Source organism: Balaenoptera acutorostrata, chromosome 14 (genome assembly GCF_949987535.1).
Source record: "Balaenoptera acutorostrata chromosome 14, mBalAcu1.1, whole genome shotgun sequence".
Lineage (NCBI taxonomy): Eukaryota > Metazoa > Chordata > Mammalia > Artiodactyla > Balaenopteridae > Balaenoptera > Balaenoptera acutorostrata.
Genome location: NC_080077.1, coordinates 13,661,414 through 13,781,613, shown reverse-complemented (window position 1 = coordinate 13,781,613; position 120,200 = coordinate 13,661,414). Strand labels below are relative to the sequence as shown.

General features: G+C 37.0%; 2 protein-coding genes and 1 long non-coding RNA gene across 5 annotated transcripts; 1 reads left to right on the top strand and 2 right to left on the bottom strand.

Annotated features, from left to right (window-relative positions):
• Positions 1–2,090: 2,090 nt before the first annotated feature.
• On the bottom strand, positions 2,091–12,626 carry MTRF1L (mitochondrial translation release factor 1 like). Of its 2 annotated transcripts, XM_007186140.2 has the most exons (7): positions 12,368–12,626; positions 9,311–9,390; positions 7,281–7,464; positions 6,335–6,498; positions 4,394–4,511; positions 3,066–3,202; positions 2,091–2,291 (listed from the first exon to the last, which is right to left on the bottom strand). In XM_007186140.2, exons 1-7 carry the CDS (start codon positions 12,624–12,626, stop codon positions 2,091–2,093), a joined length of 1,143 nt encoding a protein of 380 aa, XP_007186202.1. The 2 variants fall into 2 exon arrangements, with proteins under 2 accessions (XP_007186202.1, XP_057383683.1); XM_057527700.1 differs by lacking the exon at positions 2,091–2,291 and having other exon boundaries at positions 3,166–3,300.
• On the top strand, positions 5,971–12,373 carry LOC130704731 (uncharacterized). Its single transcript, XR_009005172.1, has 3 exons — positions 5,971–6,029; positions 11,174–11,364; positions 11,810–12,373. It is a non-coding gene; the product is annotated as an uncharacterized LOC130704731 (long non-coding RNA).
• Positions 12,627–19,363: 6,737 nt separating the features above from the next.
• Positions 19,364–116,372, bottom strand: RGS17 (regulator of G protein signaling 17). 2 transcript variants are annotated; one of them, XM_007186138.3, is made up of 5 exons: positions 116,233–116,372; positions 48,767–48,910; positions 31,167–31,256; positions 29,464–29,698; positions 19,364–21,068 (listed from the first exon to the last, which is right to left on the bottom strand). In XM_007186138.3, the coding sequence occupies exons 2-5, from the start codon at positions 48,883–48,885 to the stop codon at positions 20,880–20,882; spliced, it is 633 nt and encodes a 210-aa protein (XP_007186200.1). In that variant the 5' UTR covers positions 48,886–48,910; positions 116,233–116,372; the 3' UTR covers positions 19,364–20,879. The 2 variants fall into 2 exon arrangements, with proteins under 2 accessions (XP_007186200.1, XP_007186201.1); XM_007186139.2 differs by having other exon boundaries at positions 31,167–31,244.
• Positions 116,373–120,200: the final 3,828 nt, after the last annotated feature.

Below are 120,200 nucleotides of genomic sequence, written 5' to 3'. Positions count from 1 at the left end.
CTTAAAGAGGAAACAATTGCCTGACAATAATGTAGTTTTGAATTTATGTAGTACATGTTTATAAAAATTAAGACTACTGTTGACTCAAACACATATGAAAAAATGTGCAATTTTGAGTTAACTAAATGTCTCCTAATACTTTTAACGTTTCAATCATATAACCTTAATAGTGAAATCACTCTCTTGAAATCCTACCTTGTTGTAACTATCATAAATTTGACATTTATTCATTATCCACTAGGTAGAGCTCTTCGTAATTGTAGTCCTTAGTTTACCTCATGTTTTCAAAATATTCTCGAGCCAGCATTTCTAGCGTTTCTCACTTTTTTATGGGGTAACTGACATGTCCTGTTTCTTTTCCGTTTTTGTAGTTAAACAGCTTGAATTTATGATTGCTTTTTGCAGTGAAGCACACACCATGGGAGAACCATGGGGGGCATCTGTTTATCAAGCATACTACTTTATTTGCTGTTGCTCTCAACACCAAGAGGTCTTTTACCAGCTGTGCAGCCTCAAGCAGACATTCCTGTGCTCCCCTTCCCTCCCAGGCTCAATTCTCTGAAGTCAGGCTTATCAGAAAAGAGCTAATCATAACCAGGATTGCCAGGGAAAAAAGAACAACTTCTTTTACATCTTATGATAGAAAAAAGACTATACTGATTTAGCTTTAAGCTCACTTTCAACAAATTCTTATTTCACAAGGGTGAAGTCATTTTTTAGCAAATCTAATACATCTTAGCATATCAGAGCATTCAGGCTGGCTTACTTAAGTGTATATTTTAATGACAAAAATGCCAAGTCACAGGAAAGGGAAGGACTGTGCAAAACTAACCTAGTCTTAAGCTCTTAACTTCCAGTTTGCAGGAACTACTGTGACTTGAGGAACAAATGACGGGACCCATAATAGTCTCGCCTTCTCAAATGAAAATTCATTGCAGTGTCATGAAAAAAAAGGGGCAGCGGTTGGCAGGGCTGTTCTACAATAAGGGAAATTTAAGCAATATAATCACAAATTCCCATCTGTGATTCTTAATTGGATCCTGGTTTGAGGAGGCCAGTTAAAACATTTCGGGGAGAACTGGGGAAAACTTGAAATGGGTGTTTGAAGATGTTAGGGCATTACTGTGAATTTTGTTAGGTGTGATGATAGTATATGATTAAGTAGAACAGTGTCATTTTTTTTTTTAAATACAAGCTGAAATATTTAAGGGTGAAGTGTAACATATTTACAACTTCTAACACCAAGCAAATAATGAAAACATAAGTTACTGAAACTAAGCAATGAGTATGGTTGTGCCAGTTACCGATGTATTGCCTTACTTTGTGATACTGGAGCTGGACCTATGAACATTTCTCCTTTGCCAGCTGGTACCATGTTAAGCTTTGTCAGTAGGGGAGGTGGACAGACAGTGGAGGAAGGGGCTTTTTTTCTTGTTTCTGTTTCTATGCACAGCTGCCAGGGGTGCTCTTGGACACTGATGGTTAATTTTATGTGTCAAGTTGGCTGGGCCACAGGGTGCCTAGGCTTCTAGTCAACATTACTCTCCAACGGGCCTGACTCTCCACCTGGAGGGAAGGGAAGCCCTTTCCAAGGGTATTCTTTCCTTGGGTACTCTCTCTCAGTCCTAGAGTAGTAATCTTTTATCTCCTAATAGCTAATCCCATCATAGGTTAAGAATTTTTTTATATCAAAATTATCCCTGTTCAAATTAAAGGTATGGTTTCTGTCTCTTGACTAGAACCTTGACTAATAACAATAATTACTGTCATATTTCTACTGTTTTATGTTTGGAGTTTTCCTTAAGAGTTAAACCAAATTTCTGATCATTCATTAAATATTTTACATAAATCAAAGGACTCTTTTCCTTTCTTATAAGTAAGAGTTCAAAATGTACAACCAGAGTCATGATATTGTAATACATTTTACTAATAAATTGAGAGACGATGCATATAAATTACCTATGTATTAAAAACATGTTACTCCCAACTGTGTTAACTCATGTGTTTCAAGAGAATACTGGTATGTACACAATGTGACTTGCCATAATAGAATTTTCATAAGCTATACAAGTCTTTAATAACAAATCAACTTAAACTTTGTTGGAAATAATTTCTACCAAAGATTCATAATTAGCATAATCCTTCAATGACTGTACAAGTTCATCCAGCAGATACTCTCCTTGCATAAAAGTTTCAAGATCATGAAGTGACTTGTTTATTCTGTGATCTGTGACCCGGTTCTGTGGAAAATTGTATGTTCTTATTTTCTCTGACCTTCCTTTAGTGCCAATCTATATATTTAAAAAAAAAAAGATATGAAATACAGTTAAATTCAGGGCAACTAAACCTACAAATTTAACTTACCTGGAGATTAAGATCTTGGTTTATAATTTACAACAATGTTAAGCAAGTTTTAAACATTCTGAATCCTCAAATAACATGGGAACTTGACAGAGAAAAAAGAATATAGGCTTTAAAGTCAGACAGATTAGTACTTGAATTTTGAATCCTCTCTCTGCCATTGAATACTTTATGACTTCAGGTAATTTATTTCAACTCTAAACTTTAGCTTTCCCCATTTGTAAAATACAGGCAATACCTACTGCACAGTGATGGTGCATGCATACAGCCTGGCACACAGTTGATCATCAAATGCTAGCTAAACATATATAACCTCTGTGAATTCATCTGGTTACCGTCAGTGATGACAAAGTTATAATAAGGAGTTAATAGAAGGGGTCTGTAATTATAAAGTCAAATGCCAAACAGGAAGTAAGTTCAGTTTCCTTTGCAACTTTCTTCCATAATTTTCAAAGGATTCAAGATGAATGGGAATTCCATATATCTTTTTAAAATAACTTTGGTGAATGAGAAAGACACCTTTGAATATAAAAAACGGGGCAGAGGTATAAGATTGCTATAAAACAAGTATAGCCCTTGGTTGAGCTACTTGAATTGTACTCTAATTTCAACAAATATATTGAAATGATTTTAACACATACAAAAACTTGTTTATCTAAAAATATTTTTATCCTTTAGAGGCATTTTTAAGAATTCAGTTTTACCTGAATCTTTCTAGCATTGTATCGTTTACTTGTTTCTTCTTCTACACGCAGGCTGTATAGTTTTGCACGTAACTTTTTCATAGCCATCTCTCTATTTTTCAGTTGAGATCTCTCTTGTTGGCATTCGGAAACAACACCTGAATAGTGTTATGAGAATTAAAGAGTTTTAATAGAAAAATCTTCTTCATTTATTATCAAGGAATACTCCTTTTCCTTCTCATTCTTTTTCTTCTTCCTTTATAAAGGGAAAAAATAGGACTCTAATATAAAAAAGGAAGACTGTAAACTTAACAAATAACTTTTACAGTTATTGGAAAACTGAAAATTTGAGTTATAGCTCAAAGTATTTCCATATTGAAGGCATACATACTAAACAATAAGCATTAGTCATTTAAAATGGATTATTTTCTGGTACCTTCAGCTAGGCACCATAATTTTTTTTAAAGCAGTAACTACTCATTATAGAAACTGAATTATAAAAGTTAATCTTATTACCAGAGTTAGTCACTATTGATATTTTTGAGTATTTCCATCCACTTTTTTTTTTCTATTCCTGTTGATATAATATGTATTACATAAGACATCATCTTCAAGTTTAACGTGAGGATTTCCTCATATTAGAAAGGAAGAAAATGAACCCAGCACTCCCATCAGTCACTCCCAGTCAACAGGAATTATGACTGAGGTCATTTACAGTAGGCGATTCTTGTATCCTTTCTAGACAACGGAGCTCTGTTAACCATATGCTCTTTATCACGTGTAAATCAACGGTAAAAACACATTTAATAATAGTGTATTGTACACTAATAGTATTTTGAAGGCTTAAGGAATATTGAGTTATAGCTCCATTGCCTTACTATCCAGAATTAAGACAGAACCGCTGGATGTCTGCAGATGGACTTAATGGAAAGAAGCCCCTGAAATTACCTGCAAAACTCTGCATATAAGCATGTTTTTCTGGGTAGCAGGTCCAAGCTTTCATTTTCTCAAAGGAATCCATCTCCTCCTCCCTCCAAAAAACGGTAAGAACTAGTGATTTAGACCATTTTTTGATAAAGAAGAACCCATGATATTACTTCATTGTGAGGATTTTTTTTAATTAATGATGTAGTCACTAACATGGAAATTACCTGGGCTTAGATCCCTCCCTCCTTCTGGCTTTGTAATTATCCTGCAGAGTTTCAGCTAAGGATTCAAGATAAATCAAGTATTAAATAACAACTATATTCCTCTGATAACTGAGGATCTGTGTCAGTGGAAAATTAATCAAGTCATTCAGAATTCGATTTCTTTCTTCATTGTTTTATGTTGAAGAAATAAGTACATACCTGTTGGGAGATGAACTATCCGGACAGCACTGTCTGTGGTATTTACGTGCTGCCCCCCAGCTCCACTGGCTCGCTTAGTATCAATCCTCAAATCTTTAGGATTAATCACCAGATTAATCTATATGTAAGAGAAAAGTCGGGATTTAAAAATTACATGTATGATCTGTTCCAAGGGAAGATCTATTTATAAATATAAATACATGTCATGTATAGAATTTATATAAGGTTTAGGAGATTTAATTTTAAGAACAGAAAGTAGTTGGAAGGATACCATTTTTTAAACTTTTCTTATTGGAAAAGTGCATTATCAAAACATAATGTAGGGCTTCCCTGGTGGCGCAGTGGTTGAGAATCTGCCTGCCAATGCAGGGGACACGGGTTCGAGCCCTGGTCTGGGAAGATCCCACATGCCACGGAGCAACTGGGCCCGTGAGCCACAATTACTGAGCCTGCGCATCTGGAGCCTGTGCTCCGCAACAAGAGAGGCCGCGATGGTGAGAGGCCTGCGCACCGCGATGAAGAGTGCTCCCCACTTGCCACAACTAGAGAAAGCCCTCGCACAGAAACGAAGACCCAACACAGTCATAAATAAATACATAAATAAATAAATTAATTAAAAAAAAAAAAACATAATGTAAAACAAAAACAAACCCTCCCTAATCCTCAAAAACTGGACTTCTCTGTAATTACCCTCTTCTTACCAATAGCAGAACTCAGCTACTAATAGAAATGTGACTATAATAGCTAAAATGATTTGAGTGCAAAAAGACTTTAGCGGAGGGGGAAAAAAATGACACTAGCTTAAGAACTATAGGAAGGTTTTATTTTTAATTTTAAATAAAGGAGGATTTAAACATATTTAGAGGCAGAGGAGAGACAAACGGAAATGTCAAAGGCCAAGAAGTCAAGGGTATAGACTCAGTTCATAAATACACTGGGATCTGACATCAGGACAATGCTCTGTCCTGCGAGTCACCATCCAAAGCACTGTATTTAAAAAGCTCTTTCAGGAGCCATTACAGCCCAGTCTGTGCGCTGTCCACAACCCCAGGAGCAGGAATCCTGTCACTCACAGGCCCTCCATGTCTCCCTATGTGGCTCTCTCTTACCGCTGCTGGAAGAATGAAATGAGACGACACACGGACCTCAGTCTGCAGGCTCCATCTTTGTCTGAAAACTCCCTACATCTCCAAGATGCTTAAGCCAAAGTGACTATATCTATCCCACTTCACTCTCTCCCTGAACTGTTCTGTTCCTCATCTAGGCTTCACACAAAACTTAGACCTGAAGAAAGGAACTCCATTAACCCTATTAGAAACCCTCAAACTTCCTTCTCAAATCATTCATACTCCATTCTAAAAAACAAGTTATATATTTCCTATCACTTTCAGCAGAAGGGATATAAGCAAAATAGAACTTCCCAACTAAGCTACCTTAAAAATATTATACAGTCTGAGAATTTATCTGTGAAAATAAATTATACTCATTATGAACACTGTAGCAATATATTTCCATTTTAATATGACTGGGTTATAAAGTAGCAATTCTGTTAAGTAATAGTTATCCTTTGTCAAAACAGGATTCTCGCTATTAATGTTCTAGGAACAAGTCACACAAAGCAGAAGTCTTTATAAAGGTAATCACTCTTGAACTCTTTAATATTGTTTCTCCTGTACATGGTCTCAAAATATCTACTTGAAGCTTAGTGGTGGAGAAAAAAATAATAAATAGGCAATGTAAGATTAGATCACTTATATATCCTTAATCCTTACCATCTACTGTTAAAATCATGCTTTTTGGACTGTGAGAATGTATTTGTAAAAACAACTCAAAATACATGATGCAAACGAGACTCTCAATTCAGTAAAGTGAGTGTTACTCTGGGGGCAAGGCACTGTGCTGGTCCCAGGATGCCAAGGAGAGGGGCCTGCGGTGCCTCACCTCAGTGGGTTGGGGTAAGATCGCCACAGTCATGGTGCTGGTGTGGATGCGGCCTTGCTTCTCTGTCTTGGGCACTCTCTGTACTCTGTGCACACCTCCTTCAAATTTCATGTGCTTATAGGCTTCTGAACCCCCAATGCTGGCAGATGCATGTCTAAGGCCGCCTTGAAAACATTGGGAAAAGGGAATTATTTTATTTTTCCTACCATTTATAAACAACTGACCATCACTTCTACCATCTTGAAATATATTTAAAAGAGCTACAAAATAATTTAAGCATATTGATTATAAAACATACTGAAAACCTTTAACAAGTCTATGATATTCACTTAATATCTTTATTTCATATAATTATTAAACATAAAGCATTTATGCTGTTAACTGTTCAGTAACACCTCTAAAGGACCACTTTTAAAAGACTATTAGGGCTTCCCTGGTGGCGCAGTGGTTGAGAATCTGCCTGCTAATGCAGGGGACACGGGTTCGAGCCCTGGTCTGGGAGGATCCCACGTGCCGCGGAGCAACTGGGCCCGTGAGCCACAGCTACTGAGCCTGCGCGTCTGGAGCCTGTGCTCCGCAACAAGAGAAGCCGCGATAGTGAGAGGCCCGCGCACCGCGATGAAGAGCGGTCCCCGCTCGCCGCAACAAGAGAAAGCCCTCGCACAGAAACGAAGACCCAACACAGCCATAAATAAATAAATAAATTAAAAAAAAAAAAAAGACTATTAGTCATTCAGTGGTTAGTACTGAATGACTAACGTTTTATAGGCCATTTCAAAATTGGTATATTTGCATTCAAAATTATTAAGTAAATGATAAGCATAAAACTACTTAAGCATCCTTACAAATAAAATTATAAAGCCTAGTCAGATCTTTCCAACCCTTTCCTAAAATATATGTAGATAGATAAATTAAATCTATACTTTTTGCAAAACAGTTTACTGACCTATTTCACTTGGGAAATATTCCAGGGTTTCAAAATGCCATCTTTTAAATGCAGCATACTGCTGATACATATCAAATATCTCTGAAGTAAACAACATTGCCTCCTGACCCCCAACTCCTGCAGTTACCTCCAGGATCAAATCATTTTCATCCGTTTCTTCTGAGGGAACCAAAAGTAAGATAATCTGCAAATATAAAAATATCACCCCTCCTTTAATTAAGATTTAAAACTTAAAAAAAACCTCAGTGATTAGATGTAGGATTTTAAATATTTAATTTACTTAAAGTTTCCCTAAGCAAATAATTTAATATTGCTGATTACTGTTCAATTATCTTGCCAATTAGAACCGTATAATGCATAATTTCCAAAAATATTGTTATAACTACATTATAAATGCTATATATGGCTCAGCTAAAACTTACAGGTGTTTTTATTTCTTTTTGGTGTTCATGTATACATATCTGTTCTCTACTCAGTTAATAATTAAGTGCTTGCTGTGAGTAGTACACTATATTGTGCACAGCATACAAAAGAAGATTCTAGCTCTATCCCTGGAAATTTATAGCCTAGTATGGCAGGAAAAAAACACTCAAATTGCATTTGTATTTTTTCTAAGCCTCTTTAACATGGAAGAGAAACTTGCAATTTTGGAACTGGAGAGGCCTTTAGAGAAGATCTGGTCCAATTCCCTCATTTTACAAGTAAAAGAAAATGAGATTAACAGAAGTGAGAAGACTCGCGTTAGTTACTGCCCCAGCAGGCACAAGAACTCAGATCCTTGTGCCTAAATCAGTCTTCATTACAATTCTGTGTTTCACACTTCAGTATGTACTAATTAAGGAGATATAGAAAAAAGACTTCTTAGATGAGGTGAATTAAAAAAAAGCTGCCAACATTTATTGGTTCTTTAACATTGACAGGCACTCTGCTAAGCACTCTACGTACTTTAATTCTTAAAACATCCTGGGCAGCTTCTATTAACAGCTCCACCTTATTTAAGAAGTGAAAACGAAGTTTAACGAAGTTTAACTCTCGTTGCCCAATATCCTACAACTGGAAAGTGGAAGAGCTAGAATTTGAACCCGAGTCTACCTGAGTTCTGAAGTATCACTTTGTGTTGGTCAGGAGCTATACTTGCTTTCCTACTTTTCCATCTCTCTAGCCTGTGCCAATAGAATGTGACCACTCAAATCTTGAACTAACATGATAGAATTTACATCTGTTAATTACTAGCCAATGAACAGAAACCATTAATACGTATGTCCTTCTATGTCACGAAAAATTTAGAAAATGGGTAGAAGGCAAGCTACATGAAACTTTTCACTCTATAGTGGAACTTTTCTCCTAGACTGGTGGTGGGGACATTAATTTTTGGTAAGTTCTACACCTGGATAAAGAGAATCTCTAAATGAAGCACCTCCTTTCCAGGATCCTTCCTCACCTTATCATGTTCTTTCACTTATATTTCCAGAGATAACTGCTGTAAACCTTTAAGCTATGCTTTACAGAAGTAATGAAGGGTGGATCTAATTTCATGATCCTTCGTCTAACTCCATATGTTCTGCAGTTCTCCTAGATATAAAGCTAAAGCAATGCAATTCCATTTTAAAAATCCTAAGGGTCTATTCTAGGCTGGCACTGTAATAGTGTCAGAGACACAAAGATAAAGAAATATTCCTGCTTCCTCCTGCCATCGCTCCATAACCTCTTCTTCTCATCGTCCATCGCCATCCTCACCCCTCTTACAAAAACAAAAGAAGGAAAATATACTACCAACATTTCACTGCCTTTCTGGCAAATCCTATTAATGTGACAGTCATCCTTCTTTCAGAGTTCTATCAATACAATCCTTTTAGCATGATAAAAAACAGGGCCATGGGGAGTATGCTTTTTCCTTCTTTAAAAACCAGTTTATAATCATAAATACTAGCAAGCTGCTTAGTTCTCAACTTGCTTTTATAAACTTCTAATAAAATACATTAGAAGTAATAGCATGCACGGATGCTTTATTCCTTGCACAAATACCATACCTGATGCTTCAGTTGAGCTATTTCTTTTTGACATGAAGTTATTTCACTCTCTGCAAGTTTCCTTAAGTCTTCATTTTCATCTAAGAAAAAAAGGCAGCAGGTTAAGTTTTCCTTAATTAGTATTAAATTGCTAACAGAATTCAAGGTAATAGTTTTGTTAATTGTAGCTTAAGGGAAAAATAACAATTACCCTGTCCTTTTAATAACTGTTATTAACTTAAAGCATTTTATGCAGTAGTTTTCAAAAGCATGTAGTTTAAAAAAAATTTTTTTTTAAAAAGTTTTTCCTGATGACCAAAGTATATGTTCAAAACAAAAAGAATCTCTATAGAAAAATATAAAGAAGCTACAAAACTTTTCTATACTTCTCCCTCCCCAAAATATTCATATTAACAAATATACTTTTAGTTTTCCAATTCAGACTCTACAATAACAAATGAATACACTGAGCTAGTTAGAAAGACTGGAAGGGGAACAGAAGGTACCACCAGTCAGACCAAAACTGAATTAAAAAGTAGGAAGTTATTTATTGTCTTATTAGTAAATACTTCATTAATATAAAAGTGTCCACCTAAATAAACATTTAGACCCGGCCTAATATTGACAGAATATTTACATGAAGCAGTCTTCTCTCTCAGGCTTTACCTAATTCTTATTTCATCTTGTAGTTTTCATTTTTACCTTACAAAATATACCTCCTCATTCCTCTATCCTATGGACAACATGCAGCCTATAGAAAGGAGAGGGGGGAAATTTTCTTAGCTATTACAATTTGCTGTCTCTGTTGGAAGAACAAACTCTATCAGCTGGAATGCTTATTCATTTATTAACAGCCAATTATGCTGGGAGCTGGGGATAATATGTTAAGACCTACCCTCAAGGCAGGATTTTAGATCATTTTACTTTCTTTATATTATTCTAGGGGAGAAAAACTCACAAAAAATAACCTAAAACATTATGTGATTAAATACTAAAATAACAGCATGCTGAAGGATTTTTTGTTTGTTTTGGGGATGGGTAGAAAAAGGAAAGAATTAAGGAGAGACAATGGTAACAGCAAAACTGAGATAGGCGAATATAGGGTGTGTTGGTGGAATGGCAGGGAATTATTTTGGCAAGAATTTGGTGAAATGTAAAATGTGCTTAATTAGAAAAAGGAAAAATGAATTCTAGCCCTAGTTCAACCACCAAGGTTCTCTTAGGGCAACACACCCAACTTCTGAGTCTCAGTAATCTCAAGAATAAAATGAAAGATCTGAGCTGGATGATCTCCAAGGGGCCTTTCAGCTCTGAAATGCAGTGTTCTGGTAAGGCTAAGGAGATTGTAGAAGTAATCTAATTTAAATACTACATTTTATTTAATCCAGTATACCCAAAACACTACCAATTTCAACATGTAATCAATATAAAAATACTATATATATATATTTTTTTTAGAGGATTTTCTTATTTATTTATTTATTTATTTATTTATTTATTTATTTATTTTTGGCTGTGTTGGGTCTTCGGTTCGTGCGAGGGCTTTCTCCAGTTGCAGCAAGCGGGGGCCACTCTTCATCGCGGTGCGGGGACCGCTCTTCATCGCGGTGCGCGGGCCTTTCTCTATCGCGGCCCCTCCCGTCGCGGGGCACAGGCTCCAGACGCGCAGGCTCAGCAATTGTGGCTCACGGGCCCAGCTGCTCCGTGGCATGTGGGATCTTCCCAGACCAGGGCTCGAACCCGTGTCCCCTGCACCAGCAGGCAGATTCTCAACCACTGCGCCACCAGGGAAGCCCTATATTTTTTAATATTAAGGCTTTGTGGCTGCTACTTGGACTTTCAGCTTGGCTTAAGGAATGAAACCGATTTAATTTTTTCCCAAAGGATACTATGGCTCAACTATACAATTGCATTAGCCTCCTATTTTCCATGGCATCTTCAGTCCTATTCCAGGCTGCTTCTAAACTGCCACCAATCAAGATTCCTAAGCAAGAAAGCTATTCCTGTCATTCACTCCCAATCTGAAAGCTTCTGCTGGTTGGCTTCTGCCAACAGGATGAAATCAAACTTTGTAGGTTAGTACTTGAGCTCCCTTACAAAATGGTTCCAACCTCCCGCTCCCCATAACCTCCCCTTCCTTGGTTAACATAGAGTTAAGTGATTAAGAGCATGAGATTTGGGGTCAGTCCTATCCAAGCTCCATTCCTTACAAGCGGTGTCACCCAAGCTGAGTTATTTTATCTTTATGTCTCAGGTTCCCCTTCTGTTGAATGAGGCTAATAGAACCTACTTCATAATTTATTACGTGAATTGTATGAGTTATTAGATAAAGGAAGCTAAGCAAAGCCTGGAGTATGGCCAAGAATCAATAAAGGTTAAATTATTATTAAATCATCTAAGGGTGGGTCTTTATTCCTGTACAAGTCTTTCTCAACAAGTTCTCCTTGCTCTCCTAGGTCTTTATTGATATATATTTTTACTTATCATCTGTATTATAATTAATTTTCTTGCCCCCAATAGATTGTGACCCCCTCTAGAGCCTTTCCAAAGTGTGGGCCACAGACCAGCAACTAGGCATCCCCAGAAGCTTGTGCAAATGCAGAAACATAGGCCCCATCCAGATTCGAATGGACATGAATCACCTGGGAAATCTGTTAAAACCGCATGTTTCTAGGTCTCAGATTCCGAGCCTGCGTTTACTTAGCACGAACCTCTCCTGTCACTTTTGCGGGTGGTCCCTGTACCACACTTAGAAACACTGCTCTCGAGCCCATAACAGGAATAGTGCCTTATTTGTCTTTGGCGAGCTAATCTCCTGCTATTAAATACGCAACCAATAAAGGTCAACTTAAGTTTTGTAAAAGGGCGCAGAGCACTGTCAAGGGAGCCCAAGGAGAGGATGGGACCAGAACTCACATAATGATGCCTTGACCTCTGATGCAATCAAAAAGGGCTGCAACCGAGTAAAGACTTCAGACTCGGAGAGAGTGTGGACATCTGAGCAGCGGCTTAGTGGCAAGGGCAAATGAAGAGTCAAGAATCTGCTCTGAATTCCGCTCCCCTAGGCCCGGCCCTTACCATGCAGCAGGTGCCCGGTCTCCTGCAGCTCCTGCTCCTTCTCGTTCAGAAGCTTGGCCACCGCCACCAGCTCAGGCCGCCTGACCGGCAACTGGACTTCAGACCGTACCTGGCGCTCGAGGAAGGTCCGTAGGGGTCCGCCGCGGGCGAATAGCTCCTCCAGTGGAAGGCTACCGCAGCTTACGTGTCGGCGGGCCGGGCCAGCAGCCTGCCGGGCCCAAAAGCCCCAAAACGCACTCCGAAGAAACCTGGACCGCATAGCTGCAGCCGGATGTCCGAAGCAGACAGGAGCCGGAAGTTCCGGACAGAGCAAATCTCGCGACACCGCGCAGCTTGGCAATAGGGGCGAGACCTAGCCGAGCCCCGCCCAGCGCACGCGCCGGTTTAAAAGGGCCTCCAGGAAGCCTGGTTGGGAACTTCCGTCCAAGTATTATTAAATGCCGTATTATGCGCGGAGGCCGGAAGTTGAGGGGCAGAGCCGAAAGCGATAGGGGCGGGTCCGAGAGACCTCGGGCACCTCCTCTAAAGGCTAGGTCAGACACGCCTCCTTGAACGAACGGGGGCGGAGTGTTTGACCGGAAGGAGAAAGCAATCGGTTGTCATTACGTTTTCTGACGTCGAAGATTTGTCTCCCAGGCCCTCAGTGAGGATTTAAAGTACAGCACTGGAGGGCAGTCTAGTGTCCGCTACAGGGGCTGAGGTCACAGCACGGATGTCCTCTCTCGTGCCAGCCTGGACTGTCGTCTCCAAGAGCGAATTGTAGGATGGTTATCACTGTGTACGTGTGTTTACTCTTCCAATTTTCCTGCTCATGTTTCTCTTTTCGACGGTGGTTAAGGTTCGTATTAACAAAGACGTGACAAGTGGACTCGAAGGCGACCACGGAGTGATTTAGCAGTCCGCTTTCCTGCCCTTTATCTGCCACTTAATTTACCTGCTTTTAAACGGCTTCCTTCCACACCGAGTCTCATGCCCATTCTCACTTACTCCTTGTTACTGAGCTACTTTTTAAGGTGGTTGAGCCGTTGCGTGTTGCAACTAATCACAGCCCAGCAAAGCCTTCAGAGCCCCGCCTCCGGTAGCCCCACCCCCCAAAGCCACCAACCCCCACCCCCAAACTTGAGAGTGGATTAGTGCCAGGAATACTGAAGTTTACTCGTATAATGCTTTTGCATTTTTCAAAAGACCTTTCCATAGCCCACCAGAGGAAAGTATATGAGGGAATAATACAATCTAGACAGGCCCGAGGATGCAAGGGCTGAACGTTCAATCTGGGAACTCCCACTACCTAACTGGTTTGCGCAGGATTTACTAAGTGGTGGTGTAACTGTACAGAGACCTAACATACTCAAAATCCTCCTATTTATTCTTTAAAAAAAACGGTAAAGTACGGGAGCCCTTGACAAGGTTAAGTCATCCTTAAGTCATCTAATCAGAATTGTTGAGGTTAAGTATAAAATTCTTATAAAATGAGCTTGCATTGCTTCTGTTCGTTTCTTTGCTCTCTGCATACAAATGCAAAGTGAAGTAGAGTGAGCTGACTCTCCAAATAATACAGAACAAAAATAGGTTTTGCTACTTAGACGCTTCAACTAACTCAAACCTTCTTTCACTTTGAATGTGTATTAAAGCCACACTACTTTATAAAATTGTTTTGCTTTAAAATAGTGATCCAAACCCAATTTAAAAAATTCTAATCCGAGTATAGAACAGGACTGATTAGGTTGTCTGTATCTCTTTTAGGAATAGTTATTTTCCAGGTCTAAACTCAACTTTGAATATTAGTTTAAGCATAGAAATTGTGGGAGCTACTTGAACTCAACATAAATCTCTCAGCTGAATTCTCAAAACGAGTTATTTCAAGAATATACTTTATTATTTATAAAAGGTGCAAAAATGTAATAAGTGATAACCTTATAGAACAATGTAAAGAAACCTGCCAGAAATTATTTTCCCTCAGATGTGTAAGCAATTTAAGCAATATAATTAAGTGCACCTTTACTCCTATAGTGTTACACCAATGAGGAAACAGTAACTTTTCTAAGGATACATTGGTGAATTCTTTATTCAAAACATTTTTAAAAAGTCAGTGTAATGCATGTGCATTTTACAATAATATCCATAGGTTTCCACAATATAATCAAATGAAAACAGCTTTAGTTTTACTTTGAAAACTCAAAGAAATATACACTGTTCGAGATTTCTGAATTTTTTTCCATTATGGTCATGCTCAAATTCTATTACATGTTGAAAATTCTAGCATTTTCAGGAAGTCTGTTATTGTACATAGGTAAAATAATAAAATAGATTCAAGGAAGGGGGCATAAAAACCCAAAACAACTTAAGTTGGTGGAAAAATAATCTGGATTATCTATTCAATTTATAAGTACCTACAGTTATTCTGGCATGGCAAAATAACCAAACATGGCGTCTCAAGTTATATTCATGCATTCAGAATTTCTTTATGGTCCACTAATAAATATTGGTGAAGTCCAAGATACGGATATAGATTATTAAGTACAATGAACATGGTAGAAAAAATTACACACGTTCAATATAAATTTTACAGAACCAAACACATTGATATACTTTTTAATATTTAGCAAACATCCTAAAATCATATACAAGATACACTGTATTTATGACAAATAGTTTAAAGCAAGGGGAAAAAAATCAAGCCTTTTACATTATTCCAGTATTCAGTGTTCATTGTTCAGTGGAAGGCAATATAGAAAAGTACTCAGCAAAATGATCATCAATTTAGATTACCTTTTATGACAGTAAAACTAAAATCTTCACTATCCAAGGGATGCAGAGGATTAAGGTAATTATACAGGTAGTTCAAGGGAAAAAGTTAACTTTCACCTCCTTTAAGTGAATATTGAAGCTAACACTATTTTGGAGTTTTACTTTCCCTTATCAATTTCCAGTTCATTTTATTTGCTTCATAGTATTGGTTAGCAGTCATTTAATGGAACCTAGTAGCAATGCTGAGGAATCTGCTCAGAATATTTTTATCTCAGTGTAAATGTCCAGTAGATTTACGTCCAATATACCCTCTTAAAAAATGTATCACTTTACAGTGGAAAAGCCTAACAGACACTACCTCAGCCAGGTGATGAAGTTCAACATCAACAATAATAAGTCGTAATGATGGTATGTACCTTTGATATGGTGTGATATGAATGGCACTTCTGCCGTCTTTCTTCCAAAAACTGGTAACACCTGTCTAATCGTGGGAAAAAGATCAGACAAGTTCCAGTTGAGGGCCGTCTTACAAAATACTAGACCTGTACTCCTCAGTATTACCAAGGTTATCAAAAACAAGAAAAGTCTGAGAAAATGTCACAGCTAAGAGGATACATGATGACTAAATGTAATGTGGTATCTTGAATCCTGGAACAGAAAAAAGACATTAGTTAAAAGCTAAGGGAATCTAAATAAAGTGTAGACTTCATAATGCATTGATATTGTTTCATTAATTGTGACAAATGTTTCATGGGTGTGTCATATATGGGTTCTATCTATACTATCCTTGCAATTTTTCTGTAAATCTAAAACTATTCTAAAATAAAAGGTTTAATGAAAAAGTTTATGGACATACAACTGCCTTTTATTCTTTTATTTTCATGATAAAATTATTTAAAAAATCATACTACCTTAATAGTAAAAAGAATGCTTTCTATTCTGTGCCAGTATCAATGTTTTCTACAGGCCAATCTCTTTTAATTTAGTTTTACCTCTAACCACCACATATTTATTTGGCAAATTAACTGATATTTATATTCTTCCTATCCTTGGGAATGTTTTATTTCCTGTGGAAATAAAATTTTCAAATAATTTCTCTTATTTAAACTTTGATTTAAACCTACAATATTATACACACACACATATGCATGTGCACATCTATATATATCTTTGTGTGTGTGTCATTGAAAGAAACATATTTCTTGTTTGTAGCTTCAGTGTGATGTTGGTGAACTGAGAACAGTGATTTTGAATCACATTATTGAACAAAGCAATAACATATTCATATATTCCTGTCTTAAAATAAGCTTGGTTGTATTTTTTAATGAATAATTAAATCAGATTTTTAAAGTACAGTTTGAAAAAAATCGGGGGAAAGTGCATTAAAATGGCATTTAATACATACATTCTTGAAAATGGGAATTATTATTGAGCTGGAGAACTTTGATAAAATAATAATATTATATGTAACACTTTACTCTTTCCGTGTTTATTTCATTCCCATGGCCATCCTGTAAATTATTATATTCCTCATTTGAAGATAAAGAAACTGGCTCAGAGAGGATAAGTGATTTGCCCAAAGTCACATGAGACAGAAACATAACTTGAAACCAAATTTATAATTAAAGCCTGGTATCTGGAAACAAAACTTACCGCTCTGTGCACTGTTGGGTGTTGCAAGGATACTACTAAGAGTGCTGCAGGGAAGATCTGAAGCAAGTTTTTGGTATCAGTTTCATTGGTAAATATCTGAAGTTGCAGCAAGTAAGGAGTAACTAAACTTTTTGCAGATTGAGTATTGTTTTCTCAGGAGAACAAACATTTTATATTGGTCAGAAATTTTTAAAAAACTGAAAAGAGCATGCAGATATAAGTGTCTGAAAACCATGAAAATTAAGGTCATAAACTGACCTTAACTGACCTTAAAGGTCAACATAAATACACGGGCCAAAAAAATTCTGGAAATATCTTTACCACTTTTCAAAATAATTTGCCAATGTATCTAATGCAAAGTTTTCAAAACTCAAGTTTGACAGGGTTCTGTCTATAGATATTTTGGATCTAAGAAATTTTAGGTGGCTTATTTTCCTATCTTCTGATTGTATGTTAAATTTCTTCCTTGTATATTTCTTCCTCAACACATCTGGTATATTGCATTTTTTTGGCAAATGTAGTTTGTTACAATTACAATATGACATTTTTTTCAATGTAAGTTAAAAGTGTATAGAAAAAAATGGATAAATTCAAAAAATAAGAATCAGGTATTATTTTAAATCAGCTTAATGGGGTGAAAGTGTATTTTTTTGCCCCTAATAAATAAATACTATTTACCTATTTCTATAGTCTTTTTGCAAAACTGAGCTATCAGGTAAATATATGATACACATTTCATTCCACAAGTAAGAATCTAGGCAGCATTAAAGGATACGAATAAACACCCCATGCACCATGACCAAATATCAGAACTGGTCATCCTATGTACATATTTTAAAATTAAAAAAAAATGACCACATTATGGTCTTGATTTTTGCACTTCATAGTGTTGATATCAAAATTGTGTTTTGCTATTGTTCTCTTGCCAGTGCACCTGCTGTGCTTAGAGCTGCCCTATAACACTGTCGGGACATCTGTATTACCTTTAGGTAACATAATAATAGTTATCCAGAATAAAGAAGCATCATGCATTCATTATTAGTGTGATCTATGTTCAAGATCCATCTCTGAAGAAATCTCTCCAATTTATATAAATATATGTATACATATTCATATATAATCTATATCCTCTACTTTCCATTATAGACACATCTGAAGTTAGGCATTATTTAAAGAGCATTAACCTCTTTCTGTGTGCATTAGCAGATTCTAACAGTATACAAAGATATCTTGGCAATGTAAAATATAAAGTGTACCTTCTAAAGTGCTAATTTTTCCCCAGGGAGGAATTTACTCACTAGGAAAAATCAAACTCTACCAAAACAAATATTGTGCTCTTGGAATGGTAGCGTAGACACCAGTTGAGGGCTTTTTTTGTTTATTATAGCTCTGTAATTAAAACTGAAGGAATTATACCATACTTTCAAAACTGGTAGAGTTGCAAATACACAGACGTACTCTTACATGGAAACTTTAAACATTTTGAAATTAAAAGAGAAACACTGCCCTCCCCTGAAAATAGGAATTTAGCACGGAAATCTCACATAGCATGGTTACCAACATCTGATGTGTAAATCTACTCTAGAATCATTCTCAACACAACTTCCTAATCAGATTTCAAAAGGACATACTAGCTCAAAATCTGTATTCTACAAATGCCCAGATTTAGAGATTAGGACTCTTTATAAGGGCCCTTATCTTTTACATTTGGTAAAATATTAAAGGTATTGTCAAACAGACAATTCATCTAATAGTCCAAAGTATCTTATAAAGATAACTTATGACTAGCAAGTCACCATCATATATAGTAACAACAAGAATATAAAGTCTACATTTAAAAAGATTGATGCATGCAGTGTATCATAGTATATTACATATTTTCTAGTCATGTGCCTCAAACACAGCAACGAGTACGATATTACAACATATATGTGTATACAGCATAGTAGCATAACAAACGCAATTCTAATCAAGAAAAAAATTAGATAATTTAGGAACAATAAACTTCACAATAGAAGTGATGATTCTTTTAGCTTTTTCTTCACTTGTTAGGAAAAAAATACGACTTTTTGTAAACATCTTCATAGCTATCTTTTTTCACCATATTACTGAAAACTATTGTTCAAATAGTAAATATCTAATTGACACGGATAAAGCATGTCTTAACACACTAACACTTTCAGACAGAAACACGCATTTGTTAAAAGAAATGATTATTATAAATATTTTCTATCTTGTACTTTAATTACATTTTCATAAATAATGTATTTAAAAGTGCTGAATATAGTAGGATAGTCAGCAACGCCAGTGTAAACAGAACGTTTTGTTTTCTACTCTGCAAACTTTTTTTTTTAAATCCCATTTTGTCAAACACTGCAACAGTTAAAATATTTGCATAGGGAATAGATAATAGCCCTTTTAATCATATCTCCTGAATTCTGTATAAGTTAGAAAATCAAATTCACTTAAAAAAGCAATTCTTGAAATGTTTTAACTTTATGGAAAAAGAAAATTACGATGTCAACCTTTCAAGTAAAATAAATGTTAAAAAGAAAACCCCAAACTTGTTTTTTTAAAAAAACTTTAATAAATTAAAAAAATGAGAGGTAGTTAAAAAAATGACAAAGGAAACTTATAATTTTAATATCCTTAATATAAGGCCAGTATTCTCAGTGGATATAAATATTTTTAAAACTTTCATTTTAGGTTACTCAGTATTTATTAAGTTTAAGATTAAAAAAATAGCCTCCAGGGGATATTAATATTCAAATGTAACACCTTGATATAAATATGACACTGACTTTTGTGTGTGTGTGCGAGATAGGATACTGTTTTCTTGAATGTCAAAAGTACGTGCCAATGTCAGGCAAGTATTTTTTGTCTTAAAGATTTAGTAGTGCATATAAAAAATAATACGGCAGCTAAAAGATTTGAGCACTGTACTGCCTTTCAATTATGGACCAGAATGGTTTGGTTTTAACATTTTTTAAATAAGTCATTTTTAAGATACTATGTGAATACAGTTAAGGTCTGAAGTAGAGAATTATCTTCTAGAGAACCCCTATAAAACTTTTCTTGCTTAAAAACTTAGCTTTTCTTGGATTTCACTGTCAAGGAAAATATGCCACAGCACAGATGCTATTCATCAAAAGTTTTATGATGCTACATATAGGCATTCCTTTATTAAATCCTTTCTTTATATTCCAAAACTAAGTTATCAAGCTTATTATTATTATTTTTTTTTTGGCTAAAGTACATACTTTACACAACCATTTTAGAACTGGAGAGCCAGTCTTTAATAAATTAATTACAGTATTGGACATCTGATACACAGATTCATTTTCCTCTATTACAGTTAAAAACAATATCACTCTGATTTGTCTTTGAGATAGAATATCTTCAAATTGTTTTGTGCTTTTTTTTCTCTTTTCTTCATATATATATATATATATGAAGTAAACTCTTCCGTAATAAAAATGCCACAGTTTTGGCAGTGAACAACCAGAGGAATTCCCCATTAGGATTTTCCAACAAACAGAGATAAATAGCTCTTTTTTCATGTACAGAAATATTGGCTTCAAAATTAGTGTACTGAGCACAGTATATAGCATGTTGAATATCATAGTTACAATTTAAAAATTGGCTTTTTCTGTCTCAGATTATATTTAAAAATGCAAACCACAGCCAACTTTTTGGCAATTATTTCTATAAGACCATATTGCACAGAAGTCCTTAAATACAGATATAAGTTATGCCATTGGCTTAAATATTAACAACTACATGGCAAATGAAGCAGTTTTACTTTGCACATGCAGTCTCTGGATACACTAGGAGACTGTTCATAGGACCTACAAATACAGTTTGCTTGCAAGTAGAATGCGTGTTGAACAAAACAAACTTAATTTGGCAATTCATTGTTTCATGTGGTATTTTCTCCAAACTTAACCATGGATAGCCCTGATAAAAAATGGAGACAAAGACCATATGGTTGTATTTTCACAGTAGCCTGAGGAATGCTAAACTGTAGTTCTCCAGGAACTCAGTTTCAGGTGTTATTTAACTACTTTTATTTCTCATCCCAGCCCTCCAAAATGATTTTTTTAAATAAAAATTAAGATTCAGAAGTAGAGCTGGCAGTACTTTCAACAAATGACTTATAAATCTGAGAGTTCAAAAACCTTGGGAAAGAATCTCTGTGCATTAAGGTATATATCTGAAGTTGGGCATCTTCGTACATGTGAGGATTAGGATCCAACAGATTTCTATTGATCACCTCTCTAACTCGAGAATCGAGACTGACCTAAAAAGAAATAAGAGCAGATACATTAAATAATATTTTTTCAAAAGATCTCAACCAAGTAACTATAGGTTCATGACATTTCAGAGGAACCTCAAAGAGTAAACCTAAAATCTTGAGGTTATGTTTTCAAAGGTTACATGATAACCCTGCATACATTTCTCCTTGAAAAGTTGAATTAAACAAACAAAAACCAACTTTTAAACCAGAATTTTAGTTCAGATATCTTGGCTTACTTGGATGTATCTTTTCTATGCATTCACTCAGGAGTTTTTTGACAATTTCTATTCATTGTTGCGGTGCTAGAGAATTCCCTGGCCAGAATACAAATTGACGTCCTCCTATTATGAGACTGCTGGGCTAACTCTCTTGATGGAACAAGGTAAAAATCTGGCAGAGAGTAGTTCTCCGTCAAAACTTAACGTGTATATCAAGTGCTGATTCCCGATAGTTTCATATCCCAACAAGTCCTCCCATGTCAGAAGGAGGACACCAGGAATGTGGAAGGGGTGAGTAGAGCAGAACGACAGCACACATTCTTCAGGTCTTCTATCTACCTGGCAGGGCATAGGACACTCTGTAGTCCTTACCTAGGAATACATCCAAAGGTCTCTATACTAAAGATTAAGCAGAATATTTACTTGAAATTCAATCTTTGAAAGGAGAAATGTAAGTAGGAATTCAGAGTGCCCATTAATCATACAGTGTTATTTGAAAAGTGTAAAGAAATTAAATTCTGCAAGTGATTCAATTTTGTTTTTTGTTTTGTTTTGGTTTTTTCCTCCCTAAATGCTAATCTGGTTGGAACCGGTAGAGCATGTTGGAATGGAAAGGGGGGGAAATTAAATACCAATAAATGCACACTCCAGGAAGAGAACTAAGATCTGCCCTGAAATGACATGTTAGCAAAACCCTCTAAGAGGCAAACCACCTCTGAGTCTTGACTGGTGTCCATAGTTCTCACTGTTGAACAAATACTAGGGCGTTGTGATCCACAGTTATTTGTCTCATGATGTACTCAGGTCTATACAAACCTTTCATATTTATAGCTAAATGTTTTGTCACAAGCATTTTGCAAAAGCCTTTTTGGTTTTGGCTTCTTTTCCCACCCACCGTTTGGACTAAGCCCGAGATCTGAAACAGTCCCAATGACGGAAGCCACTCATATTCCATTTGGTGTCCCCAGATGCCTGAGCTCAACAGCCCATGTGGCGTTGGGTTCCTTGATACACACCAGGGATGGCTGCTAGGGAAGGATGTGTCGGGAAATGGTGATGCAGACTAAATTTCTGTGGTTTAGCTAGACTAACTTATATATAGAAAAAATTAAACGTTTCTTGGCTGAACTATATATTCTTCTCTCTAAATTCTAAAGAAAAAATGTTCTGGAAATGGATCATTTACGTTTTATTCTCTGTGTTACTGCCATATGAGGTCATCGTCAAGTACCAAGTAATACAAAGTACAGAATTTTTATCTAAGCTTTTTATTTAAAAATATCATTTGTTTTTCTACTCAAAAGGAAAATATTGACATTGGAGTTTAAACTGATAGATCTTATTCTGAAATGTGGTGTTATGGTCAAGTGAATCTTAACAAACACATTCTATTATTTTTGTAAATGGTGCTCTTACTTTCAAACTTGGGAACTTTTTGTTTCATTGGAGAAAGAACCATTAGATTAGTGATAAAGAAAGAGGTCATTTATTTCTTAAATAATAGCATAATGAAATATATGCTATTTAACATATATGTTCCCTAACACATATATTGAACATATTTAACATGTGATAAACTGATAACAGTTTATCAGTAGCTGGAATAATATTAGTTATCTGAAGACAGAGAAATAAAATAATTTGAATTATTAAATGTGTTGAGTCTTCATTGTATAATTTAAGAAATTTTTTTGGCAAATTAAAAACAGTAGTGAAATGCAGTACAGAAAGTAGTACCATTCAACATTTAGTAATCTGTAACAAAAACACATTTGCTATTTCCATTTAAAAAATAAAATATTTTCCTAAATACCTGGTTGTTTGTTTGAAAAGGTTGTCTGTCAGTCAAAAGAAGTGTAGAGAGGTCAAACAACGAGGATAAACCCCATGAGCATAACAATCTATAGTTTCATCTTGTAGCATCTTTGTGCTTCGATTGTGGAACATCTATAGTACAAGTTAGTGGGGGTGGATCCCAGCATGGGCCTGAGCCATTGTCACCCTAGGATTCACCCATGATTGGATGGCTTGTAAGGCCAATGCATAGGACTGAGGAGTTTCCTGTAAAGAACTCATCCTAAGGGAAGAGAAAGTTGAGTAGCACAAGACAAGAGCTATCCTTGGGCAATGGAAATTCTTTTCTTAGTCCTCACAGACTCCCATTTAGGTGGGGTGACGGGAGGGATGCAGTGCAGCAATAACAGTTAAAAAACGATCTGCTACTGTGGGACAGGGCACAAGACAGCACTGATAGACTTGGCAGCATTTAACTGGCAGTTTTAGCAGTGCTGGAAATGTTGGCAGTGTTGAGAGGTGGTAACTGAAGCTTTAAAAAGGCGTAAGTGACTTTGTGACAGGACTCAATGAACTTGGAAGCATCCGTTCCCACAGGGAGTAGGAGACAGGGAAGAAGAAAAGCACGTGGCTTGCAAACATACAAATATGCACCAGCGACTCCACAAACTAATTGGGGGGAAAATGAAATGAAAGCTAAAGGTTCAACAAGAGTATGGGGGGTAAAGTGGGGAGGACGAAAACAGAAATCTTTCTAGTGTGGTTGGGAAAACCTGGGTCAAATTGAATTATATACTATGCTTGATAGATTCCCTAGCAATGTAGCCAATTCATGTAAAATGGGTCAATATTGCCAAAAGGGAGCACACCAAGTTTTGACCCTGTCTTCCTCTTCTAGCCATCAAGATGAAATGGAAATTTTGACTCTTTGGACATTTTTTTGGTGGAATTGTACTGAAGATGATGAATTACCACTAAAAGTCTTTTACTCTCATAAAGACCCTCCTAAGTCAATTAATTCCTTGAACAATTTTTTTTACACATAATGATTTAATTTTTCTCCCATTTTTTTTTCCACTTTATTTTTAATTTTACTGAAGCTGCTTTATTTAGGATTATTTTCTAAGTAAAATTCTGATTAAGTTTTTTCTTTTTCCTTTATAAGTCCATGTTCAATTTTACCAGTTACAGTTTCTGCCATTGGAAATGTTCTTTATAATTTTAACTAAATTAGGTCTTCTCATGTAAAATTTTACAGATCTGAAGGCTATCTGATTTTCCTATCTGTTTTAATACACTTTTACCATGTGTGTTTTTAGTCTTATTATTTTGTGTTGGTTATTTCTACTGAAAATAATTATAAATTACAAATAAGATTGATTATTGGAATGTATTTCTTGGACCAAAGATCACTGGTAGGATAAAGTGGAGTAACCATATTCCTGATGGTGTACAAATGATGGGAAAGTTCATCTTGTTTCTGAAGGAGAGTTCAGACATGTGGTTAAGGTTACTAGTTCTTATCCTGTCTCAAGTTCTAAGTTTGGGTTCATAGAAATCCATAGTAGTATCATGAATAGAATACAATGGAGTAACTCATCAGCATACTGTAGTTGGAAGAGCATCACACTTGGAATCAGAAGATCTTAGGGTTGTGTTCTCTCTCTACCAGATATAATTCTAATATCCTTGTTTTCCCTCTTTGAAAATCAATTTCCTTTCCTGTAAAATGGTGCCTTCTGTCCTAGAGGCTAAAGGATTCTTGTGAGACTTATATTGTAATAATATACGTAAGACCATTTTGTCAACAACAAAGTTTAAGCCCAGTGTGAAGTAATAAGAGTAATGATAATAATAATTGAGCATATGTATAATGACACCTCAAACCCAATGTCTTTAGACTTTGTATCAACTTGAATTTTACCTTCTCAGAGTGACCTTACCTGACTACCCCTATTCTAACTACATCATTTGACCTCCACCCTCATCATAATGTTTATCACGATTTTTAGTTACTTGTTTTTGACATGATTTGTTTGTCTTCCTAAAATGAAAGCTCCATAAGGTAAAGGCCAATGTTCACCATCATATCCCTAACATCTAGCCCAGTACCTGGCTCATAGGAAGTACTCAATAAATATTTTTTGAATGATAATATGCACGCACAAAGAAATGAATCTAGGAAAGTACAATCATGAGTCCTGTTTAGAAAAACTGATTTAAATTATTGAAAGTGCTAAATTCACATGATTTTGCACGAAGAAACATCTGTCTATGTGCACACATAGGACCCGCATGTCTTTCACATAAGCATTATGTTTAGATAATTCTGGTGTTTAAATAGGCTTTTTGCTTTTTTCTCCCGAATAGCAACTGGAAGTGTAGGGTGAAATGAGAAGAAGCAAACAGTTCCTACTACTATAAAAATTGTCATTCCGCAGAGCCTGAAAGTCATAGATGTAGTGGGTTTTTGAGCTTTTTCCATGCCCACATTCTACAGAACAAGGTATCTGAAGCTGCAGAGCACTGAAGTGAGTTGCTTAGCGTTAAACAGATGGTTAAGTGGTGGGGCTGGATTACAGCCCTGGTTAAGGACAATGCTGTCACTAGATGTCTGAACACACATAGTTTCCTTCAATTCCAATAAGTCTTACAGTTGTTTCAGCATTTATAGATATTTCTTTATTCAACAGCTCAATGCTGTTTAAGTTGGTCATAACTTTTAAGCAGACTTTTTATTAAAGTTCTTTATTTTGCTGGGTTTGTCTTTTCAATACTTAATATAAGCTGCCACTGGCATCTGCGATGCATAGCAAGGCTACCATTAGTCTTAAATTCCTCTTTATTACGTCCATTTGTTTTCCCTTTGAGGACAAAAAAGAAAATTCACTTTTGAAAGAAACGTTATTTTTGTTTGTTTTTAGATTTTTTTTTTTTAATTTAAAATTTGGTCATTTCCCCTCTTGAAATGTATGCTATACCAGGAGTGGAAGTTATATTGCCTCCTGATTGTAAACATCTATTTTATAATATAATGTCCAAATTATTAAAAATGCATATAACATGATCTTAAAACAACGAAATGTAACGTTCAGCACTCTGGCTTCATGAAGGAAATATGCTACGTATATATAATTTTAAGAATGTAGACCTCCTCAACATTTAACAAAGGGGAACATGATGACCCAATCTAATTAAGGTAAAATGAAAGTCTAGTGAAGAAAACTGAGGTTTTGGTTAAGAACAAAGTCCTGACAATTTTCAGTTATTCAGTTATTACCATTTTACAAGTGATTCAAATGTTCATATTCTTTAAAAATATTCTAAGTAGAAACAGATTGGCTCCAAAGTGGGAAGTAGATTCCCAACTCCGATTGCCTTGCAGTGGTTGCTCTGAGGACCATGTTAAGACAGACTCTGAGGTTGAATCTGGGTACAGCAGTGAGGAAGACCATGACTAATGGCCATGACATTTGGTGGGGAGAATGCAGTAGTACCACAAGGGCCTTACAGCTGCCATTCTGGATTTGGTTTACTATCCTCTGTGCCCCTTTGAATTTTGATTTTTATGAACAAATCAACTGAATACCGAGGCCCAGAAAAAGTGAACTAATTTATCCCAGGCCACACAATTAAGTTGGAGCTGAGCGCGGAGTAGAATCCTGTCCACCTGAGTGTTAGTTCAGTGTTCTTCCTACTACATAGTCAGGGCTCTCTGGATGGGATATGTGTTCTCTCCAGTGGTGGAAAACAAAACTTGAAGGGTGATAACACAGTATCATTAAACGGTTAGCAGTGTATTGTTGATTAGAAATGGACAAGTTTTTGCATAGAAGGTCAGTGAGATATCATATTTTGGAAAGGGCCCTGGGATAGCTAGAAAGTGAGTGCCATTTTGGGAGTATATCAGTGAGTCAAGTCATTTGACTTGGTTCAAAAGTAAATATATCTATACGTAGGCTTAAAATATAACTTTTTAACAATTATCTTTTATAATTGCCTACTTTGGGTTTATTCAATTTTGCTGCTAAATAATAAGTGTAATTACTATGTTGACAGGAGACCAATCAGTTGGCTAAACATAGGTACTTCATACCGTCCAATAACTTAGATTCTATGTTGAGAGTTATTTATATATCAGCAAACAAGTAGCCAAATGATAAAAATTTGAATTTCACCTCTGTCTCTGGTATTTAGAGAATATTAAAGGAGAGAATAAATATGGCTATTACACTAAATATTAGTCTATTTAATTTAGGAAAGGTCAGTTCTTATTCAGGAAACAATATTTTAATGACTTGTTGGTGAAACTCATGTTCAAAGTAAAGAAATTTGGTTAAAACAAAGCTCCATTACTTTTGCAAAATAATGAAAATCCAATAATTTATATTTCAGTAATCAATAACTATGATATCTCTAAACTGTGGCCCAGAGAAGAAGTAATTTTGTGAAAATTAAGTATTTTACAAAGCTCCATCAATGAGTGACATCTGAAAATCAAGAGCTGTGAGAACAATGTGGAAGTGTTTCCCATAAAAACTTAGAATTAGAAAATGGAGACTGTAAAATAAAGGAATTGTATGTACTTAATATAGAGAGTACTTTTTCTACTAACATTATTTTAAAATAGGACAGTCATCATTTTGAGAGGATACATAGTTCAAAAGAATGGACTAGATAATTTAAACAATAATCATTTTCAAATGATACATGTTACATATTTGCGGGAGAGAAATGGGATAGATAATCTTCCCAAAGACTCTGTAATTATGTGTACTTATGGACAAGAGAAGCACATCTTGGGGCACATTTGGAGTATTTGATATATTTGCCATGTATTGCAATATTAAATAAAAATGAAGGTGAACTTGATATACTAATAAAATTCAAGTAGAACTGGTTAGATGCTGAGGTTCTAGAGAGACCAGAAACCTGAAGAATGTATTTTTAGGATGTAGAATTTTAATGGCGTTAGAAATGCAAAGTGGCATCAGTCATAAATGTATTGAGGCTATAGATAATTTTCTCCCCACCTTGTTTCTATGAATACTTTTTCTATGTTAATGCAGGAAATAAAAAAATAAGAATCTTTTGTGTATCCAATTCAAGGTTTCTCATTTTGCAGAGACAATGCTATTGGAGTACTCTGGAATATCAATGGCACGAACGGATACATCTATAAAAAATTACTTAGGTATACCTGATTAGAAGTGAAATAGCTTATATAGCATCCCAAGCACAGAGCTGATTGACCAGACGCAAACTCATCTTACAGATTTAAAGGTAAGGGCCGCACCAAGTGCAGGAGGAGACAGATGCCTGTCTCTAGGGGATGTAATAAACGTCTGCGTGCAGGAGAGGGGTGTGGAGAATAAAGTCCGGAGGCAGACAGCACCAGGTCAGAACACTTAAATGCACAGGTAAAATCACAGTGGATTGAGAGAGACAGAAAAGACAATAAGAGGGTGGCGTGCAGAAGAGAAGGCATTCTAGGAAATTCTAAGTTCAAATCCTGAAAAGCCCCGCTGGAACTCAGTCACTCGGCCCTTCAGAGGCCAGGCGCACTCTTAGCCCCTCCCTCACCAAATGCTTGTTAACTCTGGTAGCGGGACCATTTCTCTGGAGCAAACTGATTTTTAGAAAGCTAACGGAACGGTGTCAATCCGGTTGCTTGAAAGGTTCCTTGTTTATCAGGTACATTCTGGCAATGGGAAAAATAGCTTGCACTTATAATAACAGGAAAACCAGAACAAGTAAAATGATTGCCATTACACATCTCTCCCCCAAGAATATTAATGGGTCCTAAAGGGTCATACTTCAGTTCTGTAAAAACTCTATCATAAGCATCAACATGGCAGGGTTTCTTTTGTTTTGTTTTCATTTTTTCCCCCTATACCAGAGGTTTTCAAATTAGTAGGTATGTGGAAAGCTTGTTAAAGGTATGGATTCCTGGGCTCTATTTCCCAAAATTCAGATTCAGAAGTCCTGGGTCAGCCTCGAGAATTTGCTTTTCAAACAAATGCTCCAGGTGATTCCCATAGAGGTGATCTGGGGATCACACTTTGAGAAACACTGCCCCAAAGTAAGTTGTTCTTTTCCACTTTAAGTCACGGCAAATTGTATTACCAGGCTTCCTAATGGCAGTTCTGAAAAGCAAGTAGACTATCACATGATTCAGCGAGAGATAAATGATCAAAGCATACTGGGGAGACCTAACCTTGAAACATGTGTTCAGGTAGATTCTCAGAATGGAATATAGATTATCTACCCAGACAAGCCTTCTAGCTTGTCCACACCCCATGCATTTATTACTCAATTTGGACAGAAGCCCTTTTAGGTTCATCCTTGGTCTAAGAAGCTCACATCAATATTTTCCAGATTTTTACCTCTTTTGGTGAGAGTATAGAAATGTAATCTTCGTATATCATTCTGGCCTTTTCTTCAATTACTTTTTTATTCTGCTCTTTCTTTAAGTCTTCACAGGCAAGCCAGAAAAGTAGGTTCTCTTCACTGTATTCTGTTCGGAGGAACTCTCTGAAGAGGTTTCTCCCCGCCGGGGCCTTCATCATCTTGTCAAAATTTTGAGACCAGGACAAGACTTCATCTGAAGTGGGGTTTTGGCTGCAGAGACAGAATGGGGCCGTTATCAAAAGAACTTTGGTGCCGGGATGTTGAGCAGCAGATAGAAATGCCATTCAATTGCTGCCATCTAGTGGTCATTGAGACTCAGTCCAGCCTGACCGGCAAACATCTGCCAGGACTGGGCTAGTTATTTCTGGGTCTTGACAAAAATTTGTGTAGGTACAAGCTATGTGTTAGGGAGCCAAGCATTCAAATAGCAAGGGGCTACACACGCTATGCACGTGGTCATCATAGATTCCTAATGAAGCTTGGGCATTTTTGAACCCAATCTACTGCAAGTCTATGCATTACTTTGAAAGGCAAACTGAACTTTTTGTTTGCATCTGATGTAGATTTTAATTTCCAAGCCATAAGATACAGTTTCTCTTTTCACCTCTGGTCGCTGTCTTTTCACTTTTCACTGAATCAAAAATAAGAATACATTGTGTGCACTTGTCACATATTTTCCTAAACTTTAATAATTATTCTGGTAACTATTATGACTGAATTGTTACCTATGAATGGAGTTATCACAATTGAAAAGCACAGGACATTTATAATGACATCAGGGACTTTTTAGATATCTATATTCAGGTTTTCAGTGACTACTTTCCTGCAGAAACCACCAGTTATTACTTCCTTTGCTTACACATCAAAGAAGCAAAGGAGAGAAGCTTGGAGATCCTTATGGTTAAATTGGTCCTGATTTTGCTTTGCCATTCATTCGTCTGTTTAATAATTTTCCAACCTAAAATGCGCTTGGTCAAAAAATACTTATATTTTATTTTTTCTTACCTTTTTGACCAAATATTTTATATAGATTTGCTATTATTCCAAGATGTCTGAACTTCCTCATTTGTTTAAAAAAAAGTGTAAAAGACAGAAAAGTTACTATGAAGCATCAAAATTAAAACCTTATCATAAGAAGTAGAAAAAGAAAGCACCTATCATTATACAAATAATCTGCTTGTATTTTAATTCTATTCTGTGGATACTGCATTTCAACTTCTCAGTTTGGAGAAAATACTTAATTAGAGTCCCTTCCAATGGAAATGGGACTGAGGAACAGCTGGGTGCCCTTTCTCACTGACTTAGGTAGTTCCATATCTTTTTTGTGTGTCTTTTAGACTCTTCTATAAAGAGAACAACTTAAAAATATTCTTAGAAAAGGGAAGTAGAGAACTAGGGCAGTTTGGGGGGGGAGGTTAATTCATGTATCAATCATTGTTTTTTGAAAGGGAAGGATAAACTCAAGCAATGTTTTAGCTGATAGTTTAACAGAGCTAATTAAAAAAAAGGGATAAAAAGCAGTTGCAATCACAAAATAAGATCTCCCAGACTAAGTATGCATTCATTTCACAAAACCATTTTGAGGAGTTACTGGGAAGCAAGAGATTATGTTTAAGCATTGGGTAGGTGTACACAGTACGTGCATGCAACACACAATTACAACGTGAATCACACTCACCATTCCTCTAGGACCTGGATACTCTCCATTTTTGTGGTATGTGTGGGTCTTCCTGCATTTTCCCCTCTTTCTTCATTCCTAACAGTGAGGCTGTAATGTAGTATAACACTTTATTTTGTCGAGGGAAAACCAATTATTTAAAGAAAAGAAAAAAATTCCAGGAAAATATTTCATGGAAGAATTTTATTTTCAACTATGTGAGAGTATTTAGAGTACAAAAAGAGCAATACCATTTTTAAATGTTGGGTAAGCCCATGTCAACTAAAGGAAGGAGAATCATTATTTAATAAAATAAAGTAAATCATAACCTCAAAAAATGGATACTGTTATACATTCTGACTTCATCCTTGCATAATTCAAATTACTTAAAATCTCCGAGATAACTTACATGATTATATGCTTTAATATTTGATATATATCATTACATTACTCTTTAGTGTAATGCCATTTTGATTTTTGGTTAGTTCTATTCATAGTTTGTTTTCCATTGATTTTTCCCCATTGATTGCTAAAAAGGTAAAGTGTGTCAGAGTCTACAACAGAATTCGCTAAGTTCACATCACCCTTCTCTGCAGACCAGGTTTTCTGTCATCATTCCTCCATCCACTCAAGTTCGAGCAACAGGATTTATATTTGATTTTTTCTTTGCCCTTTCATCCCTTTAAGTAAACCTCCAACATCTCAAGAGGGAAAAGCCAGTCACTCTCAGGGTTTGGGGTTTGGATATTAGAGCATTGAGTGGGAGGCGTCTCTGTGTCTCTGGGACATAAATTTGGGAATTCTACAGGATTACAGGAGCTAGGATAATCCTATGGGCTTTAGTAACCCAGAACAAGAATAAGAATTGTCTGATTCAGGTAAACTGTAGCTGAGCAGCTTCGTGGGGTGAAACACTCAGGGTTCTAGGTGCAGACAACGTGATGAGGAGGTTGTGGGCAGATATTAAGAAGCAGGGTGGGAAGGATAACTCAGTGGCCTTGGAAAAGCCAAGCTACTGAATTAGCAAATTGATCCCTCTGTCTAGAAGCCGAGAAGCTTCATGAGAGCCTGTCAGAGAGCAAAAGAAGTTAGATGATGTCTCTTTCAGTTGTTCATTCATTATTTATTCAACAAAGGGAAATGGAAACTATTATTTTCTAGTACCTATTATGTGCCAGGTGCTGTTCTTTTACCTTTAATTTTACTATCCCCATTTTACAGATGAGCAAAGTGAGGCACAGAGCTGTCTGGTAGGTTGGCCCAAAGGCAGGCACTAAATATGCAGTATGATTGGAATTTGAACCCAATTCTCTTGAACCACCCTGTAATTGTTATTATGAACCATGCTCTCTGATAGGCACTGAGGCAATAGAGTACTTATGTGAATGCAGAAAAGCGGCACCAAACATGGTTGTGGCTTAGTGTGCGAAAGCTTCCAACAATTAGCTATTATTGATCTGGAACATCCGGTAAGGGAAGGGGAGAGATGTCTCATTCATTCATTCTTTCTCAGGTGCAAGGGTGAGGATGGAGAGAATGTAGCAAAGACGGGAAGGCAAAGGGGTCAATCTACAACTGAAAGTGGGACCAGATGGAAAATTTAGTTGCGACATTGGACCACCTGGAGAAAAGAGAACTCAATAGGAAGTGGAAAGGATTCTTCACTCAGAAACAGGACACGTCAATGAAAAACATAAAATGTCAGAGGGAAGTAAATTAAGTTCTCCTCTACCAGTTTCTAGGGAACGTGGCAGATTTACTGGTGTAGAAAAGGAGAAACCTCTCACAGAGGTGGTATGACCCAAGGAATTCTGGGAAGCAGAAACTATAGTTTGATTGTTACTCAAATGCCCAGAAGACTGACGATTGCTCTGCAAGGTAGTCAGCAATTCCAGACCCCTCTCAGCCTCCAGTGTGCGGAGCCGCGAGGAAGCAGCGAGGGGGGATTCAGAGAGGGCACAGCTGGTTGAGTCTCTGCCTGCCCAGCTGTGACCGTGTCTGCAGGTTAGGAATGTGTTGGAGGGGAACATCATTAACTTCTCAAAGTGTCTTTGAGTAAAGGTGCCTCTCTGGAATTTGATGTATTTCCGGTAATTATGGGAGAGTGGGTGGGAGGAGATAGGAAGACACCATTGACAATATTCTGTGACATTTCCTGGGAGAAACTAATGATGCCAAATGTATAAAATATACAACTTGGGGGGTAAATCCTAGAAAGATCACATTTATATAGGAAATTAGTATTCATTCTGCCAAGCTTCACCGAGCTCATACATGTGTGTGCACACATACTGAGGGACTATAACAAGACTGGAAAATGAGCTTGCTTTGCTGATTAAAGAATAAACTCCTTGAGAATTTGTTTCAGTTACATTTCCACACAGTATCCTACGGAGCGTGCCACACCAATGCAGGAATCCTTATTTGAAAAAAACTTTGAAACACAACATCTTTGAAAAAATGTGTTCTCCATTGTGTCTTTGCTGTGGAGCAACAAATCTGGAATCTACATACATGATTCACAAGTTTCTGAAGATGAATTCTGGCTCTTGTATCTGTTTCTGTGATATTTACAAACATCCCAAATGCCACCATATTAGAGTGATCATTATGAAATATTGGGTTGTGTTTATATCTTTGATTTCTACAGATGGTAAAATATGGACACACATTCGTACTAAAACTACTTATAACAGACATTCAGTAAGTGCCTAACTGTTCACCGTTTCCTCCATTTCTTGATCTAATATTGGACACAACATTGCCCTGTAGAAAGAAACTGACCTTTAGCAATCGATGTGTCCTTTTTTAATCAATTGTCCTTTAGGACTGTTCTTTAAAAATTGGTTTCAAAGTTTCAATTATCAAGAACCATTAAAATAATGTCATTTTAAGATGAAGAGAAATGGAGAAAATGATAGGAGACTTGGTACTAGACTGTTTGCCATCTATGTCTTAGGCATGACTAATGTCTGTCCCCAATTTTACTTGGTCTTGCTCTAAGTAATACAGTGGGTTCGTTTAAGGTAATAAAATACAGGACATATTTGCTCTGGATCAATGTATATATATATATATATATATATATATATATATATATATATATATGCTGGAGAAAAGCTCTAAAAGGAAAACATCAAGCTTAATGTGAGGGGTCACGTAGAGACGTGTTCTTTTTCACTTTTACAATGCTTGTAATATTTTGAACTAACATTTCCACTTTTTAAACAGCTAAAGCCATGAAGAGAACAGAATGCATATACAATGCTCACTGTGGCAGTCTTGGTCAAAGCTGAAATATTTTATGGGAGAAAATGCCAATAGCCTATGCTAAGAATATTAAAATAAGCATATAAAATCTTATTAGAGATTGTCTCGAATAGTGACGTTGAGAAGAGAGAAATACATTTGGTATACTTCAGAAAATAAGGAACTATGCCCTCTTTGTGTGTGTGTGGATTTTTTGTTTGTTTACAGGGGAGTTTGGGTAGTGGGGTAGGGAAAACATTACCTACTGCCCTTTAACGAGCTTACCTACTGGTTCATCATCATGGCTATGTGTGGGGACTCTTTTGGAAGACAGTCTACTTTCAGAAAACAATTGGTTCTTAGGGAGAATCCTTGAAATGGTTGCAAATAAGATGAAAACTTTGCAGTAGCTATGGTAACTCTGGGGTAGAGGCTGATCACAAAACCACATATCTTTACACAAACACTCAGCTGAGGAATTAATAAGATGCTTAAATTTAATACAGTATGACATCAAGGCTCAAGAAAGAACCACTGTCATTGGTAAAGGCAATTCATTATTTTAATAGTCTCACATTGTACTATCAGCTTTTCCTTTACATTTAAGAATTCTACCTCAAATTTCCCAGTGCAAAAATGGAATCAACTTCCTTCAGGTTCTGAAAAAAATTGGTAAGTTATTCTTTAAATGTGTTATTTTTCTCAGTCAAAATACCACGGTAAAATAATACTACAGCTTTATTTAGGCATCAACAACGATTTACAAATATGTATGAGACACCCGATTTATGCAGCGGTGTCTGGGTTGGAAAGTCAAGCTGAACAAGACAGAGGCTCTGAAACTGAGGAGCTCTGACAGTTAAATAGGCATCACAGAGCACTGCAATGAGAGTTGAAATAAATGTGTTTGCCAGATGGAGACCTAGACAAGGAGAATGCCAAGCAGAGGGGGTAAAATCATGTGTAGAGTTGTAAAAATGCATGGTATCAATGCAGAGCAAAATGGACAAATCAGATGTTTCAGGATGGAAGCAATAAATTAGAATAGTCAGTGAGGTGTGGTTATGTAACGGGCCAAGAAAACAATGAGGTGGACTCCAGATCTCGAATATATCTCCTTTACGATGATTTTGGTTTTCCAAGCTTTATTTTCCCCATTCATAATGGGGACAAAGGTAGTGACCTACTACACAAGGTTGAAAGCAAAGACTAAACACTTGTGACAAAAAGGCCAATTATTACACATGCTTAATTCAGTGGAGGGGCAAATTGGTGGCATATTAAAATGACAATTCCAAGTTTATCAAAGAGTTTTTTATTTCAACTAGAGGGAATAAAAACTTACACCGTGCTGTTATTATAAAACACTTCCGCATACAACACCTTACCATTTCTTCCTCACAACAGTCCTGTAAGGTAAGCAGGGGCTTTGTTATTAATCATTCCCATCTGATTTAAGAAAAAGCAGTCACCGAGGTTGACTTACTCAATACCCACAACTAAAGCATATCAGGCCCAGCAATGGAACTCACACCTTCCGACTTCTTATTTCAGGCTCATTTTCGCTGTGCAATGCTCCTTCTCTTGATATAGAAGAATTACTTGTGGTATTTTACCTTTTCAGGTATTTAGAGAAATGGATTGCTCTTAAATGTCTGGAAAGGGTAAACCTCTTATCACAAACCCTTGTCTTGAGGGCACAGCCCCTTCTAACAACATTACCCCACAGCTGCCGGTCTGCAGGAGGTATTGCCCGGAGGACTGAATATACAGCAGATATTGGTGAGGAGCAACTTCTTGATTGCCTGGAACTTGAGATTGCCAGGGAAAAAGGAGCTGTTACAGAAGGTTTGACTACAAAGCCTGACAAGGGGAAGAAGAGGTGATGCCACTCATGACTCCAGAACAGATGTTGTTACTGCAAAGAGCACCCCTGGGACGTACAATTCGCTCCCACCGGCAAAGACAACTTTGGGGAGACGGGAAAGGAGAGGTGCACTGATGCATTGCTTAGAAAGGACTATAAAAAGGAAGAAAAAAGGCAGCAGAAGGGGGGACAGTAGCCATATACGATCTACCATTTCAGACATATAAAAACTCAGTTATAATCAAACCTATGTCTTGAACCTTATCTCTTTCATTTCTACATTTTGGTAGAACAAGTTGGTTTTGACTGGGGTGTGTAAGGATGGGAATGGTGGTTAGAAATGTGTCTGGAAATGTTATTCAACACTTGTCTCAACAAACATTGCCCCTAGAAGTACTCCTCCTATTTTTCTTTTTTTTTTTTTTTAATTTTATTATTTATTTATTTATTTATTTATTTATTTATTTATTTTTGGCTGTGCTGGGTCTTCGGTTCGTGCGAGGGCTTTCTCTAGTTGCGGCAAGTGGGGGCCACTCTTCATCGCGGTGCGGGGACCGCTCTTCATCGCGGTGCGCGGGCCTTTCACTATCGCGGCCCCTCCCGTTGCGGGGCACAGGCTCCAGACGCGCAGGCTCAGCAGCTGTGGCTCACGGGCCCAGCTGCTCCGTGGCATGTGGGATCTTCCCAGACCAGGGCTCGAACCCGTGTCTCCTGCATTAGCAGGCAGATTCTCAACCACTGCGCCACCAGGGAAGCCCCCTCCTATTTTTCATAATCATGTATCATATATTATAAAACAAGTGTTTCATTTCGTTTAAGCTTTTATTTTATAGATTTAAAGCCTAGCAGAAGTAAAATAACCCGCTATTAAAAATCTGTCCACTAGAGGGCTGTGTTGCCTTTATAAATATAATATTTTAATCGACTCACTAAAACTGAAAAAGTTTCTAAGTTTACCCTTATTTGGAAAAAAAATCTATTCTTATATGTATGGGGTTTTGATAATTACATCTTTCTAAGGACTTTGAAAAGAGTCATCAAATTTTCTGTGAGTGAAATATACTCAAAAGGGATAAATTTAATCTTGACAGGTGTACATAATTACACCCAGTTTTCCTTTTTGCTATTTAGGAAATGTTCTGGATACTTCCCGCCCTAGGTCATTTAATTTAGGAATACTTTAGTCTTAAAAAAGGGTCAGGCATAATCCTATTAACATCGTGGTTATCCTTTCCAATAATAAGCTGTTTGAACTCTAATTATGTCTCTTGCTGGGGTAATATAGATCTTGGGTGATACATTCTTAGAACAAATTAATTAGAAAAGGTTTTTAGCTACCAACAGGCAGGAAATTTTTTTGTTATTTCAAATGTTTTCAAAGAGCCACTGTGAAAGTGGATTCTCTAAACGATTTCAGTCCCAGTTTGGGTTGTATGTAAACGTTGATTGCTTCTTTTGCTGCAGGGAAACTGAAAACAAAATCACTTCGTCTTTTCATACTCGCCCTCTTTGCTACCAATTTCCCTCTATACATGCTTTTGTTGGAAAAGATGGGTTTCCAAAACTCCCTTTTTCTATTGGTATTAAATTTTTATTTCAAACTCTAAGCCACGTATTTTAGGTTCATGGACATTCATTTGGTTTAGAATGCCAACTGCATTTAACAAGTTATTACCTGGTTAAAATCTGGATCTACTATGTCGGCTGATGTTCAGTTAAATAACCAAAGCCTCCTATTTGGCATATATAGAATTTCTTTTTTTCCCCCTTAACATCAAGAGAATTATAGGATTGAATATTTAGATGTACTTTCTATAACATACACCAATCAATAGAATCCTCTACTTCAGTTCTCAGGTTGACTGAAATCCTATTTTAAGCTCTTCCTTCAACCCACTGTAATTTTCCCTGTAAGTCATAATTAAGTTAGTGGATGCTTTTGTGGGAAAGCAAATATCTTGGATGCGAAAAAGCCAAATGGACTTTTATTTAGTTAGTAGACACTGTTATTAAAATGGCATGTAATCATCCAGATCTTTAAATGCATCAGTTAAGTTGGAGCTCAAGCTTCTAGCTTTAGTTAACTTGTGTCTCTATTCTAAAAAGGACAATGAAAAGGTTAAAACCCTAGCAGTTGACTCAGAAAAACATCTGCTTGCTGGCAGGGTCACTTACCCATCCACCCATTCATTCGTCCCCGGGGATTTTCCAGTTACTGTGTGTGTGAGTATGTTTGGGATGAGGTGGGAGCATCCTTGAGAACAACTATGATTGAAGGCAACAATCCTGATCTGTGGGGAGACTTAACCCCAGGATACGATGAACTCCCATCACTCTGTGTATCAATGAGTATGTGGTCCATGCTCCAGGAATGCTGAGTTATACCTGTGCTGGTTCATGTGAGAGTTTGGGAGAAAGGGCCAGGGATACCGAATGCAGAAAACAGGTTCTGTTACATTAACTGACAACATGGAAATAGAACATGCTAAGCATACAGTGGCCAAAGTCTGGTAATTTCCTTTCAGCCTGAGACTTGCAAATAATATCTATCGATAAAGGATTATTCAGGGGTTCCTGAAAGAAACTGAACCCTAAAGTAACTGTTGTGAATTCCATCTTACAGATGAAGAAACTAAAGCTCAGAGAGCTTGAGCAGCTTGCCAAACATTTCACAGTTATGTGTTATGAAACTGAGATGGATCCAGGTCTAATTCCAGTGTGGTTTTCTTCCCTCCCCAGTGCTGCCTCTGGAAAGTAGGCTTTATATGAGGAAGGCATGTTATTAGAATTTGTGTGAAATCTTTAAATATGGCAAGACCACATCTATTTACAATGAAACATATGAAGTTATTATTCAACTATTACTTATGAAATTGGTCGATTAAAAGGGTTTTGTGCTTTTAAATAATCTATGTTTCTGTATACAGAAAAGTAGCAATGGCAGAAATTTGCTTTCTACTTAGGAGCACATGCTCCCAGGCATGAAATGTACATTAATATATAGTATATTGATATCTGAAACAAAGATATGAATTTTATAGCATCGAAAATTATAATATTTATAAAACCCAATGAAGCAGAATTATTATACAATCAACTTCATATTTGCTAGAAGTGGATTTTATTGTCTTATCTGACAAGTAATTAGTAATTTTTGAGTGATGTCCTAAAACATCAGGCAGATTTTAATAGGTCTACCAGGCCTAGACCTAAATAAGTTAGGCTTAAAAGGACTAATAAAGAGTTCCAGTGAGAGAGATGAAAATAATTAATATTAATTTCAATCAGATGTAGCACAACTATGACATTTTATAGATAGGTTAGGGGTAGCAAAATGTCATAACCTCAGTTTTTGTATTATTATTGATTTGCAGAGGCTGGGATGGGTGGGCAGTTCTTAAACTTTGTCCAGATAGCTAATATATTTGGCCAGGATTTAGAAGGGCTGGATTTCACATTGTTTTAGAAATTGAATAATTTGCTTTGATTAAGTCAGAAAGGGAACGCTGGCTTCCCCCAACTTGAATCTTCATCCCCAAAGATCAGGGTGTCTCAGTGCCTTTGAAAAGGGCTGCACTCAGCAGCTTTTCTCTCCAAATTCTTCTTCCTCGTGCACCTTAAGGAGATGCTTGATTCTCACAGAGTTCACTGATAACTTCCTGGTAGGCCAGATGACAAGAAGTTTTATGATTCTTATCCCATCAGACCTCCTTGGTGTGTTTGCAACATCCATCATTCCCTTCTGTGTGAAACTCTTTACTGTCTGGGCTTCTGTGCAAGCCCAGTGGTGTGTTTTATATGTTACCTCCCAGACTGTCTAGTCTCTGCGTTCTGTGTTTGCAGAGCTGCACTGCTTTCTCTTTAAAGGCTTTTTAAAAGTTTTTATTTTTATTGGAGTATAATTGCTTTACAACATTGTGTTAGTTTCTGCTGTACAGCAAAGTGAATCAGCTGTATGTATACATATATCCCCTCTTTTTTGGATTTCCTTCCCATTTAGGTCCCCGCAGAGCACTGAGTTCCCTGTGCTATACAGTAGGTTCTCATTAGTTATCTATTTTATACTTAGTATCAATAGTGTATATATGTCAATCCCCATCTCCCAATTCATCCCACTCCCCACTTCCCCCTTGGTATCCATCCATATGTTGTTCTCTATGTCTGTGTCTCTATTTCTGCTTTGCAGATAAGATCATCTATACCATTTTCTTAGATTCCACATATATGCATTAATATACGATATTTGTTTTTCTCCTCCTGACTTACTTCACTCTGTATGACAGTATCTAGGTCCATCCACGTCTCTACAAATGACCCAATTTCATTCCTTTTTATGGCTGACTAATATTCCATTGTATATATGTACGACATCTTCTTTAGCCATTCCTCTGTTGATGGACATTTAGGTTGCTTCCATGTCCTGGCTATTGTAAATAGAGCTGCAATGAACATTGGGGTGCATGTGTCTTTTTGAATTATAGTTTTCTCTGGATATATGCCCAGTAGTGGGTTTAAGGATTTATATTTGAGGTTTCAGCCTGTAGCTCACTGCTCTTCATGCTGGGCCATCCTCTTTATCTCCTGTATATTGTATGCTGATGACTCCCTGATTGTTATATCTAATCAAGACATGCCCTGCAAGCTTCAAAATCATTTCCACAGCTAATCCTTGGGTACCACACACGGAGAGAGCCCAACCCACCATCCTATCCTGGCCTAAACCACCTCCTGTTCCAGCGTTCTCTCATCTGATGGGCTTACCATCAACCCGGCCCCTCAAGCAAAGCAATGGCGTTATCCTTCCCTTCTACTTTACGTCTACTGCAAATTCTTGACAGTACTTCCTTTTTCTTGAAACTGGAATCTCTCCATTCCTTTTAATCACCTTTAATTTTGAGCCCCTTGCATCTTTCACCGAGACTATTACAGAAGTCTTCTAACATGCTTCCTGTTTCTGTCCTGTCCTTCCACACACTTTCCAAGGTCTCTACAGGGATATACTTAAAACATAAAATGGACTTTGTCCCCTTCTTACTTAATCATGTTCAGTCACTTACCATAACCAAAAAAGGTGTAAAGTCTTAACTTCTTAATATGCCATAAAAGGCATTTTATTACTTGTCATTGTCTCTCTAGTCTTCTATTTTGTCCTTCTTGACTTTATATCCCAGTAGTACTAACCAGATTTTAGCACTCCCTCCTGGAATCCTGGCCTTTCTCTACTACTAACTGCTAGTACTACTAGTACTAGTACTGCTACTAACACACACACAGGGGAATGAAGAACATGGTGCATAAGAAGAAATCTGGTGGTTCCCTAACACACATTAGCTGTCACATCATTATGTTAATGATAGGAGAATATACCTGTAATTTTTGAAAAACAAAATCTGTGATACAAATTTCCATATTTTATAAAGTAGACTCAATTGGAAAATCCAAATTCCATCAACCATTCAACACCTTATTATTCATTAAACACCTACTATGTGCCAAATATTACGTTATAAGCCAAAATATACTTTTAGTTATTTTAAAACTTTAGTATACGTTTAGGAAAAGGCCCAGTGCCAACTGACTGATATGAATGGCTGTGAATTCCACTATAAAATCCATATAACATAATGTTACTGAAGGCCTTCACCTAAAAAACAAAAATGCATGTCAAACAGAGGGAGAGTCACTAGTATGAAAACCAGCACAGTGAGTTGGGCGTCAGAGCGGCCCCCCAAGTGTGCAGGCTTGTCCAGGGCAGAGGGAAGCGTGGCCATGGGGATGACCAGCACACCGCCCCACTGCCAAGGTCATTGAGAAGCTCCACCACATCCTGCCCTTTGAGACCCAGATGGCCCTCACCCACCCCATCACGACATACAGTGAGTCAGCCGAGATTGAGAGATCCTCCCCGGATCTGACCCTGAAATGACTTGAAGCCAACTGGAGTATGTGGGCCCGTGGACGTCACTCAAGTCTCGGTGCCAAGTGCTGTCCTTGGACGCACTGCCCAGCCTCTTCGCCTACAGTCTGTTTCCTCCTGTCACTTTAGAATTCTGGGCTTCTTCACAGAGCGAGGGTCCTCTCACCATCCATCCTCTCCCCTCCTGAGGACCCATCTTTGTTTTCTTTGGAACGCCCTTTCCATGTCAGAACTCTCCTACATCTCGACCTGGTAAGGCCCACGTCCTCTCCCCGCCCCACCTGGCACTCCGTCTCTCCGAGGCGGCTCCTCTCCACTCACTGCAGGGCCAGGCGGGGGGTGGCATTCCCCTTCCACATCCTCTGAGGCTTCTACTCGCTGACTTTCCCCTTCTCCACTCCCCCCCCCGTCCCCTCCCTCAGCTCTGCGATCCCTCACCAGGCTCCTCACACTTGGACTCTTCCCTCTCCTTCTGACCTTCCACCTCACGGGAATCATGACAGAGGTGACCCCACAGGTGTCCTCGAGACAGCCAGCAGGACACATCCTTGGTTCCTCCCCGACCTCACTTCCACTGGCTGTGAGCTGCCTGACCTTCGTGGCTGGCTCTTGCTTTCTTCTAGCTGGAATTAATTTAATCTTCTTTCTCCATTCTGTTTTGGTTCTTTCTACTCTCTTAAATAAAATTGGGTATAATATTTTCATCTAGTATTTTGTTTTCGTCACATCCATTTTTCCATTGATGGTCTAAGCACTGCAATGTGACACTCAGAAAAGATGTACATTTACAGTAAACACAGAGTCAAAAGGAAGGGATAAAGAAGACGTGGTTCATATATACAATGGAATATTACTCAGCCATAAAAAAGAACAGAATAATGCCATTTGCAGCAACATGAATGGACCTAGAGATTATCATACTAAGTGAAGTAAGTCAGAGAAAGACAAGTATTATATGATATTACTCATTTGTGGAACCTAATTTTAAAATAAATGATATAAATGAACTTATTTATAAAACAGAAACATACAGATTTTGAAAACAAACTTATGGTTACCAAAGGGGAAACATAGGGGGGAGGGGTAAATTAGGAGCTTGGGATGAACATACAAACACTACTATATATAAAACAGATAACCAACAAGGACTTACTGTAGAGCACAGAGAACTCTACTCAGTATTCTGTAGAGCACAGAGAACTCTACTCAGTATTCTGTAATAACCTAAATGGGAAAAGAATCTGAAAAAGAATGAATATATGTATATGTATAACTGAATCACTATGCTGGAACTAACACAACATTGTAAATCAACTCTACTCCAATAAAATTAAAAAAAGAAGAATGGTGTGCCTTCCTTGGAAAAGGGTCGAGGCATTCTATTGGCAGAGGCAGCTTGAATCCTAAACTTCTGGAGGGTGACCTGGGGAGTAAACCAAATGTTCATGTTCATGTTCAGTTGCTTATTGAGCATTTGTTCCCTGTCAATGTAGAGGCAGGGAGAATCTGGTGAAAGCTAATGACATCAACAGTACCAGGCAATAATTAGCATTCAATCAGCTGTAAAGGAGTGAATAAACAAGTGCATGACATAGAGATGGTCCATTGTGCCAACGTCCAATTTTTGGTTTTGTGTATATGGCCTGGGAAACCTGGGTTCATTTTGGTACATGTCTTCTGATTGTGTGCGTTTAAAAGATTGTGTAAGTTATAGAAACTACTGAAAAATTTTACCTATGACATGGTGAGATAGAGTTTTCAAAACTAGAGTTCTTTGTAAGTGATATTTTTGATGGTCTGGTTACACGTCCTTCGGAAATCCTATGCAGATAAGTTGTGCTCCCATGTGAGATGAATCAGGTCTCTGAGGTTGACAGCTTGAGAAAAGACTCCTTCTTCACTGGTGCCTTAGATGAAATGATTCAGCTTGCATGTGTGAGCAGATTTATTTCCAGGGGGTGGTTTCTTTACCACGGAGCAGACGCGGATTTTGTTTTTCCTTTCAAAAAATATCCTTTGGCTTTTAAAGCATGCGTTTTAGTGTTTCCACTGGCAAAGAGCTAAAGTGTGACAGTGTCAGAGGATAAAATAGGACATTATTTTTGCACTGTTTTGAATTATAGAGGCTGTGGTACTTGTTAAAAATGGAGGGAGGGGCAACCAAAAGTATGTTTATGAAGTGCTTAAAGTTTACTTAGTCAGATCTGTTCCATGGTCTGGAAACTAACGTGTCAAAAGGGAGACAATTTTAGCTTTCACAGGACTATTTAATGTACTAATGTTCTGACCAATTTCTCCCGAGAAGAATGGAGACCATCCGATGCAGTGGACCAAATCTTGTAGGCAATACATAGTAGTGCATGGGATCGTGAATTCCATTTGAAAAGTGTTACTTAATATAATTCTTGAAGAGTTTGCCAAGTAAAAAGTTTTGGAAACGGTTCATATCCAGCCTGGAAATGAAAAGTTTGGAAGTGTTCTCTTAAAATGGACAAAACAATGGACTGGGATATTAAGAGACTTGCATTTTAGTCCCACTTCTGTCGTTAATGAGCTTAGTGACAGTAGGCAAGTCTTCAGTTGCCTTATCTGTAAAATGAGACACAGAGTCTTCTGAACATTAGTTTTTAAGTGAGGACATTTTTTTCTTCCAAACAAAAGCTTATACACTAATCTAGTAAGTAAAGTAGCGAAAGAGAGAACCATTCCCTTGGAAACTGCAGGTGGAGAGCCTGAGGCTGCCCCACCCCGGTGATCCCCTCACCACCATGCAGCAGCTTGAGAAGCCAATGGAACGTTTTGGAAGCATGGTATCTGAAGTCTGTTAAGTTCTCATTTTTTATAAGTAAACATAGCAATCTGTTTTGCTTGCCAGGATACCCCTGGGAGCAACGAGGAATTAAAGCAGAAGTGGATTAGCAGCTAGAGATTTCCTTGAAAAAAATACTCTGGGTTATTTTAGTTTAACCTCTGATGTTAGGAGAGGAGGGTTCATGGGACAATTTGGAAATTAGGTTTAAGCTCGCAATGCATTTTGGAAGCTCTCCCTTTCTACCTCCTTTTTGTGGCACCTTGTTTTGTGAGCACAACGCAATTTCTGGTTTCCGACACACTTTCACAGGCGTCTGAACCACCTCATGGATTCACACTGTCGGCAGTTTTGCGAGGATCCCACATCTTTAAAAGGTTTCTTTCTCATAAAGAAAAGGGAAGAGGGTTAACGACCTGAAGAGGCAGGTCATTCTCTTTGAATCCTGATATAAGGGGAACATTGTTTTGACAATTCTGAATCTCTAGACACGTGATCTTGACAAAGCTCTCCTGGTTGGGAACAGCTTTGTCCCATGTGTAGAAGGGTTTGCAAGTTTACAGACTGTCTGCTTGATGGCCAAGACTCGGGCATCCATGACTTATTTGTGTAACACAGGTTAAACGGTCTAAGCCTCATTCCTTTGCTTTCTCTTCTTGAAATGGAGGGCTCTGGGGAGAAAAGGGAGATAGATGGATTTGGGGAAGGAAGTAGTTCCTTGACAGGGACAGAGGACATCGTGAAGTAATCCTAACTTTTGAGATTTTTGAAGGAAACTGTGGAACTATTCAGCAGTTATATATTTGCTCTGTATCACCACCCAAAATAAAGCATAGTGGTAATTTTATAAAGGCAGGAATAAATTTAAACACAAGAGAGGAGCTGATGATGAAATATGAATGAGAAATGCAAATTTGAGGAAAATACTAAGTTGTTTTAAAAACCCATAACGTGAGGCTTGAGTGAGGTATTTATATTTATTACTAGATATAGAAATTTATTTTCTTAGCACTCTATTTCCTTAAAAGGAGGTAAAATCAGCTACATGACAACTATTCCTATTTACGAATGACAGTTACTTCATACTTTTATTTCTAACTTTTTTGTCCCTAAATTACATTTTTTTAATGTTTCTTTTTGTTATACTCCTTTCCCCTGGCCTGGAAAATTTGAAGAACATTGATTTCTTTCTTTTTTTTTTCCCACTCTAATAAGACTTTACAATTTTTTCCCCTTAAACTCAAAATGCAAAAATTATGATACTCTAAAAATGCACGTGTAAAGGACATCTCCATTTATACTGAGATAACAGAGTTACAATTAAAATGCAATTTAACTTTCATTCTTTTTTTTTTAAATAGTTGCTTACATTAGAAATTACCTTACCTATCATTTATCATATAAAGAAGACATACGTTTACAGACTCTGCATTTTATGGCCTGGATTTGAGTGTCCATGACTCATTATTAGCAAACATAGTTCTTAACGATACTCTCTCGTCTAGAACTAATAGAACATGCATCCAAGGCACCATGTGTTTAGGGTCCAAATACCTGTCACCCTAGACATGTGGAGAGTTAATGCAGCTTCCAAAAGCTGTTTTGTTCTCCATCCATAGTCTGTGTTCTGTGACAATCTGATGCTCACGAGCTCACGTTGACTATTTTGTTATTTAATGTGCACTTTAAGAATTAATAAAAGCAAGTCTTGCTAAATATCTGTGGGACAGATAAAAGCAAATCTCACTACACATCTGTTTGACAGCAAATATTGCACAAAAAAACTTCAGTGTTTGGTGTTTTAATCCTGAAGCAATTCAGAAATAAGTTTTTGCAGGCAAACAAAATCACATACTAATTACTGGAACACGGCGTAGAGCAAGTGAGAAATAGAAATATAATCCTCAACACGATGTAGCAATATATTTGCGATGTTTCATATGAAACTCAAAATAAAATAGCTTTCCTTTCCAAGATAATTTTTTGTATTGTATCTACAAGCTGATCTTTAAAAAAATATATACATGATTTGAAGCCAGATCTTCTTTAAAGAGATTTTATTTTCCCAACATGAAGTGTTCAATAGCCCAGTAACTAACTCTTATTAAATGCATACTGTGGGTCAGGCACTGTTCTCAGCTTGTATGTGTTTTACTTCATTTAATGTTTAAAGCAATCTTATGAGGTAGGGATTCTTATTACTGTCATTTGATAGATGAGGAATCTGAAGACACTAAGCAACTTGCTGAAGGTCAAACAAATAGTGAAAGATGAAGAGTTTGAACCCAGGCAGTCTGACTTCAGAACCACCATATTAAGTCACTACCCCGTACTTCACGGATTAAGACCAGAGCTAGCTGATCTCTTGAGGAATGAGAGAGAAAAATATTACACAGTTGCATTGAAATAGTCCTCTCCTCTAGGACTCTGTTGCCTCCATCTGAAATGCTGAATTTGAGGCTTAAGAATGAAAGAAAAAGGAATTGTACATGACTTTCCCCAAAAAAGAATCATCATCTGGGAAGCAATTTTGATATTCATAAAAACTACTTTAAACGTTCCAGATTGCTACAATATCGGACAGTTTTTCTGGAAATGAAGTTTCCTAGAGAGCTCAGAGCTTGTTCAACATCAAGGCTGCCTCTGGAGCATTACATATTTCATCTTCTCTTTTGGCCACTGTGATAGAACATTATGCCACCATATCATAACACCAACCATCATAATATGGACATTGAGAAACTGCAGAGATCATGAGTGAGAAGATGACTCAAGCATCTGGGCCTTTCTTTAGGGTTTTGAAACAGGTCATGGAGATCCAGGAGACCACTGCTAACCCAAAAGATCCACCTGTGAATTGGGTCTTACAGTACCCTGAAACGTGTGGTTCTCTGGAAATTCCATTAAGTCTAGCATCCCCCCGTTCCCCTCTGAGGAGTCTCATCTTTGTAAATCTCAGGACTCTGGGTCTCACTGATTTTCTTATTTGAAGACTTTGGGAATTTGGAACTAAAGTAGGTTTTCTAAGGTGCCTGAACCATGGACATTTAGTACGAGACGGGACCTTGAAAACCAACTTGTCTGACTCTTCATCACTTTGCCAGTGAGATAACCAAAAAACAGAGATTACAACTTTGTCTGATGTCCCAGAACCTGTCAGTGACAAAACCGCAATGGAAAGCAGGTTCTCTGGCTCTAAGTTCAGAGTTTTTAATGAACTGACTTGGCCTTCATACCCATCGTAGCCCCTGGCCTTTTAGATCTGTGGACACGAGTCTGCAGCACTTCTTTTTCTGTCCTTTTCAGGAGTCTATGGCTGAAGTTGCCACCCAACTCTGTGACAGAACAATCAACACCCCATGGAATAGCAGAGAACTAAAACACTACCCTGAATACTACATACAATACTACTAGAGATTATCTTACTGTTCTTGCACCTTCTGTAACATGGGAGAATGTTGTTTACTGTTCAGTAAATATATAGCCATAATCTTATTTTTACCCATATCTTTAAGAAGCACGGATGGAGAAAACCATGATATAAAACCATTTTTCTTTCTTTACCTTACTATCAATTTCAGTGTAGATTCTGAGGAAATATTATATTTTGTTTATGGAAATGTGTGCATTAAACCAACGATCGTTTCCAGTAATTCCTACTTGTAAAGGAAGAAAAAAAGACAGATTGAGAAGTTTCTATGGTCCCAAGAGCTGACGTGCACGTTCACGCCAGTTATGACCCAGCTCAGGTGTGGTGTCACATGGATAAGAAGACATACCAGGAGCAGCTGCAGCAACAGCACCAACAAAAGCAACACGTGTTGTTGGGCCTCTGGTTTCCGGGTGCTTGAGACACAGCAGGTGTTGCTTCATTCTGTGGCTGCTGCCTTTTTCGCATTTCAGCTACTGCAGTGCCCCGCTGGCTGAAAGAAGAGAGAAGACATAAGGTCTGAAAGAATTATGACAAGGGTTAAGTCGCCTATGCTGAAGGAAGCATACGTTAATTGAGGGGTCAGGAAAAGATAGTTTGAGAAAAGGTAAACATGAATAAGCTTTAGCAGTCAAGGTGAAAATTCCCCAGACATTTTTTAAGGCGAATATTCTAAAAACTTTGGGAACAAACTTCGACCATTATCTGCTACATACAATCTTGGTAAGTGTTGCCACGTAATCAGAATCAGTTGGCAAGGTAAATATGATAAGGTTTGAAAATTTATTTTTAACTTCCTTCTGTACTCAAGGATGATTACACCTGCTTGCCTTTATGAACACCTTTAAATGGTTATGGGGGTATGAATAACTCGTTTCTCTGCTATTATTTACAATACAGTTATTTGAGCTTTACAAATCATTGCTGCAAGGTTTCTAACTCTATAACATGGTGAAGAACAGTTTGTTTTTGGTCCTCTCTCATCTCCTTTTAAAACATACAATCTCCTTTTTGGTACTCTGGCTCACCGTCCAGGGGCCTTCTCTTGATAATATGGGCAAAATGCGTTACTCTGTGTTAGGTGTCCCCGTAGCAAAGGCATCACCTCCCTGTCCTGCACTGCTCAAAATTTATTTTCATTTAGTAGATAACCGTGGAAAGACTAAAAAGTTATCAAATCCAGGAGAATCATTTTGGTGGAATTTATATATCATGGTAGATAAGAAAAATACCGAGGTGCAGGCTGCCCTACCTGTAACTTTACAAATGCAGCCAAGTGAGTTGCTACAGATTTATAAGACCAACACTGATCTAGGAGTTAGTTGATGATAAAAAAATAAAATTTTATTTAGTAGACTAATATAAAATTTAGCATGAACTTTTAGGAAAAGGAATGAATTCTACTGAATAATATTTTCACAAATATGCAATGTATGTAAATCACACATATATATTGTCATATGTGTGACTGAGAACAATACTTGTTAAAAACATAAAGTACTTTGGGCTTTTTTGGCATTGTGAGCTCATGCTTTAAAAAATACATTTTCAGTTCTGAATACAATGATAGATACTTTAAAAAATACTGTTTTCTTAAAAATAAGATAAACATCTCTTTAGACCAGAAACAGATGAGAAAACCACAATGGTAGATAAATGGGGGTAAAGTCACAGTAATTTTGTAATTCAGGTATGGGAACAGAAAGGTGCAAAGGTTCCAAACTCTAGTGGGGTAAAAAATGCTCCACCATGAGTAGTGGGAGACCAGAGTTCAGACCGGAGTTTTACCTGAATAAAATCAGCACCTGGGTTTCTGCCACTCATAAAAAGTTGCTAAAAAAACTATCTGTACCATCAATGGTACCTAGCTGCAGGAGAGAGAGGATGCATACAGAGCCAATGAAACCTGACCTAAGCCAAGCAGCCCATAGGTTCTGTGACTGGGCCAAGGATGTCTCCAAAGCCATTCCTGGATGGGAGGAAATCCTGAGATGCCAGTGAAAGAGGTACTTTGGGACTGAAGGTCTTGGGGGACTAGTGGAGACAACTGAGAAGCATTATAAAGAGTGAGAGTGAGAAATACACCTCTTACTCAGTGTGTTGCCTGAAAGCAAAAAATCCAATTAACACTAAAAACAGAAAGCCAACTCAACAATCATGAAATGAATATATTCCTGAGCAAATGCAAATAACAGAATCATCCAAAATTAGTGTAATAAACATATGTTTAATATAAACAATGTGATAAAGGAAAAAACTGTTCATATAGGAGAACAAGAAATTATAAGAACAAATATAGGCAAAAATGAAACAAGAGGGCTTCCCTGGTGGCGCAGTGGTTGAGAATCTGCCTGCTAATGCAGGGGACACGGGTTCGTGCCCCGGTCTGGGAAGATCCCACATGCCGCGGAGCGGCTGGGCCCGTGAGCCACAACTACTGAGCCTGCACGTCTGGAGCCTGTGCTCCACAACAAGAGAGGCCGCGATAGTGAGAGGCCCGTGCACCGCGATGAAGAGTGGCCCCCGCTTGCCACAACTAAGAGAAAGCCCTCGCACAGAAACGAAGACCTAACACAGCCAAAAATAAATAAATAAATAAATAAATTAAAAAAAAAAAAAAAAAAATGAAACAAGAATAGACAGAATGAAAAATGGAAAATATAGAAACAAAACACATAGCCATTAAAAAGATTCAGATGTAATAATAGCTTCCCAAATCCACCCCCAAGAGAGTAAGTGTCAAGGACTGTACCCAGAATCCAGCAAAAAGAGATAAAAAGATGAAACATAAAAAAGGGAATTGAGACAAGCATAGCAGTAACATTGAAAGACTCCCCTATGTGTCCAACAAGATTTTCATCATCAGGAGAGTATTAACAGAAAATATTAATGGGAAGTATTTTCAAGGAATCTGGCTGAAACTTTCCAGAATTGGAAGGAAAAAACAAACAAAAGCCTTCCATTGAAAGAGCATACCACATGCTCAGCAGGATTTATAAAATAAAAGTAAATCCACACATATATGCATAAAAATAGAACCACAGAACTCCAAAATAAAGATATAAGCTGAATTACCCACAGAGGAGTAACAAGCACTGGCAGCAGAATAGCACAGCAGTCAGACAAGAAAAAGAAATAAAAGTTATCCAGACTGGAAGGGAAGAGGTAAAATTATCATTATATGCAGATGACATGATACTATATATAGAAAATCCTAAAGACTCCACACAAAAACTACTAGAACTAATAAATGAATTCAGCAAGGTATCAGGATACAAGATTAACACACAGAAATCTGTTGCATTTCTTTACACTAACAATGAAATATCAGAAAGGGAAAGTAAAAAACAATCCCTTTTAAAATCACATCAAAAATAATAAAATAAAATACTTAGGAATAAATCTGACCAAATAGGTGAAAAACTTATATGCTGAGAACTATAAAACATTGATAAAGGAAATTGAAGATGATTTAAAGAAATGGAAAACTATCCCATGATCTTGGATTGGAAGAATTAATATTGTTAAAATGGTCATACTACCCAAAGCAATCTACAGATTTAATGTGATCCCTATCAAATTGCCCATGACATTTTTCACAGAACTAAAACAAATAATCCTAAAATTTATAAGGAATCACAAAAGCCCTAGAATTGCCAAAGTGGTCCTGAGGAAAAAGAACAAAGCTGGAGGCATAACCCTCCCAGACTTCGGACAATACTACAAAGCTACAGTAATCAAAACAGTATGGCACTGGCACAAAAACAGACATATGGATCAATGGGACAGAATAGAGAGCCCAGAAATAAAGCCACACACCTAAGGTCAATTAATCTTCAACAAAGAAGGCAAGAATATATAATGGAGAAAAGACAGTCTCTTCACCAAGTGGTGGTGGGAAAGCTGGACAGCTGCATGTAAATCAATGAAGTTAGAACACTCTCACACTATACACAAAAATAAACTCGAAATGGCTTAAAGACTTAAATAGAAGACAGGACACCATAAAACTCCTGGAAGAGAACATAGGCAAAACATTCTCTGACATAAATCATAGCAATGTTTTCTTAGGTCGATCTCCCAAGGCAATAGAAATAAACACAAAAATGAACAAATGGGACCTAATCAAACTTATAAGCTTTTGCACAGCAAAGGAAACCATAAACAAAACGAAAAGACAACCTACAGAATGGGAGAAAATGTTTGCAAATGATACGACCAACAAGAGCTTAACTTCCAAAATATACAAACAGCTCATACAACTAAACAACAAAAAAACAAACAACCCAATCGAAAAATGGGCAGAAGACCTAAATAAGCAGTTCTCCAAAGAAGACATACAGATGGCCAATTGGCACATGAAATGATGTTCATTATTGCTAATTATCTAATTTGCATTAGAAAAATGCAAATCAAAGCTACAGTGAGGTATCACCTCACACCAATCAGAATGACCATCATTAAAAAGTCCACAAACAATATATGCTGGAGAGGGTGTGGAGAGAAGGGAACCCTTCTACACTGCTGGTAGGAATGTAATTGGTACAGCCACTATGGAGAACAGTATGGAGGTTCCTTAAAAAACTAAAAATAGAGTTACCATATGATCCAGCAATCCCACTCCTGGGCATATATCTGGACAAAACTCTAATTTGAAAAGATACATGCACCCCAATATTCATAGCAGCACTGTTTACAATAGCTAAGACATGGAATCAACCTAAATGTCCATCAACAGATGAATGGATAAAGATGTGGTATATATGTACAATGGAATACTACTCAGCCGTAAAAACGAATGTAACAACACCATTTTCAGCAACATGGATGAACCTAGAGATTATCATACTAAGTGAAGTAAGTCAGAGAGAGAAAGACAAAAATCATATGATATCACTTATATGTGGTATTTAAAATATGATACAAATGGACTTGTTTACAAAACAGAAAGAGACTCACAGACGTAGAAAACAAACTTACGGTTACCAAAGGGGAAAGGGGGGGTGATACATTAGGAGTTTGGAATTAGCAGATACAAACTATATATAAAATAGATAAACAACTAGGTCCTACTGTATAGCACAGGGAACTATATTCAATATCTCATAATAACCTATAATGAAAAAGAGTATGAAAAAGAATATATGTACATGTATAACTGAATCACTGTATAACTGAATGTATATGTATAACTGAATCACTGTATAACTGAATCATTCTGTACACTAGAATCTAACACACCACTGTAAATCAACTATACTTCAATTTTAAAATGTTTTTAAAAATAAATGTAATCTAATTATTGGGGGAAAAAATATATAGAAGAAAGCACTAATAGATTCAGAGAAGGAAAAGGATTTCTTACAAAACCAAGCCAAAAGGGAAAAGATGATTTTTGATACAGCTAATTTATCAAAAACCTTTGAACAAATAAAAGAACATAAAGTAAAAAAATGAGAACCAGACTGGAAAATACAGAGGACTAATATCTATAGCATATACATAACACATCACAGTTTAAAAATACAAATAACTTAATAGAAAAATAGGCAAAGGAAATGTGCAGGCAGTCTACAGAAGAGGAAAATACAAATACCCCAGATTAGATGAATAGATGGTCAAAACTAGTGACTAGGGAAATTCAAATAAAAAAATTATTTCATATCCAAATTTCCGACAGGTAAAAAGTCACACAATACCAATTTGGGGAGAGAACTTGGGTAATGAAAAGCTCTCATACAATCATTTTGAAGAGTAACACTGACTATGTAACAATGTAGTTAACGATATACGTAACTTATAACAAATTCCACTTTCATGTTTATACTTTGAAAGTGTATAAGGTAATAAAAATACTGTAATTAGTGTCTTCATATGCATATGAAGACACTAATTACAGTATTTTTCTCACCTTAAATTAGAAACAATCTATATTTTCATCTTTTCAGGAATGAATACAAAATGGTGATGACACTGTATGGTGATACATAAAACAGCACTTAAAATGAATAATTTAAGGGCTTCTCTGGTGGCGCAGTGGTTGAGAATCTGCCTGCCAGTGCAGGGGACACGGGTTCGAGCCCTGGTCTGGGAAGATCCCACATGCCGTGGAGCGGCTGGGCCCGTGAGCCACAACTACTGAGCCTGCGCGTCTGAAGCCTGTGCTCCGCAACAAGAGAGGCCGCGATAGTGAGAGGCCCGCACATCGCGATGAAGAGTGGCCCCTGCTTGCCACAACTGGAGAAAGCCCTCGCACAGAAACGAAGACCCAACACAGCCAAAAATAAATAATAAATAAATAATAAATAAATTTTTAAAAAATGAATAATTTAAACCTATATGAAACAATTTGGGAAAACTGTAAAACAATGTTGAATGGAAAAAATAGCTGCAAAATATTAGATATAGCCTGTATCATTAACAAAATTTTCATAAGTATACAAAATATAAATCGTATTTTTTTTCTGGGTAATATATACAGCAAAGTGATAAAAACTCATGAACAAGATCCATGACTTTGGTTGATACTGGGGAATTATGATGGGAATGTGATTGGAGGAGACAGGATTTTAACTTTATCGGATAATTTTTTTTAAAATCTGAGGCAAAGCAAAATACTAATATTTGTTCAATTGGGGTATTGGATGCAGGAGTATTTTTTAATTGTCTTTTGTACTTATATATATATTTTTCTACACACAAACACACACACACATACAATATAGCTTTATACGAGACAGTGATCAGAGAGGGCTTTCCTTCTGTTGTGAATTAATTGTATCTTCTAAGAAATGAAGAGAAAATTCTGATCTCACTACCAGTTGTGTACAATTTTACCCCATGTTGCTGCTTCCCTTTTTTCAGGATCGGATGCAATGATCAAAACCATCTTTATGCAACAAAAGCAAGAATCAGCATGCAGAACTACATCAAACTAAAAAGCTTCTGCACATCAAAAGACAAAAATAGACAAAATGAAAAGTCAGTCTACAGAATGGGGAAGTATTTGCAAACCATATATCGAATAACAGGTTAATTTCCAAAATACACAAAGAACTCATACCACTGAATAACAAAAAGACAAACAATCTGATTAAAAAATTAGCAGAGGAACTGAAGAGACATTTTTCCAAACAAGACACATAAATGTCCACCAAACAGATGGAAAGATGCTCAACATCACTGATCATCAGGGAAATGCAAATCTAAACCATAATGAGATATCACCTCACACTTGTTAGAATGGCTGTCATCAAAAAAAGACGAGAGATAATGTGTTGTCCAAAAATGTGGAGAAAAGGGAACGACTGTGCAGTATTGGTAGGAATGTAAATTGGTTCAGCCACTATAGAAAACAGTATGGAGGTTCTTCAAAAAATTAAAAATATAACTACCATATAATCCAGCAATCTCACCTCTAAGTACATGTCCAAAGGAAATGAAAACATGATATCAAAAAGATATTTGGTAGTGTATATATGTCAATGCCACTCTCTCACTTCATTGCTTTGTGACCACTTAGAGGGGTGGGATAGGGAGGGTGGGAGGGAGACACAAGAGGGAGGGGATATGGGGATACATGTATATGTATATCTGATTCACTTTGTTATACAGCAGAAACTAACACCATATTGTAAAGCAATTATACTCCAATAAAGATGTTAAAAAAAAAAGAAAAAGATATTTGCACTCCCATATTTATTGCAGCATTATTCACAAAAGCCAGGATATGGAAACAACCTAGGTGTCCATCAACAGATGTATGGATAAAGAAGGTGTCTCACATACAAACACACACACACACAAACACACACACACACTGGAATATTATTCAGCCATGAGAAAGAAGGACAGCTCGCCATTTTCGACAACATGAATGAACCTTGAGGGCATTATGTTAAATGTGATAAGGCAGACAGAGAAAGACAAATATTGTATGATATCACTTATATGTAGAATCCAAAAAAGCTGAATTCATAAAAACAGAGAGTAGAATCATAGTTACCAGAAACTGGGGGGTGGGTGAATTGGGGGGATGTTGGTCAAAGGGTACAAACTTGAAGTAAGAGGATGAATAAGTTCTGGAGAGCTAATGCATGGCATTGTGATTATAGTTAACACTACTGTATTGCATATCTTGAAGTTGCTAAGAGACTTGATCTTACATATTCTCACCACAAAAAAAAGAAATGATAATTATGTGATGGGACGGAGGTGTCAGCTAACACTACGGAGGTAATCATATTGCAATATATAAATGTATCCGATCAACACATTGTACACCTTAAATTTACAATGTTATACGTCAATTATATCTCAATTAAAAAAAAATCTTTACAGTTTGAGCAATGAGCCAAATAAAACAAGATGAAATTTAAAAGGATAAATATAAGGATATGAACTTAGATTTTAAAAAACTGCAGAAGACTAGGATGGGAGAAACATGGCTTAATAGGAGCATATCTAGGTGATTTACTGGACAATAAATTCAGTACTAATCAACAGTATGATGTAAACAAAATAGTTAATGGAAATTTAGAATGCATTAATAAAAACATGTTTTCTAAAACAAACTGGTGATAGGTCTTCTCTGGGCTGGTTAAATTATTATGTTCAATTTTGGCCCCCATAATTTAAGAAGAAAAATGAAATTTGCTCAGAAAACTAGGAGAGTTAAAAAAAAAACTAAAAAGGAAATCTCATAAGAATACTACTCTTAGAACAAAAGTCTTTAAAGGAGATTCATATAATCAGAATCATAATTATCTAGCATTTGAAGTGATACCAAGTAGAAAAGAATGTCAATCTGCTTTGTAAGATCCCAAATGTTAGAAGATGGATTGATAAACAGAAGCAACTGAGAGAGTTTTGCTTTCACAAATAGAAAGTCTGTCCGATACTCAGGTAAGATCTTAATTTACCTGTGAGGTTAGTATCAAGTCAAGCTTTCTTGAGCATTCAAGCCAAGACTGGACATTCTGAACGAGGTTGATCTACAGGGGTCTTAAATTTACATGGATGGTTAGACTGAGAAAACTGTTCTTAGTTCTGAAGTTACTGTTCTTAAAATGGGCTGCCCAGGCTGAGAACTCTCTTCAAAATACAGTTGGGAGGGAGATGAGGAACCCCTGTTTTGTTTTCAATTTGTACTCTTGTTGATCATATTGTCAATCCTTGAGTATTTCCTGGTATTTCTTCATCTTTTTTGTTTACATATTGTTTCCCAAGTGGATTGTAAAACTCTAATGGGGAAGGAGAGAAAAAATATATTTCTCATATATTGGTTTTCCTGGAATTTAGCAATGTTTTCTGTCAATAGATGCTCATGATATTGTACATCAACTATACCTCAATACAAAATATTAGATGCACAATAAATTTTGAGTATTGATGATGGTGAGTATGAATGATTTCTCTGATTATTAAAAATATCTATTTTCCCAAGGCAGAAATTTGGGAAGTTTTGGAAGTTGCCTAAGGCAGAAATATGGAAGATTTGTATACAAATTCTTATAGCTCTAAGGCACATTATTAAGTTTCAACAGTGCTCCATGTCCTTTCCCAAAGCATCTTTCACAGAGGATGGGAGTAAACTCATATTCAGGAAGTCTAGAGAATTGAAGCCCGAATGGCCCACTGTAATGTGAACATTTACATTTTATCTTAGATGAAACATTCATACTTTATCTTAGAAACCCATAGAAAATTTGCTTGGTATTTTGATATATTCATGCATAAACATAAGACTAATTATTTTACATATCCTAACTTTAGAAGAAAAAGGATATTCCTACATCTTTCTTAATGGTCAAGATGCTGCTCCTGTGAGATTACCAATTTTGGAAAATTAGGCTGAATTGCAAAAGAACTGACTCTGCACTCAATATTAGTGATTTATCATCTCACTCTTGGTGTAACAATATTTCTAGAACTCAAACTTAGAAATACACCAGTGACAATATCCTCCATCCCCACCGTCAAGCTGCACTACAATATGGTGATTAAACAACTTCTGGAGTTGGGCTGTGTCCAGATCTTGCCTCTATCATCAACTGGATGCCCTTTGGTTAGTTATTTAATCTCTTTGTGTCCCAGTGTCCTTATCTGCACATAATTATTGATTATAATAGGACACATCAGTACACCATTACTACTGTAAGGGTTAAGTGGATTGAACATGTAAAATACTTGGAAAAAATCCTTGTACATACAGTAAGTACTTAATAGTGACAGCTCTCTCAAGGTAATGCCGGAGAGCATTGTTCATGATGTTGCCCAAAAGTTGGTGTGGTACAATGTTTTCAGGCTACAGATGTTGAAGATTTCCACTCTTTCTTCCTGCTGAGAGCTCATTTCACTTCTTATAGTGTGGGTTGTACAGTTTTTGTATCCATTGGTTAGGCTCTTCCTAGCTCAGGGATCTACACAAAGGCTTATTCAGTGAAGAAAGAAGACTAATGGTTTGGATTTTCATTTCACCACTAACACTGCAATTTTTATCACATGTAAATGAACTGAGTCTCAAGTGACTCACAGTATCCACGATCAACTCCTACCCCACAATCACACTTCATTATAATTGTAGCCATTTTGTCATGTTTAGTGAAAGCATTCAGTTTTGTCATATAGTTGTTGATTCAGTGTTTAGCCCCCAAAAGGTATTTGCTAAATAAGCCAAATTTGTGAGGCCCTTTTTAGCACTGGGATGGACAAGGAAGCAATTCGCCACGTACCGATATTTATTCTTAGTTGTGATGCATTTTCCCTGTGAAGGAAAACAACCCACTCCTCAATTTAAAATTTCTGATAACTACCTTGCTTCAGCTAAGCCAGCATATATCTATGTAATGGAGCAAGCTTTCAGTGTCACTTCCTGTCTCGTGACTTGTTCATCTAAAAAGAGTGGCATCCAAACCAGTTTTCCTTTTTTTTTGTTGGGGGGGGGGGAGCGGGGGAGAGGGATAGTTTTTAGTGTGCTTTTTTCAAAAACCACCATTTTATGATTACATTAAACTATGAAAAATTCAAGAAGTAAACTCTTCGTGCATTAAGAGAAAATAATTACTAAAAATAGGACTCGGTCCACTCCTTGGGTGGTTAGAATCTGGTTCCATCAGTGAATACGTGCATGCAGTTCCTTTTCCTTGGTTATACATGAAGCTTGCTAAAAATGCCACATTATGTTGAATCAGCGATTCTCCATGTTCATGGTATTTTCATACATATTTATAAACACATAAATATGTATCATAACGTATAAATATATAAAAAGACTAAAAAATCGTTCCTCCTGTGCTTTCCTCTCTCATTAAAGTACAGAATCACAGCCATGTCAGTCCTCTTCCTGTTTCGGCTCATGAGCATCTATCGGACATGCTGAAAAGCATTATTTGACAGGGCTGTTTGAAAAGGGCACCTTGTGCAATTGTGTAATTGTGTAATTGTTGTCCTTGTGTAATTTTTGTCCCCAGAAGATTCAGCCATTTCCATTCCACAGAACATCACAATTTCTACTCTTGTGATTCTGCACTTCTATCAACTTCCTATTTTCTTCTTTTGACCATGCTTTTTAGAGTGTAGTGGCTTTGCAGTAAGAGAGATCTGGACTGGAGTCACAAAGGGCTGCCTTGTACTGGCTACACGGCATTAAGTTACTTAACGTCTGCCTCAGTTTGTCAAATGGGGAGCGATACTTACTTCACTCTGTAGTTGTAAGGATAGAAAACTTATCTATTGCTATTATAGCTACTAACTTTAGCAGCGTGCCAGGGGAACAGCACTCAATAATCTGTAATCACAATCACAATCATCGTTCCTATTATTATCACCTCTAGACAAACTCCTGTCTTCATATTTATTTACAAAAAAATACCTGATGATTTTCTTCAGAATTGTATGATGCGTTTTAAAATATAACGGCAAAGATGATAGATTTACTTGGCAATTGCCAAGGTTCTCATATGAAGAGTTAAAACTTGGGCCCTTGCCATTCAAAGTGTGGGCTGTAGACCAGAAGCCTCACATTCCCTGGGAGGTTGTTAGGAATGAGGATGTCAAGTCCCACCTCAGATGTAATGGATCTGATTTTGCATTTTAACAATACAAAACAATACGGACTTACAAGTGATGGATATACACATTAAAGCCGGTTCAGGCCACGCTAAGTCGTGAACTTGAGGCATTGTGATCAGTGTGTAGAGGAGGTATATTCATGAGAGTTGGAAAGACACCGTGTATTCTAGGGAAGCACCCGGTGGAAGGAAAGACCGCAGAAGGCTTGTTGAACTGCTCCGCTGTCAGGCTCATTCACTTGTCGTCCTCTCCTTTCTTCCCACTTGGGAAGAAATAGGTGTACCCGCTCAGCGTCACACAGTACTGCGTGCCTTCCACTTTGAGCTGCGATTGTGTACAAGCCTGTTTATATTAGAACCGGACTCTGACATCGTAAAGAGTCTCACCTGTTTTGGTATCCCCAGCAGCTGGTGGAGATGCTTCCTTGCGGCAATCTTTGCAGACCCTTCCAGCCTGTGGGAAGGTGCCTGGCACTGCTTGACCTTCTCTGACCTGTAATTCCATATTGTTTTATAGCTTTGCCATTTGTGAGTTTTTCCTACAAGACTGTGAGCTCTTTGAGGGCAGAGTCTGGGCCATTTACCTTGGTACTTTTGATACACATGAAATAATACTTACGTGTTTCAATTAAGATTCCACTAAGAACTGATATTCTGTGAGCTGGAGCAGGTCATAGAAACAACCCTCTACTTTGCTCTGAGGGAAAGTGTTAATTTAATGAGGAGAAATTTCTCTCATAAAGTTTATCCCCCTTTTGTTTCTTCTTAAAATGTTGGTACCTACTCATGTTTGTGTATTTTGGAATCTAATATAAGCCAGTATTTAATTCCATACATAAATGTAAAATTTAGCTATTTTGATGCTAATATCATCAAAATGATAGGTGGTAAAAAGCACCATATTTTCCAGGAATTTCACCACATACATAAGCTTGAGAACCAGTGAGGTCAGTCAATACTTGTTAAATGAGTGAAACAGAGAAAGAGAAGGCTTTTCTAGCAGGAGTGAGTAGATAGATGCTCCGACAGAGGCCAGAGTCGCACAGTTAAAATGAAGGGGAAGGTTATTCAATCACTTGGTAATTTCAGAAAGTCTAGAAGACCAATACAGATAAAGTAGCACTTAAAAAAATCCCATTCTTACCTGATTCATTCAGGCTTTGCTTTAGTTTAGAACAGCAGCATTAGCTTAAGGTAAATGTTTCAGAAATGGGACCAAAACTACACTACAGTAAGAGCAATTTTGTCATAAACACTGCCTGGTGACAATGAGACTCCTTAGCATAGTCTATTACTGTCATTGTGCCATTCTAGAAAATACCAGTGATTAATATGGAGTCATAATGTGTTTACTTAGGAAAGTACTGATAGCACTTTCTTCTCTGTGACATACTCATTTTGAGATTCATCAAACTGCTTTGCAGAGAGCAGACATGCTCATTATTTCAATTCACATAAAGAAGATAAGCAAGTTAACATAAGGAAAGAAAAAAAAAGACTTAAAATGTGAATAGAAAAAGAATTCAGTAGAGAAAACAAAATCACAACGTTTGGAAAAAGGGTGCACCAGAGACTGTTTCTCCTAATAGTAATTATTCATGTAATTATTTAAGATAGTTACACAAGCAGGGATAATTGCTATGGAAATTCAACATAGAGCACTGTTTATATAAACACGTTAAATGGGAATAAAGAGAATAATGCCATGTGGAAGCATCCCCAAAAGGATCTAAAACATACAAAATATATCCCATTTATGTTTGTGTTTAATGTCGTATCCCTGTATGTTATTCAAATCTTTTTCTACAACTAAGCCGGTGTGGGTTATCTCTGATTCTCTGTTGCATTTCATAACACGTCTATATGGAACTACAGCTCTACTATGCCAACTCCTAAGACATATGCAGCATATGAGGTAGTATATTATCTATTCTTTCCAAAGCTACATTCTGTATATTTTGTCTTATACTCATAGACATCTTTAAAAGAACATGTAAAGAGATAATCAGTGAGAGTTGGAAAGACACCGTAACCAGTAACAGGTAACCAGTAAACTGTCCAAAAGCCCATGTTCTACTCAAGGTGAAAATTTGTCAAAGAGGGTTATGGTCATCTTTCCCTTCAGCACATTATATCTATTTAATCAAAATAATTACTTGCCTTCACTTTGCCTTTAATGTAATTTCAGCAAACTGGTGCCTGTTATAAAGTTCATACCAGTTCAGCCCTTTTTTTTTTTTTCTTAAATAAACACACCAATCTCCAGGAAGTGCACCAGTGATGGAATCAATTCAATCAGCTCTCTTCATTCACACAGCAAAACATTTTTACTCATTCCAGGAAGAGTGGGCAGCAGCTATTAGAAAGGCTGAGTACAATGATGAAGGAATAAAGGCTCTCCCCAGGAGCCCCTGACACGGCTATTCCCAGCTGCCCACCAAGTACCCTCCGAAATACAGAAAAGAGATAAGAAATAACAGGTTTTATTTTTTTTGGGGGGGTGGGGAACCATAATTATTCTCCATCCTCATAAATTCGTGGAAGAATGTTGGTAATGAAAGAAACTCTGTTGGTTTAATTTTTAACAAAGAATAACTCTAGGGGGAGAAGTGGACATTGGCAGTAATATCCAGGACACAATCAGGTCAAATGGGCATGATAAATATCGGCTTCAAAGTTCAGGGTTATTGTGAAGATATTAAATACTCTCTCTATACACAGATATATACATATATGTGTATATATATGGTGCTGTATATATATACACTTATATACATGTATACATATGTAACATGTATTCACATATGTACATTGATATATATATACATATATATATAGGGGAAGAGAGAGAGAGAGAATGAAACTAAGCACAATGATAGACACAATAGTAGGTAGTCAAGTATCATTAGCTAGCCAGATTGCCATCATAATTCCTACTTCATCTATGACACTTTCCCAGCTCACTAATCCTCTGGTTTAGAAGAGTGACTCTCACACTTGATGGTAAAGGACCAGGGTGTTTTTTTTGTTTGTTCTTCATTTTTAAATTTCCAATCAGCCTTGGAGCAATACTTTGGTCAAATATAATAAAAATAAATAATAAATTGAAAAAAAAAAGCAATGTACAAACCCCAATTAGTTTTTACTATTAGATTTAATAGACATAAAATTACTCTGTCAAATTGCTGTGAACATTTCTAGATGCTTCCTCTCCATTTCATTACTTACTTTGTTGTGAACCAATAAGAAATGTTTTGCAAATCGGCGCATGGGTCGCATGTGGCCACACATTGGGTAGCGATGTTCTATCACTTACTGTCTGTACCAAATGTCAAAACTAGCTTTGTTGGGAGATGATATTGGGCAAATGATGGCTATCCACAGGTGAGGATTGCTCTGTTGGCCCATTTTCATGTGTATTCTGTGTACTGATTGATTGATGACAGAATGTACTGAAAGGAGTTCTTATCTTTACTTATTGTTGCTAAGTATGATACCCTGACCTAATATAAGACGGGAACGAAACTTGGATATACCTTAAGAGGTGTGCTAGAATTCAGATGTATTTTGCGACTATTAAGATAAGTGTTTCGTGTCATTCTTGATATATACAAAGAAGGCATTTTTTTCAGCATTAAAAAAACTTTTGAGGAGGAAATGAACTCTGCTCTCCTCAAGAAATGAGCTGCCTCTATGTATAAGACAAATTTACACAATTCCTTACATTTCCAAAACTGATAGCGTTTTCTGTGGCTTATTGTGTAACAATTTACTCCTGGCTGTTCATTCACACACAGCCAGCACAGCCAAAAGTCAGCAGTGTTCTGTTGCTCCCAAGTCAGTGTTTCTGAGTTTTAACACATAGACAAAATTAATTCAACAGGAGTAGCATTTCTCCTAATAATACATCCCTTTCATTGTGTTTGGCTCTACACCTTTTTTTTCAACTAGTAACATAAAATATGTTAAGAACACTGTTCATTTTCAACAGCTTCCTCACAATAAAACTCCCCGTTAAAGCAGAACGGATGTCAGAAATATTTGAAGTTCTCTAGTAACAATATTGAAATGACTGTGGAGTAGAATGAAAAAAAAAATGTCTCCTTAATTCTGTAATTGGCAGGAAAAAGGCTGCCTTCCTAGTTGCCAGGTATATAGATGTTATAAACAGGATGCAGTTTATTAGAAATTCCCCCTTAGGCTTAGTTAATTGGATGTTGTCAGCAATCTTTAGTCTCATCATTAATTGCACTGGTAGTATTTTAAAAAGGATTTTTGTACATACAGCCATCCATGGTTTGTATCAAAGATAGATAGTTCATTGACTGATTGATTGCCTTTCGTATGGAAACCTCAGGTTAGGAAAGGAACTAAAATCTATTCTTTGAGATTTACTTTTGAAATACTCTATTAAGAAAAAAAGCTTCGTGAGGCAGAGATCATCATCTGCTCCTCTGTTAGTGCAATTCAGCATGAAACCATGAGCAGCCCTCCCTGGATGCTGATCAGAAGAGAGAGCAAAATTGGGCTGATTATTTCAACTAGATGAATTTACAAAATGATGAGTAAGTAACAACATAAATAAATTCACACATTTTATACTGTGCTGTATTTACAAAGATTTACATAAATCAAATTAGGTAACTTAGCTTTAAATAAACTGAAAATAATTTGACTTGTTATTTTGTAAAAGTTCATTCTTATTTGGCATTCACAGGTAAACCAAGTCAAAATTGATCCCATTTACAGAGAAAAAAATTGAAATTTAATATAGAATAAAAGTGAAAAGGATTCTTTTAAATAGGATTAGAAGAAATGAATCACCATTTGGAGAGAGATAAAATGAATTAAATCTTCAAACTACATATCAGAATCTACTCTAAATATATTCCAGACATAAATGCAAAAATTGAAAATATACAAGTATTACAAGAAAACATAGGTGAATTCCTTTATAACATGGAAGAAGGGAAAGTCTTACAAACCATGATCAAATTTTAGAAAAAATAAAAGACTTTGCGAAGCAAAAAAACAACACAAAACAAAAAGACCACCATCATAAGCATAATCAATGGACAAATGACAAAGTGGGAGAAAATATTTTAATTTATAGCTTAAAGGATTAGTTTCCAGATAAATAAAAAGCTCTTTTAAAAAGAAGAAAATGAAGGAGTGGCAGGACATATTTAAAGTGATGAAAGGGAAAAACCTACAACCAAGTTTACTCTAGCCAGCAGGGATCTCATTCAGATTCGATGGAGAAATTAAAACCTTTACAGACAAGCAAACGCTAAGAGAATTCAGCACCACCAAACCAGCTTTACAGCAAATGCTAAAGGAACTTCTCTAGGCAGGAAACACAAGACAAGGAAAAGACCTACAATAACAAACCCAAAACAATTATGAAAATGGTAATAGGAACATATATATTGATAATTACCTTAAATGTGAATAGATTAAATGCTCCAACCAAAGACACAGACTGGATTAATGGATACAAAAACAAGATCCGTATATATGCTGTCTACAAGAGACCCACTTCAGACCTAGGGACACATACAGACTGAAAGTGAGGGGATAGAAAAAGACATTCCATGCAAATGGAAATCAAAAGAAAGCTGGAGTAGCAATTCTCGTATCAGACAAAATAGACTTTAAAAATAAAGATTATTATAAGAGACAAAGAAGGACACTACATAATGATCAAGGGATCAATCCAAGAAGAAGATATAACAACTGTAAATATTTATGCGCCCAACATAGGAGCACCTCAATACATAAGGCAAATGCTAACAGTCATAAAAGGGGAAATCGACAGTAACATAATCATAGTAGGGGACTTTAACACCCCACTTTCACCGATGGACAGATCATCCAAAATGAAATTAAGGAAACACAAGCTTTATATGATACATTAAACAAGATGGACTGAATTGATATTTATAGGACATTCCATCCAAAAACAACAGAATACACTTTCTTCTCAAGTGCTCATGGAACATTCTCCAGGATAGATCATACCTTGGGTCACAAATCAAGCCTTGGTAAATTTAAGAAAATTGAAATTGAATCAAGTATCTTTTCCAACCACAGTGCTATGAGACTAGATATCAATTACAAGAAAAAATCTGTAAAAAATACAAACACATGGAGGCTAAACAATACACTACTAAATAACCAAGAGTTCACTGAAGAAATCAAAGAGGAAATAAAAAAATACCTAGAAACAAATGCCAATGAAAACACAACGGCCCAAAACCTATGGGATGCAGCAAAAGCAGTTCTAAGAGGGAAGTTTATAGCAATACAATCCTACCTCAAGAAACAAGAAACATCTCAGATAAACAACGTAACCTTACACCTAAAGCAATAAGAGAAAGAAGAACAAAAAAACCCCAAAGTTAGCAGAAGGAAAGAAATAATAAAGATCAGATCAGAAATAAATGAAAAAGAAACGAAGGAAACAATAGCAAAGATCAATAAAACTAAAAGTTGGTTCTTTGAGAAGTAAACAAAATTGATAAACCATCAGCTAGACTCATCAAAAAAAAGGGAGAAGACTCAAATCAACAGAATTAGAAATGAAAAAGAGAAGTAACAACTGACACTGCAGAAATACAAAGGATCATGAGAGATTACTACAAGCAACTCTATGCCAATAAAATGGACAACCTGGAAGAAATGGACACATTCTTAGAAAAGCAAAAACTTCTGAGACTGAACCAGGAAGAAATAGAAAATATAAACAGACCAGTCACAAGCACTGAAATTGAGACTGATTAAAACTCTTCCAACAAACAAAAGCCCAGGACCAGATGGCTTCACAGGGGAATTCTATCAAACATTTAGAGAAGAGCTAACATTTATTCTTCTCAAACTCTTCCAAAGTATAGCAGAGGGAAGAACACTCCCAAACTCACTCTACGAGGCCACCATCACCCTGATACCAAAACCAGACAAAGATGTCACAAAGAAAGAAAACTACAGGCCAATATCACTGATGAACATAGATGCAAAAATCCTCAAAAAAATACTAGCAAACAGAATCCAACAGCACATTAAAAGGATCATACACCATGATCAAGTGGGGTTTATCCCAGGAATGCAAGGATTCTTCAATATATGCAAATCAATCAATGTGATACACCATATTAACAAATTGAAGGAGAAAAACCATATGATCATCTCAATAGACGCAGAAAAAGCTTTCAACAAAATTCAACACCCATTTATGATAAAAACCCTCCAGAAGGAAGGCATAGAGGGAACTTACCGCAACATAATAAAGGCCATATATGACAAGCCAACAGCCAACATTGTGCACAATGGTGAAAAACTGAAACCATTTCGTCTAAGATCAGGAACAAGACAAGGTTGTCCACTCTCACCACTATTATTCAACATAGTTTTGGAAATTTTAGCCACAGCAATCAGAGAAGAAAAAGAAATAAAAGGATTCCAAATCGGAAAAGAAGTAAAGCTGTCACTGTTTGCAGATGACATGATACTATACATAGAGAATCCTAAAGATGCTACCAGAAAACTACTAGAGCTAATGAATGAATTTGATAAAGTAGTAGGATACAAAACTAATGCACAGAAATCTCTTGCATTCCCACATACTAATGATGAAAAATCTGAAAGAGAAATTAAGGAAACACTCCCATTTACCATTGCAACAAAAAGAATAAAATACCGAGGAATAAACCTACCTAAGGAGACAAAAGACCTGTATGCAGAAAACGATAAGACACTGATGAAAAAAATTAAAGATGATACAAACAGATGGAGAGATATACCATGTTCTTGGATTGGAAGAATCAACATTGTGAAAATGACTATACTCCCCAAAGCAATCTACAGATTCAATGCAATCCCTATCAAACTACCAATGGCATTTTTGACAGAACTAGAACAAAAAATTTCACAGTTTGTATGGAAACACAAAAGACTCTGGATAGCCAAAGCAATCTTGAGAAAGAGAAATGGAGCTGGAGGAATCAGGCTCCTGGACTTCAGACTATACTACAAAGCTACAGTAATCAAGAGAGTATGGTACTGGTGCAAAAACACAAATATAGATCAATGGAACAGGATAGAAAGCCCAGAGATAAACCCACCCACCTATAGTCACCTTATTTTTGATAAAGGTGGCAAGAATATACAATGGAGAAAAGACAGTCTCTTCAATAAGTGGTGCTGGGAAAACTGGACAGCTACATGTAAAAGAATGAAATTAGAACACTCCCTAACATCATACACAAAAATAAACTCAAAATGGATTAAAGACATAAATGTAAGGCCAGACACTATAAAACTTAGAGGAAAACACAGGCAGAACACTCTATGACATAAATAACAGCAAGATCCTTTTTGACCCACTTCCTAGAGAAACGGAGATAAAAACAAAAGTAAACAAATGGGACCTAATGAAACTTAAAAGCTTTTGCATAGCAAAGGAAACCATAAACTAGACAAAAAGACAACCCTCAGAATGGGAGAAAATATTGGCAAACGAAGCAACTGACAAAGGATTAATCTCCAAAATTTACAAGCAGCTCATGCAGCTCAATATCAGAAAACAAACAACCCAATCCAAAACTGGGAAGAAGACCTAAATAGACATTTCTCCAAAGAAGATATACAGATTGCCAACAAACACATGAAAGGATGCTCAACATCACTAATCATTAGAGAAATGCAAATCGACTCATCACACCAGTCAGAATGGCCATCCTCAACAAATCTACAAACAATAAATGCTGGAGAGGGTGTGGAGAAAAGGGAACCCTCTTGCACTGTTGGTGGGAGTGTAAATTGATACAGCCACTATGGAGAACAGTATGGAGGTTCCTTAAAAAACTAAAAATACAACTACCATATGACCCAGCAATCCCACTACTGGGTGTATACCCTGAGAAAACCATAATTCAAAAAGAGTCATGTACCACAATGTTCATTGCAGCTCTATTTACAATAGCCAGGACATGGAAGCAACCTAAGTGTCGTCCACCGACAGATGAATGGATAAAGATGTGGCACATATATACAATGGAATATTAGCCATAAAAAGAAACGAAATTGAGTTATTTGTAGTGAGGTGGATGAACCTAGAGTCTGTCACACAGAGTGAAGTAAGTCAGAAAGAGAAAAACAAATACCGTATGCTAACACATGTATATGTTATCTAAAAAAAATAAAAATGGTCTGAAGAACCTAGGGCAGGACAGGAATAAAGACACAGACATAGAGAATGGACTTGAGCACACGAGGAGAGGGAAGGGTAAGCTGGGATGAAGTGAGAGAGTGGCATGGACGTAGATACACTACCAAATGTAAAATAGATAGCTAGTGGGAAGCAGCCACAGAGCACAGGGAGATCAGCTCGGTGCTTTGTGACCACCTAGAGGGGTGGGATAGGGAGGGTGGGAGGGAGACGCAAGCGAGAGGAGATATGGGGATATATGTATATGTATAGCTGATTCACTTTGTTGTAAAGCAGAAACTAACACACCATTGTAAAGCAATTATACTCCAATAAAGATGTTAAAAAATATATCAATACTTCACATTTAAGCTTCAAAAAAAAATGCAAATCTTTGTGTGCACCCTAAATACTTTTCTTGGGATTAATTTCTAGAAAAGAGAATGTGAGATCAAAGTGTATGCACATTTTTAAGTCTTTTAAAAAATCTTGTTAAACTGCCATCAGGAAATATGTATAAATATTTACTCACACATGCAACATATGAGAATATTCCCACCCCACCCCATCTTATTTTATTTAACATTGACTCCAGCATAATGTCCTAAGAGCATAATTTTGTTTAGTTCTTGTTACACAGAATTCATGCACATTTCCAGCCAGTTCAGTACTTTTACTGAGTATGTAGCGTGGGCCAGTCACTGTGCTAGGTGGTAAATATACAAAAATGAATTATCTGTGATTGTCCATAAAATCAGCATCTTGTCACAGTCTGGATACATGGCCATCAAATGCTTTTATAGAAAAAGTTGAGAAGATAAGTAAATCTGGTTAGATGAGCTTTTATTGGAAGAAAATTGTCTTTATTTTGCAGCACCTACTGCAATCAATTTATTGTGAATAATTTATCATCATCTTGGATGTGCGACACAACGATTAACATTTTCTCCAAATATTTAAAGCCTTTATTAGAGATAAGTTAATATAACTTTTGTCTGATCCATTCTTACCGCAAAAATTTGTTGGACTCCTAGGAAAGTAATCACTGTAAAATGCATTGCTGGCTCAGGGGCAAACACTGAACTAATTATTCTGGGCAAAAAAATGTGTTGGATTTAAGTCCCATATTCTTGTTGCTGCACTGTGCTAGTAGGCCCATATGTCAAGTTGCTACCAAAAGAAATAGCAACACAAGTATTAATGAGTGAGATTACATTGTATATCTTGAAAGTTAAACTGTGTGTTGTAAGGCAAAATTAAAGCTGAGGTAGATAATTGCAAAGTAACACAGTTTCTTTTTCTTAAATTTCATTTTCTGCTTCACTTTCTGAGATTGGGGAGTGGCTTCATTGTTAATCTGATTATTTCTTTCTACAAAACAAAGGTTAGCTTGGGCAATATACAACTGTCTTGAAATTGAATCAAATGTGTGCACTTTTAATTTCACTATAATATCTTATTTTTCCAACTCAGTGCATGTCAATAAATGCTATTAGATTTTGTGCTAACAGCTGAAGCTGTTTTTTTTTAATTGAAATAATCCCATAAAAGTTTATACTTTAAAAAGATAATTCATTTGACATTTATCTATATTCAGAAGTAAAATATATCTACTAATATCACACTTAGATTGTTTTCTCAATACTTTCTTTTGCTTTTTCAATTGTAGTTGATTCCTTCAGATGAAACTTACTTAAGGTGTAATGACCTGTTTTTAAAATAAATCATGATAATGACTATAATTTGTATTCTTTACAGGCAGTTTATTTTTTAAAGTAGCATTGACTCAATCTAGAAAAATTTAGATTAAAACCAAAATATAAAATGGACTCAGCATATGAAATATTATTAATTTGATACACTTTTCATTGCACCCACATTGTTCTAAAGTAATGTTCTATAATATATATCCAACAATTATAATAAAGATGAATTCTAATATGTCCAGAAAAAAAAAGAAAATGACCAAAAACCTAATAAAAGATGGACAAAAGATGTATACAGATGGTTCACTAAAAAGAAATTTATAATTGCACTTCAGCTTAAGAGAGCAAAATTTAACCTTATACATAACCAAATAAATACAAATTATATTAATGCACCATTTTTCAAATATCGGATTTATAAATCAAAAGCTTGACAACACATGCTGTCAGAAAAGCTGTGGAGAAAGAGCTACTTTCTATATATTATTGAAGGGAAAACAAAATTGCTCAACCTTTATGGTGGGGAATTTGACAATAACAAAATACATATGAATTTATCCTTTGGTCTAACCAATCCCACTTCCAAGAATCTGCTGTGAAGATTCATCTGTATAAACATGAAAAAGCACCACCTGCACGTGGTTGGACAATACAATGTAATTTATAGTTATACGAGACTGGAAACAACCAAAATGTCCACAGAGAAGGGGTCTGGCTGAATAAACTGTGATACAGTCTGTGGTAAAGCGTTAGCCAAGCCCTGTTCCCTTCTGCAAGAGGATTTAATTTTTGCCTCACTGCCCAGCACTGTACTCCTAGCAACTGGGTAAACGTAGAACATCAACTATATCCCAACATTATTGTCTCTGATAAAAATGACCCCTGACTGGTACACTGCATCTGGATTGGGGGCAATTGTAAATAAATTATGAATATCTTCACTGAGGATGGTGACTTTTATAACTAGGCTTATGCCTTGTGGGGACCCTGAAAACTATGCCTATGGAAATGTTACAAGAGATACTGGCTCCTGTGAGAGACAAGGTCCTCCCCACAGGAGGACCTCCCCCATCCCTACTCTCACCCTGTCTGCTGTGAATCTCATTTCCTTATGCCTGGGACGTGTCACTCAGGAAGAAGAGCTCTGCACTGCCTTGTGGGCTGTCACCAGCAGGGACGGTGGTGTGGATTTCTGCTGAGCTGGGATTCCTGTCCTTTAACCTTCCAAGTAGACTGAGGGTCTCATGAGTCTGAATGGTTAGGAGAGCCTAAAAAAACTCCTTGGGAAGCACATCTATAAAGTGGAGAACTATGCACTCTAAAAAATAAGAAATATCTCTACGAACTAATATGGGACAATTTCTAGCCTATTTAGCATATGTGTTAAATGAGGAAAGAAAAGGAAAAAGTAATGTGTGTGTAAAAAAAAAGAAATACGTGCCTTTCTGTGTTTCACATACACATAGACACATATACATTTTTACATACATACTTGTTTACTTTTATCAAAAAAAAGACACAAGAGGACTAAACAGATAATGATGGTGGTTATATTAGTGGGTGGGTAGGAATAAAGTAAAGGGAATAGGGACAATTAGAAGTCAGATTTCTCAGAGTATAACTTTTTCCATAGTTTTGACTTTTGAACTATGTTTTTCATGTTCAAAACCTAAAAAAATTTAAATCCTAAAATTGAACACAAATATAAACAAATAAACCTAATAGTATATTAAATTAATAATATAACCATATACAGAAGAATTCACCAAAGTAATTTTTTAAAACACCGTGCTCTGACTATACATCCTTGGTGGGACAGAAGCAAAGAAATCTTAAATTTCACTCAGTAGGTTTTGTGTTAGTAGTGATGCTGCTATTGCCACTATGAAATTATTATACACACATGTAATAAGATAACACAAATATATTTAAAACGTAAGTTCATGTAAAATAATAGTATTAGTAAGAACCAAAATTCTCAAAGAGAAAACAGAAATATAAAATAAAAGTTAAGAAAAATTTTGCTGTCGTAACTGAATTAGAATTATTCACATGATCTTATGATTAAAAAAATATATATTTCCTTGCTCTTTCCACTGAAAAGCCTCAAAAGCAATGACATCTTAGCAGCAATAAACATACATAGCATCTGGATCCTGGGTTCTAAATATTATTCACTCTAAAGAGGAACCAGAATTCCATGGAGAAATGGTGATTCCAGGACTGATATAGGAAAATCCTAAAATGAGCCAGGGATATCTTTTGCCAGACAGTAAGGAAATGCTTAAAGACCAATGAGTTCATGTAAAAAGAAATAGGAGCCAGTTTGAAAAGGCTCCTATTGGCCAAAGTTAGAATAATTTAAGCATCTAAAAAATAATGCATGCATTTGATTTTCACGCACTGAATAAAAATTCATGTCCACAGTAATACCAAAAAGGGGGCCATAAAGCTCCTTTTTTTACAGAAGAATGACAGCTAACAAATGTACTAGGAAGGAATTAAAAAATCATGTTTCTCTAAGTAATTGACTCAGTCAATTACTGAGTCATGAAAAAGACCAGCAACAAAATCTTTGTATGGGGCCAAGATATCACAGAATCTTTACTGTTTCAAAGGAAAAGATGTGCTTTCATAGTGGAGTGATGTTTCAGACACCACTTTAAGCAATTATCACTAATGGGGGACCACCTGGCATTGTCTGACTTGTAACTAATTCAATATGAAGTACAGTTCAAGTTACAGAAATAAAGGAGACAGAGGAACAAGTTAAACAACACTAAGAAGAAGCAATAAGGCAAATCCAAAATACAGGAAATTTTAAAGGACAACTCCATGGGCTCCTTGTAAAATCACTGCTATGGGGGAAAAGTAGGAAGATTGTTCTAAATGAAAAGGAACTAGAGAAATGGAACCAAATGTGATACATGAGTTCAGGTTAGATTAAGCTTTGTATTTCTATTTCAAAATTGGTTTGGCTAGTCTAAATGCTTTGCATTTCTATATACTTTTTTAAGAATCACTGTCTCAATTTCTACCAAAAGCCTTTTAAGATTTTGATTGAGATTGAATTAAATTAACTTGGGAGAAGTTAGCATTCTAAAAATATTGACCCTAATGAACCATGAACATGTTATCTCTTTATATATTTATGTCTGCTTAAATTTCTCTCAGTGCTGGATTGTAGTTTTTCAAGGCTTAGGCCTCGTATATTTTTAAAGATTTATCTATAAATATTTCAGGCTTTAAACAGTTATTAATGGCAAAGTTTAATTTCAATTTCTAGTTGTTTATTGCTAGCATGTAGAAATACAGTAGCATTTTGCATATTAACTTTTTATTTTGACTTGCTGAATTCACATCTTAGTTGTAGTAGTTTGTGCATGTGTGTGTGCAAATTCTTTAGGATATTCTACAAAAATTGTCTTCTACACATAAAGAGTTTTTCCTCTTCCTTTCCAATTTGTACTTCTTTTACTTGCCTTATTGCACTGGCTAGAACATCTAACACAATATTGAAAAGAACTGGTAATAATGGACATTCTTGGTTTGTTCCTGACTTTTTAAGGGGAAAGCACTCAGGTTTCACCATTAATTGTGGTGTTAGCTATTGATTTTTCATAGATCCTCTTTGTCAGATTGAGAAAATTCCCTTCTATTCCTACTTCGCTATGTCTTTATTACAAATGGGTATTGAATTTTGCTAATTTTTTTTTACATATACTGATGTGATCATATGGGTTTTTTAATGTAATTAAATATGGTAAATTCTGTTAATTGACTCTAAAATGTCAAACCAAACTTGTATTCCTGCAACAGAAGCCATTTTGCCAGGATGTATTATCCATTTTTATGTATTGCTGGACTTGAATTGTTAAAGTATTTTAAATAATTTTTGCATCTATATCTATGAGAGCTACTGATCTGTAGTTTTCTTTTAATGTATCTATTTAGTTTTCATATAAGAGTAGTGATGCTCTCATAAAATGAGTTCAAAGTGTCTCTTCCTATTTTCTGAAAGACTTTATGAGGATTAGCATTATTTCTTCTTTAAATATTTGAGAGAATATTAAGCAGCTATGTGGGCCTTATTTTGAGGGAGTTTTTAAAATTTTGAATTTAATGCTTTAATAATTATAGTAACATTTAGATGTTCTGTTTCTTGCTCTTATGTCTTTCAAGGAATTAGTGCATTTTACCTAAGCTGTCCATCACTGGCATAAAGTTGTTGATAGAATTCCCTTATTCTTTTAATATCTACAGTATCTATTGTGATGTCCCTTTTTTTTTCATTCCTGACAGTGTTAATTCCTGTCTTCTCTCTTTTTCTTGATTGGACTCATTAGAGGTTTATCAATGTTATTGTTATTAAAGTTAACCAGCTTTTGGTTTCATCAATTTTCTATTGTTCATCTGTTTTCTATATTCATTATTTCTGTTCTCACCTTCATTATTTCCTTCCCTCTATTAATTTTGGATTAAAAGTTATCTCTTTTTTAAGCTTACTATTCTGGAATTTTAGGTAATTTAGAATTGAGATCTTTCTTTCTAACAGAAGTATTGAAAGCTGTTAAATTTCACCTATACTTTGCATTATAAAATTATGATATGTTTTCATTTTCATTTAGCTCAAAACATTTTCTGATTCTTTTGTGTGTGTGTTTTTTTTTTGGCCCATGGTTTGTTTAGAAGTATGTTAATTACTGATTATTTGCATATTTTTCAGACATCTCTCTTTTGCTAATTTCTAATTTAATTCCATTTTGTACCAAAAACATTTTGTGTATATTTTAAAATTTAACTTTAATTTGTTAACTTAATAACTACTTATGGCTCAGCAAGTGGTCTATCATTGTAAGTATTTCATGTGTACGTGAAAAGAATGTGTATTGTGCTGTACTTGGATGCAGTGCTTGTAAATTTCAATTGGTTGATAGTGTTATTCGAGTTCTATATCCTCTCTGATTTTCTATTTGTTCTACAATTGCTTACAGAAGAATGTTGAAATCTCTAATTATTATTGCCAATTTTTCTCTTTCTCCTATCAGTTCTACTAGTTTCTGTTTTGAGTATTTTGAAGTTTTCTTATTGTGTGCACACACATTTATCTTTGTTATTTCTTCTTGATGAAATGTCCCTTCTTATTCCCGATCATATTCTTTATTTCGAAGTCTAGGTCTCTGATTAATATAGGTCCTCTAGATTTCTTATAATTACTTATTTAACAATATATCTTTATCCTTTTACTCTTTATCTACTTGTACCTTTATATTTAAAGTGAGGGTTTTTTGTGGCAATACATATAGTTGGGTCTTGCTTTTTCATGCAGCCTGAGGATATCTTGTTTCTAAGTGGAATGTTTAGACCATTAATATTTAAAGTGATTATTGATATGGTTAGTTTTAAATCTATCATATTGCTCTGTTTTCTAATTGTCTCATTTCTTCTTTCTCCTTTTTCTCCCTTGAGTATACTTCCCTTTTACATGCCTCAGTTCTTTGTGTTATTATTGTTATACATTTTATTTTTACATATGTTATAAACTCCATAATACATTGTTATTATTTTTGCTTTAACCACTCAATAAATATTTAAAGGAAATGAAAAAGTATTTCATATTTACCCACACATTCACCATGTCTGACCAACTTCACTTCTTTATTCTGGCTGAATAACTTTAACACTTCATGTGGTACACTTCTGTTTGGCACAAATTTTCTCAGTTATTGATTATCAGGTAGAATTTTAATTTAGATGTCAATCTTGGAAGATAGTTGGAGTGTGTAAAAACTCTAGGTTGACTGTTTCAGTATTTTAAGATGTTATTCTATTATTTTCTGCTTTGAATAGGGCTTGAAAAAAGTTTGTGGTCAGATTTATCTTTGTTTCTCTGTACATAGTGTGTCTGTATGTGTGTGTATTCTGGCTGCTGTTAGGATTCCTATTTATTACTAGCTTTGTATTATTATAATGTCTATTGGTGTGGTTTATCTTGCTTGAGGTTCACTGAATTTTTTCTGTGAGTTTACAGAAATTCATCAAATTTGGAAAACTTTTAGCTATTATTTCTTCAAATATTTTTTGTGCACTGTCCCCTTCCAAACTCTGGAACACCAGTTATGTATATACACACAGCTTGGCACTGAGGCTCTGTTCCTTTTTATTTTAGTTTTTTTTTTTCTCTTTCTCTTTCAACCTGGATAGATTCTATTACTATATCTTCAATTTCACTGATACTTTTTTGTGCTATTTACTCTCCTGTTCAGCCCAGCCAGTGATTTTATTGTACTGAAGGCATTGTATTTTCATCTATAAGAGTTGCATTTTGTTATTGTTTTTATCTTCCATTTCTCCTCATTATGTTCATATTTTTCTTTAATTCCTGAGCATAGCTATAATAGTTATATTAACATTTTTTTCCTACTAGTTTCATCACCTATGCCTTTTTAAAATTCTACTTCTATAGGCTGATATTTCTCCTGGTCTCTCACATATTTTATTGTGTCTTTGTATGTCTAGTAAGTTTTTATGGGACACTGAACATGGTAATTTTATATTGTTGGATGCCTACATTTTGTTTTCTTCCTTTAATGGGAGTTGGACTTTGTTCTGGCAGGCTATTAAGCTACTTGCAGATCACCATGATCCTTTCAAGGCCCCTTTTTAAAGCTTTGCTAGTATAGGTCTATCACTCCAGGGGCAGTTCAGCCCTACTACTAAGGCCTGACCCAACTGGGGTCCTCACTGAATGCCCCAGGTGATTAATGTGGACTCTCCATCTACTCTGGCTAGTTAAAGCTTGAGGGGTTTCCTGCCTAGCTGTAAGCCCTGGGAACTGTTTAGCTTACAATTCTTCTCTCCTTTGTTTGACTTTGTGGACTGTCACCTTAAGCATCTGTGGTCTGGTACAAAGCAAAGACCTAAGAAGACCCTTGCAGATTTCTGAAATTCTTCATCTGAAAAGTTACCTCCTCTATGGAACTCTCCCTCAAAATCCCAGCCTTCATCTCTTCCAAGATAAGACTGTGTCTCTAACTGGATGTTTATCTGAATTCTGTCTCATTTACAAAGAATACCTCATGACACTAAGAAAGTTAGTTTTCTTCATTCATTTTTAGGGAATAGATTAAAAAATAGTTATTATAGCTGTCAGCACAGATTTTTTAAAAAAAATTATCTTTTGGGAAAATGCCAAAGCAGATTAAGGTCTATGCCATGGCCAGCTTTATCGGAGGCAAATGTTTTCTAATCTCTTTTAATTTTTTAACTAATGGATCACTTCCTACAGGCAAGCTTGCAAAAGGAAAAGCTGGCAAAGTGGTGAGTCTGTTTCTATGGAAAGAAGGTCATTAGTACTAATATTTAAAGGAAACGATTCATTAATTCTTGGACAATATTGATGGAAGAAAGAAAGAGAAACAAGCAAGAAACAGAACCAGTAAATATTAGTTCATGGCTAGAGCTTGGAATTGAGATGTAAGCACTGCTACAACATGAATTAATTTTAAATCCAAAGAGCTACATTTTAACAAAGAAAACTGAATTATAAGCTAAAATCACTTGAATTTGTTGATGCTGGAAACTATAAAACGGCATGCTCGTCTTGAGAAGACAATCTTAGGTTTACCATATTAAAAACTGTAATATAGCTTTCCAGATGTTTATTTTTTAAACACACACATACACACCCACATATTGAAAATATCATTGTAAACCTTATTATCATGAAATACAAACGTTGACAGTATTCATGCATAACATTCAGCTATGATGTGTGGTCTTGAGTTGTGGGAATGTAGTGATGATAAACCATTGGAACTTGGATAAATGACTAGTCTATTTATGTAGCATAGGGACGAGATGGCCACACTGGAGAGAATTGGTCTCCTGGCATGCAAGGTGGTAGGAAGGCTGGCTATTCAAGGATGGGAGTTGCAGAGCTTCTATCATCCAGCCTGAAGCTCTATCAACGCTGTAGCAATGTAGCAATGTAGCAATGGTGTTTTCTCTACCGCTGCTGCAGCTGGGCCTTACCCCTGGGATATTTCGCCATAGAGCCTGTCTCACCCACCCCCTTAGAAATCTGTGAGCTACTTAAAAGCCCTTAACAAATTTGTTTTCCCTTTTATTGTAGAGTGAATTCTGTATCTGAAATCAAGAAAATTTATTGGATTTAGCTACATGGCGGTGGGGGGGGGGTGGTTGGTCAATGACAACCAGAGGACGGACTGTTGTAATACAGTCATAGGATGTTGGACTGCTGGGTGAGGTCCAAACGAGAGGTGAGGAAAGGAAGCCAGCCAGCCAGTTTAAACAACTCTTTCAAAAGTTCGGTTGTGTTAATCCCATACCCCTAATTTGTCCCTCTTGCCTTGCCTTTCCCCTTTGGTAACCACATGTTTGTTTTCTATGCCTGTGAGTCTGATTCTGTTTTGCATATACATTCATTTGTATTATTTTTCAGATTCCACATATAAGTGATATCATACAGTCTTTGTCTCTCTCTGACTTATTTCACTAAGCATAATATTCTCTAAGTCCATCCATGTTGCTGCAAATTGTAAATCAACTACAGTTTGGTTGGGCTTCCCTGGTGGTGCAGTGGTTAAGAATCCGCCTGCCAATTCAGGGGACACGGGTTTGAGCCCTGGTACAGGAAGATCCCACATGCCGCGGAGCAACTAAGCCCGTGAGCCACAACTACTGAGCCTGCGCTCTAGAGCCCGCGAGCCACAACTACTGAGCCCACGTGCCACAACTACTGAAGCCTGCGAGCCTAGAGCCCATGCTCTGCAACAAAAGAAGCCACCACAATGAGAAGCCCGCACACCACAACGAAGAGTAGCCCCTGCTCGCCACAACTAGAGAAAGCCCACGCGCAGCAACGAAGACCCAACGCAGCCAAAAATAAATAAATAAAATAAATAAATTTGTTAAAAAAAAAAGTTTGGTTGTGAAGAGGAGAGAAATGGGAGAGAACAGCTGCAAACGGCTATAGAGTCAAGAGGGGAAATCTTTATTTTTAAAGACGGAAGTGATTATGGCTCCTGAGAAGTCTGGAATGTAATATAAAGGACAGGTGGAGACAGCCTTAGCTAGAAGGAGCTGGGCCTCCTTTAAAGTAATAGAAGCCTATGTAGGTACTGTTCAATGAACAGCTTCTTTGACTCCAGAGTGGCTGGAAGCATACAAATATTTGCTCTGGAAGAGGCTCAGCTGGTGCAAAAAGATGGAACTGAGAAGTGCTGTAGGAAATTCCAAATGGTGATAACGGAGCAGTTATATTCATCAAGTATATGGAGGAAGACTCAAACTTGTAGCTCTATTACGTTTAGTTGAATGCATTTGCATGCTATTTCTTCTTTTATGCTTGTGAACAATATAACCATGTTATAAAAATGCAGGTAACAGAGAAAGAAAAAAGTCCATACACAAGCCTCATAGTTTCACAATGCTTTTGAAATTGTGTTTTTAAAAATTTACGCCTGGTCTTTTTTTGTTTTTTCTATCTTATACAGTATTCATAGTCATCATTCTAATAGTATAATATTTAATTGCTATAATTTACTTAGCCTTTTCTCTGTTGCTAGCCATGGCTATACCTAAACTCAATCATTGCATAAATTTAAATGATAGCTCTGAAAAGGAGCTCAGGGATTATCAGATGCCATATCCTTTTCATATAGAGGAGAAAACCAAGATACAAAACAGCTGAATATATTCCATCAGGATCATACAGTAAATGAGCAGCCAAATCAGGACCAGACCCCTAAGCCATAACACAGACAGAGGGCAGGCTAGCAGAATGGATGGGACCTGCAATACTCTTGCTCAGTGCTTTTCAAAATTCTAGTCTGTAAAATGTTTATTGCTGGTTACACTGAGCTAAGGGGCTTACAAAAGAATACGGGAAGCAGGGCATTGATTTATATTTTGTGATTGATCAGTAACTATCAGCTCCCATGTCAGCATTAATCTTCAGATCACGCTTTGAGTAGGGCAGCTCTAATTGAAAAATCACTCACAAAATCTCTGGTTCTCTCTGTATCTATCAACAGCATTAGTAAATATTATGTTGGAGTTTCATAGCCACGTTTACTTCATTACTCTTACATTTTTTTCCTTAACAAAATCAAACAAGTGCCCAAGAGATTTACCTCTTGAAAATAAAGCACACATACTTGGTCTGTAAGTATGAGGATGATGTGTTTACCATGCAGGTTTATATGACTTTACTTGAAGAGATTCACATATGAACATGGAGTGTAGAGGTGGGCTGTCCTTTTAACCTGGTCAATTTTATTGCTTGATAATTCAGCAGAGTTCTTGGGATCCATGTTCTCCTGTGTTGCTCTGAGAGAAGGATAAGTGCATCCTTGCTAACTCATAGGCTTCAGTCATTCCTGACCACTACGGAAATAATTATTTCAAGAATTTTTTAATGTATTTAATCACCAAATGCACATGGTAATTGCAACCTTTTCCCCCCAAAGAGCAGAAAATGACAATAGTAAAAACAAAAAAACAAAATAAAACAAAAAACCCAGGATGGCATGATGCCATGATTCATCAAACACAATGTGAACTGATTTTTCAGAACTAATGACAAATTTGGATACAGTGTTTTTAAAAATATATTTTATAGCTCACAAGCTATCTGAAAGTTAATTCTAAGCCTGAGAATAATTACTATTGAATTACTAGGGTAACAGAACACCAGTGGTCATTGATTTCACTTCTCACTTTATAACTCAGCCTGTGTATCAATTACCCTGAAAAGAAATGATGAATTCTGTTTCTAAAAATCTCTACAGAAAGAAGTGATGCCACACTGGCTGTGATGGATAACATATTTATAGCTACCCTGAAGGAAACCCTAACTCTTACAATTTTCCTTCCAGAATAGGTTATCTTCTTTCAGTACAGAATGCTTAAGCATTATTATTAGTATTATTAATGGCAGCAGGCAATATTCTAAGCACACTGAATATACTAAATCATTTAATTGTCATAAACACCCTAAGGGGTAGGCACTATTCTTTAACTCCATCATATAAAGGAGGAAACTAAATTACAGAGAGATTGGTAACATAACTTGCTCTAGACCAACCACACAGATGTGAACCCAGGTATCTGGCCTCAGAGCCTGTGCTCTTAACCACTAATTGTTTCTCGATGATTTAGGATAAGTTAATTCATGACATTATCTGGAAGTGCAATTGAGCAAATTCCATGGTTCTTTCAATCTTAATAGTCTTCTGAGCTGTCCAGTATGGTAGCTACAAGCCACATGTGGCTACTTAAATTTAAATTAAAATCATATACTGTTAAAAATTGACTTCTTCAGTCACACAGTTAGTGGTTACTGTATGGGACAGCACAACATTTCCATCACAAAGAGTTCCACTGGCTGGTACTGGTCTAAAGTAACACTAACATTCTCTATAATTGACCACCTACTTTGCTTTTATGCACCTTTTCTTTTTGTAATGCACTCTGCAAATAAAGATGGTAGGTAGAAGTGGCAAGGTTTTTGTTTTAATAATTTTTTAAAAATTTATTTATTTTAATTTATTTATTTTTGGCTGTGTTGGGTCTTTGTTGCCGTGCAGAGGCTTTCTCTAGTTGTGGCGAGCGTGGGCTACTCTTCGTTGTGGTGGGCAGGCTTCTCATTGGGGTGGCTTCTCTTGTTGTGGAGCATGTGCTCTAGACGCGTGGGCTCAGTAGTTGTGGCTCACGGGCTCTAGAGCACAGGCTCAGTAGTTGTGGCGTATGGGCTTAGTTGCTCCGCGGCATGTGGGATCTTCCCAGACCAGGGCTCAGACCTGTGTCCCCTGCATTGGCAGGCGGATTCTCAACCACTGTGCCACCAGGGAAGCTCAGAAGTGGCAAAGTTTATAGAGGAAGAAATGTCTATCAATGTCTAAGTGACTAAACCTTTAAAAAGTAATTTGGGAAGTGCAACCAAAATATTTTTAGCCAGTGCATGAGAGGTAATGATAAAGTAACTCAGAATTCAGAGTAAAATTAGTGAGAATTCAAATGTAAAGGTATTCAGTATTTGTTATGTGCAAGAATGAACCCTCAATTCTTTTGTAAATATGGGGACACAGTGGTTTAGGAGACATGACACAAATGCAATTGTATTTTAAACGACTGTAATCTAAGCTACTGAATTTTTTTCTGCGAGGAAAACTGTAATAACAGTCAGGAGATGGTTTCTTTATCCAGAAATAGTAGATTTGAGAGGCAAAATCAGCCCAGCTCAAATGTATGGCTTGACAAACTGACACAGTGTAACCAACCTTTCCACAGTGGAAAGATTTCTCAACTTAGCATGGGGACACTAGTCACTTATCCTACCTCTTGCTCTAATTCAGTGTTCACCAAGCAGTTATCAGCACCGAGTGCTCACTTCTACAACAGGTAGAGGAAAAAGTTCACATTTCGACCCTGGATTCTAATGCCTACGATAAGACCATTTAACAATTAATAAAATAATAAGTCAATAATTTAGGCAAAATGTAGGTATTTATAAAGACTAAATAATTTAAATATTTAAAAATATTTTAAAGAAAATTTTAGTATTTAAAATTATCTAATTCTACTTAGAATGATAATCTCTAGGTCCAACCATGTCGCTGCAAATGGAATTATTTCATTCTTTTTTATGGCTGGGTAATATTCCATTGTGCGCGCGCGTGTGTGTGTGTGTATAATATATATATACATACATACCACATTTTCTGTATCCATTCATATGGTCCTGGCACAAAAAAAGAAATATAGATCAATGGAACAGAATAGAAAGCCCAGAAATAAACCCATGCACCTATGGTCAATTAATCTACAACAAAGGAGGCAAGAATATACAATGGAGAAAAGACAGTCTCTTCAATAAGTGGTCCTGGGAAAACTGGAAAACTACATGTAAAAGAATGAAATTAGAACATTCTCTAACACCATACACTAAAATAAACTCAAAATGGATTAAAGACCTAAATTTAAGACTGGATACTATAAAACTCCTAGAGGAAAACATAGGTAGAACACTCTTTGATATAAACTGCAGCAATATCTTTATGGATCTGTCTCCTACAGTAATGGAAATAAAAACAAAATCAACAAAGGCGACCTAATTAAACTTAAAAGCTTTTACACAGCAAAGGAAACCATAAACAAGATGAAAAGACAACCCTCAGAATGGGAGGAAATATTTGCAAATGAAGCAACTGACAAAGGATTAATCTCCAAAATATACAAACAGCTCATGCAGCTCAATATCAAAAAAACAAACAACCCAATCAAAAAGTGGGCAGAAGACCTAAATAGACATTTCTCCAAAGACATACAGATGGCCAAGAAGCACATGAAAAGCTGCTTAACATCACTAATTATTAGAGAAATGCAAATCAAAACTAAAATGAGGTATCACCTCACACTGGTCAGAGTGGCCATCATTAAAAAATTTACAAACAATAAATGCTGGAGAGGGTGTGGAGAAAAGGGAACCCTCTTGCACTGTTGGTGGGAATGTAAATTGATACAGCCACTATGGAGAACAGTATGGAGGTTCCTTAAAAAACTAAAAATAGAATTACCATATGACCCAGCAATCCCACTATTGGGCATAAACCCAGAGAAAACCGTAATTCAAAAAGACACATGCGCCCCAATGTTCATTGCAGCCCTATTTACAATAGCCAGGACATGGAAGCAACCTAAATGCCCATCAACAGACAAATGGATAAAGATATGGTACATATATACAATGGAATATTACTCAGCCATAAGAAGAAATGAAATTGGGTCATTTGTAGAGACGTGGATGGACCTAGAGACTGTCATACAGAGTGAAGTAAGTCAGAAAGAGAAAAACAAATATCGTATAGTAAAGCATATATGTGGAATCTAAAAAATTGGTATAGATGATCTTATTTGCAGAGCAGAAATAGAGACGCAGACATAGAGAACAAACGTATGGACACCAAGGGGGGGACGGGGGGATAGGATGAATTGGGAGATTGGGATTGACATATATACACTATTGATACTATGTGTAAAATAGATAACAAATGAGAACCTACTCTATAGCTCAGGGAACTCTACTCAGTGATCTGTGGTGGCCTAAATGGGAAGGAAATCCAAAAAAGAGGAGATAGATGTATATGTATGGCTGATTCACTTTGCTGTACAGTAAAAACTAACACAGCATTGTAAAGCAACTATACTCCAATAAAAGTTAATTAAAAAAATGTGGCACAGGAAACTTTTGGAGGTTATGGACATGTTTGATACCTTGACTGAGGTGATGGTATCACAAGTATATGCATATATCCAAACTCATCCAATTGTATGCATTAAATGTACTTTTTTGATATATCAATTACACTTCAATAAAGCTGGAGAACTGTCTTATATGATTTTGTCCAGTGTAAATCTATGAATATTTTCAGAGAAAGAAATTTTCATTAACAGTTGTTGAGCAAATATCCCCATAATTACATATTATGCAAAGACACAACACTTAAAATCAACACATTAAGTATAATGATTCTAATGCAAATATTTGACTTCAAAATGCTGTTTCCATGGAATAATAATATTCTGTAAATTTGGGGCAATTAAAATAATGAAAATCAATTTTCAATCAGTATTTGACGAGACACTCTTTTAGATCAGGCTATGAGAGTTTTAGATGAAAAAGAAACAGTGTGTTAGGGAAACTGGTTGAAATATAATGTCCAATTCAGCTGGACATATCCTAAGACTGATATTTCCTAGTACAGTACATAAAGTCTTAATTTAAGCCAATCATTAAAAAATTTTCAAAAATTTACTGGATTTACTTTTTGTATATTTTTCTTTTAAAAAGTCCAGACACAATTCATCTTCTTTTAACCCATGGTATATGATTATTCACTTTGGAGAATTCTTCTTTGTTTGAAGAAAATGCTGCCTTGTTGTTACAGCTAAACATTAAAGCGCAATTTTTAACTTTATGATTTTCATGGCACTAGTTGAAGACTTAGGTAACATTTCTATAGGACGGCCAAAAGTGGTATTGCTGTTTGGTTTTTGACATTGAGGCTTTTATCAATATCTGTTTTATTAAGATCTCTCCAAGAAATTACAGTATTTTGGTATCAGTATTCTAAAGTGATGCCCCATTAGTTTGGTTGTTTTGTCATAAAGTGTTTCTTGTCTTCACTCACCTTCAACCCCATCTTTACTCATTCTGCCTTCTGAATAAAAGATGTACAATTATACAAGGCTTGGAGCAGAATGGGCTTGGGATATCACAAAATTAAAGTGACGCAGTCCTCTTAAAAAAAAATACCGCTAAGCTACAAAGTCAAGTGAGACTTGGAAATGCTAGAGGTCAGAACATTGCTCACAAATTATCCCAGTACAATTTAGCTTCTGAATGTTTTGGAATTATACAAACTGCATCTGATGACTCATATAACTTGTACCTTAAATGTGTTTTGCTGGTGTGCATTCCTTTTAGTCCAAGTACCCCCTGAGGAACAGAGTGTTACAGAAGCAGTTATGGTTTCAATTTCCCCTGTATGATATGCTTTCATTTGAAAACCAGTAAAAGGGGGGAAAATGGACTGGCTAACTCCTGACATTATCAGGGCTTCAGAGTACTAAATTTCCACTCTCCTTTTATCAGGGGAGAGAGCCCTACCAATGACAACAGATAACATGGGGGAAGGAAGAAATGTGAAGATGTTACTTAGGAAATGTTATTATCAACAGTAATTAATTAGTCTTACCAGGTTCTATGTTCTTGAGACATTTTTTTTTTTCTTTTTAGTTTTAAAACTATTGCACATGTAGTGTCTCATTTGATTCCAGATTTGAGGTTGGTGTCCTTCAACAATGGATATTTTTATGGTATGCTCACGCTATCTACAGGCAGATGAACTGCATTTTAGATTACCGGGGTAATCTGACCTGATTCCTTCTGTATCTCTGAAACTCACTCTTCTCCAGGGATGTCTTCTCACTGATACACAGTATGGTGATTCTTTTTCTAAGTTAATAAAGCATGCGTGATTCAAGTATTGGTTTTGCTCATCTTTCTTTTTCTACCAGGAGAAAGCTCACTTTATCTTCCACAAACTCCTTAACTACCAACTCCTGATTATGATCATTCCTCAGCTTTCTCCAAGGATGAGTAAACAAGCGGACAAGTGGTGGGGACACTGGCACACATTTTGAGAAGGTAATTAAAGGGTAGGATACATGGTGCATAGACTTTACAGAGACTGTAGAGATAGGGAGAACAGAGAGGTACCCAGAAGGGCACCTACCCAATGCAGTCTTGACTTAGTCGATAAGGGGATAAATATACAACAAATTTCAGTTTATAGCTTTCTGGGGACTTAAAGTGGTCTAGAAAAAGATCATTGGTCTTGGAACCAGAAGACTTGAGCTTCAGCCTTACCTATACTAAATCACTGGGTAACATTTGACAAGTCACTTAATGTGACTGAGCCTTAGTTTCTCCATCTGTGAAACAAGAACAAAATCCTCTAGTACCTAAAGGGTTGTTCTCAAGCCCAGATGTCACAATGTGTATGAAAATGCATTATATAAATATGATTATGTTATATCTGGTTTCATCAAGGGGTGAGGTTTCCTGTATGTGCTCTTCCACAGTCTTATACACACTCATGAATTAAGGTAGGTATGTTGAACTATCTATGTGATACCCATTTAAAGTTGATGATTAGAGAAAAAAATCCCCATTGTATTAAGAACAACTCTGAGTTCTCTGCGTTTCTGTACCTAATTTCCATGTTTTCATCATGATACTCACTCTTTGAAAATGAAATATAGAAAATTCAGAGCACTGAACACAGGAAGGCTGGCTCTGTGTTACTAGAATACAGATGAGCTTCAAATTAATTACTTTAATTCTTTGTCAGATATTTTTTGTAGCTCTTTGAGATGTTTTCAGTATATTGGTAACTTAAAAACTGTATAAGCAATCTATGGGAGAAGGGCAGAAGTCTCAAAATAATTTTCTGGCTTCCTTTTTTCTTTTCCCATTCTTTATCTACTCACAGGCATATATTTTTAGTGGAGGACTTTTATACCTTCTCCCAAATAGAATATCCAGTTTTGCTTTCAGTTAAAGCTCTATTAAATATTTTTGAATTAAGATGTTCAATTAAAAAATTTTTTTAACCTTTTTAATAATTACCACGTTCACAGATGAATATAATTCTGTGGTTAACATAATCTTTATAAATAAAAGAAATACAATAAATATCTCCAAAAATAACAATTTTAATAATAATGCAGTATCTCAGATGTGTTAATGAATAGTTTGGTACTTGTTAGGTATGTTTTTGTGGGAATTTCTTAAAGAGTCACTGTATTTTTTAAAATATGCATATCATTTCTACTAATCCAACATGGATACGCTACTTATTTTTGTGTATGCATTCCTATGTCCTTAGTAAGATGTCTGTCATGGAGTGTGAAGTCAATGAGGTAATTAACATGTTTTTTGATTAAACTATCATCTAAGATCTAAGCAGAAAGCTGGACATATGGTGGGCATTCAATAAATAACCTGCGTTAATGATGACAGGGTTGAAAGTAGAGCACCATAATCTTGAATTGTTTTCAATGAAGTTCTGACAAAATTTTGGGGAAATATCATTGAGCAACTCTTATTTCATGTTAACACTTTTTCCAAAGTGAACAAACTTTTAGGTGATTATTACAACTTTATCTTTTTTCCCCAGTTTTTTTATTGTGGTAAAATATACAAATATAAAATTTACCATCTTAACCATTTTCAAGTGTCCAGTTCAATGGTATTAAATATATTCATAATGTGCTACCCTCACCACCATTCTCCTTCAGAACTCTTTCACCTTGAAAAACTGCAACTCTGTGCCTAAATAATTATTCTCCATTCTCTCGTTCCCCCTATCCCCTGGCAAATACCATTTTACTTTCTGCCTCTATAATTTTGACTACTAGTAATTATTGTATTTTTTAAGAAAAATAATTAAAATAATTTGGGGAAAATAGAAATTTAATTGACTTATTCTCTGAGGGAAAACAATATTTATGAAATTCAGTTTTGTTCAATTACTGGCAAATTATTTAGAGATCCTGAGTAGCAGAGAGAGAAAATCATCATGTTTGATATTATTTTGATATTAAAGAGAGTCTATTAAAAGGAATTTAAGGGGGTATATCTTGGCCACCATGTGATAGTTACAAAACAACAACAACAAGACAGAAGCAGCAGAAAAAGACATGAATAAAACAGGAGAAACATTTCACGTTTCTGAAATGGTATCGTGATAGTCATAATTTTAAATATTTCTACTTTGTGTTCTGGAAAAATGCTGCCATTTAATAAACGACTTTGAAATTGAACATCAGATGTATTTACTCTAGGAAAATCTATCTACTTAATAATTGAATCTGTAGTACAGCAGGCTTTTGAGTTATACACACTATTCTACAGAGATGCAGAATTGAATTTCTAAATCTACTCCAAGTGATTCTTTGAAATAAGTATTTTAAGAGAAAGAATCTCAAATTGGTTTTACCAGAATGCCATTTCTCCAATTTTATTGGAAGATTATGAAAAATGATCTAATTATATTATATATTAGTCATATTTGCTGAGTCATAAAAGGAAATGCATAACTCTCCATATGGGAAGGCACTTGATTATTTAGTCTATGAGAAATATTTGTAGCTTGGTTTGCAAATAACTACAAACAATACTCAAAATCCAAACTGCTTTCAGCCCTGAAAATTTTAATAATCAGTTCAGGTCTCTAAAACACATAGTTTGTCTTAGAATTTAGTCATCCAACCAATGCTTGTTAGACATTTTCTATGTCTTAGATAACTGTTAAGTCCAAGAAATCTAGGAGAAAAATAAGACAGAGTCTTTAAAGAGCTAATAGTCTTGTGAGAAGAAAGACGCATGAATAGATAATTCATAATGCTACAAAATAAAGGCTTTCATAGAGGTGTGAACAAAGTGTTAATGGAACCCAGAGGAGAGGGCTGGAGTGGCTTGTGAAAGTAGAGACATCTCAGTTGGGTGATAAGGATGGAGGAAGTAGAGCTAACCCAACAGGACTGCCAGGCAGAAGAAACATCATATGCAAAGGCACAGGGTTAGGAAAGACATAAAGTGTTAGGGAAACAAGAGTTCAGTGAGGCTGAATCTCACTTGCTGTGTAATATCGAAATGTTATTTAGCCTCTCTGGGCTGTCTCCTCATTTGAAAAACAGAGTTGACGATAATAAGACTTGCCTCACTACCTTATTGTGAGGATTTTGTGATGCATGTAAAATGCTTGGCAAAGTGTTTGCTCCCCACTTACACGCTCAATAAGCTTTAGCAGCTGCAAACAGGAGATCCTGGCTGTCAACCTGGGTTCATTTCCTTATCACAGTAAGTCGGCCATTTAATCTCATTGGGTTTCCCCTTCCTTTTCTTTAACAGGAGAAGGATCAAACTAGATGATAGACTGACCTCTAGTCTCTTCCACGTCACAGGTTACTATAGCTATATGGCCACTGCCACGTAAATAATAGTTCATTTAACACTTAAAACTTAAAACATTGTTTCTATAAGGAAAATTTCCTTTATAAAATTTTGACATTCAAATTTGACAATTAAAAAAATTGGCTTTCATGTCTTCAGGCTGAATGACTAAAACTGAAAACCTCTGATTTTCATGTTTAGTTCAGATAAATTAACTTTTCTTGAAGGATTTCAGAAAGATGATAGAAAGCATCTGAAAACATGGCCAAATGTATAGACTGTCCCTTTATGAGAGTCTCCTTAGATATAACAGTGGTGATAGGAGAACCATCTAGAATCTGTTTGTTTTGTGGCTGTTTCAACTCAGTATCTTGTCGGATTGTAACTTAAGAATGAAATGTAATAGCTTAACGGGCACTTTGACTTATTTGTTCCTTGACAAATCATGGAAAAAGCAGTGAACAAGTCAGCTGTAATTTGTGGCTTTTGATAAAATATGCATTGTAAAGGCATGAGAGAATGGTCAAAAGTTTCTTAAGAGCAAAAGCAAAGGAAAATGATCTGCAGGTTTAAATGTTCATTACACACATTTCTTCTTCTTTAATTCAACAGATGTTTATCGAACAACTATTGCATTTAGTAGGGTTTAGACAATAGTGATCCAGAGATGAATTTTTAATAAGCTTCAGCAGCCAGGAGTGAGAGACATCAAGGGGATGAAGGATGGTGAATTAACCAAGTTTTGATCAAGGGATTGCTGAAATCTGGGAGAAGAATGAGCGAGTAATGTAGGCAGGAGGGTCAGAGAAGTTGTTGCCCAATATTGAGATTATGGGGGAGTTGCAGAAATTTGCCATGCGTCAGTTTAAGGAGGCATGACAAGGGAGTGAGTGTCTAGCACAGGATGGAGAACAGGATCACTGGGAAAAAAGGAGGGCAAGTAACCCTAGGATGAATCTCTAAAATTATTAAGATTCGAAGTAAGCCTGTGAGAGTGACAGTACGCCAAGAGTGAAAATTGGTGAGAAATGAGGGAGAGTGAAACAGGAATTAGGTGGATGACAGCAATAATGAGTGGTATAGGGTGATATTATCTGATTACATGAGGTTCAAATTTGGAGATTTTTAGGGAGGATGGTGAGAGACTGGTCTGGAAGGAGCAATGGTGAGCAAGAAGGATGACCTAGGCATAATGTTCCTAGGAAGAGTTATAAGGAGGTGCACCAAGGGAGTGAGAGAAAGAAAGGCTAAAAATACCAGAGTGGAAGATTCTTAGGGTCACTGTTAGGGGACCCATTCATTCTGATTTGTGTGGAACTGTTCATATTCACATGTCTTAGCTCAAGGTGACAGCCTTTCTAAAGTGAAACTGAGTTGGATGATAAATTTTATGATATGATCTAGACATAGTAGATTGCAGAATGAAGATGAACACACACACATCCACATGGCATTTAACTGAAATAAGTTTAATCCACCCTCTCCCTTGTACACACTTTTTAAATGAAGCCATGGCTTTTATACCTTTCCTTCTCCTTCTCTTCTAGCAGAGTTTAGTGAAAAGTGACTTTGTCTTTATATTTAATATTTATTGATTTACATTTACGTACTTTCAGAACTTTTAATTAATGTTTTTAAACAGTTAGTGGAGAAGATTTGGACTAAATTTTAAGTACCTGTGGGGAGGGATGAAGTTAAAATAAGTATAATCCTGACTTAACTTGAATTATGGTTCTACCCTATTATTAGAGAAGCATAATTATGAGAAAAACTCTTCTAAAATTTATTTATAAATAAAAAAGAATAGCTGTATCTGTCCTTAGAGGAAATATGTATTCTGTCCACATCAAGTTTCTCTCTTGCTGGAATCCAAGTGATTTTGTATTTTATGAATGGCTTTATAAAGAAAAGTAAAGAATGGATTGGGTGGAAAAAAGAAAGATTAGGCTTTTGAACCAGAAGCCCTGGATTCAAATTCTGCTTACACCACTCATTACTTCAATAGCTGTAAGCATATTACCTAAATTCTCTACACTTCAGTTTCCTCATCTGTCCAGTTATTACTCCACAAGGAGAAGAATACTCTCAGAGTATTATTATGAGGATTCAAGGAGAAAATATTCATGAAAGGACTTGTCATAGCACTTGGCACTTAATTCCTCAAATGTTACTTGGCTACTCACCTTCAGCTTCTTCTCTTTAAATCTATAACCCTTTAAACGAGAACTAGTTTTAATAACGGTATTTTCGAGATGCTACCAGCCCCCAACTCAAAGTCTACATTCAGGACATTTTCCTTGAGGGGGCAGAAAAGTGAATGAATACATTTTCAGTTTGACAGGACTTTTCCCCATGAAATTAAAGGAAACTTGTTGAGCCCTTAATTAACCTGGCAGATCATTTACCTAGGGGCTCCCGTCTCCTGAGTGTTCTAATTAATCAAAATTTTATGTGAAAGTAGTATCAGACAATTTATGTATTTAAAGACAGTATTTTTATTTGTGTGTCATACACTGCCACATTGTATACATTTTATATTTTTTTCTGTAAGAGGCAATAATAGGCTCCTATTTGTCACAGTTTATCTGTCCTTTCTTGTTTATATTCTAATGTAATTCTCCATATCAATGTTTCTCTAGAAACAATAGTTTAAGTACTAATACATATGGGACATTATTGCTCAATGTTTTAATTTACCTCATTTATTCCTTATAATTCTATCAGGTACATATTCTCTCCACTTTACAAATGAAAATTTGAGCTTCAAAAAATCTAAGCAAGTTTGCCCATGCTCTAAACACTGGAATTCATATTTGAACCTAGTCTTATAGATTTCAAAGTTCATGCTTATTCTACTCTATTCGTGACTATATTGTCTGCTATTGATTTAAAAGTAATGGCAGATGTCATTGCTGTATACAGCAGAATCCCATCATAAAATGGAAATGGGGACTGGTATGATTGACCTTAGCAGTTAATAATATATGCCTCCCTTGGTGATTATTTATGTTGGGTGGTTGTGAAGTGGTAACTACCAGTGAAACATCAAATCCGTTGTCTGGCTTTCCATCAATGCAGTGACCTGTCTTTGTACTTTGAAGACATTTTGCTCCTTCGCAGCCTTCTATTGCGGGAAGTGATAAGACTTATCACCTAAGTCCTTCATTAAATCCTAACAGTAGACACGAGATGATGCTGTGAAAGGTCTGATGGGAAACCAGTAAGGAGGATAGGAAATGCAATACGCCAGAGACACGCTCCGTCATTTTCTCTCGGGGTAAAACTGGCAAAACTCAGACATCTCTCAAGTTAAGTAGAATTACAAATACAATGTGTGTGTGTACAAACATATGTGAACACACAGAAAGACCAGTTCTAGAGTTGTTACATTCCTAGAAATGTGATTTGGGCTCTGAAGGAGTAGAATAATGAACTGTACTGGAACTTTTTATTGGATATAAATCTTTAGTCTTTCCTAATCAAAGAAAAACAATGTCTTTAGTTTCCATGCTGAAGTCATATCCCAATCACTCTGTAATCTATTTCCATTTTTATTTTGGACGGAAGCATACCCAAATGGAAGCTAATGTTCTCATTTTTTTAATGTTCGGATCAAAGGGAAAAAAAGAATCAAAGAATCAGTTGGCTTCGGCTCATGAGTTAGACGGGTTTCCTACATGTTGATCTGGTTAATAAATTCTTCAGAGAAAGGAAAAATGAAAGTAGCTGAATTATAAAGGCCGTGCAGATAGATGAACAGAATCAGATGTTCCTGAGTCTAAAAAATGTAGATATATAATCTAATAGATGTATGCTTGAGTTTGGACTTTGTCCAGAACCCATTAAGCACATAATGAAAACATTACGATGGACAACTATCCAAGTTTCCTTGAAATGACTCAGGGATAGTTCATTGGCTTTCTTTAGCCCATCTCACTCCTGTGGCTGTAACCCGATGTCACAGACAGCAGTGCCCCTTAGAGTCCCTCCAGGCCCTCTGTGCATGTGAAGGAATCTAATCACAGTTGCCACCTGAGGGCTGGCTTATATGGATTGTTCCCAAAATATTTATTTTTCTGAAAATTAACTTTCTTTCAAATGCTAATGAGGGCTAAGCCCAAAACATTTTGGTGCTCTCGTCACGTAAAGGAAAAGTACAATGCAAACATTAGGTATTCTATTTTCATCATGTTTGTGTCTCGTTTTATGCGTTCTATCCTAAAATATTTAATTTTAGCCACAGCCCTGACACTTAGTGGCTGGTACTTGGTAGGATTTCAACCATAATTGCTGAATGAATAAAATGAATTGTGCAATGAGCTTTCTTGATTGAAAGTCATTATGGAAATTTACTACATCCATCTCAGAATTTATATAGTTCAGTGAACAAAGAATACGGCTAATGTGTGCAGAATTTCTTGCAATAACCCATATAGCACCCTTCATTCTTTTCTAATCCTGTTAAGTGAAAACCAGGACACTACACAAGCCACAAGATATATAGGATGATATAACATTGAGTAATGACCTACTGCTAGACTAGAAAACTGGATTAGTCATTTCAGTTTAAGAGAAGAGTGTATAAGGAATAATGGGCTGAAATGTTACATATCTTTATGATGACATCGTTAGTAGTAACTTTTTTATTCCCTTCGTGTTTATACTTGATTTAAAATGGGGTATAAAATATTCCTGCCATTTATGTAGGGCATGATAGAAGAGTTATATTTCCACGCCCTCCTGCAGAAGGCGGGGTGGAGAATGCTGTCTCGATCTGTGGGTTTCGGCCACAGCCCACAGGCTCCTCTGGGATGAGAGAGCCACGTGTGCTTTTCAAGTGCAGCTGCTACTCTCTTCTCCTAGCAACCGTATTATGTTACAGTGTGGCGCTGGGTTGCCAGGATATTCTTCTATTCTTGCCCTTCATGACCAAACCGAAGGGGAGAGAAAGCTAAACCAAACTAGAGGTGAAGACACAGGGAGAGGGACGCAGAAAAACAAAGTGCCTTCCTCTTATTAAGAGGAAATAAACTGAGCAAATGACTTTGTGGTTAATGCTTTAAGTTAATTTGTAATTTCTTTTCTTTTGGGTAAAATCAGAAAAACAAAGTTTAAAGACAACCTGTCAAAATAATGGCTATTAAATATTTTAAGACAAAATTGACCACTTTATCATTATTCATTGAAGGCCACTTCTTCCCAATAAAGGAAGAGAGGAAAATATCTTAAAATTGTCAGTGACCTGAAAGATTCTGAACTGTAATTACCATCATGCTTCACATATGAAACTTTTGAAGTACATACCACATATCACTGAACAGAAGACAGCATCGGCTGTAAAGTGCATACTGATTTCTGAGATGTTAAAATGTGAAAAAATGTGCATCTTAGAACTGTTGAAACATGGTATACTATGCTACTTCATTTGGTATTTCAATCCGTTCTGAAATGAATACAATATCTTCCGTATTTATAGAAAAGGAGGCAAATTTTCTCAGAGTCATACAGTTAATAATTCTGGAGTTATTGAATTCAGTTAATTGAATTCTGCTGGAGACAGAAGTCAAATCCATATCTGTTTGATTATTATGTTCAAACTCTTCATTATGCCACGTTGCCTCTTCAACTCCTCCCACAGATAATAAATAAAAATAGTTACCAACTAACATGCTTACAGAAGTTTATAGTTTGTCCTATTCCTAGTAATTCATTAGGTATTATTAGCCCTGTTTTAAAAATGAGACAAACCGTACCCAGGAAGATGGAATGACTTGCTCAACGTCACATAATTAGAAAGTGACAGAGCCAGGAGTGAAACCCAAGATAAATGACTCTTAATCCAAACCATGTTTGACTAAGGTCAGACATTAACTAACTACCAGGCCTGAAATTGGATCATGGACATAAAGTTTATTCAAAGAGAAATATATCTGTTGGATATATAGGAAGAACTGTTGCAAATGTCACATGGATTCATTGATTTATTAAACCAATATTTATTGAACGGCTACTTTGAGCTAGGCTCTGTTTGGTACCTGGGATACAATAGTGAATAAAAGACATAACAATCACACAGAACTTCTGAGTACTATTGAGAGAAACAAGGTGAAAGAGAGGAGCAGCTTGCAATTTTAAACAGTGGTCAAGGAAGGTGTCCCTGAGAGGTGACATTTGAACAAAGAAAGATAAAGGAGGTAAGGGAGTGAGCCACATGGATGTCTGTGGGAAGAATATTCCAGGCAGGAGGAACCAAGGGTCTGAGTTGGGAATACTCTGGCCCACTGCATGAACAGATAAGAAGCTGTATGTCTGGGCCAAGTAGCAAGCGGGGAGAGTGGAAGGTGATGGAGTCAGAGAGGTATGGGGTAGGGGTAGAAGGCTGGAGAGAGAGGTGTGGACAGATCACACAGGGCCTTGCAGGCCAGCATGAGGATTTGGGGATTCACTCAAAGCAAGATAATAACCTTAGGCAGAGTAGCCTCATGGGATTTGGAATCTGGTCAATTTCAGTGACTCTATCCTAGGCATCCCAAGTATGTCTACTGCATCAGGCCAATTTAATCTTGGGCTACCTGGCAAACAGATGTTACTTTGTGTCTACTTTGTTGCTGGGTTATAAAGCATGACTTACTTCAAAGAGTGTTGACAGGTCAGCTTCCAGCTTCACAGAGAGCTAATACATAAATACTTATTAGAGACCTATTATTTGCATGGGGCTTTTTAAGAAAAGCTTCTGCAACCCTCAAAAAAATTGATCCCTACTTTCAATAAGCTTATAACTTGGCTGTAAGATCATAAAAGTCTGTATCAAGTTTTCACTTGTGGAGGAGTAAGCACAGATTTATGCCTGCAGTAGCCAGAGGTAGTTCTATTGAAAGCAATATGTAAGGTGAGATTTTCCAAGTACATAAAGGCAGGTAAAACATTCCATCTAGAGGTAACAACATGAGCAAAAACCAGGAGACTTACAATAGCTTGGCCTACCTTTGAAAGATAGATTCATTCATTCATTCAATGTGACTGGGGTATTAGGTGCCTGAGAATAAAAGAGCAATGGGGGCAGACAGGGAGGGAGGAATCAGGGACAGAGCCATGCAAAGTATTTGAATTTTATCCACGGATGATAGGGAGACAGTGCATGCTTCCTAAGTATAAGGCAGCATCAGGAGTGACATGTTTGGTCATTCTGGTACCGGTGTGAAGGACAGGTGGAGAGAAGTGAGAATGCTGGCAAGGAGGTTGTTGCAGTAGTGCAGGCAAGATGCTGATGGTGAATTAGGAAGAGCAGAAATGGAGAATGGGGCAGAGGTAAGAAGTACCCAAGAGGTAGACTAAGCCTAGGTTAGGGATAGGTCAAGGTTGACTGTTGGTGTTCCAGCGTGGGTGACTGTGTAGGTGCCACCTTTTGATAAGAATATGGGAAGGGAAAGGGTTTGCTCATGGAGAAGAAAAGAATACAAGTGTCATTGTTATGAGGTAGAAAGTTTCCGTAGAGGCAGAGGCCACTTGGAGGTGGCCAGACAAGGATTTATGAAGGTCTCAGGACTTGAGCTGAGACCTTCAAAGATGGCCGGATTTAGAAAAGTGAAGGGACACATGTACAGCATCCCAGGCGAAAAATGTCTGAGCAAAGGCAGACAAAGGAGTGGCATAGTAGAAACCATTTTCTGGAGGTAAGTATGTATATTAGTCTTTGCAAGTAGGACAGTGGTGGAAGAAAGGGAATGGAGAGGGTCATCCTCAAACAATATAGAGTCTGCATCTGAAATCTTCCTTTAAGAGAGAGAATTCACTACTTCGTGAAGCATCAGGGTCCACTGTTGATCAGCAATCCCAGATGGCTAGTGGGAGCTACCATAAATGTCATGATGACATTGACAGTGACCTTATCTGAATATTACAGTTCTTTCTCATGCCAGGATTCATGAGTCCACTGAGCAGCTTTACAGCTATAGCCAGAACTCAGTTCTCCTAAATCCCATCTCAAGATTAAACATCATTTTAGCAGTATACTCAGAACCACTGGTGCACCAAGTTTTTTGCAAACATCTAATATTATAGTTATATGTAAAGTGTCAAAAAACAAGTTCAACACAAGTTTAACACTTTAAATTGATTTCATCTCACTATGAAGTCTTTAATTGTTCTTTTAAGTTAAACTAAATAAATTCTATAATAAAATTTTCACATTGTATAAAACAATTACTAGTAAAAATAAACTTCTTAAAGTCTATACCATATTTTCTATCATATCAGGCACTGTGAGAATTAAATTTTAATGCCATCCCAAAACACTTAACTTTAAAAATTATTATTTAAAAGTTTCAGCTGTAAAAATATCACTTGCTGTGTTCAGCCTTAAATTATCGCCAAGTGGAGGTGGAATACTTGTAAATTTGTAATGTCCATCATTGCAAAACAAATAAAATACCAACCAGAGCATGAGGTACTTATTTTCTTGGAATACATTCAGATTTCTTTCCGTCATTTCCCCTTGGTAGCGATCAAATCCCTAACAGCTCTTGATAGTTCATCAGTTCTTGCTTCAATGCCATCCTTGAAAACAAAGCCATTCTGTGATTTTGCATATGTCATTATGAACCAAAACAAATCACAGGTAAAAGGGGAGGTCAGATTGCTTCATGTGAGTTCTTTTAGGAAATATTGTTTCTCCTATAATATAATTGGAAACTCTGAGTAATGTCAGTTATAGGGCAATCTGCTAAACACCTGTCCAAAAAAAAAAAAAAAAGAAAAAAGTACCACATCTTTCCTCATAATTTTAAGCTGCCTCTTCTCTTTTACAGCTTTATTCATTTTTATTCGTTTCACTCCCATTCTGGCTCTGCACATTATGCTGCTTCCATATATAATTTTTTCCAAGAGCTCAGTCGCAGTAAAACTGCATTCCTATCTTATTGCCTAAATACACATTTCAGGAACATATTCCTTTTGGTTTTCTACCTCTGTTAAACGCGATCTAAATTTTCTGATGTTCCTCAAAATTCTACATCAGTGAATTATGCTCTAAATTCTCTGAAATATATCTCAGAGCCCAGAACACTAGGAAGCAAGTTTGGCAGGCAAATGCAAGAAACAGCTAAGGGATAAAGATAAAATAGGCAGCTCACTCCTGGGAAATTCCTGGAGGGAAGTCAGATTTCTAGCCTAAGAAAAATGAGCTCACTTCTCCCCCTGGTGCCCAGAACTTGCGATGTTATCAGCTCTATATTTCCTTGAATGAGAGAAGGCAGGATAGTGGACTCTCCTTCCTCTGACCTCTCATTCTGGTATCTTCTGAACTGCAATTAATATATTTGGAGTAGTACAATATATTGATTTGAAATGGACTGATGTCATGTCAGTTTCTTAAAGAATTAAATGTAGAAAATTCCCATTATATTTCAGTCTGATACAGCCACTATGCCTTTGGTACTCTCTCATTTAGCCTCATTTATTTGCAATTAATGGAGGAGTAAAAGAAAAAAATATATATATATAACATATGCATATACTATATATTATTAGTAATACATTATCTGTACATATATTTGATAACCCAGCTTTACAAAGGACCCTGAATGCTTTTACAAAGGATTCCCTCTATCCGTCAATTAAAAAAATCAAAGATCAAACATATATGCCTCATGGAAGCAGGCATTTTTGTCTGTTTTGTTCTCTAAATCTGAATGTCCCAGAACAGAGCCTGGCACATAGTAGATGCTCAATAAGCATTTGTTAAAAGAGAAACTTCACTGGATGAACCATATGTAAAAATTCTGCCTCTCATTCAGCATCAATTCCTTTTACTTTACAACTTTTTTCCAAAATCACTTGTTCTTCCTTCCCAGATTTTCCTATGGAAGCCAAATGGAGTGGGACATTAGAAACAACCAACCACAAAACATTACAGAAGGCGAATTTGGTTTCTGTTCTGTGGTTTGAAAGAGCTGCAGTTAAACACTGATTTCTTCCTTTAATTTCTATTATCTGAACTTCAATTTCCTGTTTATCTCTCTACTTTTGAATGACAGTTCACTACTCTGCCTTCAAATAAGAGAATGAACATATATGAAAATCAACCTTATTTCATATTGCATTCAAAAAGCTGCTTTCCCAATGAATTTGTGACTTCTTTTGACACTCATTTTCATTTTGAAACTTGCATTCATACCTGGTCAAAACTATGGTAATTTACTTTTGCTCACTACACAAAGGCAACACTTGTTAGATCAACATCCCCTGTGGAACAATTTAACAAACTATAAGTAGGAAATTCTTTTTTTACTTATTTAAACAGGCAAACATTTGGTAAATGACTAAGTAATATAGTTAATATTATGATCAAAACTCCATTCAGCATGCAAGGAAAACTAGATTTTTTTTTTTTTATTCTGCCTTCTTCTAAGCTGAAAACACTTTTTGTCATTTTGGATGCTTCCAGTAAAGCCATTAGAAAAAAAAACCAATTTGTAATATTTGTCCCACGACATCTTTCTTCTGCCTATGAGTTAAAATATTAGAGATGAGGAGATGACGGAAAAAAAGAACCCATTATTTTTGTGGACTCATATAGTTTCAAGGTGCCTTTTGAGCTTATTATGCTCTATGATTCTAAAATCCCTTGCCTGTCTATAACTTTGGGGAAATTCCACTACCTCTAAAATGCCAGACTTGTACCTTAGAGTCTGGAAGCAAAGCCCAAAATAGGGCTCAAGTAATCAAAATTCCTTCCAAGCATTAGGTCTAACATTAAATGAATGAATGAATGATAAATATTATATGCTGTTTCCTAATATTTGTTTTTATTTTGATATAGAAACATTTTACATTTCTCAGGAATGAATAAAATCGGTGCTCCAAGAAATTTCATGGCATTCTCCCCAAACCTTCTCCATTGATGATTTTGCTTCTCACTTCCAACAACCCTAGTCCTCTCCAAACCTAAAATAAATGTTGAAAACAAGTTTTCCTGGGTTCTGCTGCCCACCTCAAGCTGCCACAACCTCTTCTCTATTTAGTCCTCTCCTCTCCATAGTTCGTTCAAGCAACTAGTCTATGCTCCATGTGTTCTCAGGCTCACCTCCTATTCTGGCCTCAGTCTTGCATCATTTGGGTCCGGTTTCCTCTCCAGTATGCAGGAGCTTCTCTCAACGGGCACCTCTGCTTTTCTATTTGTATGTCAGCGACTTGATTTATACTTGAGGCCATTTTGATGCATTCCTTGGGCTGCCAACGTACACGTGCCCCCTCCCCCAACAATGACACTCCCTAACACAATAGGGGTTTTATTGTTCGTTGCCAGGAGGGATCATAACGGGAGAGGCACCTAATAGCTATTTACTTTTAGAAAGAGTCCTGCAACATGATTTATGCTAAAATAGCATACGATATTTTTGAAAGATGTTCTTCAAAAGTTAAGTGGGTAATGTTAAAGAGTCGTATCCAAAAGTAGAAGAAAAGGGAATTTGCCACAATGTAGGGCCCTTTGTATGCTTCCCTAAGCTCCTCCCCTTAGAACCCTGATCAATGAATGAATGTTCATGAACATACCATTCATATCAGTACCCCTGCTTCGTGAGTGGAAAGGAAAATGTACAGAGAATCTGTGCTCTTCTCCCAAGCCCCAGTGTTCTTAAAATTCCCAGCACAAAATTTGTCATGATCAGAATCCTCCTCCTCCTCTCAGCTAGCACTTTAGGGAGAATTGACTCTGTTGCCAGAACTACCATCCATTTAGTTTATCACATCGATACTGAACTGAGTTCCTCCCCATCCACAAAACATTCATTCCTTCCACATATGGTGCACCTACTCTGTTCCTGGCATTGTCTGGTGTACTAATTTACATTCTCTCTGTTGGAAGGAGGGAGACTGGTAATAAATAAAATAACAGTGCAGTAAGTGCTATGAATTAAATAAAGCAGGTTATTATGAAAAAGTGACAGATGAAGGAAGGAATAAAGAAGGGCCAACATTAGTCAGAGAGTACAGAAAAGGTCTCTTTAAAGAGGTGACATTTGAACTGAAATGTGGGTGATGAGAAAGATCAGGAGGACAGTAGTTTAGCTTGAGGGGGTGGGATGTGCAAAGGACCTGAGGTCACAAGGCATATAGTGCCCTCTCTCCCCCGTGTTCCTGGAACTGTCCTAGTATCTCCTGTTTAGGATGCCCTCGTCTTTAATGCTATTTTATATGCGATTTTTCAGACTCAGGAGTATCCAGATGCGCAGCTTGTCTAAAATTATCAATGCCTTACTGGCTTTTACAGACTTCTTCTTAATACTATATACTTAACCTTCAAGGGCTTAAAAAAGAAACAGCAATTCAAAGCAAGCCTGCACCTGATTCAGCAGAACCACTGTTGACCCATTGTCTAATATGTCACTGTTCCTTATCTAAGAATCCATAGAATATACAATTCACAAAACTTAGTGCCGGGGGAATAAAAAAAAAAAAAAAGCTCCTGAAAAACTGTTTTCTTTCATTAACGGGTTCTAGGTAACCTGTCCTGTAAACCCTTTTATTTTGGCTGCTGGAACCTCAGAGCTGAAATGTAGCGCTCCTGTTATGATAACAATCCTACCCATGTCTTGTAGCCGTTCACTCCCTCCCCCCATTTATTTCTCTTTGTGGCTTCTTATCTTTATTTTGTTTAATTTTCATTGCCCTCTGTGAAAGTGCTTTTATTTAAGCTGCCTCAAACCTTTTGGAAATAGAAAGTGTATAAATCATTAATCACAAGTGCTTTCTAGACAATCACAAGTAACTTCCTCATTGCAAAATCTAACGTGTCGCCTTGGTCCTGATCTTACCCTTTCTGTCACGTGACATAACTCAGCTGCTCTTCCTTCTTTAAACTGTCTCCCTTTTCCAATCTTTTTAGAAGATTACTATAAATATGAAGAAAATTGGTTAAAAACAATTCCACTTCCTTGGTTTCGTGGTATACTACAGTGTCTTCATTCTCTTTTTAACACTTTTTTTTTCATTCTGACCATCTTATGTATGAATGTATATATATATATATATATATATATATATATATATATATATATATATATGTATGTATTTTAGTTTCCTTCTTTTCCCACATGCTCATTCAATGTAGATATCCTCCAGGATTCTATTCTAAGCTCTCACTGCTCTCTACACGTTTTCCTTTGGCAATCACTTACTACTGTCACCTCTAAGTAAAAGATTTTCAAGGTTTATTTCTAGCTTTAGCCTCTCTCCTGAGTTTGCATTCCAAATTCCCTGGAACGATTTGCACCTTGGAGTCAGAATGAAGGCTTGCAGTTTTTACCCTCCTAACCCTTCACTCTCCTCTGTAACATCTCTGCCAGCTCTTTGTCCATTGAGCATTTGACAGTAAACTTACCACTTTTCAAGGCAGCCCATCTACCAAGCCAGCTTCGACTTTTGAAAAGTTATTCCTAATAGGATGGCAAAATCTATCTCAGTGACATGTGCCCACTGGTTCTAATGCTATTTTTAAGAGTAACAGTTGGAGCTAAGATACACTAAATGCCAAATGTGTGCCAGGGCATTGCCCATATTATCTCCTTACAACTCTGCCATATGGTTTTATTATTCCCATTATGTCACTGGGGCAATTTAAAATGAGTCTAATCATTTCACACGGCTCTTCCCAAAATGGAGAAACACACATATTCTCTAGGGGGACCACTCTATTCCAGGTTAAGAAAGTACAAATGCCTCCAATAATCACTTCTCACATGAATTACTGGCTTTTGTTCATTTAACCATCTGTATCGCAAACCTCTAAACACGGTGTCCAGAGGAAAGAAGTTCACAACAGTATTCTAGTTATGGTTTGAAAAATGCAGAATACTGCAGAAGTGTCATCAACTTCATTCTAGACACTCTGTGCCTCTATTGACATAGCTTAAGAGCAGACCTGCTGCTTCCTACTGAATCAACCGGGCTTTTAATCCACAGCCTGCGAAACATCTGCTAGAACTCTGATGGGTGTGGCAAACCCTTCCCCAAGCTGACCTCAGCTTATTTCCTCCCTAACCTCTTCGTCAGTTTGGTTTCTCCAGGTCTTAATGGCATCTGTATTACCTAGATACACAGGCTCAAATCTTCTAAATCAGCTTTAAGGGCCTTTTCACATCTTCTAAATCTCATTGGTGACCAAATCCTGAAGGTTCTGAGTGGAACGTGATTTCATGACATCATCTTCCTACTGCCTTGGGTTGGCCTTTGGCCATTTCCCAGTTCAGGCCTCATCTTCTCTCACCTGGACAGCTGAACCCGTCTTCCTGCTGCCTTTCTCATCCCCACTGCCCAGACCTGACATGCACAGTCCTCACCCTGTAATCCCCTACTCATATGGTGCCCATGGCGCTCTGGGTCTGTCAAGGACAATGCTAGCTTTTCACTTGCATATTAACACCTGCCAGTATCTGTCTCCTTCTTGGCTTTATCCTGTGATTTCCTGCATGTACTATATATTTTTGGAAAACTGTGCCACAAAGTATTTTTCAACTTTTCCTAGTCCTGTGCTTTTTTTTCTTTACATTGTCTTTGAGCCTGGAAGGCCATTCTTTGCCTGTCAAATTTCCGTCTTTCACAACCTAAGTGTCCATCAACAGATGAATGGATAAAGAAGATGTGGCACATATATACAATACGTATAGCTAATTCACTTTGTTATACAGCAGAAACTAACACACCATTGTAAAGCAATGATACTCCAATAAAGATGTTAAAAAAAAAATTTCTGACTTTCAATAGTTTGAGAAAATATTACCACCTCAAATAAACTTTTGCCAGATCCTGGTCTGGCCATCTAAAATGAATCTAAAATTCCTCACAGTATTTTATTTCGCTCCTAGAATATAACAGTAATCCCAATTTACATACATATTTTCTTTCTTCAACTAGTCTTTAGTTTCCTTTAGCCTTGGCTATGATTTATTTAATTATACTATTCCCAATTCCAGAGTAAGGCTCTAGTTAGTTGCATTAATTGTGAATAAGGAGGCAGGAAACAAAAAGGGTGAAAGGACTAAGTAGCTGAACATGAAGGCAAGTGGTGAATCAAATGCAAACACTTGGAAAATCAGACCCACGCAGGCATATTTATAGGTGCACCAAAAGACCACTCTCTCTTTCCATTGTTTCTGCCTGTTCATAATTTAATTTTTTAGATTGTGAGCTGTACTTTCAAGCACATGACCTCCTTCTTTTTTCCTGAGATCTAACCAGACTGGGACTTTCCTGAGGCTAGTGGTCAGAGGCCAGTATACTCAGTGCCAATGCTGATTTTGGCTGTAATAAGCAGCTTCACTAAATAAGTATTTTCAGTGTTCCTACTAAGCCATAAATCCACATGTCCTTAAAAATAATCTCCTTCAAGCACACTTGTCACTCCCCCGAAGTCTTAATAAATAGTTTAGACATTAAGTCATTGTACTGCCCACTGCTCAATAAAACAAAGCTTCACATGTGCATTTATTCATTGCTGGTATTATAAAGCAAAGTGTAAAGATCCCTTTATGTCACAAAAATAAAGTTTATTTTATATAAGATGAATTTAGGAGTAGTTACATTTAAATAGAAAATTTGGAGCAGATTTTTTTATCAATGTGGTTGAATTTGGGTATCACCTACAAGAATTTTGTAACTATTCATCATAACCTATGTCAGGTCAAGAAAAGTGCTGTACATTTTTTCCTTCCTGGAATTAACATTTATTTAATGAAATTCTACCTCATGACACACCACTTGTATTACTCAGATGTTCAGTCAATGAAATTACTGAATTAATGGAAAAAATTACCTTCTTAAGATTAGGTCACACGAATTTATGAAACTGGAGGTGATTACATAATACAGCAGAGTTACATAATAATGTACTGAATGATATCATACCTTAAGACGTAATAAGTTTTTAGCTAATAGTCTCGTTTTCTGAGCCCAGCCTTCCTGCTTTTTACTTGACTTTCTTTCTTACCTCATTGGTGTCTCCCCTTGGATTCTCAAGTATGTATCATCCCCTCCCCAGCGCTTGGCTATGATTGCACAGGCATCAGGTCAGTTATTTCCTGCTCTCAACCCATAAACAAAAAGGGAAAACACACCCATATTCTCAAACATTGACACATAAAACATCTTTTCAAAATATTAAATTTTGGCAACAATTCCAGTATATAAGGATTTCTCTATCCCTTAGTTTTCAGCATTAAAAATTATACATAAATATATCCTTCAACTAAATCCATCATTTATATAAATATAGGTGGGTCATTAAACACTGGATTTACTAAAGGTAATTTAGTCTGAAATATTTCTTCAACAGCAAAAATTCAGATTACTGGGCATGAGCTGATGAAGAAAACATGGGCTCTAATAGCTTGAATCAAAATTGTCAACATCATTTACTCATAAACTAGCAGAGATATGACAATCAGGCCACTTTATTCTTGTGTGTGTGTGTGTTCCAATAAAACTTTATTAACAAAAATAGGCAGTGGGCCAGATGTTTGCCCATTGGCTGTGATTTGCCAACCCCTGGTCTTGAGGATCAAGTCTTAGAATCCACAGAAATGAAGTTAAAGACACAGGCTGCCACTTAATAGCAACTAATTCTGGGCAAGTTATTTAACTTTTCTTTGCTTCAGTTTCCTTGTTTATAAAATACAGAGAGACAGACCAACATGATAGAACCTACTTCATAGGATTATTCTGAGAAGCAAGTGAATTAATATAAGAACAGTAGGCCAGTTTATTCTTGACCAGCAGAATGAAATAAAACAGCAGGGTTTTTTTTGTTTTTGTGTTTTTCCCTGACAGATTTAACATTTGAGTTCTTGATATGTTTTAAATTTCAGGCACAAAATTGTGTGACTATCCTAAAAATTATATAAAATAACATAAACACCTATTTTTCTGTAAAGTGTTTGATGTACAAAAAGAAATTATACTCCTTCCTCTTCAATTTATCTCTGTAGAAATATCTCTACTACTCCTACTACCACTGCTGCTAGTAATACTGTAAGAGAGAAATGGGGAAGTGAAATGTTACATTCCACCCAAACAGTAGGGAAGGAAAAATTTTATATTTCAATTCACACAGGAGTATTTAGTACTCTAATTTACATTAAAGTATTTAATACTCTAATTCAAAATGCAGCATTCAGTTAGTCATAACAGTTTATAAATTATATTGGTTATTATATTGCTTTATAGCATAACCATGCCTTAGTATCTTCAGAAAAGATATTCATTTTTCCTGTGCTTTTATCTAGTGAGTCTTGACCATACTAAACTCATAGGTCACCAGCAAAATGCTGTATGGTGGTGCTGAGTGAAATAAATTGAGAAAGAAATAGGTTGAAACCCCAAATTAGCACATATAGTTACTTATTAACAGCCCAATTAAAGGTTTAATGATTAGCGAGTTAAATTTGGTGGCTGAAATGAGGGTTTAGCTTACTTTCAAGTTAAGTCATTCATAATGTCAATATCTTTCATCACCATATACAGGCAATTTAACTGCATGTTCACAACATTTTGCTAGGAAGAACTTGAAGTCTTCATCTTGACTTTATAAATGGTATCAAATCATCCTAGATCAGGATAAATCCAGTTGCTAGATTTCGAGATCACTCTAGTGATTTCAACAAGTAGGTGCTGAAGATGGTTTTCTTCAAAATCAAATGTGTTTTTTTTTTCATATCTGAAAAGATTATTCTGGATTTCTGGTCAACTTACTATATTACAAAAAGATTGTTATCAATGAAAGAACTGTAATAATATCGGGATAAAAAATTATAATATTTTTATTGTATGGGAAATGTGGATCCTTAGGAAGGGTGGGGCTATCACTTTCTCTATCTCCCTTTGCTCACCCCCTCCCCCAACATTTTAACATACCTGAAATTATATTATGATGATTACCCAGGGTAGCCTTTAAGTGAGGGGGAAAAAGGCACAGTACACATATATGCAGACAATTTGTTCACTTTAATGAGGGAGAATTGGGAGTTGGGGAGGGTTCACAAAGAGGGCTGAGCCTCGAGTCTTCTGTTGTTTGGACATGGTGGTGGTTGGTAAATCATCCACCAGCAGAGCCACTTCCTGCTCTCCCTTCCCCTTATCTGAGCCTCTGCTTAGCAGCTTTTAGGCTCACTGACCTCAAAGTGTAGAAGGAGCAGAGATTTCTACACTTTGAGGTCAATGAACCTAAAATTCCTAAATCCGAAGGAGATCCTTGCTCATTACTTCCATGTCGTATCTAGTTATGACTTGTAAACTTAGAATGACCAGTGCTCACCTGACGAAAGCAAAATAATACTAAGTCGAAGAAGCTTCTATGTGAACTTGTGGAAAGGGGCCATGTTGCATCATTTTTTTGCATCCAAAATCATATCACAGAGCCTGGCACATAGTAGGTGCTCAAGAATTTTATGAATGAATGAATGTTCACTTAACAGGTTGGTTAAACAAGTTGGTCAGGAAAGAATTACACAGCAGACACATGGAGAGCAGCCTCAACATTAATAAGGACCCATTAGTTAAGACAAACACTGGTAAGAAATGAAAATCCCTTCAAGCACTTATCTACAGGATGTTTCTTGGGTTTATTTTAATTATTTTATTTATTATTTTAATTATTCTTGGGTTTATTTTTCATTATTTAATTCTAGTACAGTATATAACAGTTGCATAGTGATTGTCAATACATGACACATTATGGACATAATTTCACTTACTCCCTCAACATTTTTAAGGTATGTACAATCAGTCTTCAATTTACAGATAATGACACTAAGGCTCAACAAAGTTAAGGCTAAATCTCTGGTTATTTGAATCCAAAATTTGCACTCTTTCTACCAAATTGCATAAGCTGCTTCTAAAGTCTCTTTCTTTCAAGGGCAATTTTCCATATGCTTTTTCACACCCTCTAAATTAAATTGCATAGGTTGTTACTTTTCTTATAGCAGACCTTCAAATATTTGTTGATTTTGATTAATTGAAGCCTGAAAAATGTAGAAGAGTTGAGGGAAACAGGGTGGAGACATGGGGTAGTTTTCCTAGAACCAAAATGGACTCTTAAAATCTCTAGAATAGATAGCCTGTCATAATATACCAAAAAAACAAGCCCCTACCGTTTATTGATACTAGAGATACAGACAATGTTGTCAACTGTCACAAAAGGTTCTCACTGGATTTAACTCACGATGCCATTGGGAAGACCTGAGATAATTAAAGAAATGAAATAAACACTTACCTGCTCGTTTCATTTATGTCATAATTTCCCCTGGGTTGTGTCTGCTTTCTTTCAATGCCATGGCTCTTGAATTAAAACCTTTGTATTTCAATAGCCAATCAGAAGTACTGTGAAAAGGCTGTGACCTAATCCAAGGAAGTAAATATTTGCTTTGTGAACCACATTCATTGTCTATAATAAAGTTATATTTATTGACACAGAGATTTTTTTTGAAAAATCTCAAATACAAAGTTTAAGGAATTCAGAGAGATTTTAGATGTTTATTGCTCATTCTAGAATTTCAAGTATAAAGCTTTTATATAATTCAATGCAAAAGCCTGCACATCTAGAAAACAGTAGAGCAAGAACTCAAATCCAGGTCTATTTGAAACGAGTTTTTCTGTTCCACCAGAGCTCACTGCTTTTCCTACAGGGGCCTCCTGTTCATTATAGATTCCAGGTTTGCTGATTCTGAATTACTGAGGCTTTACTATATTTGATAAACTGGAACCAGCAATAATTATAAAATTTTACACTTTCTAGGTGGTTTAATATCTAAGGGACTTTATAGATTTTCCAAGCTAAATATTTAAGCTTTTGAAACCAAATTTGTCAATAGCCGCAGAATTTAAAAATTCAAAACCGGGAACTTATCAGAGCACTGAATCGTGTGAAACACTACAGATACAGAGCTCATTCAGGTACTAGATTAGTCTCAACTTTTAAATATTTAAATTTCACCTCCAGTTTAAAAATGAGATAAGACAGGATTCTAATATGACATGGCCTTATAATGAAGCTTAATTGATTTCATTCTGACGAGAAACTTCAATTAATGCTCTAGAGGACCTCCATCTACTCCCGTATTTCCTTTTAATCTCATTTATCTCAGGAAAACTCAAAAGTTGTCCTGGAACATTGGCAACTGGCAGAAACAATCAATGAAATTCTGAGAACTTGTCATGTGATGTACATGCTTCTTGTTAGTAAGGTGTGAGTGTGTGTGCATAGTACCCAAACAGAAAAATGACAGACCTCAACTAGTAAAAGGAACTGTGCACTTTGGAAGGCCCCAGCATGGTGGCAGGTGGCAGCATGTTATGGACAACATAGCAGCCCTAATGCTGTGGCTGATACACCTCCAGCCTTTGGTGATGTTCGTGCCTCTCCATTTGAGCTACAGCCGTTCAACCACAAAGATCTCTGTAGTCTTTGCCACGTGTCTTCTTTGTCACTAAGCATTTCCTTTCTTTGCTTTTGCCTTGTCTTTTAAAATTAACATTAGCCCTCAAATAATAAAATCATTCAGAATACAATGGAAAAATGGGCAGAAGATTTGAACAAGTGATCTTCGAGACAGAAAAAATGGCTATAAGCATGTCAAAAAGTTATCAGCATTCTTAGTAACCAAAGAATTAAAAGTTTGAAAAATATCATTTTCACCTCTCAAGTTAGCACAAATTTTTTATTTTTTATTTTTATTTATTTTTTATTGGAGTATAATTGCTTTACAATGTTGGGTTAGTTTCTGCTGTACAATGAAGTGAATCAGCTATATGTATACCTATATCCTCTCCCTCTTGGACCTCCCTCCCTTCCCCCCCATCCCACCCATCTAGGTCATCGCAGAGCATGGAGCTGAGCTCCCTGTGCAATACCGCAGGTTCCCACTAGCTATCTATTTTACACATTACATAGTGTATTTATGTCAAACCTAATCTCCCAATTCATCCCACCCTCCCCTGCCCCCACTGTGTCCACATGTCTGTTCTCTATGTCTGCGTATCTATTCCTTCCCTGCAAATAGGTTCATCTTTCTACATCTATTGTGTTAATATGCGATACTTGTTTTTCTCTTTCTGACTTACTTCACGCTGCATGACAGACTCTAGGTCCATCCACATCTCTACAAATGGCCCAATTTCATTTCTTTTTATGGCTGAGTAATATTCCATTATATATATGTACCATATCTTCTTTATCCATTCATCTGTCCATGGGCATTTAGATTTAGCAAAGAGTTTTTAAAAGATGATATTATATTTTGTTGGTGAGAACTAGATGTTCTAAGTATCAAGCCTAAAGGAAAAAATGCCATAGATATGCAGACAAAGCCTACACCTTAGGATGCACATCAGTTAAAACAGTAAAATATTGTAAATAATGTCAACATTCAAAAAAGAAAGAATAGCCAAATAAATTGACAGCCATAAGATGAATTATTTTGCAGTCACTAAATTATATCAAAAATACCAATTCCAATTTCTTGGGAAACATCAACAAAGTAATGTCAGTTGTTTAAAAAAGCAAGCATGAAGCTCTACAATATGATTCTAATTCTTTAAAAAATGGCCCATTTATTCATAGGAAACGAACCTGTGGTAAATTTCCCCATATGTTCAATAGCGGCTCTTTAGATATTGGGAAACATGAGAGGCACATGTTCAGCACTTTATACACTTTGCACTACATTTATGCTTGCAAACATCTTAGGAAGTGGGTCTTTATCCCTGCTGTTATATCTGAAGAAACTGAGGCTCAGAGCTGGTAAGTAACTTGACCATGGCGACAGAGCTATTAAATGGAGGAGCCAGGACAAAAGCTAAGGTCAACTTGACCCAAAGCTCGTGTTCATCGTGTCCATGCCTGCCCACAGGTAATTTAAACTTTGTTTGGAAACAGATCAGCAATAGAAATATTATAGGAAAAACATGCATATTCACAAAGTGACAATTCTAAAAATGGTTTCCTCCAAAGATGTAGGACCATGAACATGATCTTTAGAATCTCAAACTAGTATATTTGTAATGAATATGAGCACTCTTCTAAAAAAAAAAAAGTAAAAATCTTGGAAGTCTTCTGTGAACCATGCTAATTCTGCAAAATTTATTCATTGAATAAGTTCTTATTTAACACTTGCCTTTTGCCAGATATTGTGCTAGGTATCGGCACAACAGCAGGAATAACAGTATAAAGGAATTTCTTTGGATATTAGGGAAGTCTTTGGGGGGTAAGTGGAGATGGGAAGAGATAGTGAGGGTGAGAGTATCTATCAATCTAATATCAAACGACCTGGCTACTTACATCTAAGGACACTTTCATTTCTTTAAGCCTTCCATAACAACGTATAATATTTCCGAGGATCCAGGACACCCCCTGGAAATGTCATACAGTTTTAAGCCTCTACAGTGAATTCATGCTTATACTCTACTTGTAGTAATCAGATGAAATAAAATGCTTTTTAACATCACATAGAATTGTTCTCATCCACTGGGTGTACAGTGGTCCTTGCATTTGCCCTTCTGGGTGGTGCAACATTTTCCTTGTTAAGTAAGCAGAGATACACTATCAGAAAAAGGGTTCTCAGCAGAAATGCAGTTGGATGGGTTCCCATCCATCTTGGCTCCATATTTCCTCATCCATGTCCACCTTTCACTTTTCCAGAAAAGCCCACGCCTTTCAGCAAATGGGCTTCTAATATGAAGGCCACTATCTCTACAACTGTAAATTAACAGGTAAATGCTTTCTTACTTTTTTTTAGTCTGTGAGTCAACCAGAATTTTTATCAATTTAGTTTTAGATTTGGCTGTTATAATAAGGTCACATGGGTGAGGATATGTACATGTCTCTTTTTCTTCAAAGCTCCTGGCCCTAGTGGTAAGAAATGTTAAGGAATGTTTTTCTTTTTTAAATTATTATTATTATTATTAAAAAGTATACGAAGTCCATAGAAATGATAATGACTTAGACTTTCAACATTATGAGTTCAAATAAATTAGGACCCTGTAGGAAGATCCCTAAAAGCAGAGAGATATCTATTTGAGCAGGAAAATGGATGCCTTATTAACGAACAGGAATAGCAAATTAACCTCCTTGTTAATCCTCTTCCATGGCCACTAAACACCAAGGAGTAGTTGAGGAACCAGAGCAAAAAGGGTAGAATCTGCCACAACAGACACCTTATGTTGTTTGTTCTGTAAATTAGGTGGTTCTCTTAATCTTTCAGACTACAAATTCAGGAGGAAGGATGAGTGCCCACGGCTCTGAGATCAGGTGTCATTGCCATGGCGATTCATCTTATTTAATAAATGATACCATCTAATCCTTTGTAGTAATAAACACTTGTTTTCTCATTTCTAAAAATTGTAAATAAACTACCCTACCACGATTTCCTTTTAAGATTATTAAAATAGTGAATAAGTCTCCTCTCCCATGAGTATGCTAATTACTGTTTTAGTTCCTGCTAACAGAAGAAACAGCTTAATAATAGTAACTTAACTGGAGGAGGTCAAACTGCTCATTCATTTGAATTTATGAGTACAAATCACCTTTTCATTAGATATCAGTGCAAAGTGTATATTTCATAGATACCTGCTATTGTTGCCACAAAGGATTTTAGAAACAAATACAATTTACCCAAAGTGTTTCACAGCTTTCAAAAGTATTAAACACAATAATGTCTAGCAGCTATGAAACCAAGAGAAAAACATTGATTTTCATTACAGGAGTGAAAATTGTTTCTCATTTCCCCAATTAAATGATTTTCAGAGGGTCCATCACCAGGAAAACCAGTATGTATGAACGCCGGAAATGCAGATGGCAGTCTCAGAAACGCTTATTCCAAATGGGAATCCAACTACAAGATTTCTCTCTATTGTTCGTGATAGCCACCCCATGATGGAAATAGTCTGGCTGTAAAACGATTTTGAAAAAGAAAAAGAAACAACTGTGGGAAGATTGCAAAGTTCTCTAGACAAACCTTCAAGTGACTCTTTTAAGTAAGGAAACGTTTATCGAAGGGTCAGAGTGGTTAGGAAAACTACTATGCCAGGAGCCAGGATCAGTCTTGCCGGAGCGACCGAGATTGTCCCAGGTGATTGGGTGTCCCGGGCTCCGCATGGAGGCGGAGGGCGCAGGGCGGGTCCCCGCACGGCTGGCATCCTTTTGGCCGGGCGACCCTTGCTCTGTCTCCAGGAGCCCAGCGACTCCTGAGGCTGCGCGGGCTGCCCGGGACGCCCTGCCAGCAGCCTCCCGCTCGCCAGGAGCGTCTCCCCTCCGCGGCTGCCGAGGCCAGCTCTGTCTCTCCGCCATCCTCAAGCCCTCCGACATTTTTCACAGAGACAGGGAGGTAGGGAGTAGAGGAAACGGCCGAGTGTCTGCACCCAGCCTCTGCCGCAGCACGAGAAGAGGGAGAGGAGGAGGAAGGCAGGCGGGCAAGCCGCTGTTAAACTGTAATTCTATCGATAATGAAAAGAATCATCATCACCTCTAGCAAGAGAGCCTCGGATACACCCACCCGGGCAGCGGCTAGGGGCTTGGCAGGTGTTCCACCTCCTCGCCCCCTCGAAGGCTGTGAAACCTACCTCAAGCCGTGCACACTAGAACTCCCTTCCCTCCGACCAGAGGGAGGGGAAAGAACAAAAGAGGCCCCCGCCCCCTACCCACACACCTCCGATATTTTACCGATGCTCAAGGTATGCATTTTTGCACCCCCTTTGGCTCACACCTTCACCACCTGCATTTTCCCGAAGGTGAAGAAAGAAAAAATACCACCCCGAGGTGGTCGGTCGATTGGACACTGTTAATTTCACATTCGCTTTTCTAACAAACAGCCACCCCAATCGGCAGGTCCTCGCGCCCCGCGGGGTCTCCCGCCGGCCCCGGCCCTCGCTGCCGGATCCCCAAGGCGCCCAGCTCTCCGCCGGGGACCCGACTGAAGGTTCCCTGGACGGGCAGGACACTCGCCCAGCCGGTCCGCAGCAGTCGGAGGGCGACGAGCGGACCGCGTAGAGGCTGCAACGCGGGATCCAACTTCCCAAACCAGCGGTGCGGCCCCGGCTTCCTCCCGCGGCGCCGCGGGCAGCGCCGAGACCCCCGCGCTGGCTGACTGCCCCGCCCGGGCACAGGCAGTTGCACTCTCCGCCCCCTCTTTCCTTCACCTCCGCAACCCCCCACCCACCTTTAAAAAATTCATCCACCGGTGCAAAGCAGACATTTTGATGTCATTTACTTAGCACAGCTCGGTATCAGAGGCAACATCTTACCCAGTCGCCTGGAGGTGTGGGCAGCGCACCGATGGGTCCGGGGGCGCGAGGCTGAGCTGCTCGGTCCTCTAGCGGAGCCTGTTTGCTGCCATCCGCCCAACTTCAGCACCCCGCTGGCGAGGAGAAGGGGAGAGAGGCGAGGAGGGAGGGGTGGGGGGAGGGGGAGGAGGGAGAGGTGGGCGGGGAGGGAGCGGGAGCCTCTCGGCAGCGCGCATGCGCCCTGCGGGCGGGCGCAGCCCCTCGCCCGGCTCGGCCGGAGGTGCAGCTTCTTTCCTGGGCGGGCGACGGGTTGAGTCACGCCGCCCCCCGCCCCTCCCGGGCCGCCAGGCCCACGCGCGCTCGCCTCGGCTCGGCGCCCACGGCGCGGAGGGGCTCGGTTGCAGCTCCGGGCTCCGGCGCCGGGGGTCCGCGGCTTCGCGGGCACCCTGGAGACCTGGGAACCTCCCTTGCTGAGACAGTCTCTCGCGCCCAGGCTCATTCAACTTCACGTTCACCCGCAGCCCGCGTTATTTTACCCCGCGCTTTAGGCGACTGTTTGAAACCAGAATCCTGTCTTTAAGGAGCAAAACAGGTGCAGCAGCGGGGTCCCAGTGGAAGCAGTCCCTGCCTGAGGGTTCGAAGAAGCATGAAGTTAAGCAAATGGTGCTTAGCAAAAGACTCGACTTTACCAAGGGTTCTTTACTTTACTGAAGTCCTCAGCCAGAATCTGACCCTTTTCCCTAAGAATGATCACAGATGCTCTCGGGTCTGGGGCATATGTTCTGTCTCAGACGTCAGGACCCCAGGAGCCAGAGTTCTGAGTGAGAGATGCTGATGACAGGGCAAGAGTGGTGAATTACTAACAGAGGTGTTAATGCTTGGGGCCTGAAGCATCCTTCGCGGACAGCTGCGTAGCGATCAGGTCTGATCATCGTGCTGCTCCCAAGCGGAGCCCAGCTTGGTAGTGAAGGAGCTTTGGATACTTAAAGCATCCTCAGAGCTAGACTGCATCTCCGATGATTAGATTGAAATATCTGTGAGGGTGAATTAGGGAAGCGGGTGTCTTTCTCTTCAGATGTGGCATCTGTGGGAAGAGGGGTGAGTTCCTGGCAGGCATGATTAGGCTTTTTTTCTTATACCTGTTTAAAACTGATTACTTGTAAATGTATATGGTTTCCCATTGCTTGTGTGCTCATGCATTCAAACAGCGTTATGACTTCAGGCTCCTTTACTGAACACCTTCCTAGACTTCCCCCACCTCCACCCCTACTTGACTGAACTGTGTCTCGGGTTGCTCTAGGGCCTTCCTCTCTAGCTACACCCTGCCTTTGAGTACTAGTGACCTTCAAAGTGTATTCCCCTTGCTTGTGCTGGTCTGCAAATTGTTCCTTATTGGTCTCTAATGAGAGATATGTTTAGAAATAGAGAGGAAGACTTAGAAACTTTTATAGCAGTTTGGCGTTGCCTTGGCATCCAAGCACATTAGTTAGCTGGACTTTGTATGTTTTATTTTATTTGTAAAGTAATTCATTTTTGTTGGATTTTACAAAAGTATTGGTCCACACACGGTGCACTGAAAATAAAAAAGTCCTTCATCAAAAATGGTTTGAGCAGCACTGAATTCTGTATAACTCCCAGATTTATATCCCCACCTGGCCTCTTCCAGAGCTCGTTTATGTCCTCAACTACTTTTATATCTTCACTTGAAGATAATTATAATAGCTTTTACTGAACAATTACTGTGTGCCAGGTTCTGAGGTAAATGTTTCACATAGATTTCTTGTTTTCTCTACAGGATAGATACTATTACTATGTTTAACAGGCAGCTCAAAAGCAGAACTCCAAATATCTAACCCCTCCAAACCCATTTCTCTTCTGTTTCCACCCAGTCACTCCAGACAAAAATTTAGAAGTTATCCTTGTTTTGTCTCTTTCACCCGTACATCCAATTAATTAGCATGTCATGTTGTCTCCAAAATGTAGCCCCAATTCATCTACTTTTCTCCCTTCCCATTGGTATAACCTTAGTCTAAGCCTCTGTCAACATATTCTCCAAACAATAGCTACATGATCTTTTGAAAACATAACCAGATCACGTCATGCTTCAGCTTTAAACTCTCCAATGAGATTTCATTGCACTTTAAGTACAAACCCTAATCCTTAGCACAGCATAGAAGTATCTATTTAATCTTGTCCCAGCCTATGTGTTCTATAGCCACATCGGCCTGTTTCTTGAATAAGTCTAACTTACAGTACTTGCTGTTCTTTCTGTCTGGATTCCTCTGCCCGCCCTACCTCCCCCATAGTAGGTTCCTAAATATCCCACAGGTCTCTGCTCAGATATCACCTACTCAGATAAGCCTTATCTAACCAACCACCCAATGTAATCTGTTCCAGTGTTCTTCTCTGCTGGATCCCCTTGCTTTATTTTCTTCCAGACATTTTTCACTATCTGAATCAGCTTGCATTTGTTTACTTGTTTATTATCTCCTCATGCCCCTTTACGTTAGATTCTCTCAAGAGGGTTCCCTACATTTTTCATTGTTTTATCTCTAATGCCCAGAATGGGATTTGACACATTGTGCATATTCAGTAAGTATTTAGTGAATGAATGCATGACTGAATGAATAAATAACACACTTAAAAAGTATTCTTTATTTTTCCTGACACTTCTTCTTGGATCTCACTGCTGCCTGTCAGAATCTGTTGGTTCCCAGAAGTGCACAGATAGACCGTATTGTTTCCCCTGCCCATCCTGTCAAAGACGGCTTCATGGAATGATACACATCTCAACTAGATGCCAAAGTAGTGTTCCTAGAACCAACTTTAAAACAAACATACCTGATAAGAAAGACATCTTACTTCTGTGAACTTCCCTAAGTTGTAATAATGGCTGTTTGGGCAATTGTTTGCACCTATGACAACTTGGCTGTTCTGCTGCTCATTTACTTGCTGAATTCAAATGTAACCTCTCGGTGACTTTCTTTCCTAGTTGTAGCTTGTTGTGTAATCCTTTGTGTATTAGCCAGAATCTTCAGTGATAGCACTCTAGGAACTGGACACGTTGCCATGTTCTGAGTGTTAGAGAGATGGGTGGAACCTGCCACTGCTTTAATGACCTTCATCACTTGCAGCCTCCGTGTGTATATCTGGGTCTTAGGAAATATCTGGAGTTCCAATGATATCAAAGGATGGATAGGTCAATAATTCAACTCAATAAACTTTATTAATGTCTACTACAGCCTGGCATTATGTCTTCAAGTTTTTTGCAAAAAATGTAAATGTTATATAAAATGATTATAGGTGACTCAGAAATGGATTTCAGTTTATTTTGGCCGTGGGGATGCCTTCTCTTCTCTTTATACAGAATTTCAGAGCTCACTGGGTTTATCATCACTAAACAGCTGTGTGGTAAATATGAAAAGCAGCATTTGATCATGAATATTTCCATGACATTATGAATGTGTTTTTCAAGTAGAGAGAATCCGGATGCAGCAGCAGATTTTGCTATAGGAGGCAGACAGAAGATTTGAAGACAAAGTATGTGCAGACGAGATACTGGAAAAACACAGAGCATCATAATATTTATAGCATATTTACTCATAATTAAGGGTATTTGTCATCATTAGGAGACATGGAATCTACCTCAGTTAGTTCGGTATCCTCCAAAGGTTATTTCAGAAGGAAATTCTGTAACAGCTTTACATTTTATTCTCTCTTTTCCCACATGCTCATTTATTTAAAAACAAATGCTTTACCTTTGAAAAGTGGAGGGAAAAGGAAGAAGTTCGTTTGAATCTAGGAAACCCTGACTGCTCTATCTGGACAGACTTCTCCAGAGTGACGTGTGGAAGGATAGTTAAAATATGACCACTTACACGTGCTTTTTCTTTATTTTTAGTAAGTGGGGCTCCTCATGTTTCTTCAGCTAGTTTCATTCAAACTTTGGAGAGAGGCTCTTCTCAGGGAAATTATTTAGATGGAAACTG

Bases quoted from the DNA above. Each gene is read 5' to 3' on its own strand.
- RGS17 (XM_007186138.3), bottom strand. From the start codon at position 48,885: ATGCGAAAAAGGCAGCAGCCACAGAATGAAGCAACACCTGCTGTGTCT. The intron at 31,257-48,766 runs GTATGTCTTCTT...ACTACATTACAG, and splicing joins TGTTGCTGCAGCTGCTCCTG to CCTCACTGTTAGGAATGAAG. The intron at 21,069-29,463 runs GTAAAAATCTGG...ATTTCTTTTTAG, and splicing joins CTATACTCTCACCAAAAGAG to GTCAGTCTCGATTCTCGAGT.
- MTRF1L (XM_007186140.2), bottom strand. From the start codon at position 12,626: ATGCGGTCCAGGTTTCTTCGGAGTGCGTTTTGGGGCTTTTGGGCCCGG. The intron at 6,499-7,280 runs GTCAGTAAACTG...AATGTTTTCAAG, and splicing joins ATATTTCCCAAGTGAAATAG to GCGGCCTTAGACATGCATCT. The intron at 4,512-6,334 runs GTGAGGCACCGC...TCTTACATATAG, and splicing joins TCTTACCCCAACCCACTGAG to ATTAATCTGGTGATTAATCC.